This window comes from Budorcas taxicolor, chromosome 3 (genome assembly GCF_023091745.1).
Source record: "Budorcas taxicolor isolate Tak-1 chromosome 3, Takin1.1, whole genome shotgun sequence".
NCBI classification, from domain to species: Eukaryota; Metazoa; Chordata; class Mammalia; order Artiodactyla; family Bovidae; genus Budorcas; species Budorcas taxicolor.
Genome location: NC_068912.1, coordinates 19,439,338 through 19,582,808, shown reverse-complemented (window position 1 = coordinate 19,582,808; position 143,471 = coordinate 19,439,338). Strand labels below are relative to the sequence as shown.

The window sequence follows — 143,471 nt, the reverse complement described above, 5'->3', positions numbered from 1 at the left end:
GATCTTTTTTGTTTTTTTCCAAAAGGTGAGAAATTTCTAGCTCTGTGTGTTCTTATGGGTTGGCAGTGAGACCTACACTTTGAACTCTCAAATGTGTGGGCCTTTTCTCCTGGAATCTCTCTTCCTCTGGAGCCCTCTGGGACATGGGCTTCAGGATAGATGATGGCAGGATAATTAATTTCCTGACCAGGTGTTGGCCTCTAAGTCTTAGACCTCAGGATCTCACAAGCCGAGGGGAAGTCATTTGTCCTCATGACTTTATCTATCAATTCAGTGCTGATTACGCATCTCACCTTTCCTCCCCCTTACTAGTATTCCAGGCCAGACTCGTGCATGTCTGCAGGAGTTGGGGCACCCTTATGTCTGTTTTATATCTATTTCTATGTGTTTGAACTGGCCTGCTATGTAAAATATATAATTATGGAGGAAAATCAGAAAAATACTAATATTTAGGAAAACTATTAGTTTTTATAATTTATGTTATAAAATAATATAATAATATTATCAGTTTTTATAATAATTGTTTGGCTGTGTTGAGTCTTAGTGGTGGCACACATGATCTTTGTTACACTTTCTTTCATTGTGCATGGACTTTCTAGTTGCGTGCTTGGGCGTACTTGCTTCTCAGCATGTGGGATCTTAGTTCTCTGACCAGGAATGAACCTGCATACCCTGCATTGCAAGGTGGATTCTGAACCACTGAACCACCAGGAAAAACTCAGTTTTCCACCTGTATGTCTTCTTTACAACATACACAGACCACTTCACTTGTGGTCACCAAGTATGTGGGGTTTTCTGCCCCCCACAACAGGCAATTCTTAGCAACCACCAGCTGGGTTTAGCTCAATTCTGACACCATCTACCTGGAGATAAAGTGAAGTCGCTCAGTCGTGTCCAACTCTTTGCGACCCCACGGATAGTAGACTACCAGGCTTCTCAGTCCATGGGATTTTCCAGGCAAGAGTACTGGAGTGGGTTGCCATTTCCTTCTCCAGGGGATCTTCCCAACCCAGGGATCGAACCTGGGTCTCCCGCATTGGAGGCAGATGCATTACCCACTGAGCCACCAGGGAAGCTCACCTAGAGATAAGGTTAAGGGCTAAATTGCAAGAGGCTGCTGCTAAGTCACTTCAGTCGTGTCCAACTCTGTGCGACCCCATAGATGGCAGCCCACCAGGCTCCCCTGTCCCTAGGATTCTCCAGGCAAGAGTACTGGAGTGGGTTGTCATTGCCCTCTCCAATGCATGAAAGTGAAAAGTGAAAGTAAAGCCGCTCAGTCGTGTCCGACTCAGCGACCCCATGGACTGCAGCCTACCAGGCTCCTCTGTCCATGGGATTTTCCAGGCAAGAGTATTGGAGTGGGGTGCCATTGCCTTCTCCTAGCCCCTGCCGAAATCAGATGCCAAAGGTAAGTAGCAGGTCCCTAGCTGGATTTTTGCCTGACTTGACTGCGAACCAGAGATTCCCATAACCCTCTCCTTAGGTTCAATTAATTTACTAGAGACTCACAGAACTCAGGGAAACACCTACTTACCTTTACCAGTTTATAAAAAGATATAATAAAGGATGCAGATTAATAGCCAGGTGAAGAGATCCATAGGGTGAAGTCTGGGAGGGTCCCAAATGCAGCTTTCGTTTTTGTGAAGTTGAGGTACATCACCTCCCTAGTGATGTACCCTAGTATAAGGGTACCCTAGTATAAGGATGTGTTCACATACCAGGAAGCTCTCCGAATCCCATAGTGTTGGGATTTTATGGACTTCCTCACGTAGGCATGATTAATCACGAATTCCATTTCTAGCTCCTCTCCCATCTCTGGATAAGTGGGAAATAGAGCTGAGAATTCCAAGTTTCTAATCATGGCTCAGGCTCTCTAGTGACCAGCCCGGCCCCAACCAGCAATCCATCCAAAGTCTCCTCATTAGAGTGGAAGATGATCCCAGTGCTTTTATCACTCAGGAATTTACAGAGGTGTTAGAAACACTGTGCCAGGAACACTGGGTCACAGAGCAATACGTATGTTTTCTATTATTGGACAACTAGTCTATAGAGCTGTCTCCTAGGATATATTGTACTTTTTTTTTTTGACCACTCCATGTGGTGTATGAGATCTTAGTTGCCTGACCAGGGATCGAACCCATGCCCCCACATTGGGAGCATGGCGTCCTAACCACTGGACCATCAGGGAAGTCCCTGGATATACTATAATTTCAGCATCAAGAGAAATGAAACCGACTGCCTTTGAAACAGACTTCCCTTTCCAACTCTCATACTTCCTCTTAGTAGAGAGAATCACTCTCTTCAGTGATTCAAACCAGAAATTTAAAGCCACTTTTGACTCTTATTTCCATTTCTCTATCCCTTATATCTAGTTTGTCAACACGTCCTAATGTTTCCTCTATTGAGAAATATCCCAGACCTTCCCTTTCTCATGTTCGCAGTCTTGTTGCACCCCATCTCTCTCTCTTTTGGTCATGCTGCATGTCATGCAGGATCTTATTGATACAGTATTTCCCTGACCAGGAATCAAACCTGTGTCCCCTGCATTGGAAACTCAGAGCCTTAACCACTGGACTGCCAGGGCAGTCCCTGTAGCCTGTCTCTGTCAGCCTGGATTACCACCGAAACCAGTCCTTACTGGCCCCTCGCCTCTAGCCCAACCTACCCCACATCTACTCTCCTCAGCACTGTCATTTGAATTTTTCCCAGATACTATTTTCATCCTACTAGATGGGTTTATTTAGTCAGGACAAAAGAAGGCTGATGGAGATATGATAGCAGTCTCCGAAGAGATGAAAATCTGTCTCGTAGAAGGAGGTGCGGTTTTACTCCATCTAGCTCCAGAGGGCAGAACTCAGACGTGTGGGTGGTACCTGCAGGCACATGGCTAAGAAACAAAAGGGTGAGTTGACAATTTGCCTGAGTTGACAAGTTAGCACATTGCCCTACATGCACAAGTATTTTCCCAATTAGAAAGCAATCTAAAATAAAAAATATTCAATATGATATACCAAGAAATGAACTTTATTTGAAGTGTCAGTGATTTATGTGAGAAAAATGACCATATTTTGTTGAGAAATATGGGAAACTTAATGAAGAAAAACTTTCCCAGATGGCAAAGTTAAAATTGTAAAGATGTCATTTCTTCCTTAATTTACTTTTAGGCTTTGTGTAATTATAATGAAAATTCCAATAGAGTCCTTTTAGAATTGGATATAATTATTTTAAAATTTCATCTGGAAAAATAAACAAGGGAGATGGCAAAGGAAATTTTGAAGACAGAGTTTAATTAGGGGATTATTAGCCTTGGGGATACTGAAACATTACATGGCTTACACATCAATTTAACACGCTTGCAAAGGCAGAAGTAGACCCAATTTTATAGAAGCATTAAAAAAGGATAAAAGAAGCATTGCAACTCAGTGGGGAAAAGGTATTTGAACAATTGGTTAAGAATCTAGAAAACAAAAAAAGAATTCTAACCTTAAACAGTATACCTGAATAAGTTCTAGGTAAATCAAAGAAATTAAATATTACACCTTAACTGTAGGAAAACTGGAAGAAAATACAACTGAATGTCTACTCTGAGAGATCTATTTAGCATTTTAGTATTAAAGGTCAAGAAAGTATATGTCAATTGCGTCTCAGTTAAAAAAACAGAAATAAAGGCCATGAATGAAAATATTTTAGTTCATAAAAACGTAAGAGTTCTAAATTAAAAAACTAAAATAGGCCAAAATATGAGGAATTATTAGTGGCAAATATGATGAAGAGGTAATGTTTTTGTTGATAAGCTCAAAATGATAAAAGTACCAAGATCCTTAGAGATCAACAGTGAGGATTAGAATGGATAATTCATGCAAGAGTTCATATTCTTTTTTCTGCACATTTTTATGAGGCTCCTACTCCATGCCTTGGGCTGAGGATTGAGGTAGGGTTACGACAGTGAGCCAGACAAGCACCGTCCTGCCCTTGGAGTCCATGCGTTAGGTGGGTTGCAAATCAGAGAAAATGCAGCTCAATTGGGTTAAGCAATAAAGGATCAGTTTGATTGGCTCAGGTGACTAGAAAATCCAGAGACTTTTTAGGCTTAAGTGAGCCTTCACGGAACAGTTTGAGGTCTCACCAAGGACCCATCTCCTTCCATTTCTTCTCTCTGAACAAGAGATTTGTGCTTCTTACATTAATAATAGCATAAAATGGGAAACAATGTGTCCAATATAAAAGAAATGGACAAGTACCTGTGGATGCAGCCACTCTGGAATATTATGCATTTACAAATGGCCTTTATGTCACATCAGGGAACTGTGCTTAGAATGTTAAGTGAAAAAAAGTAGGACACGAAATTTTATGGATACTTATTTCAGCTTTGCAAAAAAAAAATAAAGTTTCTCCAAAAGGCTAGAAATAAACATACCTAACTACTAATCATGTTAGTGTTCAGGCAGGATTTATTCTTCTGTTTGTTTTTTGTTATCTTAATTCTTCATTTTCCAAATTTTCTATAGGGTTCAGCCTTCCCTTTCCAGCAAGGCTGTTTTCCCACACTGCCTTCCACTCATGCCAGGATCATTACTCCCTTGTACATTTGCTGGTGTTATTTCCTTCACCAGAAATGGCTTCCTCTTTTGACCTCTTAATCCATTAAATATTTATGGATAATTGATACAAGGGTATTGTGCAGTTTATGGAGTATAATGTACATGAGAGCACTATGTGAAGTGTTTTACAGATGTTAATTGTTATTGTTAGGAGGAAAAAAAATGAGGAAGAAAAGGAAGAGAAAAAACTATTATTTAGACAATATTGTGCTGGGTGCTAGAGGAGGGCAGGATGGAAAACCATAGAACATTCTGTAGTCCTCCAGAAGCTTAGGATCTTATCAGATGGGAAGAGGGGAAAAAAATACCATGTTGTGGAACAGAAATGGATAGAAATGATATGAATAGAAATAGATAATGGAACATGTGAGGTGTGGATATGAGAGAGGCAGTCTGTGCTATAAGAGAAAAGCCGAGAAGGGTTGGAGGAGGGAGAGCTAGAACTGGACCCTGGCGGTTGGGCACAGGAAGGTTCAAAGAGAAAGGACACAAAGAAAGCTTGAGTTGGAAATAAATGAGGCATGTGGGAGGGTGGTGAGCCTGGCTGAAGATCCCGCTAGAAGGTAGTAGGAGGTTAGGGGGAGGTAAGCCACATCGCTGGAATTTTTATTTTATTTAATTAATTTACTTATTTTGGTTGCACTATGTGGCATGCAGAAAGTTAGTTCCTCTACCTGGGAGAGGACTCATGCCCCTTGCTTTGGGAGTGTGGAGTCTTAACCACTGGACCATCAGGGAAGCCCGGTCCTTTGGAGTTTTAAAAAACTAATATGCACATCCCAGGGTGGGCAGGGTTCTTCCTTGCCTATCTTGTTCAATACTGAATACCTTACTACAGAAAGAGTGGTGCCTAGAACCCAGCAGATGCTCAATAATAAATATTAGTTGAATGGAAGTTGGGATGAATGAATCATAGGAGTGACATCATAAAATACAAAGGTTAATCAAAAAAAGGTAGATGGCACAGACTGAAAAGGTAGAGGCTGGCAGCAAAGAGAGAAGTTAATAGATTATTAGGGTACTTCCAGGCATGAAATAATGAGGGGCTGAACTAGAATTATGGCCACTGGACTTGAAAGTAAAGGACTGGTGTGAGAATCATTTGGAAAGAACCAATAGGCCTTGGTGACTGACCAACCAGATCTACACAGATGGAGAGAAAAGAATCAAAGACAATATCAGGAAACCTTAAGCATGGTTCAAGACTTAGCCTGAGTTCCTCGTCTAGGAAGCCTTCCCAGAATTCTCAAGCCTGTGCTGTGTGTTCTGTTTCTGCAATCAATTAACACAAATAACCTATATCATCTTCTATTAGGATGTAATAATTATAATATTATAATCCAGATTTTGCATATGTTTGTTTCACCAACTAGATTGCAAGCTTTGAAAGGTCAAGGAAATATTTAATCTCTACAGTGCCTGGCCCTGGTACTGCCACAAAGTATATGCTCTGTAAATCCTCACTGATTAGAAGAAATCTGTATTCTCTTCTGTACTGAAGAGGGCACTTACCTCTGTTTTTTGTTTTGAATTGTTTTCATCTTCTCTCTTAATTGGTCCCAGGCAGTGTGGTAAAGGGGGCTTCCCAGGTGGCACTTGTGGTAAAGAACCTGCCAGCCAAGCAGGAGATATAAGAGACATGGGTTTGATCTCTGAGTTGGGAAGATCCCCTGGAGGAAGGCATGACAACCCACTCCAGCATTCTTGCCTGGAAAATCCCATGGACAGAAGAGCCTGGCGGGCTATAGTCCATGGGGTCACAAAGAGTCAGACATGATTGAGCTCACCCCACCAGTTTTAATTTCCTCATCCATAAAATCAAGACAACCATGTCTACCTAGTGAGAACATTTACTGAAAACTTATGTGCTAGGCACTGCTGTTTAATTCTCATTTTACAAACGAGGAAACTGAGACACAGAGAAAGGATGCACACGTAGGAAGCATGGAACCAGAAGTCGGTCATCGACAATCTGGTCCCAGAGTCCCCGTGCTTAATGCTGTGCTTTATAACCTCACAGGTGTGGTGACTGTCAATACAAAACCATGTCTAAATATCCTATGTAATGTTTCTGGCAGTGTCAGTATATACTGAATACGCTTATTATTATTATTGCTATTCTAAATATCTATTTATTTATTTGGTTGTTCCGGGTCTTAGCTGTGGGATGGGGGTGGTCTTCCTAGTGTCATGTGGGATCTAGTTTCCTGACCAGGGATCAAATCTGGGCCCTCTGCATTTGACACAGAGTCTTAGCCACTGGACAACCAGGGATGTCCCAGAATATGCTAATTATTGTTAACAAATATTTTCGAGCATGTAATATGTCTGTGGTTTGGGTTAGGCTTTGGGGATGTGAAGAGGAAAAGATACAGACTCAGCCCTCAAGTTTCTCCCAAGTTTAACAATGCCACCAGATATTCCTATGCCAAGAGGCAAACTATCAATACTAAAGGAAACTTTAGAAAACATCCACCTCCAAGAATAAACAAATGGGACCTAACTGAACTTAAAAGCAATGAAAGAAACTATACGCAAGGTGAAAAGACAGCCCTCAGAATGGGAGAAAATAATAGCAAACAAAACAGCTGACAAAGAATTAATCTCCAAAACATACAAGCAGCTCATGCTGCTCAATACCAGAAAAATGGACAACCCAATCAAAAAGTGGGTAGAAGACCTGAAGAGACATTTCTCCAAAGACATACAGATGGCTAATAAACACATGAAAAGATGCTCAACATCACTCATTATTAGAGAAATGCAAATCAAAATGACAAGGAGAAAAAAAAAAATGACAAGGAGGTATCTTACACCAGTCAGAATGGCCATCATCAAAAGGTCTACAAACAATAAATGCTGGAGAGGGTATGTAGAAAAGGGAACCCTCTTGTACTGTTGGTGGGAATGCAGACTGGTGCAGCCACTATGGAGAACAGTATGGAGATTCCTTAAGACACTAGGAATAAAACCACCGTATGAACCAGCAATCCTACATTACCATATGTAAAATACATAACCAGTGCAAGTTTGATGTATGAAGCAGTGTACCCAAAGCTGGTGCTCTGTGATAACCTGGAGGGATGGGGTGGGGTAGGAGGTGGGAGGAGGCTTCAGGATGGAGGGGACCCATGTATTCATACTGATGTATGGCAAAAAGCATCACAATAGTGTAAGTATCCTCCAATGAAAATAAATAAATAAATTAAAAAAAGAGAAAACATCCAATCCAACTCCCTCATTTTTCAGAGGAGAAAACTGAGGCCCAAAAGTGGGAGTGAGGTATGAGTAATTAAAAAGTGAAGCTTGGACGAAAGTCCTGTTCTCGTGCACTGGAGTGCTGCGTCCTTGGCATAAGGCAGTGTTCAAAAAAGGCCTGTGTGAAATGACAAAGCAGCTTTCCTTGGCAAGCAGAAAATGGGAGGAGTGGTCGCTGACGGATGGAGAGAAGCCCACCAGATCCTCCAGACTCAGCTGACTCACTGCATCTGCCACTCTTTAGCAGCCGCTGTCTTTCTAAATTTCAGCTGGCAACTTCTTTTAGCTTTCTTGTCTTCTAATGAGGGTGAGTGTTCCATTCCAGATGACTTCTCTAACTAGGGTGTGTCCTTAACTAAATGACCAAATCTCTCTTATCCTTGGGCTCCTCCTCTTAAGAAAAAACAACCTCCACCATCAAAAAATAGGGCTGGTCCCAGGCCTCTTCCAGTTCTAAAATTACATGGATCTTTGTAGGGGTGAGGGTGGAAAGGGCCCTACAATGTTCAGCCAGTGAACTTGAAAACTAGAGGAGGTTTTTTTGTTTGCCAAGAGAAGGTGCTACTACACCCCAGGCTGCAACCACAAGAGGGCAGCAGGTCCTTGAGCACCGCCTACCGTGGGCCTCACAGGAAGAAAAGCAACCACTCTCCGCAGACCTTGCCTGGCCCCTGGAGCTTTCCTGTTGTAAATCCCAAACTGACTTATTTAGTGAAGGGCAGCCAGCCAGGTTGTGGTGAGATATGGGAGCAGTTTTGCAAATTAAGTCTAGCACCAGAAAGATGAAAGATGAAAGACTGGGCCTAAGAAGAATTGGGATTCTAGGAAAGTAAATATTTTATGAAAAACTGAAAACCTATCTCTGTCCTTGTTTAAGTTGCCTACAGCTCACATCATCAGAGGCAGTGCTTGGAAAAGAGCTGGGAGTTGGGAGAAAAGAATTGGTGCTTTTGAACTGTGGTGCTGGAGAAGACTCTTGAGAGTCCCTTGGACTGCAAGAAGATCCAACCAGCAATCCTAAAGGAAATCAACCCTGAATATTCATTGGAAGGACTGATGCTGAAGCTGAAGCTCCAATATGTTGTCACCTGATGTGATTCATTGGAAAAAACCCTGATGCTGGGAAAGATTGAGGACAGGAGAAGAGGGCGGCAGAGGATGAGATGGTTAGATGGTTAGATAGCATCACCGAGTCAATGGAGATGAATCTGAGCAAAACTCTGGGAGATAGTGAAGGATAGGGCAGCCTGGCATGTTGCAGTCCATGGGGTCGCAAACAATCAGACACGGCTAAGGGACTGAACAAACTTTTTAGCAGGCAGAAAGATGATTGTTAAAACTCATCTGTAAGGCTTGTGTGTTAGACCATCATTTCTTAGAGTTCCTTGAGAAGTCTCTGTTCATTCTGCTCATGTTTAATAAGCTCTTACTCAAGAAAGAATTGGCTCTGGAAGTTTCCAGAAAGCTCAGCTAAACCAACACTTAATCAATCAATTTTTCTGGAAAGGATGAAAATAACCAAAATTATCATGTGTGTATTGAATGAAGAGCGCCAGCCTGGGCACGTGAGGGGTCTGAAAGGATGGAGAGGGAGTTCAGTGAGGGTGGTAAGGACTGTGGGGCACTGGCCCGTCTTGTTCTCTTCAGGGTTCCATTCAGGAATAATCACATTTCAGATCAACTCAGCAGCCAAAAATTCCACATGGCCTGCTCAAGGGTCTTTTTAAATATATAAAAGAATTTGATTCCTTGAGAAGACAGTTTCTAGTAGAATATAACCTTGCAAAATACCTAGAACACCCACAGAAAAGGATATATACGGATATGAGGTTTCTATAGAAAGATAACACTGCTTATTCACCAGCAATGGAACTAGAGCTTTGTCTCTTGCCTCCCTCCCCCAGGGTCAAGGAGGGGTCATGGTTGGGATTAAACTGCCCACTAGCTTACTCGTCCAGCCTCATTTCTGAGCGTCTGCCACCTTGCCAATTGTTTCCGAAACATACCACGTCCTTCCTCATCTCTCTGCCTTTGCATATGCCTCTGCCTGGAAATCCTTTCCCTGCTTTAGCTTTCCAGCAAACTTGTGAAAGGGAAAGTGAAAGTCGCTCAGTGGGGTCTGACTCCTTGCCATGGACTAACAATGGCACCCCACTCTAGTACTCTTGCCTGGAAAATCCCATGGATGGAGGAGCCTGGTGGGCTGCATTCCATGGGGTCGCTCAGAGTTGGACACGACTGAGTGACTTCACTTTCACTTTTCACTTTCATGCATTGGAGAAGGACATGGCAACCCACTCCAGTGTTCTTGCCTGGAGAATCCCAGGGACGGGGGAGCCTGGTGGGCTGCGGTCTATGGGGTTGCACAGAGTCAGACACGACTGAAGCGACTTAGCAGCAGCAGCAGCATACAGTCCGTAGAATTCTCCAGGCCAGAATACTAGAGTCGGTAGCCTTTCCCTTCTCTAGGGAATCTTCCCAACCCAGGGATCGAATCCAGGTCTCCTGCATTGCAGCTGGATTCGTTACCAGCTGAGCCACAAGGCAGGCCCAAGAATACTGGAGTGGGTAGCCTATCCCTTCTCCAGCGGATCTTCCTGACCCAGGAGTCTACCTGGGGTCTCCTGCATTGCAGGTGGATTCTTTACCAACTGAGCTATCAGGGAAGCTCAGCAAACTTTTACCCATCCTTCAAAACCCCATTCAATGACACTGTTTGGTGAAAACTTCCCTAACTCCCCAGAGAATCCCCAGACAGTTAATCATCCTTTATCAGTGCTCCCAGAGCAGCTGGTTCAAAGCTTATCACCCTGTGCAGTCATTGTTTGTTTTCGCGTCTGCTTTTCCCCCCCGCAGACTTGAGAATTCCTAAAGGGCAGGGGCTAAGAAGTTCTCTCTGTGTCCTCAGTCCTGGCCTACTGCTTACTGTGCAACTTCAGTCAATGCTGGCGGAACAGAAATGGATTCTCTTTCCTGTAACCAGCAGGGTGTTTTGCAAGGTGACCAACCAGGATCACTGAACAAAAGAAAATCATTCCTGGAGGGAGCCCTGGGGCGTTTGCCTAGTACCAGGAGCTAAATGCATATAACTGATTGCTAACATTCAATTGCATTGGAAGGCACACATCACTCAAAATTTGATAGAGGCCATTTGCCCAGAATCCATTTTAATTACAGTAGAAAGTTATATGGAAGGAGACACCTTCTGATAGTGTGATTAAGCTCTGAGATGAATTTAATGGAGTGGTGAATGCTCCATGTTGAAGGTCTTCATAATCTAAATGTTTTGGAAAAGACCATCCAAAATGAGTAAGATAAATATGAATAAATGGCGGGACTTTCCTGGCAGTGCAGTGGTTAGGACTCCGCACTTCCATTGCAGGTAGCAGAGGCTCAGTCCCTGGTGATAAGATCCTGCATGCCGTGGCCAACAAACTAACAAAACAAACAAATACGAATAGATGATCTCTGTTTTCAGGTTTATGTAATAGAACTGCCCAGCTCTGGGCATTGGACACGGGGCAGAAGCTTTAGTAGCTGCACGTGGAATTACCTGGTCCTCCATAAATGGGTGTTGGGGTTGGAAACATAGCTACCACTTCTCTACACAGCTCCTCACAGCTCTGCCTCATCTGCAAACATCTGAGGGATCAGTAAATATTCGTACATATGTGCTGTCAGTAAATAGATTTTGCGAGAGCTGCCAACACCCGCTGGTGCTCTGTGCTTGTGCTTCTCTCTGGCTCCAAGTCTTCCTCTCTGCCTCCTTGTCCCAAAGCCTCTTGGCATGGACATGGGGGGAGCCAGTTATATTGAAGAGGACTAGAAGACGAAGGAAGGGGAAAGTAACCTTCAAAGGGCAAGTAAGTGGGCATCGTGGCTGACTGCATTCTGGGCATGTTTTGGAGATGGAATTTCTTGATCTGTGCCTTGGTCACAATAACTGCTAATGTGAGGTGAGAGGAGAGAATGGCACACAATTTGGACAGAAGTGATAGCTGAGGCTGGGAAATGGTTCCCACCCAGAATTCAAACTAAGCAAAATTTCAACATTAAGGTACCAAGAATTTATATTGTACAGTTTTCAAGCTTAGCGCACTATCTTTGCTCTATCGATGCTTTCGAATTGTGGTGCTGAACACTCTTGAGAGTTACTGAACGGCAAGGAGATCAAACCAGTCAAGTTTAAGGGAAATCAACCCTGAATTTTCACTGGATGGACTGATGCTAAAGCTCCAATACTTTGACCACTTGATGCGAAAAGCCAACTCACTGGAAAAACCTCTGATGCTGGGAAAGATTGAAGGCAAAAGGAGAAGGAGGCAGCAGAGAGTGAGACGGTTAGATAGTATCACTGACTCAGTAGACATGAATTTGAGCGAACTCTGGGAGATAGTGGAGGACTGAGGAGCCTGCAGTGCTGCAGTCCATGGGGTTGCAAAGAGTCGGATACAACCTAGCAACTGAACAACAACATATCTTAAATAGACTCACTGTTTTATAACATTTTTTGGTGATAGAATATACACAACATCGAACTTACCATTTTAACCCTTGTTAAGTACACCTTTCCATGGCATTAAGTATTTTCATGTTGTTATGCAACTGTTATCTGCCTCCAGAATTTTTTCAACCTCCCTTACTGAAACTCTGTATCCATTAAACACTAACTCCCCATTTCCTCCCCCATTCAGTTCAGTTCAGCTCAGTAGTGTTCTACTCTTTGCGATCCCATGAATCGCAGCAGGCCAGGCCTCCCTGTCCATCACCAACTCCCGGAGTTCACTCAGACTCACGTCCATCAAGTCCGTGATGCCATCCAGCCATCTCATCTTCTGTTGTCCCCTTCTCCTCCTGCCCCCAATCCCTCCCAGCATCAGAGTCTTTGCCAATGAGTCAACTCTTTGCATGAGGTGGCCAAAGTACTGGAGTTTCAGCTTTAGCATCAGTCCTTCCAAAGAACACCCAGGACTGATCTCCTTGAGAATGGACTGGTTGGATCTCCTTGCAGTCCAAGGGACTCTCAAGAGTCTTCTCCAACACCACAGTTCAAAAGCATCAATTCTTCGGTGCTCAGCTTTCTTCACAGTCCAACTCTCGTATCCATACATGACTACTGGAAAAAACATAGCCTTGACTAGACGGACCTTTGTTAACAAAGTAATGTCTCTGCTTTTGAATATGCTGTCTAGGTTGGTCATAACTTTCCTTCCAAGGAGTAAGCATCTTTTAATTTCATGGCTGCAATCACCATCTGCAGTGATTTTGGAGCCCAAAAAAATAAAGTCTGACAATGTTTCCCCATCTATTTTCCATGAAGTGATGGGACCAGATGACATGATCTTCATTTTCTGAATGTTGGGTTTTAAGCCAACTTTTTCACTCTGCTCTTTCACTTTCATCAAGAGGCTTTTTAGTTCCTCTTCACTTTCTGCCATAAGGGTGGTGTCATCTGCATATCTGAGGTTATTGATATTTCTCCCGGCAATCTTGATTCCAGTTTGTACTTCATCCAGCCCAGCATTTCTCATGATGTACTCTGCATAGAAGTTAAATAAGCAGGGTGACAATATACAGCCTTGACGTACTCCTTTTCCTATTTGGAACCAGTCTGTTGTTCCATGTCCAGTTCTAACCGTTGCTTCCTGACCTGCATATAGGTTTCTCAAGAGACAGGTCAGGTGGTCTGGTATTCCCATCTCTTTCAGAATTTTCCACAGTTTATAGTGATCCACACAGTCAAAGGCTTTGACATAGTCAATAAAGCAGAAATAGATGTTTTTCTGGAACTCTCTTGCTTTTTCCATGATCCAGTGGATGCTGGCAATTTGATCTCTGGTTCCTCTGCAGTTTCTAAAACCAGCTTGAACATCAGGAAGTTCACGGTTCATGTATTGCTGAAGCCTGGCTTGGAGAATTTTGAGCATGACTTTACTAGCATGTGAGATAAGTGCAACTGTGCGGTAGTTTGAGCATTCTTTGGCATTGCCTTTCTTTGGGACTGGAATGAAAGTTGACCTTTTCCAGGCCTGTGGCCACTGCTGAGTTTTCCAAATGTGCTGGCATATTGAGTGCAGCACTTTGACAGCATCATCTTTCAGGATTTGAAATAGCTCAACTGGAATTCCATCACTTCCACTAGCTTTGTTTGTAGTGATGCTTCCTAAGGCCCATTTGACTTCACATTCCAGGATGTCTGGCTTTAGGTAAGTGATTACACCATCATGATTATCTGGGTCATGAAGATCTTTTAAGCCCCAGGAAACTACCTTTCTTTCTGTCTGCATGAATTCGATAATCCTAGAACCTGTTTTTTAATTAAACTCTTTTCATAAGAGCGTTCTTGTGAAAAATCTTACTTCTAAAAGTATCTCTACATATAGATGAAGTAGATACTATCATGTCTAGTTTATAGTTGGACAAACTAAGTTAAAAGAAGTTCAGTGCATAAGAAACAAGTGGCTACTGATCCAGATCTATTCTGCCCTTCCCTTTCCCCCTTCTTTATTTTGGAAAGTCCCAAATTTTGTCCTGCTATTCACAAGCAAGGTATGTACACAGGGAAGAGGGTACTTTTAGCCGTAGGAGTAAGTCTGGATGCATTTGAGTCATTCACAGTAATTTCAGTCCCTTTGCCAAAGACTGATAGAGGGGATTAGCAAGTGATACACTTCGAGCCTATGAGACATGAGAGAACGCTGATGTAAGGATTCTGAAAAGGATTTCTTTGCTTGGACAAATACACAGTTCCTATTTTCTGCTTCTCAGTATGGTGGCCACGTGTGAAGTGGTGCCTGGAGTTTAGCAGCCATCTTGCCTCCATGAGGAGAGTTAGTCACATCACCCAGATAATACACTGAAGATGGCAGAGGGGAAGATGGAAGGAATCTGGATCCTTTATGATGTGAATGAGCTTCTGAATTAACCAACTTTGGAACGCCCCACCTTTAGTCTTGCTGTTTATGTGAGATCATACATTTCCTTTTTATTTAAACCACTTTTGCATTTTCTGTACTTGCAGCCAAAAGCATACTGAGTAACTTGTTAAGGATTAAAGGTAAATAAGAACCAGTGCAGATGACCCAACTTTCACAAGCTTTTCCACTGGATGATGCTATTGAGGCAGCATTGGTCTTTTTATTATGAGAGAGCCCATCCTACTGTATTATTTCTGAACTGTTGGCTCTGGGAAAAGATTTCTAGGAAAAAGTACTCCTGAAAAATTGAGTTTGATTTTGAAAAAAGAAAGAGGTGGGGAGATATGGGAGAAAATGGAGAGAGACACAAATAACAGAGTGAAATTTGTGTAGGAAGTTGCAACTGGAAGGATGGAGAAAATTTTTATCTGAGAATGGTCCTTTGAAATACGATGGTCAGGTGTGGTGAGAAGGATAAAGAAAAAAAGTCAGTCAGTATAGCTGTAAGAGCCAGGGAGCTTTTCTCTCCAATGAGAAACCCAGGAAATCTCAGAGAGATGGTGTATGACAAAGTGGAAGACAAGGGCGTGATATGAAGATGACTAGGTAAAGGGCTTTGAAATACTGCAACTACAGAAAGCTGACAGGGTCCTAACAGAATTACACACTGAGCTGACATCAGTGCTCACTTACAGTGAACTTGTGGCTGATTGGATTCTTTAGCGTCTACCCAGCAAACTTTCTCTTAGGCATGTGAGCTGGGCATGTGATCCAAGTTTGGATAATCATAGTTCTTCATTCTCCAGGCAACTTCAATCAGTCCAAGTGGTAGGCACATGACTCAAGGAATGGCCAGAGTCCTTCCCTAGAAAATTATATACAGATGCTGAGAAAAACAAGGTCGGTTTTTGGGTTTTTTTTTGCTAATAGATAAAGAAACAGAATTGAGCAGAAACAAAAGGCAGAAGAAAAAGAGGGAAGCGACCTCGAGTTCTCTGTGTCAGACCTTAAGGCCCAGGCTCCTATAGCATTTGTTTTAAATCTGTGAACTACCCCAGAGTGGCAGATCATTTTCTTCAGAAATGGCCACCATGATATATCCCATCCCACGTACTCTAATTACAGTGCAACACTGACACTCCTTCTGTGGAGTGGTGGTGTCTGTATCCCTGCCTTTTGCACCTGGACAGACCTTTGTGACCACTTGATCTGAAAATGTATGGTGGAAGTGGTGCTATGTGACTTCTGACAGTGAATCATAAAAATGCCATATACTATTGCTTTATTTTCTGGAGACTTCTGACTTTGGAACCCAGGTACCATGCTTGAAGAAGCCAGGAGCTACATGAAGAGCCCATAGGGGTCATGCCAACAGCCCTAGATGAGGTCCCAGCAGACAGACAGCCTCAACCAGAAATGAGACATATCCAGATGAACCCAGGCATTGAGTCACCTTGAGCCTCAGTCTTCCCACCTGAGGTTCCAGGCATCAAGGGGCAGGGACATGTCATCTCTATGTATCCTATCTGAATTCCTGACCCATACAGTCCAGAGAATAATAAAATGATGGTGCTATATCACTAAACTTTGGGATGGTTTGTAACACAGCTACATTTAACAGAAATACTCAGTGTCTTTCTTAGCTATGTGAACCAACAAATTCTCTTTTTTGCTTAAGCTAGTTTGAAATGAGTTTCTTTCCTTTGCAACTAAAGGAATCTTGACTCATAAACGCTCTGTGCTCAGTTGCTCAGAAGTGTCTGACTCTTGAGACCCTATGGACTGTAACCCACCAGTCTCCTCTGCCCATGGAATTTTCCAGGCAAGAATACTGGATTTCCTACTGCAGGGGATCTTATTCTTTACCACTAGCTCCACCTGGGAAGCCCCCATAAACCCTCTGTGCTAAGTCACTTCAGTTGTGTCAGACTCTTTTGCAACCCTATGGACTGTAGCCCACCAGGCTCCTCTGTCCGTGGGGTTTCCAGGCAAGAATACTGGAGTGGATTGCCGTTTCCTTCTCCAGGGGATCTTCCCGAGCCAGGGACTGAACCTGGGTCTCTTCTGTCTCCTGAATTGGCAGGCGGGTTCTTTACTACTCGGGCCACCTGGGGAGCCTCTGTGCTGTGCTCAGTCGCTTAGTCCTGTCCGACTCTGCTACCCCGTGGGCTGTAGCCCACCAGGCTCCTCTGTCCCTGGGGATTCTAGAGGCAAGAACACTGGAGCAGGTTGCTATGCCCTCCTCCAAGCGATCTTCCCAACCCAGGGATCGAACCCAGGTCTCCCGCATTGCAGGCGGATTCTTTACCAAGGTAGCTTGGGAAGCGTCCAGTCTCAGAATTATCCGTTCTTGCAAATCAGTTACTGAGTTTACTGAAAAAAAAGGTGTTTTTTCACATGGTCTTCACAGAAAAAAAGTACAGAAAGATAGTGAAAAAGAAAGAAGAGTCAGAATTAGGGCAGAGGCCTAAAAACAGGGTCCTCTTTCTGTTTTCTTCAATCGATGACTTCATGGGCTATGGCATGCCTTATCTCCTCATTCAAATCATGTCATTTTTCTACTTAGGATTGGGTGCTAGCCACTGATTTACTGAGTGACTTTTGACAGTCATTGTTACCTTTCTGGGTCTATTTCCTTTTTCAAAGGGTAATAGTGGAGGCAGCTAGTTCTTTATCAGCGAGATGAGGAAACGGGCCTAGATGTGGTATTTATTAGCATTCTTAATAATAGCCTGTGCTAAGTATTATGTTAGGTGTTTCCCACATATTCCCATTTGCTCCCACCATGTCGCTAGGCAGCAGACATTATTAGCCACTTTATAGTCCTTTCCTTAACTAACACGCTATCCACCCTGTTGAACTTCTTCCCTAGTGCCTCTCACTATGATACACTCTGAGGGCGTGACAAGTCATGTGGGACAAGTTCCTCATTTTTAAGAAGCTTACGTTCAGATTGGAAAGGTAAAGCTAAACTAGGTAATACATTGTTACAATCTAAACTGACCATAGATGCAACATTTATTACCTATCATCATGGAACAGGTTACCACAAATTCAGCAGTTTAAGACCACACACAATCTCACAAGTTTTGTGATCCAGGATTCTGGGTTCAGTTTAGCTCAGTTCTCTTTAGGGTCTCACAAGCCTGCAACAAGGCATTGGAGGGGTTATGTTCCCGAGTGGAAGCCAGGATCCTCCTCCAAGCTCATGAGGTGGTTGTAACAATTTCTTGCAGATATAGGACTGAGGGTCCTATTTTCTTGCTGTCCACAGGGGGCAACTCTCAGATCCTAGAGGCTCCTGCAGTTCCTCCCACGAGCCTTCTCCACAGGCCGTTCACAACATGGCAGAGTCCTTCTTCAGGGCCAGAAAGAGACTCTCACGCCAGTCAGCAAGAAAGGAGTGTTATATAACGTGTCTGTAGCCTTGGGAGTGACACACCATTACCTTCACCGTGTTCTACTGCCTAGAAGCCAGTTACAGGTCCCGCCCACACTCAAGGCAAGGGAATTACACAAGCATGTGACTCACTGAGGGGGTGATGGGGTCACAGAAAGGTGTATTTGCTGCAGGAATTTAAAAAAGAGAGAGGGATCAGAGTAAACTGGAATCCTCGGGGGAGGTTTCGTGGAGGGACTTAGGCTACAGTTTGAAGGATGAGTAGAAGTTAGACCAGCAAAGAGGGGAACAGAAGAGGCAGGCCATCAAGGACCAAAGAACTATATGAGTGATGGTGTGGAGGTGGGGTTCTCCTCACAGTACACAAAAGCTAACGGAAACCTGCTGACTTTGTACATCATAAAGGATAGGAAGAACTTTTTTTTTAAAAACCAAAAAGGAAGCTGGATAATGGAGAGCAGATTCAGTTGTGCTATTAGCTTAGCAGTGTGATTGGGGTCTGCTGGTTATCCAAGTTTAGTTTCTCAAAAACGCTTTTATTTACCTGGTTATTGTGAGGACTAACCACGCGCTTGGCTAGGTGCTCTACAAAGTGTCCTATTTCCAAAGGTAGCTTCATCAACTTTCGAGTCCCTGCTCTCTCTGGGTCCCCCAACTCTCTGACTCCTCTTTCTCAGTCTTTCCCCCTATCTCCTTCCTCTTAAAGTCTCCTAAATTTGACGAGGGAGAGCATTCTCTGGGCTCTGACCTTGGTCCTTCTCTCACTCACTACCCCTCTGCCTTGGGACTCTCAGGAGCCCCACCCAGGACGGATGGCTCCCAAATTTATGCTCCAGCCCAGACCCTTTCCCCCAAGGCCAGACTCATGCATCCAACCAGTAACTGATCAATTCTTCTTGGGTCTCCTACAGGTCACTCAAATCCAACATACCCCAAACTGAATTCATTATCTTTCCGCCCAAACTTTTTCCTCTTCCGTTTCATACCTGCTCTTAAAGAATTCCACTGGTAAGTCATCATTCTTTCCTCCCCCACCCACCTGAGAGCCAAATGATCACCAAGTCCTTTTTCTTTAGCTTTTCTCCCCTCCATCACCACTGCCCTAGCTTGAGTCTCATCAATTCTCACCTGAATCACTGCAGTCGCTTCTGAACTGATCTATCTCATTCTATCTCCACACTACACAGAATAAACCTTCTGAAGCACAGATCTGATGATACTGCTGCTCTGCTCAAAAACATTCAGAGGCCCCCAAGTAATTTGGAATGACATGCAAACTCCTGGGCACCCTCTTCAGTATCTGAAACCCTCCCGGATCTGACTCTTGCCCACTTCCCCTGTCTCCTCTGTGCCCGCTTCCTCCCTGTCACCTCTGCTCTAGCTTGCAGTTCTCACACTGCTCCATGTTCTTACAAATCTCTGTGTGTCCTGCCACATTTAAAATGGATAACTTTCCAGCAGTGACAACCTCATGAGAACATGCCTCTCGCAAAGAGTCTTCTTTATCCCTCTCCAGAAGAGGAGAAGAAGAAACACAAGAAGTGCCTGGTGCAGAGCCCCAATTCCTATTTCATGGATGTAAATGTCTTGGGTGCTATAAAATCACCACTGTCTTTAGCCATGCACAAACAGTAGTAGTTTCGTGTGTTGGCTGCTCTACTGTCCTCTGCCAGCCTGAAGGAGGAAAAGCAAGGCTTACAGAAGGATGCTCCTTCAGACGGAAGCAGCACTAAAAGTACCTTCTATCAAGATGAATGGGAAACCATCCCAATAAGCACCTTTTGGATACATCCTGTCTATTGTCTTATTTTATGGCTAGGAAGCTATTCAAGGGCAACCAGTAGTGTGGACTCTAGAGTTACTCTAGAGTCTGGGGCAAGCAAGTGGCCAAGTACTTAAAAAGTCCATTTGGGATATTGCTATCCCTAGGTTCATGGAGTAAATCTGCAGAGCTTGATTAAAAACTGGAATAGTATGTAAATGGGGCATTTCCTTTCACTTTTATATTTTCTTAGAATTAAGAACTGAGAGTTGATACTTAAAACGCAATCCAACACACCACTTTAATATAAAACAGCTTAGGATCCTTTATCTACAGTTCTCAGAAGCCTTGTTTGGAGGTGTATGAGTGCTGCTAGGCACCTGATCTGGGGCTAGGAATCTCCAGTCCCCTATAGTTAAAGACTTGTCCAAGCAGAGGTTAGTGTCTTATACTCCACAGCCAGTGTTGCAGCTGATTCTGAGCTGGTGGGGGTTGTGGACTCATGAACAGAGGGGGAGAACGTGTGGATGTGTAAGAACCTAGAAGCAAAGGAGGAAAGGAAATAGAAGGATGAATAGAGGTGAATGAGAGTGATACCTGAACTTTTCGAGATACAGATGATGATTCTTTACCTGACTGTGTACCTAGAGTTGGTACGTAAACAACCGAAACTGTCTGTATCTTGTTTAGGAAGGCATTGTATGCTGGAAAAAGAATAAGAGAGATGTCAACAAGGAGATCTATTTTCACTGGAGTAAGGCTTTAAGGGTCAAGTCCGTTCGTAAGTATTGCTATAAAAAAGTAATGCTTCAAAATAAATAACACTACATACTTAACAGGAAATTTTTATTCAGTGATTTTTAGAGGTATTCCAACTTTAGTCTGAAAGATGGGAAATGCATGTGTAGATAATGGTATCTGCTGTGTTGCCTGAATCATCTCTCACTATGCATTTGAGCAAAATTAGCTATAATCTACAGAGAAGGCGATGGCACCCCACTCCAGTACTCTTGCCTGGAAAATCCCATGGACAGAGGAGCCTGGTAGGCTGCGGTCCATGGGGTCTCGAAGAGTCGGACACGACTGAGCGACTTCACTTTCACTCTTCACTTTCATGCATTGGAGAAGGAAATGGCAACCCACTCCAGTGTTCTTGCCTGGAGAATCCCAGGGACGGGGAAGCCTGGTGGGCTGCGGTCTATGGAGTCACACAGAGTCGGATACGACTGAAGTGACTTAGCAGCAGCTATAATCTAAAGTTTAGCAGTGATTTCCACTTCTGAGTGGTAGCTGTTTGCCACATGCAGTTTATTGCTTCTCAGTAAGTTGGGCAGGATCTTTGGTCCACCATGTGACTAAGGGTAGGGAGGCTACGTCAGTTTCAATTGCATGTCCCAGATCAGATGTGATAAATAGCTAGTTTGTGAAATAAAATGAAGGTAGTTTCCAAGTTTAAAGTCCACAGTGCTGAATATAAGGACTCCTTACCTAGAAAGAGGAAAGCTGTTGATGCCCACACCACAGAGTGGTAAGAGGAGACTCTGGTAAGAAACTGCGAACTTCTGGAGAACACCTGAACCGTCACATTGATCTACGCATTGGCAGAATAAAAGAAGATAGTTTTTTGATATATCCAGGACAGATGTTGCATTTGAAAATTGTGTGATCCTGAGATGTCTAGCTGAAACACTCAAAACCTAGCCCTTTGGGAAATTCTTTTAGTTTTTTACCAGAGAAAAAGGGGTGAGCTGTGCTTGGTGCCTCTACCTCTTTTTGGCTTTTTACCACTCTAATGTAACAAACTACAATTCTTGAGCCTTTCTTTTCAGCTTGCAACTGCTAAGTCACTTCAGTTGTGTCTGACTCTGTGTGACCCCATAGATGGCAGCCCACCAGGCTCCCCGACCCTGGGATTCTCCAGGCAAGAACACTGGAGTGGGTTGCCATTTCCTTCTCCAGTGCATGAAAGTGAAAAGTGAAAGTGAAGTCGCTCAGTCGTGCCTGACTCTTAGCGACCCCGTGGACTGCAGCCTACCAGGCTCCTCCGTCCATGGGATTTTCTAGGCAAGAGTACTGGAGTGGGGTGCCATCGCCAGGAATGTTTAAGTGCTCTGCCGCTATAAAATGCCTGTTATCTTTCCTATGTACTTTAACTCCAGGTAACATCTTTCAACTTTTAATCCCTCTAATCTGGAACAATGACCTCTTAAATCCAGGAGCCACTTGTCCTTTTTTATTCAGCTGTCAGTTCTACGGAACATAACTTTGTCCTCAATAAAACTTCAGACTTACGCCTCTGGAAGTGAAAAAATAATAATAAAAAAATAAAATAAAATATAAAATGGATAGCTGTCAAGGGCCGACAATACAGCACATGGAACTCTGCTCAGTGTTGTGTGGTGGCCTGGGTGGGAGGAAAGTTTGGGGAAGAATGGATACATGTGTATACATGGCTGAGTCCCTTTGATGCTCACCTAAAACTGCCACAATATCATTAGTCAGTTACACACCATACAAAATAAAAAGCTGAAAAAAAGTTCTCTCTGCCTTGGCAGAATGTCCTTCCACCACTACCCTTCCCTGCCTTGCTAACTCATCTACGACCAGTCAGCCGTTCCATGCGGAAGCCCTCTCCGACGACAGGCACTCTTAGCAGCTGGTGCCGCCTCCGTCACAGCTCTCATTGCTCCGGAGTGCCAAGGCTTGTACTGTAATCACTTTTTCTTTTGCTGTCGCTCTTGCTAGATTCTTGAGAGTGGTAATGGTGTCTTATTTTCCGATATTGATGCTCTGATCACCTTTTCTTCTGATCTGATCCTTCTAAGTATCTTCTGTATTTATTTTGTGAGCAGGCAACACATTCATCTATCTAAAAGAACTTACAAAATGGCATAGAGTGAAATGTCTCCCACTCCTGTCCTCCCTGCTCCCCACAGTTGTCCAGTCCCCCTTCCCAGAGGCAATCGATGTTATTGGTTTCTTGTGAATGTGTTGCGTATGGGCTCAGTCTTGTCTGACTCTTTGCGACCTCATGGACTGTAGCCTGCCAGGCTCCTCTGTCCATGGAATTTTCCAGGCAAGAATACTGGAGTGGTTTGCTATTTCCTACTCCAGGGGATATTCCCAATCCAGGGATGGAACCTGAGTTTCCTGCGTCTTCTGAATTGGCAGGCGGATTCTTTACTACTGTGAAACCTGGGAAGACCTTCTTGTGAATACTGCTAGAGACATAAACATATCTATGGTTCCCTTTTATGCAGAAGTGGTATCATACTCTACAGACTGCACCTTTTCATTTAATTGTGTATAGTGTCCATGAGGTCATTCCTCTTTAGTAAAGAACTTCCTTATTCTTTACTTACAGTTTTTCAGTTTTCCATTGTGGCTGTATCTTAACCAATGAACATTATTTCCTAGCTTTTGTGAAGACAAACAATACTGCAATGACTAACTTCACAAAAATGTCATTTCACACATGTGCAAGTGTGACAGTAGAATGAACTCCTACAAGCGGAACTGACAGACCAAGGAGTGTGCACATTTGTAGGTTTGATCATGTCATATTGCCTCCATGGAGTTTGTAGATACCATGTTTGGATCCCTAGCCACTATTACAGAGTGTAAAGCAGATAGACAATCAGTCTATCTTTGACAAACACACAAATGAAGAAAAAAAAGAGCCCAGCTCTCTTAGTGGAAGTTCTCTTTTCCTTTCTCTGATGCCTTGCTTTGTTGGATAAATTTCTTCCCATCCAGTGCTCTGTTCAAACCAAATGATTCATGTTCAATCTAAATGCCATTATTATTTTGGAGCAAGATTCTCATTCCAACTTCTATTCATTTCCATATTTATTTAACTAATCAAGATCCCTCTTCGTTAGCTTGGTTATAATATATGGCACATTAATTTTGTTATAATATAATAACTGAGTCCTCATCTGACATTTTAATGTCTTAGTTATTCTACTGGGGTTGTTTTTTTGGCTGCATCTCTTGGCTTGTGGGATCTTAGTTCCCTGACCAGGGGTTGAACCAGCACCCTCAGCAGTGAAAGCAGAGTCAGCAGGAAACTCCCTATTCTACTGCTTTCCCCCTGCCTGTGCCTGTATAGTCCATAAATTATTTGGAGGGGTTGCTTGTTGTTTTTACAAGTCATCAAACCTCTGTAAATTAACTTTTATTCTCTTCTAACTATGTATCCCTGTTGTTTTTCCTAGATTCACAGCTTGTTAGCTGTGTGAGCTCTCTCTGCCTGTTTACTTAATCTATGAAATACAAGACATTAAAGAGTTGTGAGGACTAAATGAGATTATAGATATAAAGTGTTTAGCACTGAGTGCTTAGTGTTTGGCACATAATAATGTTGAGAGAGACAGTCCTTCATGGGTTTTTTATGCTTTTTACCCACCTTCCTGGGGCGTCGCAGGTGGCACATTAGTAAAGAACCTGCTAGAGACATGGGTTTGATCCCTGGGTTGGGAAGATCCCCTGGAGTAGGAAATGGCAACCTGTTCCAGTATTCTTGCCTGAAAATTTCCACGGTCAGAGGAGCCTGGCAGGCTACAGTCCATAAGGTTGCAATAAGTCAGACACAACTGAGCACGCACGTACTCACATCCACCTTCCTGCATACGACAAGAATGCAAGGCCCTGACCAGTTTTTACCAGGCTCATTTCTCAGGGTTATGTTCATAGTGAGCAGATGTGAGGAATGAAATTAGCTCTCCCTCCAGGATAAAGAATACGTTTGCTTACTACTCCCTACAGAATGGTGTAGGTTCCCCAAGCTCAGTGTTCCTCAGCTGTGGAGTTTAAGTCCACCAAGTGCACAGCATTCATCTGAGCCTTCATGTCATCCTCGTGGCACGTGGTGGGGCAAGAGGAATTAATACAAAGGGGCTGAAGTTGTTGCTCCTGTCATGAATAAAATTCCTTTGTCTCTGACCCAGGAATCTTGGATCTTTTTTCAGCATTCATGAAACAGTAACAGACTTATTAGCTTGCCAGACTTGAGCAGTAAGTGCTTAAGCAAGCTATTTTTCATATTTTTGTTCTTGTTCTTCTTACTTGCCTTGCCAGGCATTCTGCACAATATTTGTAAGCTTGCGTTTGTGTAGTTAGCCAAAAAACATCAATTACTGCTATTTGCAAAGAACACTACTGTGCTGTTGGGGGAAACAAAATGAATTTGAAATAAAGGTAACTTCAAAATCATTGCTCAATACTGTGTTATCATTTATATATGAAATCTAAGATATAAAACACAGTAGTGAATATAACAAAAAAGAAACAGATTCTCAAAAGAAACAAACAAACAAACTCTCAGATACAGAAAACAAACTAGTGTTACCAGTGTGGACAGGGAAGGTAGGAGGAGCCTGATAGGGGTTAGGAATTAAGAGGTACAAACTACTGGGTATAAAATGAGTAAGTTACAAAGATATATTGCACAGCACTGGGAATATAGCCAATATTTTATAATAACTATAAATGGAGTATAGTCTTTAAAACTTGTGAATCACTATGTTGTATCCCTGAAACTTACATAATATTGTAAATCACTCTATTTCAGTAAGAAAAAAAATGAACATTTTAAAACTAATAAAAAAAAAACCCCAAAAAACAAAATCACTACTCAATTGAAATTATTACTTGGCCACTCTAATATCCAGGTCTAAATCACTGAGACTATAGTCTCCTCTGCATAAGCTTTTTACGTAGTTGGGGCACTCTGGGTTGAGAAGATCCCCTGGAAAAGGATACGACAACCTGCTGCAGTATTCTTTTTTCCTTTTTTCAAAGCAACATTTATTTAAAGGTTAATCAAAATTCTTAGAATAGCATTTATTATAATGTGATTTTTGATAATTGACTAAATCAGTGGCTCTTAAGAAAAACACCCTTGTCTTGATCCTGCTCAGTATACACCCCAGTGCCTGGTTTCCTTGGATACTGGATGATGCCATTCAGGTCTATGTTTTTATCTGAAAGTGGTGCCCTGAGGATGGAGATGTAGATTTGGGTCTGTCTCATAACTTCATATCCAGTGATTTTTGTTTTCTTCTGTTAGACTTAAACATGTGGACTGTCAAACCCCTGCGAGCTGCTTCCGAGCTCTACAAACGCTCCTAGGGAGGGAGCCCCCCCCCTCCCCGCCCCCTCGGCTCCGTCCGCGCGGGGAGGCTGGGTGGATCGTGGGTAGGGGGGAAGTGGAGACTCTGCTGTAGTATTCTTGCCTGGAAAATTCCAAGGACAGAGGAGTCTGGAGGGCTATAGTCCATGGGGCCCCACAAAGAGTCAGACACAACAGTTCTTATGTAGTTGCAATATAAGAAAAGAACGTTGCACAAAAATAACTGGGCTTTAGTTCCTGTTACTTAATAGCTGGATGACTTTGGTTCAGTTTCCTCATTCATGACCCAGTTGTCTCACAAGATTGTTGGAGTCCTGAAATACAATAATGTATGTAGGGACTTCCCTGGCAGTGCAGCGGTTAAGACTCCTGCACTTCCACTCCCAAGAGGTACGGGTTCCATCCCTGGTGGGGGAACTAAGATTCTGTATGCTGGCAGGCAGGATTTAGGGAAAAAAAGAAAGTAATAATGATGTATGTCGACACAAAATACTGAGCAAACGAGTTATAATTTAAGACTGTGTTGAATAACAAATGTCAAATCTGTCCTAATAGAATTATTTTTAGAAGTTATGAAATTAAAAGAAAATTAAATTTGCCCCTCACCGAAAGATGATTCTGTCACCAACATTCTAGGCCGGATTAGGGACCCCCGGTCCAACAGGATAAAACGAACAAAAAGACGAACTACAACCCCCAGCAGGCTTTGCGCCCTGAATTGCGTCGTAAAACCTCAGCTTCGGCCCGGGCCCAGCCCTCTCCCCGCCCCCACCAACCAGAAACTACATCTCCCAGGAGGCTTCACGGCGTCTAACCGTCCTCTTTTTCCCCCGCCCCCTGTCTCCCCTTAACCCGCGCCGGTAGCTCCGTGGCCGACTAGGGTCCCGCGGTCGGCGGAGCGGGCGCGCGCGCCGGGGGTCGCGCGGCGGCTGAGAAGGGCGAGCACGCGCGGAGGGAGTGGAGGTGTAGGGCGGTGGGAGTACGGCTTGCTAGCTCGCAAGATGGCGGACGAGGACGGGGAAGGGATTCACCCCGCAGCCCCTCACAGGAACGGAGGTGGCGGCGGCGGTGGGGGTTCTGGGCTCCACTGCGCCGGGAACGGCGGCGGGGGAGGCGGCGGCCCGCGGGTCGTGCGCATCGTCAAGTCCGAGTCCGGCTACGGCTTCAACGTGCGGGGCCAAGTGAGCGAGGGCGGGCAACTGCGGAGCATCAACGGAGAGCTGTACGCGCCGCTGCAGCATGTGAGCGCCGTGCTGCCCGGGGGGGCAGCCGACCGGGCCGGGGTGCGCAAGGGGGACCGCATTCTGGAGGTGTGAGTATTGGGGCTGCCCGCTGTCTCACCCCGCCCCCTCCCCTCCGTCTGTCCCTGCATTTCTCCTCTAACCCTGTCACCCTCAGGCCGCACCTCCCGGCAACCCCCGAACCGGCCCTCCGGTCCCCCGCCCCTCCACGGAGGTTGACCCTCTTACCTCCCCACACCCTGGTTTCTGGGACCCCCACCTCCCTCCCTGTAATCTCCCAGCGTCCCTCCTGCTGTTACCCCTGCCCCCATTGCTTTGGCTTCTTTTCTGCCCCGCTTGCCTTCCCCCTCGGCATGCTGCCGCCTTCTCCGCTTTCCTCTAGTTGAACCTCTTTCTGCTTCTGACTGACAGCATTTCTTTTTCTGACCCAGCCACTACTGTGTGCCCACCCCCGCGCCCCCGCCCAAGTTCTCATCTTCAACATCATAGTTTCTTGCTCTCTACCGCTCTTTTCAGCCCCCGTGGACCGTCCCTTCTGTCCTCTCGACCAAAGAGGCAGGACCTTTGGTCTGCTCCTACTTTTCTCCGGAAACATAACCCTCCACGCCTCACTCCCTTTTCTTCCCTTAGTTACCCTCTCCTTATGGTTAAGCACTCGCTGTATTTTTGTATCCTACCGTGTATCCCCTCTTTTTTTTGTATTCATACTCCAAGAATACCTTTTCTCTGACCCTTGCGTTTTTTGTTGGTGGTGGCGGCGGCGGCGTCTTTGACACGATGGTTTGTCTTCACAGTAGTCCCTGCATCACATCAGTTTTGAATCTAGTGTTCCATCACACCTCTCTGAGAGCACCCCTGTTCTGGCCCTCGTCTTCACTCCTGCACGGTACTCATACTTCCTTTGAGTCAGAGCTTTATGGTAGAACTCTCCCTAGCTGGTACTTCCTCTAAACTACACCCTTTTTGGGTCTTTGACCTCCGCACTTTTACAGGGCATGCCGTTTTCATTCTCTGCTGTATTCCCTTGTTATCTCATGCTTTATTTTTTAACTTAGTCTTTCTCTCCTCTGGGTTGCTTTCGCTTTCTTCTCTTTTTAGGCTCCTTCTGCTGTTGCAGCCCCTTCCTCTTTTCTTGCTGCAACCTCTCTCCCTTCATATTCCTTCATCCTTACCTCTTCACTGCATCCCTTAAAACTCTGGCAGGATGCTGCCCTGTTTTGCAGTTTTTTTGCAGACCTCCTCCACTCCTTTAATCCAGCTGTTACGTTTGTGTTTTTATACTTTGTATTAAAATTTGTATAGTGCTTGCTGATTGACTGGTAGATGGTGTATACGCTGTCTCCATTCTCCTCAGCAGTCTTCAATCTTCCTGACTCTTGTCTTCTATATTCCTTTTTTCCCACACTTCTGTTCTTCCTTTCAGAGTTCAGATTTGCCCTCATCAATCTTTCTCTTTTCTTATCTTTTTGACCTTGCCTTGCTCCTTGCAGGATCTCAGTCCCCTTGCCGGGAATCTAACCCCCCCGCCCACGGCAGAGAAAGCTCAGAGCCCTAACCACTGGACCACGAGGGAATGCCCTCTTTCTCATTTTTATAAATGTTATTTTAACTATAATTTCCCTGACCTTCAGCCTTTCCTCTAGTAGAACAGTAGGTTTGATCAAAGTTTCAAGGGAATAATGTTTGAAGGACCTGTAGAGGGTCTCCTTGCTTATTCAGCTCCCGCCTTTATCCTTGACATTCTTACTCTGTGGTATCCCTTCTTTGTTTCCTCTTACCTTACACTTCAAGAAAGAGTAGCTCACCAAAGTAAGTGTTTGAAGCTATTATACCTTTCCTCTGTCCTTTTTGTAAATGAATGAGTTATTTTTCTGTTAATGTCCTACAATTTTTCTGGTTCTCTCTGGCAGTATATTCTTAATCTTTTGAGGTTTTATTCTCAACCTTTTGTTTTATACCTGGGCACCTAATTCTTTTTTTTTTTCCCTAGATAACTCAAAGTCTGTGACTGACATTTCCTTCTGGTAGAAGCTCTTGGAATTGTCATTTTCCTTTCCTTTTCAAAGTTAATTTTGGATCCACCTATTTATTTTTAAATTTAAAACTGAAGTGTATATTTAAAATTATAAATCTATCATAGAGTTCTAAATCATTTATTCTTTACTGGAGGTAAAACAACTAAACTGAAACAATTCTGTAGAAGACAACAGCTAACATGACCATTTTATATATACTAACTAGTGTAGTTGGTGGCTTGCCTTTTCTGTGGTTTTTGCCGCAGAGTTCAGATATAAACTAGGTATTGTAAAGGAGACCTCAGGTGATTCCCCAGGGAAGGACTTGCCTCAGGCACAGGTTCCAGTCTAGGCCCATTTCTCCTTCTAGAGAAAAGACATTACATTTTAGCACATCATTAGTGGTGAGTGGAGAACTTTATTTTTGTGGGCAGGGCAAAAAGAGCTCTCTTTGCTTAGAGAGCCTTTCTTGGAAGGTTGTGATGATCAGATATCTTCCAGACATCGGTTTCTCACCTTCCAACTGTATTTTGATTTCCAAATTCTTTGAGGCACCTCTGCTAATAGTGGAAACAGTGATAGTTGCACCACAGAGCCAAGGTAGTTGGTAAGTTGTTTGGGTCCTCAACTATACAGCTTCTTTCTCTTTCCTTCCTTCTAAAGTCTACATTTTCTCCTTAGTTTTTAAGTAAGAGGAGGAAATCAGAGACATGGTTCTTGAGGGATATCTGTATCTGGAACTTGTTTTGATCTTGGTTAGGTTGATGCTGATTTTCCTAAAGCATTCTTTAGGCAATACTTTTCTCTGTTCTCTCACCCAGGTTCGTTAATTAAGCTCTCTATTGTCCCAGGAAAGTTTTGGATGTTGATGAAATGCCAGGTAGGGTCAGGGTAGGTCTAGGTAGGTCTAGGTAGATTATTATTGTGTAGATGTAGTTTGTATTGAGTCAAAGGTGGATGTTTGGACCTTGATAATTGCCCTTTCAGACTTTTCTGCTTTTTTTCAATACATAAATTATTACAATTTCCATATGTTGCAGTAATTTTGACAACTGACAGAGGTTTGAAATAATAGAATAACTTTGAGATTTAAGAGAATACAGGCTTGGACAAAAAAGAACATTATTTCTGTGCATTTCTTACTATGGCTCCTTACTATGGCCTTGTCCTCATTGAATCCTGGAAAAGTCTTTAAACTGAATTCAGTATGGTTTGGTTTGTCGTCTTCACTTCAAAACTGATTAGATTCTTAACTGTTCTGGGTAAGAGTCATGTTGCAAGGCTAGATACTAGAGCATGAACAAGCCTCTGTGACTTTTATTGCAGATGGAAAGTTTTCTCAAATGACACTGTTAGTCTCCACCTTGTAATTTTTCACACTGTAATATATATTGAATGTCTTCTCTTGTGATGTGTATATACCTGGAGGCTAGTGAGAAAGGATGCTTTCAGCAAGTAGAACCAAAATAAATATGTCTTTGCACTAATTATATAGCGTATGAAATATTTGACTTCAGGTTGATTTTTCTTAAGGTAGTTTCATGGGCTCTTGATTGATTTCTTAAGAGATGCCTTTAGGAGGGTCTAAGTGTGCACTGGATATGGATATAGTCCTGTCTGTTTTTGAGAGATTAGGTTTGTCTGTTGGCTAGTTTGTTTTGTCCCTTTGGTATTTGTGTAATATGGTCTTTAATAAGCATCAACCCTAAGGTTGGCTTGTAAGCATTCAGTATCATGATATGTTTATGCTAGGCAGAGGGTGTATGCCTTACTTCTTGATAGCTGCAAGGTAATGTAACTTTCCGGTGTTAAACCATAAGAAAAATTGAAGATGTTTGTGTGTATATATTTGTAATTTATTTTTAAAACTTATAAATATGTCATAGGCATTCTCTCTCTCTTTTTTTGCTTCATTTTATTTGAAAATTGACTAAAAAGAGGTTAGGGCCACAAGTATTTTTATGAGTTAAAAAGTACCTTCTTAAGATCTGCTTTCTCAGTTGTAGCTGAATTCTATTTAGCTTAGATTTTCAAGGTAGATTTTGAAAATGGTGTTTGAAATCATGGTTATTGATCAAAGGAAGTTTTTATGGCAGTGATTCTCAAGCTTTAGTGAGTATAAGAATCACTGGGTGTGCTTGTCAAAAGTATGGATTCTCGGGCTCACCCTTTAAAGATTATGAGTCAGTAGGTCTTGGATGGTGGCCTGAAGTCTTTATTTTTCACTCCCTTGCTAGGTGTGGTTAATACAGTCTACATACCGAACCTATACCTGGAGTGAATCTATAGGCCTTGAATTCTCAGTTCGTTTTATTGTCATGGTTATGTAGAGAGTCATTAGTCAAGAAACAAACAAAGTGAAATCCCAGCCCTTAGGACAATCAGTTCAGTAGATAATGGACTAACTATTATATCTAGTCATCTGTACTTTATTTATTGAATCTTGCTTGTAGTTCAGTTGCTTAGCCATGTCCAACTCTTTGTGACCCTATGAACTGCAGCACGCCAGGCTTCCCTGTCCTTCACTATCTCTGGGAGTTTGCTTGAACTCATGTCCATTCAGTTGATGATGCCATTGAATCTTGCTGAGCTGTTGTAATAAAGAAGAGGGTTAAGAGGTAGAACAAGTCAATAGTAATAATAATCATGTCACTTTGCAGTTTGTATAGTGGCTTTCCTGGTGGCTCAGATGGTGAAGAATCCACCTGCAGTGCGAGAGACCTGGGTGGGGAAGATCCCCTGGAGGAGGGCATGGCAGCCCACTCCAGTATTCTTGCCTGGAGAATCCTGTGGACAGAGGAGCCTGGACGGCTATGGTCCATAGAGTGGCAAAGAGTCAGACACAGCTGCCCAACTAAGCACACAGCACAGTTTGCACAGTGTTTTTATGTTTGATTTGATCTTCATAATAGCACTGTGAGACAGGGAGGTCAACTATTCTTGACTGAAGTCGCTGAAACTTCTTAAAATTCAGTCACATTCCTTTGCAGCTGGGTAGCAATTGAACATTAGTTCTGTAGTTTTGAAGCGGAACTATTTTATAACTTTTATTTACCCTGAATCTCTTACTGTTGAATTGGGTGGAAGACAGGGACAAAATAGTCATTCTTTGCTGTTATTTTTTGCTATCTTTATCAGTGAAGAGAACATGACGATTGTAACTGTAACCCCGAGAAATACTTTTAATTCCATAGGTGGTAGAGCAGCAAAATGATACAACTAAATTTGAAAATAGTATTGTCTTCCCCTCAGAAATGACTTCCGCAACATTGCTGTGACCAGGAAAAAGATCTTTTGTTGGTAACGTGAAGATTTTTGTCTGGGTCATGTAAGTTGCTGTGGAGGACAGTCCTCTTTGCAGCCACTACTTTATAGTTTGTTTCAGGAGAGAGTTTGTTGCCATGCTCTCAAGGATAATTGTGTTTTTAGATAAGTCCCATTGGGAATAATTCTTATGATCCGTAGATAAGCAAAGAGGCTCAGTTGACAAGCAAACATTTATGATTTATGATCACAGCAGGGTGCTTAGGGAGCATGATCTGTGGTGAGTTCATCTGTTAGATGATGGCACAAAGGATATTGTAGTGGTTTAGGATAGAGCTGGTTAGGGTCATTCTGTTCTTCGACTGTCAGCTGTATAGATAGTTTCTGTGCTTCCCTTGGGTGGTCTAGGAAGAGCCTATATTTGGGTCCACATTTGGGGAAAAAACTATTCCAGGCCTACATTTGGTAAAAACAGTTATCTAGGCAGTTTAAAAATATTAATTGGAACTCATAGTAAGAGATAACATTTTGTATTTCAGTCCAATTAAAAACGACAGCAACAACCCAACAACCCTCCTGAAGCAAGTTTCCCAAAACTGTATTTACTAGTATCTTGTACTCTGGTATTTTTTAGTCTGTTCAGTGTTTTATTTTTTTGTTTGAATGCTGATGGTGACCCACTGCATTAATGTCGTGACTCATTAGGTTGTAATCCACTGTTTGAAAACAATGGCTTAGAGTGTCACTTTTCTGATACTGGCCCACTAACATCACCTCATATTCAGCCTGATACCACAATTAAGCACAAGCTATGTGTAAAATACTGTTAGCCTCATATGAGTCACAGAGTCCCAGCATCCCTGCCCTTGAGAAATCTACACTGCAGGTGGGTTAGATCTAACTGCTTGAAGTTAGATCAAACAGGGTTTTGATGCATGCTAAAAAGTTTGGATTTTATACTGTTTTTGAGGTCAGAATATGGTTGTATGTGTATTAATATCCAGGATTCCCTGTGCATTTAGTTTTTATTTAATTATTGATCTGTAAAGGTTGAATAACATTTACAAGACCAGAGAGGAGAATCACTGTGAGGAGAATTTCAGAGCATCTACTCTCTTGGGCTGTCTTGTACTACTGTATAAAGAAGGGAACGAAAGACAACTAAGTTCTGATTCCCAGAGGCGAGAGTGGCAGATGAGGCGCTCGGCGGCTTTCGTTTGTACATGTAGTTACCTCACAGCCCAGTTCAGCTTCTCAAGTGTCCGTTTCTCTTTCCCTTACGCTTTCCGTGACTGTACTTGCCATTGGGTTTACAGGTGATGCTGTGTACTGCAGGCCCCCTTGTGCTCTGACACACAGATGTTCTCTTTTAGCTGCACTCCTCTGATTTGAAGATGCCTCCTTTAAATCTCTTATTTTGGCATATACAGCATGTTTGGGAGTTGAGGGGGACTGAAGGAACTTCATACATACAGTACTAAGACTTATACCTGCAGTCTACCTTTAGGATGAAAAAATTCTTACAATTCTTCAAATAAGTTTTAAGAATTGTGGAGACTGTACAGTGAATTTCTGCTGTCAGTAATGTGAGGGGTACTTAAGAATTAAATTATGTGATATAACGTTAGTAAATGGTAAGTAGTATGTGTGTAGCTTCTTTTGTTGATTACTCATTTTTCCTGCTAACTAATAAAGCTCTCATATAGTTGAGGAAATACACCTGTCTGCAGGGTAAGGTACTGTATTTGAGTACCCTTGTGTGTACTTCCTTCAGTGAACTTCCATTATTATGAAAACATCTTTTAAAAATGATTTGTTTTTGCTTAAGCTCTCTGAAACTGCAGATTCTTGTCTCAGGCCTTAGAGCAAGACTAGAATGGCAGGTTTATGTATTCTGTGGACTTCAGGCACAAGGAACTAGTTTACTTCTGTTTGGAAAAGTGCAGAGCAGTCTGCAGAGTCAGCTGCTTGTGTGGATTTTCTCTGCGCTCAAGAGCTTGATTACTCTTAGGGAGAGCTACTCAGTGAATTAGCCACGAAGTTTTCTCTCTACTGCTCCACCTCCCCCACAGCACTTTTATATCTGTGTGTCTGTCTAGTTCTGGTTATATTTATTTAGTATGTTCTGAAAGTTGGGAGCTTGATTAGTTTAATGGTTGGAGATCTTGGAAAATTGAGATGACCTCTGTGAAAGTTCTGAAAACATCTTTGACTTCTTTTGCTGATCAGTTTAATCATGATAAAATTTGTAATTTATAAAGTATGTAGTTTTTCTATTGAATGTACCATGACGGTTACTTAATTCTTTTTACCCGTTATGATTATTTTGATTCTGGTGGGGTTAAAAACTTTTTTGGATCTGTTTTCTCAAGGTATGTAGCTTACATCTCTTTTCTTAGAAATGACAATGAATTTTGTTCTGTTTGGTGTTTTGAATCTAAAGAAATGTGATACTGAAGTTTCCCTTTATTAATTGTGTGCTGATAGATTATTTTAGATTTCCCTGGCCTAAAAAATTATCTTTTATGTTAACTAATTTGGAAAAAGTCTTACTGTAACTTTTTTCTCACTCAATATGTTGAAATAGATTATAGCTTACAAAAACTATACTGTAGTCTGTGTTCCTCAGCTTTCAAAAGAAATGGCACAAATTTAATTTGGATTAAAGGATGCATTTAATTGCTAGTGGGTCATATCACTTCAAAAGTATCTCTCTTTTTATTAATTTCTAAGGGCTTCTTTCAAAGATGAAGGTATTTTGAGCTGCTTTTTCAATAGTAGTGATAGATTTACACTTCTACTCATACTCAAACACAGTACCTCTGAATACTAGTTGCATATTTAGGAAATGGGTGTTGGGATTCAGGGTGCCATCTGTCACCCCAGAATGGACTTATCCGATCACATGAGGTATCATGCTTTTAATTGCTTTATGTGGTAATTCAGAAATAGTAATGAAACAGAACTTTAGAATATTAAGATGCCTTCTTTGGTAATTTACCCGAGTTGCAAACTCAAAGGTTGTTGGTAAAGCAAGTATATCTTATTCTTTAACTTTCACCGTATACCAAACTAAAAACATTTGGGAGTTGCATTTAAATTGGCTGTAAAGGCTATGGTTCAAATTATAGCAGATCTCAAGAGCCTGAGTTGGTGTTGAGAAGTGATTTAGGGGTGATTATGTTTGTTTTGCTGGTGAATAACTGAGTGAGGTGTCCTCAGAAATAGGGTACATGGGAAGAGAATGAGTTAAGTTAGGGAAACTATTATGGCTATTAGCAACTTTCTTCCCTGTAGCATTCATTATCCCACACTGCGAAGAAGTAACCCATTTTCACATCCAGCTGGTGGCTTAGACGGTAAAGAATCTGCCTTCTATGTGAGAGATCTGGGTTCCATCCCTGGGTTGGAAAGATCCCCTAAAGAAGGGAATGGCTGTCCACGCCAGTATTCTTGCCTGGAAAACCCCGTGGACAGAGGACCCTCTGAGAGCAGTAGTCCGTGGGGTTGCACAGAGTTGGATACGAGAGAGCAACTGCCAGCTTCACTTTCGTAGAGCTGTGTATGCTGATCAAGTTTTTAAAGATGAAAATTGAAAAGTAAGTAAGCAAAATAATCTTACCCAGACAAAATAAATGTCTATCTTTACAGCTTTAGCATCAGAAATTTTTTTAAGACTTTACTGGTAATATTTAGCCTCTATTATTTGAGGAAACCCATTGTGTTTAATTTTTTCTTTGTGGTGCATTTGCTTTTTATGAGATGAAACAGTATAATTATAATAGATTTTATTCCCAGAATTAACATAAAATAAAGGCTACTTTTTAAATGTCAGCATGTTTGTTTCTTAATCCTTCTTCTTACCTCATTTTGCTATCCTTGGAATTAAGGTTTATTTTTTAAAATTAATAAAAACTTTTATTTTCAGTGTATTTCAATAAAGGAAAACATAGCCTCACTTTGAAATTGCTTACATAATTGAATGTCATATTTTATTCTTAAGCATTATTTTTATTGCTTCCCATAATAGGAAACAAAACTGTCACTAATACTAAAACTTGAAAAATGTAGAGCTTGCATATTTTTAGTACTTCCCTCTAAATAGTGAACAGGATCTTCTGGTGGCTCAGTCGGTAAAGAATCTCCTGCAATGCAGGAGACTCAAGTTAGGTCCCTGGGTTGGGAAGATCTCCCGGAGAAGGGAATGGCAACCCACTCCAGTTTTCTTGCCTGGAGAATTCGATGGACAGAGAAGCCTGGTAGGCAGCAGTCCACGGGGGTCACAAAGAGTCAGACACAAGTGAGTGACTAACACTTTCACACTTTCACTAAACAGTGAAACCAGTATAAAAATTAAAAATAAGGAATGAAATTATGAAAGTGCATGAAGGAAAACTAGTATGAGTTTATATGCTAGCCTTAATAATCACCTTTCATTCATTCAGGGACATTTAAAAAAAATTTTATTTGCTTCTTTATTTTTGGCTGTGCTGAGTCTTTGTTGCAGTGCACAGGCTCCTCATTGAGGTAGCTTCTCTGTTGCGGAGCTGGGGTCTAGAGTGTGTGGGCTCCAGTAGCTGCAGTGCGAGCTCTCAGTAGCTGCGGTTCCCTGACTCTCGAGCACAGAGGGTCAGTAGTTGTGGCACTTGTGCTTAGTTGCTCTGCGACATGTGGGATCTTCCCGGACTAGGGATTGTATCTGTGTCACCTACATTGGCAGGCACATTCTTTGCCACTGAGCCAGCAGGGAAGACCCCCAGGGAAAATTTTCAATGAGTACTTACTACATGACATATACAATATTGGACACTGGGGATAGGAAGCTGAATGACAAGTAGTCTTTGCCCTAAGGAATTCTAGGTTTGATGGGGAATCTGGCAGCCTCAGGTCATTCCTTAAGCCCAGTTGGCCTGAGGTCTCATTCCTCCTTGCTAACCTTTCCCATCCTGCCTCCCCACAATGGAATGAACAAGTTTAGAGCAATTCCTCCAAGTCCCGGTAAGTACTTTTCTACCTTTAGTATCTAAACTAGTAATGTAGGTGTCCAGAGACCATGTGCCTATTCACAGGAGCCTTCCAGGCACAAAATGTACTAAAACTGGGAAGACTATGTAGTGTATGGTACAAACCAAGACACTTGAGGATGAAAGGGACCCATTGGTTAAGCTAGGAAGGAACATGTAAACTAGTTGTGTCCTGGCCGCCTGGAACACAAATCTATAGCCTTGGTGATTTTAAATATAGGAGGCTGTTTTAAAATTCTAAGACTAGAGTTTTGTATTCTATTAGGAGGGAAATGAACCAGTTCATTTTTATTCTTGGTGTCAAGTTGTTCCATTGGCCTTGTAGGTAATTATCAAATAACAAATGAACTTTTCTTCTGAATAGCTTGATTATAATTTTATATTGATTTTAAAAATGTCTGAAAACCTTAATCCCTATTATACTTTTTTTTATTGAATGACAAATAAGATTTATTTATTTAGAAATAAGTCTGTCTGTGCCAATTATGTTTGTATCCTGATTACCTTGGAACTAGAAGGTTTGAGGAATCTATTATTCCTTCCCAAGTAATCAACCCTTGTTAACTGTGGCTGGAGGTATTATGGTTGAAAGTCAGATGAGGTTTATTTGTGCTTTTACTGCCTCAGATCACATTCTTTGTGAACAGAACACCCAGCCAAGGTTAAAAAGTCCCAGTGATGATGAGCAGCTTATTTGACAAGTTATTTATTCTTTTTTCCCTCTTTAGGAAGACCAGATGCACATTGACATACCTCTCAGTTTCTCAGTCCCAACAGGGCATACTCTATTGTTATAATATGGTACTCTGTTTAGCCCAGCATTAAAATTTTGGATGCGCTTTAAAATATTGGTGTAAATAGTGCATTTTGCTTTTGATACTTAAAAAGGCACCAGGGTTTGTGATTTAGGGGTCTCCATAGAATGCATAACCTCCACCATTGTAAACATCCCCCACCAAAGATGGTTAGAATTGATGAGCCTACATTGATACATCATTGTCACTCAGAGTCCATGATTTTATTTTAGGGTTCACTCTTGGTGTTGCGTATTCTATGGGTTTGGACAAATTTGTAATGATGTGTCTGCCATTATTGTATACAGAGTACTTTTACTGCCCTAAAAATCCCCTGTGCTCTGCTTATTCATTCCTTTCTCCCCCTAAGCACTGGCAACTAATCTTTTTACTGTCTCCGTAGTTTTGCCTTTCCCAGCTTATCATATAGTTGGAATCATATACTATGTACCCTTTTCAGACTGTCGTCTTTTACTCAGTAACAAACATTTAAGTGTCCTTCATGTCTTTTCCAGAGAAGGCAGTGGCACCCCACTCCAGTACTCTTGCCTGGAAAATGCTGTGGACGGAGGAGCCTGGTGGGTTGCAGTCCATGGGGTCGCTAAGAGTCGGACACGACTGAGTGACTTCACTTTCACTTTCAAGCATTGGAGAAGGAAATGGCAACCCACTCCAGTGTTCTTGCCTGGAGAATCCCAGGGACGGGGGAGCCTGGTGGGCTGCTGTCTCTGGGGTCGCACAGAGTCGGAAACGACTGAAGCGACTTAGCAGCGGCAGCAGCATGTCTTTTCATGGCTTGATAGCTCATTTCTTTCTAGTGCTGAATAATATTCCTTTGTCTAGTTCTACCACAGTTTGGGCTTCTGAGATAGTATAGTTTCCATATATATATCCCCCACTCCTCCCAAACAGTTTCTCCTTATGAACATCTTACATTAGTATGATTATTTGTTAATTTTCTTAACATTTATTAAAATAAATCAATGTTGATACATTATTACTAACTGAAGCTCATAGTTTACTCTGATTTCCTTAGTTTTTCCCTATTGTCTTTCAGTTTCCGAATCCCATCCAGGACACCACGTTACATTTAGTTGTCATGTCTCCTTAGGCTCATCTTAGCTGTGACAGTTTCTTAGTCTTTCCTTGATTTTGATGACCTTGACATTTTTGAGGCGTACTGCTCACGTATAGTACATCTGACTATTAGAATTTGTCTGCGTTTTTTTCCTGATTAGATTGGAATTTGGGGAAGACAGCCACAGAAGTAAAGTGCCATTTTCATCAGTTCATATCAAGGGTGTATTTTATCTTCATGATTTGTGACTGTTTATATTTACCTTGATCATCTGGCTAAAATAGTATTTGCCAGGTTTCCCTACTATATTCTCCTCTCCCTCCTTTTCATACCGTAGACTTTGGATAGAAGTCACTATATATGCAGCTCATACTTGGGCTCTTCCCTTTTAGTACGAAGTAACTATATAATTTATTTGGGATTCTACACAGGATTAGAATGTCTCTTCTTTGTGTATTTATTCTGTCATTTGTTTGTATCAGTATGGGCTAATGAATTATTTATTTCATACTGTGTGTTATGTAAGGGGCTTCCCTGGTGGCTCAGACAGTAAGAATCTACCTGCAGTCCTGGAGACCTGGGTTTGATTCCTGGGTTGGGTAGGGAATGACTACCCACTTCAGTCTTTTGCCTAAACAAGTCCATGCAGTTGCGAAGAGTTGGACACAACTGAGTGACTAACGTTTTGGCTTTTCAGTTAGGTTATAAAATCTGATACTGCCCGTGTATTTTGTTACTCCAGAATTGGCCACTGGTAGCTTTCTCATTTGGCTTGTGTGCTTTTCTGCCATCCTCTCATCAGTGTGTGTTTTTTTGTTTTGTTTTTGAGCACTTTCTTACTTTCTGGTACTACAGAATGCTCTAGGCTCATCTTGGGTATTTCCTGCTCCAGTCCTAGAATCAGTCATTTCTCCAGGAGGCGCTGGTTCTTTTTACTGAAGCATATTATAAGAAACCAAGGTCTGGGCATTAGGTATGATTCTTGGTACAAGGGTGTACCTTCTTTTAGACCCTCTCAGATGACAAAGCAAAGAAATATATGTGTTTATAAACCCCTGTGTATATTCATGAGTTGAGTTCAGTGGCTTAGTCATGTCCAACTCTTTGCAACCCCATGGACTGAGCACGCCAGGCTTCCCTGTCCATCACCAACTCCCGGAGCTTGCTCAAACTCATGTCCATCAAGTCAGTGATGCCATCCAACCATCTCATCCTCTGTCACCCCCTTCTCTTTCTCCAGCATCAGGATCTTTTCAAATGAGTCAGTTCTTTGCATCAGGTGGCCAGAGTATTGGAGTTTCAGCTTTAGCATCAGTCCTTGCAGTGAGTATTCAGGACTGATTTCCTTTAGGATTGACTGGTTTGATCTCCTTGCAGTCCAAGGGAATCTCAAGAGTTCTCCAACACCACAGTTGAAAAGCATCAAGTCTTTGGTGCTCAGCTTTCTTTGTAGTCCAACTCTCACATCCATGCATGACTTTTGGAAAAGCCATAGCTTTGACTAGATGGACCTTTGTCAGCAAAGTAATGTCTCTTTTTAATATGCTATCTAGGTTTGTTGTAGTTTTCCTTCCAAGGAACAAAGCATCTTTTAATTTCATGGCTGCAGTCACCATCTGCAGTGATTTTGGAGCCCCCCAAAATAGTGTGTCACTGTTTCTGTTGTTTCCCCATCTATTTGCCATGAAGTGATGTGACTGGATGCCATGATCTTAGTTTTTTGAATGTTGAGTTTTAAGCCAACTTTTTCACTCGTTGAGTTGTAAGCCAGCTTTTTCACTCACCTCTACATATCTATAAATATTTCTCTATGTAACCATCTGTATCTATAGAAACTTAAACATGACTTCTTTCTGATGTCTCTGGCTTTTCTTCATTACTATATGGATGTTTCGTCCCCCTCCCCTTGCTGATCTGTTTATTTTCACTCCAACATTGAGGAACTTGACTCCCTGCATACACCCTTTATTTACTTAATTGTTCAGTTCCAGTATACAAATGTAGCAGTACCAGAATTGTTAACCTGTACCCCGTGGGAAACAACTTTATTGACGAATACAGTACTTTCGTGCAGTCCCTTTGGCCTTGAATTCATTTCCAGATACTTAGGTCTGTATCTCCCTGCCCCAACCCTGTTCAGTGAGACTTTTTGAAATAGATTTGAAATATAGTTAGACTCTCTTGTCACAACTGGAATTCTCTGGACTTACTGACTTAAGAAAAAGTTGCAAATCTTAAGGTTTCAGTTCAGTAGCTCAGTCATGTCTGACTCTTTGCGACCCCATGGACTGTAGCATGCTAGGCCTCCCTGTCTATCACCAATTCCTGGAGTTTACTCAGACCCATGTCCATTGAGTTGGTGATGCCATCCAACCATTTCATCCTCTATTGTTCTCATCTCTTCTTGCCTTCAGTCTTTCCCAGCATTAGGGTCTGTTCCAGTGAGTCAGTTCTTTGCATCAGGTGGCCAAAGGATTGGAGTTTCAGCTTTAGCGTCAGTCCTTCCAATGAATATACAGGACTAATTTCCTTTAGGATGGACTGGTTGAATCTCCTTGCTCCCAAGGGACTCTCAAGAGTCTTCTCCAACACTGCAGTTGAAAAGCATCAATTCTTCGGCGCTCAGCTTTCTTTATAGTCCAACTCTCACATCCATACATGACTATTGGAAAAACCATAGCTTTTACTAGATGGACCTTTGTTGACAAAGTAATGTCTCTACTTTTTAATATGCTATCTATGTTGGTCATAGCTTTTCCTCCAAAAAGTAAGCGTCTTTTTATTTTGTGGCTGCAGTCACCATCTGCAGTGATTTTGGAGCCTGACAAAGTAGTCTGTCACTGATTCCACAGTTTCCCCATCTATTTGCCATGAAGTGCTGGGACCAGATGCCATGATCTTCATTTTCTGAATGTTGAGTTTTAAGCCAACTTTTCACTCTCTTCTTTCACTTTCATCAAGAGGCTCTTTAGTTCTTCTTTGCTTTCTGCCATAAGGGTGGTGTCATCTGCATATCTGAGGTTATTGATATTTCTCCTGGCAATCTTGATTTCAGCTTATGCTTCATTTCATGATGCATTCTGCATATAAGTTAAATAAGCAGGGTGACAATATACAACCTTGATGTACTCCTTTCCTGATCTGGAACTAGTGTGTTGTTCCAGTTCTAACTGTTGCTTCTTGACACACATACAGATTTCTCAGGAGGCAGGTCATATGGCCTGGAATTCCCATCTCTTGAAGAATTTTCCACATTTTGTTGTGATCCACACAGTCGAATGCTTTGGCATAGTCAATAAAGCAGAAACAGATGTTTTTTTGGAACTCTGGTTTTTCAGTGATCCAGTGGATGTTGGCAATTTGATCTCTGGTTCCTTTGCCTTTTCTGAATCCAGCTTGAACATCTGGAAGTTCATGGTTCACATACTGTTGAAGCCTGGCTTGGAGAATTTTGAGAATTACTTTGCTAGCATGTGAGATGAGTGCAATTGTGCGGTAGTTTGAGCATTCTTTGGCATTACCTTTCTTTGGGATTGGAATGAAAACTGACCTTTTCCAGTCCTGTGGCCACTGCTGAGTTTTCCAAATTTGCTGACATACTCAGTGCAGCACTTTCACAGCATCATCTTTTAGGATTTGAAATAGCTGAACTGGAATTCCATCACCTCCACTAGCTTTGTTCGTAGTGATTCTTCCTAAGGCCCGCTTGACTTCACATTCCAGGATGTCTGGCTCTAGGTGAGTGATCACACCACTATGATTATCTGGGTCATGAAGATCTTTTTTGTATAGTTCTTCTGTGTATTCTTGCCACCTCTTCTTAGTATCTTCTCCTTTTGTTAGGTTCATACCATTTCTGTCCTTTATTGTGCCCATCTTTGCATGAAAAGTTCCCTTGGTATCTCTGATTTTCTTGAAGAGATCTCTAGTCTTTCCCATTCTATTGTTTTCCTCTATTTCTTTGCACTGATCACTGAGGAAGGCTTTCTTGTCTCTGCTTGGTATTGTTTGGAACTGTTTATTTAAATGGGTGTATCTTTCCTTTTCTCCTTTGGCTTTTCTTCTCTTCTTTTTACAGCTATTTGTAAGGCCTCCTCAGACAACCAATTCACCTTTTTGCATTTCGTTTTCTTGGGGTTGGTCTTGATCCTTGTCTCCTGTACCATGTCATGAACCTCCATCCATAGTTCTTCAGGCACTTTGTCTATCAGATCTAATCCCTTGAATCTTTTTGTCACTTCCACTGTATAATCGTAAGGGATTTGATTTAGATCATACCTGATTAGTTTGGTGTTTTTCCCCACTTTCTTCAATTTAAATCTGAATTTGGCAATAAGGAGTTCATGAACTGAGCCACAGTCAGCTCCCTGTCTTGTTTTTGCTGACTGTATAGAGCTTCTCCATCTTTGGCTGCATAGAATATAGTCAATCTGATTTCAGTATTGACCATTTGGTGATGTCCATGTGTAGAGTCTTCTCTTGTGTTGCTGGAAGAGGGTGTTTGCTATGATCAGTGCATTTTCTTGGCAAAACTCTATTAGCCTTTGCCCTTTTACATTCTGTACTCCAAGGCCAGATTTGCCTGTTACTCCAGGTATTTCTTGACTTCCTAATTTTGCATTCCAGTTCCCTATAATGAAAAGGACATTTTTTTGGGTGTGAGTTTTAGAAGGTCTTGTAGGTCTTCATGCAACTGGTCAGCTTCAGCTTCTTCAGCGTTACTGGTTGGGGCATAGACTTGGATTACTGTGATATTGAATGGTTTGCCTTGGAAACAAACAGAGATTATTCTGTTGCTTTTGAGATTGCATCCAAGTACCGCATTTTGGACTCTTATAGACTATGATGGCTACTCCATCTCTTCTACTACTAGGTTCTTGCCTAGTAGTAGATATAATGTTAGTAGTAGTAGTAGCTATAATGGTCATCTGAGTTAAATTCACCCATTCCAGTCCATTTTAGTTCGCTGATTCCTAAAATGTTGATGTTCACTCTTGCCATCTCCTGTTTGACTACTTCTAATTTACCTTGATTCATGGACCTAACATTCCAGGTTCCTTTGCAGTATTGTTCTTTACAGCATTAGACTACTTCCATCACCGGTCACATCCACAACTGGGTGTTGTTTTTGCTTTGGCTCTTTCTCTTCATTGTTCCTGGAGTTATTTCCCCACTGATCTCCAGTAGCATGTTGGGCACCTGCTGACCTGGGGAGTTCATCTTTCAGTGTCCTATCTTGTTGGCTTTTCATACTGTTTATGGGGTTCTCAAGGCAAGAATACTGAAGTGGTTTGCCATTCCCTTCTCCAGTGGGCCACGTTTTATCAGAATTCTCCATCATGACCTGTCCGTCTTGGGTGGCCTTACATGGGTGGCGTGGCTCATAGTTTCATTGAGTTAGACAAGGTTGTGTTCCATGTGATCAGATTGGTTAGTTTTCTGTGGCTGTGGTTTTCAGTCTGTCTGCCCTCTGATGGAGAAGGATAAAAGGTTTATGGAAGCTTCCTGATGGGAGAGACTGAGGGGGAGACTGGGTCTTGTTCTGATGGGCGGGGCCATGCTCAGTAAATCTTTAATCCAATTTTCTATTGAAGGTTTAAGGTTTACACTTCCGTGTTTTATAAAGTTCTGTAGGTTTTGACATGTGCATCCTGTCATGTATGCAGTGTTACAGTATCATACAGAGCAGTTTCACTGCAGTAAAAATCCCCCCTGCTTCACTTATTCATCCCTCCACCATCCAAAGCCCTGGCAGCCTACTGGTATTTGCCTTTTCTGAAATGTCATGTAATTAATTGGAGTCATACAATACCATTTCAGATTGGCTTCTTTCCCTTGGCAGTATGCATTTAAAATTCCCTCATGTCTTTTTGTGGCTTGAGAGCTTATTTCTCATTATAACTGAATAATATTCCATTGTCTAGATGTACCTTTTTTACTAAACATTCACTTATAAAAGACATCTTGGTTGCTTTCAGGTTTTGGCAATTATGAGTAAAATTGCCGTAAACATTTATGTGCTGGTTTTTTGTGAATATAAGTTGTAAACTCTATTGAGTAAATACCTAGGAGTGTGACTGTTGGATATTATTGGTGAGACTATGGTGAGACTTTTAAAGAAACTGTCAAACTGTCTTCCAAAGTGGCTATACCATTGAATGAGTTGCTGTTGCTTCACATCTTAACCATCATTTGATATTATCATTTAAAAAAAAACCCATTCAAATAGGTTGTTTAATGTTATTTGCAGTTCTTGGAGAAGGAAATGGCAACCCACTCCAGTGTTCTTGCCTGGAGAATTCCAGGGATGGTGGAGCCTGGTGGGCTGCTGTCTGTGGGGTCGCACAGAGTCGGACACGACTGAAGTGACTTAGCAGCAGCAGCAGCAGCATGATGAATGATGTTGAGTAACTTTTATATGCTTATTTGCCATCTGTATATGTTTTTTTCAGAGGTGTCTGTTCAGATCTTTTGCCCGGTTTTAGCTTGTTTTCTTACTGTTGAGCTTTAAGTTTTAAGGTTCTTTTATATTTTGGATACAGGTCTTTTATCAGATGTGTTTTCCAAATATTTTCTCCTAGTCTGTGGCTTGTTTTTCATTCTCTTAATAGTATCTTGAAGAGTAGACATTTTTAATTTTAATAAAATTCATCTTAGCGGTTTTTTTCATGGATCACGTTTTTGTTGTTTAAAATCTCATTGTCATAACCATCACTTAGATTTTCTCCCATGTTATCTTTTAGAAGTTGCATTTTTGTAATCCATTTCTTAGCATTGACTCAAACATATGTCTAGATTATCTTGTTCATATTTAAATTTTTAAATGATTGCTTTATAGTCAAATTGTTTTACCATAATTTTCTTGACCATTCATTTTCCCCTATTGTTGACTTTTTATAAGAACAGAAATTGGGAAACAACCTAAATTATGATGAGCTTACTTGCACTTTGCTTTTTCTGTGTTCAGAATTGTTTCATTTCTTCCCACAAATACTTGAGAATGGTCTACATGCCACTATAAAGTTCTTGTCTTCGTGGAACTCATATTTTGGTGATTTCCTTAGGATAAATCCTCAGGCCACTTGGGGTTGAAAGAACATGAACATTTTTAGGACTTTAGATGTATATTACCAGTGAAATTGCTTTCCAAGAGTATTTTACCTATTTATATGGTCGTCGTCTCGTTTTCCATATGTTAACATTGAAAGTAATCGAGATAATAGTTTTGCACCTTTAAAATCATTAACCAGATTTACTGTTTATTAAAAAAAAATGCAAACATTTTAGAAACCTTTGATCATTTACCTTCTCTAGTTGTATTTCTCCTTTCCTGTCAGTAAATTAGGTGTTCTAAAATGTTATTTCTGCAACAGAATTCCAAAAAGTTCTTGATATTTAGTAATCTGGAATTATACATTGGTGTGAACATGTTCAAGCTTGAGTTCCTTTGGCTATTTTCATTGCTTATGCATGCCTGAGTCCCTTATCTCCACAGAGTGTAAGGGCAGAGTACAGTATCATTCCTGAGACAATTAGTTAATAAAAATATTCTCTGACTTGATTGTTCGCCTAAGTAAGGTAGCAAAGAGGCAGAGGTGGATGAAAAGGAGTCAGCCTAAACCAGCCAGTTTATTTAACTGCAAAATTTAAAAGGACATGTCTTTACATTTCAGTAGAGTGGTTTCTTTTTATAGTCTAGTGTCTAATATAACTACTCAACTGGGCAGTCACAACCAGTGAAAAGTCAAGGGAAATATCTTTCTTTTAAAGTGTCAGGGGACTGTTTTTCTCTAACTTGTAAGGTGTTCACCCAGTTTCTAAGAAGATATATTACAGAGAAGATAGAGTTTGTTTAAAAAGCTTTGTATAATTGAAAAGGTGGAAAAACTTTGTTAAGTCTAAAAAATTACCCATAGTTCCATAATTACCCTAACTCAGTTATTTTCATATTTTACATATCGTGCCTATTTTTGGCACAAAAATATCTTATGTGCTCATAATCACAATGGATATTTTTATATTTTAAATGCAAAAACCTCCAAAATAGATAGTCTTTGCTTTTTACATATTGCATACTGTACAGATTTTTCCATGTTTGCATATAGTCTTCCTGAATATTTTTCAAAAGTTGTAAGTCCATTTCCTTGATGTACTTCAGTGTCATTAAAAGTTTTTCTAATGTTAGCTATTTGGCTGAACAAATTCTTTTTCAAATACTCTGTGAGAAGAAGCTGCTTTATAGTTTTGAATGCTTAAAAATCTAACAAGGGGATTCTAGGACTCCTAAAAAGATCGATTATATTTATAATATAATAGTATTAATCAAGGGTTGAGTGAGTTTGAAGTTTGTTGCTCGCATTATGGTTTTAATAAACTTGAGAGAGATGCTCTTGTTCTCTGGCTTAACTTTATAATCATCCATTGCTGAGGTTCTTAGCTACACTGTGCTCAAAATAACATGCGTGTTCTGTTGTTTATAGGAGGTTAAGACAATGCCAAATCAGTAGTAGGGATAAAACTAGTTCTGGTATAATTTTGCCTTTATTATTTCTGTGAACTAGGCTTGTAAGACATGAAAGTATTGAAGGCTTAGTTAATTTTCCACAAAGATACGGGAGGTGAAGGAAAAAGGATGTGTTTTATCCATTAAACAATTTTGTATTGCAGATATGTGTATGGATTCATCTACTCATAACATTATTCAATAACAGCAAAAAAAAAAAAAAAAAAAATTCGGAGTAACCTAAAAGTAGAATAGGGGCTCTTTCACTCTGATGACTACTATTTCACATTTACAAATGAAGATATTGTATAATTTTAAAATCAGCTTTATTGAGGTTTAACTTACACACTTAGTTTACATGCACACATTTTGACAATTTTAAATTTGAGAAAAAGTATAGATTTACCATACCAGTCAAGATACAGAACACATCTGTGACTTTAGAAAGCTTCCTTGTGTGTGTTGTTCCCTACCATCTGATTATTATCACTTTAGGATAGTTTTGTCTATTTTGGAACTTCAAATAAATGGAATCAAATCAAACAGATTCTGTTCTGTCTTCTTTGCTCAGTGTGTTTTTGGGTTTCATCCATGTTGTGGACATCAGTAGTTTGGTCCTTCTCATTGCTGAATAATACTCCAGTTCATGGATATGCCACAGACTTTCTGTTTACCTCTTTTTTTTTTTTAATTTTTATTTTTACTTTATTTTACTTTACAATACTGTATTGGTTTTGCCATACATTGACGTTAATCCGCCACGGGTGTACATGAGTTCCCAAACATGAACCCCGCTCCCGCCTCCCACTCTGTTTACCTCTTGATAGACATTCGGTTGTTCTCAGTTTTGGACTGTGATGAATAAAGCTTCAGTGAGCATTTGACTCTAACTGTTTGTATGGACATGTTTTCATTTCTTTTGGGTAGATACCTATGAGTGGAATTACTAGGTCATATAGTAAATGTATGTTTAACATGATGAGAAACTGCCAGAGACTTCCCTGGTGGTCTAGTGGCTAAGACTCCAAGCTCCCAGTGCAGGGGGCCTGGGTTCAATCCCTGGTGGGGGAACTAGATTCCACATGGCACAACTAAGTTTGCATGCTGGAAATAAAAATCCAAAGTATTTCACCTAAGACCAGGAGCAGCAAAATAAATAAAAATAAGTATTAAAGAAACTGCCAGATTGTTTTGGCTTTATGCTCCCATCAGCAATGTAGGAGAATTCTGATTCTTCCATATCCTTGGCAAAACTTCTTTTTTAATTTAACTGTTCTGTGAACATGTAGCCATTACGTTTTAACCTGTAGAATTGAAGTGTGCCCTACTGCTTGCAGTTATAGGAGTTTATTGTCTGTTTTTTACAGGCTGCAGACTAACTACACTTTAATTGCTTTCCTGCATGTCACAGGGGGTCAAAGTAATATTGTGCTTGCCACATGGAAGGGCTCCTTCCTGTGCCACATGTAGTGATTGACTGTGTTATATTTCCATCCATACCTACTTTCATGATATATATATAGGTTCCTTCATAAACTGTATATAAATCCTGACTATTTAGAGCACTTTTTTCTTGCTTTTTGGGAGTATTTATATTAGTTTTGTAGGTTCCCCAGCTGGCTAACTTTGAGAAGTGAAAGTATTAGTTGCTCATTCATGTCTGACTCTCTGTGACCCCATGGACTGTAGTCCACCAGGCTCTTCTGTCCATGGAATTCTGCAGGCAAGAATACTGCAGTGGGTTGCCATTCCCTTCTCTGGTGGATCTTGAAGACCCAGGGATTGAACCCAGGTCTCCTGCACTGCAGGCAGATTCTTTACTATCTGAGCCACCAGGGAAGGCTTGAAGTCACTCTTACTAGCTGGTTAAAGGCCTCTTGATGGGGCCAAATTTTGGTCTTATGTAAAAATTTAGGGGCATTTTATTAAAATTATCAAAGTGTATCTTTAAAATGCTGAAGGCACAAATTAATTGGATATCATCTAATTGCCTAAGGGGGAAAAATTGGCCTTAGTTGTGGATTTTTTGGAAGCTTGGAAAGAAGCCTTTTTTCCCTCCACAATGTATTATGAAAAATTTCTAACATACAGAAAACTTGAAGGATTGTACATGAATACCTGTTTAACCTACCATCTGGATTCTTTAATTAACATTTTGCTGTATTTGTTTAATCATGTATCTGTTGAAAAATTTTGATGATGTGTTTAAGCCTTTCTTTGTGGAAGAAGCATTGATGGGTAGAACCTACTGGATGGTTAGTTAGTTTTGTGTGGTGTAGGATTTAATGGTTCTCTGATGTGGTAGTTTGCTTTTGAAGTTGATTATCTTGTGATTCCTATTATCACTGGCTGAGAGTTCAATCATTTATTTTCAAATGAATGGCAACTAGATTATGTTACATAGACAAAAGATAAGCAAGGGAAATTGTTCGTAGAAAGGGTTTGTATCATCAGGACCCTCAAATACTACCAACCTACCTTGCCCAGCTGATATAATTAATATCCCATGAGTAACTACCATTTGTTGAGTGACTGCTATATTCTAGAACTTTATCTCATTTGAGGTCTTACAGCAACTCTGTTAGCTGAGGGTATTATTAGCCCCATTTGGGTTAAGAAATTGAAGTTAAATAAGATTGAGATTGAATTATTTACCTAATGTCTCATCTGTTAAATGGCACAGTTGGTATTTAAACCGAAGTCTCTCTTAACTCCAAAACCCACACTTTGAACCGGAAGTCTGTAGTGCTGTAAGTTCCCTTTATTGCAGAATTTATATTTTACATTCATTTATGTCTTCAGAATTGATCAGACTGGGCCACACCTAATATGAGCCTGGTATAGCAGCATTCCTGTAGAAAGGGGGTATCATAAATATTTTTATGAGTATGAAGGCCTCTGAATTCTTGAGGATGGAGGACTCTTTTTGAAATCCGACATCCTGGGGTTTTTGCTGACACATTTCATTCTCTGAAGAAGTTTCCAGCTTGTATTAACTTGTTGAATGTATAGTATTCCTTCTGTAAAGAACCAGACAAGTATTACCAAGTGTGTTTAGAATATGACACTGGTAATTCTTTCCTGTTTCTGTTTGTTAGTTTTTTTTTTAAGAGGGATTTGGGATGATAGCCAATTTGAAGTGTGGTCTTACTGTTAAAGAAGTGAAACCCAAGCAAATTTCTTTGCTTGATGGCTGCCCTTAGAGTAAGCCTCACCTAAGCTTCTCTGCCGATTTTCAGGGTTTATTTCTGTGAGGGACCCATAGGAGCAGTGTATTCTAACTTGAAAACTGAATGAGTGGAGGTGTGTATTGAAAGCAGTAGTTCTTAACCTTTCTGAGATTACATACTCCTTTTTGAAGCAGATGAAAGCTGTTAGCCCTCTTCCCTGAAAAAAAAAAAAAAAAGCATATATGTAGACAAAATACAATTTCTGTAGCGGTTCACTGATTTTCCTCCGCCGCCGCCACAAGCCTATCAACAGAGTACCCCAGATTAGGAGTCATTTAAAGGGGAAGAATTAGGGAGCTGAAAAATAAGAGTGGGGCATTGCTCCTTAACTTTTTTCACAAGAGCTCATCTCATAAAGCTGATTGTATTCACATAAAAATCACATTTTTAGTATATAAGGTGTTTTCTTCAGTCTCTGAAGTGCTAGTTTTTCACTTTTTTTTTAAACTTAAGGATATTTGTAAGTTAAGCTAATTCCTAGGGATAGATCAAATTTTCTGTGTTGATTTAACTTTTACTTTTTCAATTTTATTTTTTCTACCATCAAAACATTTTCCCAGAACTGCTAATTAGATCAAAGAGTTAGATGAAATCCTTTACCAGTCCCCAACTTTAGTTGTCCATTTCTTCTTTAACCAAAATCTCTTCATAACACATAGCTGCATAGTACTTCTTTCTTTAATACACCTTCTAATGTGAGTGTTCAGGCATTGATCTTAGCAAGTTACATGTTACATTACATGTAATGTTATGTTACATTAATCTTCACAGTGATCTGTTAGGGACTTATTGTCTCCATTTTATAGATGTGGAAAGCAATGGTAAGAAAGATTAAATGGCTTGATTAATATCAATTCTGGCAGGGCCAGGATTTAAGCCCATGTAGATCTTGCTCCAAAGCCCGTTTTCTATTTTATCATCCTGCTTTATGGTCAAAGAACTGACCGCTGCTTCTGGTCACTGGTCTGAACTTCAAAGCAGAAATTTCCATCAGTGGAGGGGGCTGATTTTCTTCTATAGCCGGCCAGTTGTAACATTGCTATATTTATGTGTGTTTGTGTATGTGTGTAAGTTAGGTTTTAGGTTGTGAAATGTCAAGAGTGCTGAATTTACTGGCTAGATTGTTAGACCTGAAATAAGGAAAGAGGCTTGGCTGGATGATCTCCTGCCTGTTCTGTTTCTATAAATGGATAGCATCGTTTTCAAGAAGGAAAAACCCTAATGGTTTGGAAGAGGACTGAAAAAGTTTAAAGGGTAAATAAGCTTTTGTCAAATTGACTAAAGGTCAGGTGTGTATTTCCTCACCCTCTTGGGATAGCCATGGAGGGAACCTCCAGGTCAGCTAGCTGCCTAGTGGTTTTTGCTGAGATAGCAGGCTGGGTCAGCATTCTGGGAAGGTAGCTCAGTTTGCTGAGTGAGTTTTGTGAGACTCAGCATCTTTCTTGACAAAATTATTGTTATTCCAAACCTCGTACTTTTCCTAGTTTTAGCCTTTATATACACAGTGGAACAGGAAGGAGAATGCGTAGGTTGATTTACTATGTAACCTTAACTGTACATTTTTTAGTTTGAACTGATTACACAAGGCTTTAAGTGAGACAGCACAGAACAGGAAAAGTAGATAGACTCCTAAAAGAGACTAATTGAAGTGATTGGGAGAGAACAAAGGATGTTGGGTTAGATAATAAAATTTTAGAGATGTTATCTCCTTACTTTTCTTAAAACTGAGTGATAGAAGAAACTAGTGTGTATGAAGATATGATCATTTAATTCCCAAGGTAATGAAACTTGATATAAGGGAAAATGAAGTTGACTGACTTGAATATATGGGGAGAAATCAGATACCAATGCCAGATAACTATCTTAAGTCAGTCACACTTTTTGAGTCTTTACAAATTAAGGAAGCGTGTTTTGTAAAATTTTTCTTTTAATGAAATTACCAGTTCCAGGAGGTTTAAAAAGGACACAGAACAGTTCAAATGGCAGGATTGTTAAAAGTCACTTTATTGTGTTGTATACATGCTTAGTTAGGATGAGGAAATTAGACTCTTCAGCTTTAAAAGCTTTGTTTCCTCTTCAGCCTCACCTTCCTTCCGGTGTGTTTTCCTAAGGCTGTGGGTGGAGTTCTAGTATAGAGGAAGAGTAGGTCTTCTCACCTGTTACCATTTTTTTCCCCTGCCTTAAGTTCACACACGCTTTTTCACATTATGATTTGTAAAAACATAAACAGCTTTTGTGGAACCAAACTGATCCTTTTTCTTTTCTGGTTCACACTTCGTGACACTGGAGTGGGGGCAGGAGGGTGGAGCTATAAGGTGTTTGGACCCTTCTGGTTTATGGGATTGTCTTTCTCCCTTTTTCCCCTTAGGAACGGCGTGAATGTTGAGGGGGCGACACACAAGCAGGTGGTGGACCTGATCCGAGCAGGCGAGAAGGAATTGATCTTGACAGTGTTATCGGTGCCTCCTCATGAGGCAGATAACCTAGATCCCAGTGACGACTCGTTGGGACAGTCATTTTATGATTACACAGAAAAGCAAGCAGTGCCCATATCGGTCCCCACATACAAACATGTGGAGCAGAATGGTGAGAAATTTGTGGTGAGTGTCAGCCCAACTCGATCCTCAAACACTTAGCTTTTGTTTCTCCCAATCTTATAATTTATGATATATATTAGCGCACTGGGATAAATTACTGCAACCTAGGTCAGTTTGCCTACCAGGAATGTGGGTTTACACATAAGTAAAAGACACTGACCCTGATTTATTGCAGGGGTGAACTGCGGTAATGAAGAGGAGTCCTATTTCTGCTTAAGTATTTCTAGACGGTTTTAAGTTTCCGTTCGGGCCTATTGTGATCATGTGTACGTTTGTTTTGCTTGTTCCCTCATTGGTCGTCATATCTCCTCCTGTCTCACTGTTGACTCTCTAGAGCTATAGAGCAAGATTAATTTTAAAATGTGGTATCTTCTAAAGCATTTGGATAATACACTTTGTCCATGTTAGAACCTACGAGTGCCCTACACCCCTTTCATGTCTTGTTCTTTTTCATTTTCTTTGGAGATATCTGTGTGAATGGTTAATTCAGGTTTTCGCCAAGGTCCTCATTATATTCTGAATGCAATGCACATGGGCTACTTTATACATTTCCAATTTCTGCTGTTGTAGATATGCAGGAAAGCCCATCTTGAATTTGGATGATATGTGCCAGCCCCTTTCTTAAATGCCTTTGTTTGTTCTTCAAAACCTAATTGCAGTGATCGCCCAATCGGCTTAATTTTTCCCTTGGTTGCAGTATTCTTTATTTACCTTTGATTAGTCTGGGAGTAATGGTACAATGAGAAACTCACTAATCTTTGTGAAAAATACAGTGTGTTCTGTTAGGTATTGGCAAACAGACTACATGTATTTAAAGCTATTTAAAGTTGCAGTCTCTGAAACAGATTTGTCCTTTGTATAGGAATGAGCTACTAGAATTTTATGTAGGTTTTATGTCAGTCTGGTGTATGTATTCTCAGAGCCATACACACAAAATTTAGAGTTTTGTTTTATAGAGGTGCTATACCTTTTGTCTTTAACCATTTTTAAAATTGAAGTATAGTTAATTTACAATGTTGTGTTAATTTCAGGTGTGATTCAATGATACATATACATATATATCAGGTTGGCCAAAAGTTCATTCTGGTTTTTCTGTGACATTTTATGGAAAAACTCAAAGGAACTTTTTGACCAACCCTCTATCTATTCTTTGTCAGATTCTTTTCCATTATAGGTTATTAAAAGATAACTGAATCTGGTTCCCTGTGCTATATAGTAGGCCCTTGTTTATTTTATATACGTTAGTGTATATATGTTAATCCCAAACTCCTGGTTTATCTCTATCCCATCCCCACCCCGTGCCATCGCACTATCCCCTTTGGTAACCGTTAAGTTTTCTGTGTCTGTGAGCCTGTTTCTGTTTGTAAATAAATTCATTTGTATCATTTTTTCAAATTTTCACATATAAGTGGTATCATATATTTGTCTTTTTCTGTCTGACTTACTTTGTTTAGTATGATAATCTGTCGGTCCATCCATGCGTGCTGCATGCTAAATTGGTTCAGTCGTGTCTGACTCTTTGTGATTCTATGGACTATAGCCTGCCAGGCTCCTCTGTCCATGGGATTTCCCAGGCAAGGACACTGGAGTGGGTTGCCATGCCCTCCTCCAGGGGATTTTCCTGACCCCGGGATTGAACCTCCTTCTATTCTGTCTCCTGCATTGACAGGCAGGGTTTTTACCACTAGTGCTGCCTGGGAAGCCCTAATAGCATTATTTCACTCTTTTCACGGCTGAATAATATTCCATTCTATAAATGTTCTATGTCTTTTTTATCTATTCGTCAGTGGATATTTAGGTTGCTTCTGTGTCTTGGCCGTTGTGAACAGTGCTGCTGTAAACATTGATATGCATGTATCTTTTCAAATTAGAGTTTTCTCCAGATATATGCCCAGGTGTGAGATTGCTGAGTCCTATAATAACTCTATTTTTCATTTTTTAAGAAACCTCCATACTGTTTTCCATAGTGGCTGCACCAGTTTACATTCCCACCAATGGTGTAGGAAGCTTTCTTTTTCTCTACACCCTCTCCAGCATTTATTATTTCATTGTTAGTGTATAGAAATGCAACAGATTTCTGTGTGTTAATTTTGTATCCAGAAACTTTACCTAATTCATTGATGAGCTCTAGTAATTGTTTGGTAGCATCTTTAGGACTTTCTGTGTATAGCATCATGTCATCTGCAAACTGTGACAGTTCTATTAAGTTGATGAAACAGTAATTGCAGTTATGCATTGTTGAACTGTACTGCTTGAGATTGGAATACATTCTTAAAGAAATGTGGTCATGTTGTCCATCATGTTAATGTGCATTTCTTGCTGTGTGTTTTTTTTCTGATGACTTATTATTAGCTGTGTATTTTATATTTATTTCAGACTATAGAAATGATGTTAGACAAAAAGCAAATTCAAGCGATTTTCTTATTTGAGTTCAAAATGGGTCATAAAGCAGCAGAGACAACTTGTAACATCAACAACACATTTGGCCCAGAAACTGCTAATAAACTTTCAGTGCAGTGTTGCTTCAACAAGTTTTCACAGGGGATGAGAGCCTTGAAGATGAGGAGCGTACTGGCTGGCCACTGGAAGTCGACAGTGACCAACTGAAAGTAACATCAGAGCTGATCCTCTTACAACGACATGAGAAGTTGCTGAAGAACTCAACATTGACCATTCTGTAGTCAGCCAGCATTTGAAGCAAATTGAAAAGGTGAAGAAGTTCAATAAATGGGTACCTCATGGGCTGACTGAAAATCAAAACACTCATTTTGAAGTATCGGCTTCTCTTATTCTACGCAACAACAGTGAACCATTTCTCAGTCGAATTGTGACTTGGGATGAAAAATGGATTTTCTATGACTGTAGGTGACAACCAGCTCTGTAGTTGGATTGCGAAGAGGCTCCAAAGTGCTTCCCAAAGCCAGACTTGCACCAAAAAAGGGTCATGGTCTCTGTTTGGTGGTCTGCTGCCCGTCTGATCCACTACAACTTTCTGAATCCCAGTGAAACCATTACATCTGTAAAGTCTGCTCAACAGATCAATGAGATGCACCGACAACTGCAATGCCAACCGCTGGTGTTGGTCAAAAGAAAGGGCCCAGTTCTTCTCCATGACAATGCCTGACTGCCCATTGCAAAACCAACACTTCAGAAGTTGAACGAATTGGGCTAGGAAGTTTTGCCTCATCCACCATGTTCACCTGACCTCTCAACAACCGACTGCTGTTCCTTCAAGCATCTCGACAACTTTTATGCAGAAAATGCTTCCACAACCAGCAGGAGGCAGAAAATGCTTTTCGAGAGTTTGTTGAACTGGGAGGAATGGATTTTTACATTACAGGAATAAACAAACATTTCTCATTGGCAAAAATGTGTTGATTGTAATGGTTTTTGTTTTGATTAATAAAGATATGTTTGAGCCTAGTTATAATGCTTTAAAATTCACAGTTCGAAACCTCAGTTATGTTTGCACCAACCTAATACTTCCTAATATGCTAGCAAAGTAAGGCTCAAAATTCTCCAAGCCAGGCTTCAACAGTACGTGAACCATGGACTTCCAGGTGTTCAAGCTGGATTTAGAGAATGCAGAGGAACCAGAGATCAAATTGTCAACATCCATTGGATCATCGAAAAAACAACAGAGTTCCAGAAAAACATCTGTTTCTGCTTTATTGACTACACCAAAGCCTTTCACTGTGTGGATCACAACAAACTGTGGAAAATTCTTCAAGAGATGGGGATAGCAGACCTCCTTACCTGCCTCCTGAGAAATCTGTATGCAGGTCAAGAAGCAACAGTTAGAACTGGACATAGAACAATAGACTGGTTCCAAATCGGGAAAGGAGTATATCAAAGCTGTATATTGTCACCCTGCTTATTTAACTTATATGCAGAGTACATCTTGCGAAATGCTGGGCTGGATGAAGCACAAGCTGGAGTCAAGATTGCTGGGAGAAATATCAATAACCTCAGATATGCAGATGACACCACCCTTATGGCAGAAAACAAAAAAGAACTAAAGAGCCTCTTGATAAAAATGAAAGAGGAGAGTGAAAAAGTTGGCTTAAAACTCACCATTCAGAAAACTAAGATCATGGCATCCAGTCCCATCACTTTATGGCTAATAGATGGGGAAACAATGGAAACAGTGACAGACTTTAATTTTGGGGGCTCCAAAATCACTGCAGATGGTGATTGCAGCCGTGAAATTAAAAGATGCTTGCTCCTTGAAAGAAAAGCTATGACCAACCTAGACAGCCTATTAAAAAGCAGAGAGATTACTTTACCAACAAAGGTCTGTCTAGTCAAAGCTGTGGTTTTTCCAGTAGTCATGTATGGATGTGAGAGTTGGACTATAAAGAAAGCTGAGTGCTGAAGAATTGATACTTTTGAACTGTGGTGTTGGAGTAGACTCTTGAGATTCCCTTGGACTGCAAGGAAATCAAACCAGTCAATCATAAAGGAAGTTAGTCCTGTATATTCATTGGAAGGACTGATGCTGAAGCTGAAACTCCAGTCCTTTGGCCACCTGATGTGAAGAACTGATTCATTGGAAAAGACCCTGATGCTGGGAAAGATTGAAGGCAGGAGGAGAAGGGGGCGACAGAGGATGAGATGGTTAGATGGCATCACTGACTCGATGGACATGAGTTTGAAAAAGCTCCAGGATTTGGTGCTGGACAGGGAAGTCTGGCGTGCTGCAGTCTGTGGGGTTGCTAAGAGTCAGAAATGACTGAGTGAGTGAACTGAATACTTCTCCAGTTTGGATTCCTTTTATTTCTTTTTGTCTCTGATTTGCTTTTGGCTAGGGCTTCTAAAACTGTTGAATAAAAGTGACAAGAGTAGGTATCCTTGTCTTATTCCTGATCTTATAGGAAATGCTTTCTTTCAGCCTTTCACTGTTGAGTATGATGTTAGCTGTGGATTTGTGATACATGGCTTTTATTATGTAGAAGTATGTTCTGTCTGTGCCCACTTTCTGAAGAGTTTTTATCATAAACGGGTGTTGAATTTTATCAGAAGCTTTTTCTGTGGTTTTTATTATTCAGTTTGTTAATGTGGTGTATCACATTGATTGATCTGTGAGTACTGAAAAATCCTTGCATCCCTGGAATGAATCCCACTTGGTCATGGCTTATGATCCTTTCCATGTATTGTTGGAGTTGGTTTGCTAGTATTTTGTTGAGGATTTTTATATCTGCCTGTAATTCTGTGTGTGTGTGATATCTTCTTTTGGTTTTGGTATCAGGGTGATGATGGCCTCATAGAGTGAGTTCGGATGTGTTCCTTCCCCTGCAATTTTTTAGAATGGTTTCAGAAGGATAGCTGTTAACTCCTCTCTAAATGTTTGGTAGAATTCACTGTCTAAGCCGTCTGGTCTTGGACTTTTGTTTGTTGGGAGTTTTTAAATTCCTAATTTAATTTCAGTACTAGTAATTGGTCCGTTCATATTTTCTATTTCTTCCCTGTTCAGTTTTGGGAGATTATACTAGTCTAAGAATTTGTCCATTTCTTCTAGGTTGTCCATTTTATGGGCACATAGTTGCTCTTAGTAGTCTCTTGGGATCCTTTGTAGAGGCACTTTCAATTGTAAGACACGTAAGAAGTAGAAATCAAGGTCAGGTTCTAAAAATGAATCACAGTGGATGCTGGCACCTTTGGGGAATTGCCTAAGACCTTGAGAACCTCTGTAGACTTAGAAAAGGAATGAAACTACTAATTGTTCTTTTTAAAAAATAAACTTCATTATGCATAATATATTTGCATTAACATTCATCACTGTTAAATGTCCAGTTTTGTGAGTTTTAATTAATGTACATAGTTTTATAATCACCACAGTCAATATAGAACATTTTCATTGTCCCAGAAAGTTGCCTCACACCCCTTTGCAGTCATCTTCACTCCCTCCCACTGCTTTTATCAACCACTGATCACCTTTCTGTCACTGTATTTTGTCTTTTCTTGAATGTAAACTAAATGAATAAGCAGGGTGACAGTACACAGCCTTGATGTACTCCTTTTCCTATTTGGAACCAGTCTGTTGTTCCATGTCCACTTCTAACTGTTGCTTCCTGACCTGTATACAGGTTTCTCAAGAGGCAGGTCAGGTGGTCTGGTATTCCCATCTCTTTCACAATTTTCCACAGTTTATTGTGATCCACACAGTCAAAGGCTTTGACATAGTCAATAAAGCAGAAATAGATGTTTTTCTGGAACTCTCTCGCTTTTTTGATGATCCAGCGGATGTTGGCAATTTGATCTCTGGTTCCTCTGCCTTTTCTAAAACCAGCTTGAACATCTGGAAGTTCACGGTTCACGTATTGTTGAAGCCTGGCTTGGAGAATTTTGAGCATTGCTTTACTACGCGTGAGATGAGTGCAATTGTGCGGTAGTTTGAGCATTCTTTGGCATTGCCTTTCTTTGGGATTGGAATGAAAACTGACCTTTTCCAGTCCTGTGGCCACTGCTGAGTTTTCCAAATTTGCTGGCTTATTGAGTGCAGCATTTTCACAGCATCATCTTTCAGGATTTGAAATAGCTCAACTAGAATTCCATTGCCTCCACTAGCTTTGTTCTTAGTGATGCTTCCTAAGGCTCACCTGACTTCACATTCCAGGATGTCTGGCTCTAGGTGAGTGTGAGTGATCACACCTTCCAGATTATCTGGGTTGTGAAGATCTCTTTTGTACAGTTCTTCTGTGTATTCTTGCCACCTCTTCTTAATATCTTCTGCTTCTGTTAGGTCCATACCATTTTTGTCCCTTATCGAGCCCATCTTTGCATGAAATGTTCCCTTGGTATCCCTTATTTTCTTGAAGAGATCTCTAGTCTTTCCCATTCTATTGTTTCCTCTATTTCTTTGCATTGATCCCCGAGAAAGGCTTTCTTATCCCTCCTTGCTATTCCTTGGAACTCTGCATTCAGATGCTTATATCTTTCCTTTTCTCCTTTGCTGTTCACTTCTCTTCTTTTCACAGCTATTTGTAAGGCCTCCTCAGACAGCCATTTTGCTTTTTTGCATTTCTTTTTCTTGGGGATGATCGTGCTCCCTGTCTCCTGTACAATGTCATGAACCTCTGTCCATAGTTCATCAGGCTCTTTGTCTATCAGATCTAGTCTGTTAAATCTTTTTCTCACTTCCACTGTATAGTCATAAGGAATTTGATTTAGGTCATACCTGAATGGCCTAGTGGTTTTCCCCACTTTCTTCAATTTAAGTCTGAATTTGGCAATAAGGAATTCATGATCTGAGCCACAGACAGCTCCTGGTCTTGTTTTTGCTGACTGTATAGAGCTTCTCCATCTTTGGCTGCAAAGGGTATAATCAGTCTGATTTCAGTGTTGACCATCTGGTGATGTCCATGTGTAGAGTCTTATCCTGTGTTGCTGGAAGAGGGTGTTGGCTATGATCAGTGCGTTCTCTTGGCAGAACTCTGTTAGCCTTTGCCCTGCTTCATTCTGTACCCCAAGCCAAGATTTGCCTGTTACTCCAGGTATTTCTTGACTTCCTACTTTTGCATTCCAGTTCCCTATAATGAAAAAGACATCTTTTTTGGGTGTTAGTTCTAGCAGGTCTTGTAGGTCTTCATAGAACCATTCAACTTCAGCTTCTTCAGCATTACTGGTCAGGGCATAGACTTGGATTACCGTGATATGCAGAGTACATCATGAGAAACACTGGGCTGGAGGAAGCACAAGCTGGAATCAAGATTGCCGGGAGAAATATCAATAACCTCAGATATGCGGATGACACCACCCTTATGGCAGAAAGTGAAGAACTAAAGAGCCTTTTGATGAAAGTGAAAGAAGAGAGTGAAAGAGTTGCCTTAAAGCTCAGCATTCAGAAAACTGAGATCATGGCATCTGGGTCCATCACTTCATGGCAAATAGATGGGGAAACTGTGGAAATAGTGGCTGACTATATTTTTCTGGGCTCCAAAATCACTGCAGATTGCAGCCATGAAATTAAAAGACGCTTATTCTTTGGAAGGAAAGTTATGACTGACTAGACAGCATATTAAAAAGCAGAGACATTACTTTGCCAACAAAGTTCTGTCTATTCAAGGCTGTGGTTTTTCCAGTAGTCATGTATGGATGTGAGAGTTGGAGTATAAATAAAGCTGAGTGCAGAATTGATGCTTTTGAACTGTGGTGTTGGAGTAGACTCTTGAGAGTCCCTTGGACTGCAAGGAGATCCAACCATCCTAAAGGAGATCAGTCCTGGGTGTTCATTGGAGGGACTAATGTTGAAGCTGAAACTCCAGTACTTTGGCCACCTGATGCAAAGAGCTGACTCAGTTGCAAAAACCTGATGCTGGGAAAGATTGAGGGCAGGAGGAGAAGGGGACAACAGAGGATGAGATGGTTGGATGGCATCACCGACACAATGGATGTAGGTTTGGGTGGACTCTGGGAGTTGGTGAAGGCCAGGAAGGCCTGGCGTCCTGCGGTTCATGGGTCGCAAAGAGTCGGACACGACTGAGCGACTAAACTGAACCGAACTGAAAATAAATGAAACCATACAGTATATAGTCTTTCATGGCTAGGTTTGTTCGCTTAGTGTAGTTCTTCTAAGATAGATGCATGTGGTTGCATAGACCAATAGATTATTGCATTTAATTACTGATAGTATTCCATTGGATGAATTTGTTACAATTTATTTATCCATCCACTTCTTGTTGCCCATTTGTGTTGTTTCCAGTTTGGGCTATTATTACTGAAGCTGCCGTGAAATAACATTAATGTACAGGTTTTATGTAGATTTATGTTTTCATTTCCCTTGAATATATGTATAGCTAGAAATGGAATTGCAGGGTCAAATGCTAAGTGTAAGGAACCTTATAAACTGTTTTTCAAAGAGGCTATACTATTTTTTTTTCTCATCTGTAGTGGAGTGTTCCAGTTGCTCCATAACCTCTTGAACACTTCACATTTTCAGTTTTTAAATTCTGGTCATTCTGAGTATAATGGTAGCTTAGTCTGATTTTAATTTGCATTTGCCTAATGACTCATGGTGAGTGTATTTTCATGTGCTTACTGGCTTTTCTTATATCTTCATTGTTGACGTAGCTATTCTACTCTCGCCCATTTAAAAAACTGGGCTGTTTGTCTTGTTGTTTTGTGTAAGAGTTCTTTATATATTTTGTATATGTCTTCTATCAGATAGAAGCCTTGTAAAATATTTCTCTCAGTCTGTGGCTTGCCTTTTTATTTTATTTTTACCTGCCTTTGAAAAAAAAAAAACCCATAAAGTCTGATGAAGTCTGGTTTGTCAGTTTCTATTACGGATATTCCTTTTTTGTGTTCTAAGAAATCTGCCTGCCCCAAGGATGCAAATCTTTTATGTTTTCTTAAGAAAGTTTTATAGTTTTACCTTTCTGTTTTTGCGATTACTTTATTTTGAGGTTTGAGTCACATATCATAAATTCACCCATTTAAAGTATACAGTTCAGTGGTTCTTGGTATGCTCAGCATTGTGCAACTATCACCACAATTTTAGAACATTTTCATCCTCTCAAAAAGAAACTTTGTACCCTTTAGCTGTCACTCTTCAAACCTCCTATCCCGGTTAGTCCTAGACATCTACTTTCTATCTCTTTAGATTTGCCCATTCTGGATGTTTCATATAAATGAAGCCATGTGTGTTTTCAAGGTTTATCCATGTTGTAGCATGTATCAAGCAAATGGCATTCCATTTTATGAATATACCACATTTAACTTATCTGTTGTTCAGTTGATGGACATTTGGGTTTTTTTCTACTTTTTGCTTCTTATGTATAATGCTGGATTGAGCATGTGTATACAAGTTTTTGTGTGGATACCTGTTTTCATTTCTCTTGGAAAGAAAGACTCAGGAGTACAATTGCTGGATTATATGATAACTTTTATGATGAACTTTTTGAGGAAATGCCAAATTGTTTTCCAAAGTGGGTGGATCCTGGTTTTCTTGTTTGTTGTTTTTTTTCTGTCTGCACCATGCTTGACATGCAGGATCTTAGTTCCCTGACCAGGGATCAAACCCACTTAGAAGTGTGGAGTTTTAACCACTGGACTGCCAGAGAAATCCCAGTTTTATTCTTATGTTTAGGTCTGTGATCCATTTTGAGTTGACTGTTTTATATGTATGATCTAGGGGTCAAGGTTATTTCCCCCTCCATCCCCATGTGGACATCTTGTTTCAACAGTTGTGTTGAAAAGACCATTCTTTCCCCATTGAAACGTCTTGACATTATTGTTGAAAATCAGTTGAACATATATGTGTGTTTTTATTTTTGTATTCATTGAGTATATGTCTGAACATTTTAATATTTATGTCATTTTGAGTTTGTCCTCTGTTTAGTGTTTTTGTTTTCCTTGAGAATGGCTCATAACTTCTGAGTTCTTTGTATAGTGAGTAATTTTGGACTGTGTCCTGGGTATTATGAATGTTACAATTGTGTAGGCTCTGGATTCTGTGATATTCCTCTGAGGAATGTTGATGTCTTTATTTTACCTGGCAGTTAACTGAGTAAGCTGTCAGCTTCTGTGAGTTGTACAAGTCTCATTACAATTCTTTAAGCTTTTGCTGTGCTGCTTTTGAGTCTGTCTTGTGTGTATATCATTTAGGGAGGAATCAGCCTGAGGAGTATGTGATGTTTGTTCACAGAGTTAAGGCATCTCTTTCTCTGATTCTCTCTCCTTTGTAAATCTCCACTCATTTTGGTGGCATCTGTGATTGCCCAGAACCTGTCTCTCTTTCCTCCAGCCAGAAAGAGGTCTATTGGAGTTTTAGTTGCTTAAGTTATGCTACTTTGTGACTGATGTCCACTATGAAAGCAAAACTCCCCAAAGTAGGAAACTCCCCAACTCTTTTTCAGTTGCTTCATGTTTTGACTCCAGTCAACAATTTTAGAGTACTATTCAGAATCATCAAGTAATTGGGTTTTGTATTTTTTTCCAGAGTTTGTGGTTGTTCACTGTGAGGGTTGGTCTATAGTGAGTTTACCTGAAGCATAATCTTCAGTTCTACCCATTTTTAATGTGTAATGAAGCTATTATGTCGTTTTGATAATTGATCCCTTAAACATTCTCTCTTGTAATGTTCTTTGTTCCGAAGTCTTTCTCTAATGTTAACGTATAGCCACTAATAGTCACTTCAGCCTTCTTTTGATTATTGTTTTCATTGGATATCTTTTCCATCCTTTTTAACCTATCTGTATAATTATATTTGAAATGAGTTTATTGGAGATAGCGTATAATTGTGTCTTGCTTTTTTATGCAGTCTGGCAATCTTGGTCTTTTATTTACAGGGCATAGTCTGCTTCCTCAGTGTAATTATTGATATAGTTAAAATTAAATCTGCCATCTTATTTTTTGTTACCTGTATCTCATCTGCTCTTTATTCCTCCTTTTTGGCTCTTTTCAATTAATAGAATATTTTTAATGATACCATGTTATCTCTATATAATTTGTTTAATTTTGTTACTGGCTGTTTTAGGTTTACAGTATGCATCTTTATAAATAGTATCTTTAATGCATTATTGCTTCTCAGTGTAAGAATTTACTAATGGTATATTTCATTTTTACCTTTGTATCCTTTGTATCCTTTGTGCTGTTGTTACACATTTTTCTTCTATATGTATGATAAATTTTATGAGATTTTGTTGTTGTCTTTGCTTTAAGTAATTAAAGAGATTGAAAATGAGAAGAGTTTCTTTATATTTAAGCACATATTTCTATTTCTTGTGTTTTTCATTCCTTTGTGTAATTGTAGTTTCAGTTTCCATCTGGTATCATATTCCTTCTGCCTGAAGAAATTCCATTAATATTCTTGTAGTGTAGATCTGCTGGCAGTGATGTCTCTTAGCTTTTGTTGATCTGAAGAAGTCTTTATTTCACCCTTATGTTTGAAAGGCATAAAATTCAGGGATGAGGATTTTTTTCTTTCAGTACATTAGAAATGTCATGCCAAAGGAACAGCTCTCAGTTTCACCAGTCTTTTCTATTCTCCTGTTGTTATTTAGTCTCTGTTTCATTTATTTCTGCTCTGATCTTTATGGTCTCTTTCCTTCTACTAACTAGGTTTTGTTTGTGTGTTTTTCTAGTAACTTTAGGTGTAGGTTTACTTGTTTATTGGAGATTTTTCTTTTTTGCTAAAGTAGACTTATATTGTTATAAACATCTCTTAGAACTGCTTTTGTTGTTTGCATAGGTTTTGGATCATTGTGTTTTCATTTGTCTCCATGTATTTTAAAATTTCCTCTTTGATTTCTTCACCCATTGTTTGTTGAGTAGCATATTGTTTAGCCTCCATGTGTTTGTGGTTTTTGCAGTTTTTTTCTTGTAATTAATTTCTAGTCTCATAGCATTGTGGTCAGAAAAGATGTTTGATATGATTTCAATCTTAAATTTCATGAGACTTGTTTTGTAGTCTAGTATGTGATCTGTTCTGAAGACTTCTATGTGCACTTGAAAAGAATGAATAATTTGCCTCTTTTGGGTGGGATGTTATACCTGCTAGCAAAGTACTGCTCAGAATCCTTCAAGCTAGGCTTCAACAGTATGTGAACCAAGAACTTCCAGATGTACAAGCTGGATTTGGAAAAGGCAGAGGAACCAGAGATCAAATTGCTGACATCTATTGAATCATAGGAAAAGCTAGAGAATTCCAGAAAAAGCAACTACTTCTGCTGCATTAACTATGCTAAAGCCTTTGACTGTGTAGATCACAACAAACTGGAAAATTCTTAAAGAGATGGGAATACCAGACCACCTGACCTGCCTTCTGAGAAACCTGTATGCAGGTCAAGAGGCAACAGTTAAAACTGGACATGAAACAACGGACTGGTTCAAATTGGGAATGGAATACGATAGGGCTGTATATTATCACACTGCTTATTCAACCTATATGCAGAGTACATCATGTGAAATGCCAGGCTGGATGAAGCACAAGTTGGAATCAAGATTGTGGGAAGAAATACCAGGTATACAGATGACACCACCTTTATGGCTGAAAGCAAAGAACTAAAGAGCCTCTTGATGAGAGTGCAAAGTTGTCTTAAAACTCAACATTCAAAATATGAAGGTCATGGCATCTAGTCCCATCACTCCATGGCAGATAGATGGGGAAACAGTGACAGACTTTATTTTCTTGAGCTCCAGAATCTCTGTGGATGGTGACTGCAGTCATGAAATTAAAGGACACTTGTTCCTTGGAAGAAAGGGAATGATAAACCTAGACAGGATATTAAAAAGCAGACACATTATTTTGCCTACAAAGGTCCATATAGTTAAAGCTATGGTTTTTCCAGTAGTCATGTATGGATGAGAACTGGACAGTAAAATAAGCTGAGTGCTGAAGAACTGGTGCTTTAAAACTGTGGTGCTGGAAAGGACTCTTGAGAGTCCCCTGGACTGCAAGAAGATCAAACTAGTCAATCCTAAAGGAAATCAGTCCTGAATATTCATTGGAAGGATTGATGCTGAAGCTGAAGCTCCAATCCTTTGGCCACCTGATGGGAAAAGCTGACTCATTGGAAAAGACCCTGATGCTAGGAAAGACTGAAGGCAGGAGGAGAAGCGGGTAACAGAGGATGAGATGGTTGGATGGCATCACCAACTTAATGGATATGAGTTTGAGCAAACTCCAGTAGATGGTGAAGGACAGGGAAGGCTGGCGTGCTACAGTCCATGGGGTTGCAAACAGTTGGACATAACTGAGTGACTGAATAGCAACAACAGTAACGAGATATATATATATATATATATAGTTGTCCATCTGGTCTGATGTGTCATTTAAGGCTAGTGTTAATTATTGATTTTCTTCTTTTTTTTTGGCCATAGCACTTGGCATGTGGAGTTTCCCCCCCAGGGATTGAACCCACAACCCCTGCATTGGCAGTGCAGAGTCTTAACCACTGGAATGCTGGGACTATCCCTCATTATTGATTTTCTGTTTGGATTATCTCTCCATTGATGTAGGTGTGGTGTTAAAGTCCTGTACTATCATTGTGTTACTGCCAACTTGTCCCCTTTATATTTATTAATATTTGCTTTATGTATTTAGGTGCTCCTGTGTTGGGTGCATGGGCTTCCCTGGTGGCTCAGATGGTAAAGCATCTGCCTGCAATGCAGGAGACCTGGGTTTGATCCCTGGGTTCGGAAGATCCCCTGGAGAAGGGAATGGCAACCCACTCCAGTATTCTCGCTTGGAGAACTCCATGGACAGAGGAGCCTGGCGGGCTATAGTCCATGAGGTGTCAAAGAGTCGGACATGACTGAGCAACTAACACAGCAGCAACAGCATGTTGGGTACATACATATTTACAGTTGTTATATCTTACTGGATTGATCCATTGATTGTTACGTAATTTTCTTCTTTATCTCTTATTACAGACCTTGTTTTAAAGTGTATTTGGTTTGATATAACTATTGTTACCCTGGCTTTCTTTACATTTCATTCATACGGCATACCTTTTTCCATTCCCTCCTTTTCTGCCTGTGTGTCTTTAGATCTGAAGTGAGTTTCTCTTAGGCAACATATATATGGTTCTTGTTTGTATATCCATTCAGCAGTTCTGTGTTTTTTGATTGGAGTACCTAGTCGATTTATATTTAAAGCAATTGGATAGATTTGTACTTATTGCCATTTTATTAATTGTTTTGGGGTTGTGTTTATGACCCTTTTTTGTTCTTTTCTTTGTGTTTTGCTTTTTACCGTGTCTTTAGCGTTATGTTTGGATTCCTTTGTCTTCTTTGTGTGTATATCTTGTGTAGACATTTGGTTTGTGATTACCATGAAGTTTACATATAGCAGTCTGTCACTCTATATGATCGTTTTAAGTTTCTGACCCCTTAATTTTGAATGCATTTTAACAATCCTGTGTTTTCACTCTTCACCATGTTTATTGTTTTTAACATCATATTTTACATCCTTATTGACGTGTATATCTCTTAACTGCTTATTGTGATATTGATGATTTTGATACTTTTGTCTTTTAACCTCCCTACTAGCTTTATAATTGACTGATCAACTAACTACCTTTATTGTATGTTTGTCTTTAACAATGAGATTTTCCCTTTGCTAATTTCTTATATGTAGTTGTGGCCTTTTTTGCATAGAGAAGTCCCTTTAGCGTTTCTTGTAAAGTTGGTTTCATAGGGCTAAACTCTTTTAGCTTTTGCTTGTCTGTAAACCTTTTTTGATTTTCTCCCTCAAATCTGAAGAATACCCTTTCCAGGTAGAGTGTTCTGTGTTGTGGGTGTTTTCCTTTCATCACTGTAGTATATTGTGTCACTCCCTACTGGTCTGCGGTTTCTGCTGAAAAGTCGACTGATAGCCTGATGGGAGTTAGTTCCCTTGTGCATAACTAGTTGCTTTTCCTTCATTGCTTTTAATATTCTCTCTTTATCTTTAATTTTTGCTGTTTTAATGACAGCGTGTCTTGGTGTGGTCCTCTTTGGGTTGGTCTGTTTGGGACTCACTGTGCTTCCCAGATCTGGATGTCTGGTTTCTTTCCTAAGTTAGGAAAGTTTTTAGTTACTACATCTTCAAATATGCTCTCAGCACCTTTTATTTCTTTTCTCCTTCTGGGACCCCTGTTAAATGAATGTTATATGCTTGATGTTGTCCTAAAGGTCTCATTTTAAAAAAATTATTTTTCCTTTTTTCTGTTCAGTTTGAGTTATTTTCTTTACTCTGTCTTCCAGTTTTCTAATTCATTCCTCTGTATCATCTAATCTCTTATTGAATCCTTCTAGTGTATTTTTTATTTTAGTTACTGTATTTTTCATCTGTTTGGGTCTACTTTATATTTTCTGACTCTCTGTTAGAAAAAGTCTAACTTCTCACTGTGTTCATCTAGTCTTCTCCAAAGTTCTTTGAACATTTTTATGATCATTACCTTGAAATCTTTGTTGTATAAATTGCTTATCTCCATTTCACTTAGTTCTTTTTCTGGGGTTTTGTCTTGTTCCTTTGTTTGGAACATATTCCTCTGTAGCCTAATTTTGCCGAATTCTGTGTTTTTATTCCTATGTATTTGGTAGGTTGGAATGTTTTCTTATCATGGAGAAGTGGCCTTAAGTAGGAAATGCCTATGGGCCAGCAGCATACTTGCTTCTGGTCTCCACACCTTTATGCTTTAGGGGTGCCATCTATATGGGCTGCATGAGCCCTTCTGTTGTGGCAGGCTGACTACTGTGAGGCACATTGGTAAGCATGGCTGGCTTCTGATTGGGTTGGTTGCCAAGCCTTGCCTAATGCAGAAGCTGTTAGCCACTGGTGGGTGGGGCCATGTCCTGGGAGGGTTCTGGGTCAGATATCAGACTGCTGGTAAGTGGGGCCAGTTCCTGACTCAGCTGGCTGAGGGGTCTGGAGTTTTCCACAGTTGATGTTGGCCCACTGGTGGGTGAGCCTTGATCCCTGGGCAGCTGGCCAATAAATACATATGGAGAGACGATGATCAACATCATTAATAATCTTGGAACTGTAAATTAGGACCAGAGCAAGAAATCTTTTCATACGCATTCCATTTGCAAAAATTGAGAGGATCTTTTTATATTATTACTGAAAAGGAGTGTAAGGAGTATAAATTTATGTAACTGCTTTAGCTTATAAGTTGGCATTGTCTCCTTAGGTTAAATATTCACATACCTTATAATTCTGAAGTTCCTCACATAGAGTGTATCCAGGAGGCACAAATGTTCACAGTAGCATTGTTCATAATAGCTAAAACCAAGAAATATTAAAACCCAGAAACAACCTAAATGTATGTCAACAGAACAGACTTTTCTTAAAATGCAAAACAACAAAGTGCTATGTACAGTGGAATAAACCACAAAGATATATAGCATTGTGGATGAGACTATGTGAGAAAATAAGTGCCAGAAGTCTTATTCTGCATGATAGACTTTTTATAAAACTGAAATACCTTTCGAAAATTAAAATGAGGACTTCCCTTGACGGTCCAGTGGTTAAGAATCTGCCTGCCAATGCAGAGGACACAGGTTCGATCCCTAGTCTGGGAAGATTCCATGTACCCTGAGGCAGCTAAACCCATGCACCACAACTGCTGAGCCCACATGTCACAACTGCTGAAACCCGTGTGCTCTAGAGCCTGTGCTGTGCAACAAGAGAAGCTGCTGCAGTGAGAAACCCATGTACCACAACTAGAGAAAGGCTGCACACAACAACAAAGACCCAGGGCAGCCAAAAAAATTAACATAAAAAATAAAAATGTAAAGATTACATGTAAACGTAGTTTGTGCTTTTGTGAGAATTTATCAGTTACCACCTTCTGGCATTCATTCCACAGAATTAAGTCATGAGGATAAAGTAAAATGGTATGGCATGGATTGTCAACATTTACATATAGAGAAATTTAGAAATTATTTCAAAGCTGAATTTTGAAACTTTTATTTGCAGAATCCAGAGAGACAAAATCAGATCACTGATCAGATAAGTTTTACACTTTCCCCACTCATAATTCATTCCTTTTCCCTCATTGGGGTCGAACTCAGCAAAGAGTATCTCAAGAGGGCAATAACTTGGTACCCTTGGAAGCTGGCTTTGCAATCTGAACATTCCAACTTTTGAAGTTTTGTAGGATATGGTCAGTTGGAGAAGACAGTGATCAGTGATAGTTAAATTCAACATGTTCTCGCAAGCTAGACAAACTGTCTAATTCCATATGTGAGCCAGCCAGTCTGGGGTTTACGTTAAGATGGAAAGATCCTAGAAGTACTACCTGCCTGCCTATATCTTTAGTCCCTATTTTATGATAATCTCCTTCATGTCTGGCAAATATATCTTTTGACGGACCATTCTCATTTGTAATGAGACCGTGGTCATTTCTCATGGACCATGGACCTTCACAAGTTGATTCACCGGGGAATCCGTCATTTTCTTTGCAAATGAGTGTGTCCAAATCAGCGAAATGAATACTAATGGATCATAGGTTAATTTTAAGGACAAATGAAAAACAAAGCATCACTGTTGTAATATCTTTTTATATGTTTTTCATTTGCTAAGCACCGCTAATTTAAAAATGGTTTAGCTCTTGTGGAAGCCATTCCTACCTGCATGAATGTATTACTGAACTGTCGGGCATCCTATTTATAGTTCTGTTCCCTTTGACTTTACGTTTAAGTGGGAAGAGGTGGGTGGTGAGAGGCTATTTGATGTTACTGTTCTCACCTTATGAGAAACTGAAATTTTAGGGTTGAAATTGTCACAAAGGCCTCTTAAGTTTTAGGGTTCTTTCTACCCTGAGATATGTTTTGTTAGACTTGAGATCACTCAAGTGATCATCACTGGGGAAATGTAGTCATAGTCTTTAGAAGGCAGTGATGGAAATACTTGGTATTACATGTGATTCATTACAATCAGTGACACATTTGCATGATAATTATAAGAAGAAAACTCATTGATCAGGATCGTATTCATTCCCTGGACACTGATAGTAGTTAGAGGCTTTGCTTAGGGGAGGATCATAGGAGGAGAGCTGTGAGAGAGGAGTTTTGAATGACTAATTATTGTTACATTTAATTTATACTTCTTAAATCATAGAAGCATGGAAAAGATTCTTCTTGAGACTGAAGGAAATGCTTTGGTGTATACATTCTCAGTGACAAAGTCTTTGTTTATTTATTAAATTGAAGTATAGTTGATTTAGAGTAATTGTGTTAACTGTATCTGTACAACAAAGTGATTCAGTTATATATATATATTCTTTTAAAAGAATGTATATACTTTTTTGTATACATTCATACATATATATACACACTTTCTTTTTTATATTCTTTTCCATTATGGTTTATCATAGGATATTGAATATAGTTCTCTATGCTGTACAGTAGGACCTTGGTGTTCATCCATTCTGTATATAAAAGTCTGGTAACCCCAGCCTGCTACTCCCATCCCTCCCCCAACCCCTTCTCTCTTGGCAACCACCAGTCTGTTCTGTGTTCAGTGACTAAGTCCTGATTACCTGAGTAGATGACCTGTTTTGTGCACATTTAAATTTGTGAGTGATTTTTGCTAATCCAGTAAGTGTGATTTGGGGCTAATTTTCCCATCTCTGTGTAATTTGATATGTTCTGAGACTACCAAGTTACTTACTTGATGTTTTTGGATCATATATCCCACCACTTTCCTTTATGAGGACACATATCTAAGAATTGCATATATATACATTCGTTTCTCTATCAAATATTTACTGAGTGCCTACCGTGTGCCAGGCCCTAATCTGTCTACTTTTTTATGAGGATTATTAACTGTTTATTATTATGAGGAGGTCCTTAGAGTACTTTATTCTTCAGCTTTTTGTTAACTCTGTTTTAATGTTGGAAAGGAGAAGACCAAAACTAGGGAAATCTGATTTTAAAAAGGAGCTTTGGCAAAAACAATCTTTTTGGTAGCAAAAATACCAGTATTCCTTACATCATTTTTTAGACCTTTTCTTTGGAAATGTGGTTCACACACAAATGTCAGTCACTTTGCCTTATGATCAATTCTAACTTTTTACATCTCTCTCCAAATTTGCTTGCTTGTTCATTCACATTGGCTTTGAATGATTTTTAATTTTCTGAAAATAAAAACTGATAATTGGCTCCAAAGATATCTAAAACAGTGTGCTGGAGTTTAATTGTAATAGCAAAAATAAGATCATGGGCCCCTTGAAGGCAGCATCTGTCTTTTTTACATACAATTTCTGGCACGTTTATTAAAAGTAAATTTTGTTTTATGGTGACCTTGAACATAAATTCTCTGTTAAGTGTATAGAGAAATATACCTGCTGCTGCTGCTAAGTCACATCAGTCATGTCCGACTCTGCAACCCCATAGACGGCAGCCCACCAGGCTCCCCTGTCCCTGGGATTCTCCAGGCAAGAACACTGGAGTGGGTTGCCATTGCCTTCTCCAATGCATGAAAGTGAAAAGTGAAAGTGAAGTCACTCAGTTGTGTCTGACTCTTCGTGACCCCATGGACTGCAGTCTACCAGGCTCCTTCGTCCATGGGATTTTCCAGGCGAGAGTACTGGAGTGGGGTGGCATTGCCTTCTCTGACCTAACCAGTGTCAATCTGAGCCTGACTCTAGGTGATTCTGTGATTTAATATGTAGTAAGTAGGCTTTTTTTTGTTTGTTTGTTCTTCCCCCTCACCAGGTCTACAATGTTTACATGGCAGGGAGGCAGCTGTGTTCTAAGCGGTACCGGGAGTTTGCCATCTTACACCAGAACCTGAAGAGAGAGTTTGCCAACTTTACATTTCCCCGACTTCCAGGGAAGTGGCCATTCTCTTTATCAGAACAGCAATTAGATGCCCGACGTCGGGGGCTGGAAGAATATCTAGAAAAAGGTAAGCCAGCCTATTAAACTCTATTATCTTGAGTAAACATCGGGTCGAGATAGTATGCTGTGGCTCCTAAGCTGCATAGCTAAGTTTCTAGAAACTCAATAGTGAAAGTCACATTTCTGACTATAGATGTTGATTGATCTGAGTGTTAAAGCCCAACACTGAACTGTTCAGTACAGCAGTTAATAGCCTATGTTATTGACTCACTGAACACTTAACAACAATAGAAAAATGCATAATTATTTTGTTATGCATTAAGGACCTTTATTTATAGGGTTATATTATTTGCCAGCAAACACATACACACTCAACATGCTAAATTTATTTGGAAGCTAGGTATTTAAGACATTTTAATGAAAGTGATTCTTAGTTTACTGACATAGCCTACTTGAAAATTCCTTATTCCTTTTGGACAGGTTTGCTGAGTTGTAACTGAGCTAAAGTCCCCTTGTTCTTAGCAGGTTATAGGTAGAAATATTAAAACTAACTTGTTATTAGTATCTCAGAACTTGCAAACAAGACATTAGGAATCTTTGGATGTGGAAGCTGAGACATTCATTTGTCTAGAAGGGCAGGGAGAAATGACAAAGATCTCCTAAATATGATGGTTCAGTTTGTGGCTCAGAGAAGAGACCTTGCTTTGATATAGAGTTATATAATTTGCTAGGCATGCAAATTTTTTCTTTAAAATACTCATTTAATAGAATAATGGTCTTATGTGGTATTTAGTAATTCTGTGTCCTTGTAGAAGAACTAATTGACCTAGTTGAATTTTTAAAAACTTTGGTGGAGAGCTTTCCCTGAAGAAAAACCATTTCCTCCATAGAAGGTAGTTAAACTTTATCTATTTTTAACTTCTCTAACGTGGAATGGCCTCTAAACACAGCCCTTGGGAAATGAAAAAGAGTACAGGTTTTCTTTTTAATAAAATGAAGTAAAATCAGCAGTGTAATTTATTTTCCCCATGAGAATGTTAGGAAATTGACTCTCTTAGATGATTACCTACCTACCTGCCTGTTTTCCTTTCCTTCCTTTTCCCTTTTTCTCTCTCTCTTTTTTTCAGTTGTAGTTGTTTTGAAGTTAAACTTAGTGAGATGAGAAGAGGTACTCAGCTTAATACTTGATTACCCCTTTTTTCCCAAAGTGGCTTTAAATGTTAATGATTCTCTTACTGACCTTCTCCTATGCCAAATAGATATTTTCTTTGTATTTTAATTGTGCGTTTGATACATTCCTAATTGTCTGTACTTTTGCTCTATTCTCTGGCTTATTAACATAAGCCAGCAAAGTTGGATTTACTGAACTTTTATTTCTCTTTTATGAGTGACTTCCTTTGTGTATGTTTAATGTTTTTAGCAAGCTGTATCTTTGTACACCCTATTATTCCTCAGTTCTACTTCATATATAAATGTTTGTTGTGCCTTAAAATACTGTGTGTCATGGATGGCATACTACTTCAGCATTGCCTGCTACTGATGATTTATATTTAAATCTTGATATGTTCTTGACTATATATTCTTAATTTTAGGGCCTCATGCCAGATTCTATCTTTGTTTTCTATAGTGTGCTCAATACGAGTCATTGGCGAAAGTGACATCATGCAGGAATTTCTGTCAGAATCAGATGAGGTAGGTGAATACCCACTACAGTGACTATTTCCCTCTTGGCTTCTTGTGGGGAAAATTGAAGTTATTGATTCTGGGTTGAATTGCCGTAAATTCTCCAAATGACTAATTTTTCAACTTCCTTTTTTTATGTGTTCTGCTTATCCTTCAGGTCCTAGTGCTAGTTCTGCCTTCTCTTTGACCCCTTCCCTGATGCTCAAGTCATTAATTTTCTATTCCACCAAGAACTTCTGCAGTCAGTACCGCTTAATTATCACTTTGTTGCTATCTCATTCTCTAATTTTTTATACATATAGTCAGGTTATCACTTTATAATTTTACTTTACTAGAGTATGAGCTACATGTAGGTAAGAGCTAAATCTTAATTATTTTCTTTTCAACTTTTTAACATATAATTGTCAGATAGGAATTGTATATATTTAGGTGTGTGATTTGATGTTTTGATATCTGTATAAATTGTGAAATGATCACCATAGTCAAGTTAACATATTTATCACCTCATTACTATTTCCTCCCTTCTTTCTTGTTGTTTTCTTCCTTCCATCTTCCCTTCCTTCCTTTCTTCACTTCTGATCTGCCCCTTAGCAAATTTCAGTATTGCCCCTTAACAAAATAGTATTGTTAACTATAATCACCATGCTGTACATTCGGTCTTCAGAACAAGAGCTAAATCTTGATCATCTCTATATTCCCAGTGCCTTAGCACAATGTTAAACATATTGTAGGTGCTTAATAAATACTAATTGAATAGACAAATGACTGTGTAATGCTATTGTACTAGTATGTTATTCACTGATTATTTTATATGTATATATTTTATTTTCCCAACTGGATTAAAAGTTCTTGCAGACAAGGGCTTATAACAAAGTAATGCTTAGGATGATTTTAGGCAATTTTACTCTTTTAAAAGTGGATTTGTTCCTAAATAGTTGTTTCTCTGTAGTAAAAATTACAAGGTCACCGTTTGTTAGAGGAATGTGTAAATTTATCAAAAGCAGTAAGAGAAAAGGACTTCTTTTGAATTAAGGAGGATAAGAATTGTTTACTCTTTGTTTGAAGAAAATTGTACATGTACCAGACTAATGCAGATTCCTGAGTTTCATCAGTTTTTCCTTTCAGAGGTGTGGTGATTATTTCAGTCTGGAAAGGAACTTAGAATTCCACTTGAGCCAGTCTGATATTGTTGTTCAGTTGCTAAGTTGTGTCCAACTCTTTGTGACCCCATGGACTGTAGCCCCCCAGGCTCCACTATCCATGGGATTTCCCAAGCAAGAATACTGGAGTGGGTTGCCATTTCCTCCTCCAGGGAATCTTCCCAACCCAGGATCAAACCTGTGTCTCCTGCATTGGCAGGTGGATTCTTCACCACTGAGCAGCTACCAGGGAAGCCCATGCCGGACCATTTAAAACCAGAGAATAGTTGAAACTTCTGCTTTCAGTTGTTTTCTTTTCTCATTTGTGAGTTCTGAATGTTTGAAAGTAAGCCAAAATCTCATCTGTGTTTGACCTAGAGTGCTTCACACAAGTTTTCTGTTTTGGATGTGAACACACTGAGTTTATTGTATTTCTTTCCTTCCTGTTCCTCTTAAAGGTTAACTTTTGCTACAGCCGAAAGTCAGCTTTATGACTGACTTATAAAATGTAAATGTATTGATTTATAAGATGTCTTTTTTCCCCTTTTCACTGAAACTCATTTTCTTTCTGTCACAAGTTTAGGTTGTTGTTTAGCATGTTGCAAGGAGAATGAAGATATACTGGGTCATAATTTTTTTTTTTTAATTCTTCAAATAATTTTATTTATTTATTTACTTTATTTTTCTGTACAATACTGTATTGGTTTTGCCATACATCAACATGAATCCTCCACGGGTGTACACGTGTTCCCAATCCTGAACCCCCCTCCCACCTCCCTCCCCATACCATCTCTCTGGGTCATCCCAGTGCACCAGCCCCAAGCATCCTGTATGCTGCATTGAACCTAGACTGGCAATTCGTTTCTTATATGATATTGTACATGTTAATTTTTTTTAAAACTAATTCTTTTTCTGTCTTTTCCTCAGAATTACAATGGTGTGTCCGATGTAGAGCTGAGAGTAGCATTACCAGATGGAACAACAGTTACAGTCAGGGTTAAAAAGAACAGTACTACAGACCAAGTATATCAGGTAAATTCAACTTGAACAAGTAGACTTACATTGGTTGGTTTAAAACAGAGAGATAGATTAAATGAGTTAACACATATGAAGTGCTTGGAGTATCTGGCATGTAATAAATGTATTAAATATTAGCTGCTACTGTTGATGTTAATTATTATTAACTTGAAAGTACTTTGTCTTTCTTAAAAGAAAGGCAATAACTATCTTAGGTTGTATTGGTTGTGATTAGTACCCCCTCTTTTTAATTGTAAAAACTTTATAATGTACATTAAAATAGAATAGTACCATGAAGTTCCATGTTCTCATCACTCATATTTAATAATCCTCAAGATTTTGCCACATTTGTGTTATAGATACAGTTTTCCTTTTCCTTTGTTTAAATATTTTAAGACAAATTCCATGTTATTGGACCTGTATGCATTTCTGTATGCATCTGTGAAAAATACAGACATTTTTTTATATAATCACAAAACTATTATCAAACCTAAAAAATTAACTACTTGCTTGGTATTAACTAATAACAAATCCATAGTCAAGTTTTCCCAGTTGTCTAAAAATGATTCTTTACAGTTGGTTGTTAAAATCTGGATCTAAACAAGGTCCTCATGTGATATTTGGTTTTTATGTTTGTTTTAATATAGGGCTGGCTCCCTTTCCTTCCCTTCCCCAACTTTTTTCCCCAGATTATTTGCTTTATTGCAGAAATTGGGTCTGTGTCCTGTGGAATGTTCCACATTCTGAATTTACCCATTTGTTTCTTTTGCCTATTTATGTCATTTAATATGTCTTTCTGTTTCCTTATATTTTCTATAAATGGAATTTTGCTCTAGAGGCTCGATTAGGTTCTGCTTTTCTGTTGAGAATACTTCATAATCTATGTTATATACTTCATATTACTTCTCAACAGGAGGAACACAATATCTGGTTATCCACTTTTAGTGATTAATTAGTAGCTTTAGGTGGTAATAACTTGATATCTCCATTGTTTACTCCACTGATTTTTTTTATTCATTGAGTTTTTCACTGATAATTACTGTTGTAACCAGTGATTTTATTAAGGGTTGCAAAAATGGTGATTTTCCAATTCTCTCATGTCTTCACATTTATTAACTAGAATTCTTCTATAAGAATGTTCGCTTATCAACTAAGGCTATTTGGTATCCTGAAATACAGTTTGTAGGGAAGGGGGGATAAATATGTAATTCTTCCCTTTTATTGCCAATTCGTGGCATAAAGAAATGGTGCCCTTATTGATTCCAGTGATATCCAATGAGATTTTTTTTTTTTAGTATTATGTGGGTTTTTAGATACTCAGTATGATTTAATCAAAAGCAGTATTCTTTTTGGTGTTCACATTGTTCTGTCTTTGGTCATTGGAAGCTCCTTCATGTCTGTTCCTGTGGGGTTTTTTGGTGCAACTCATTTGTTTATGATAGCATCCTTGCTTTTTGGTACAACAAGATGCTTGGGACTCATCTTTGTATATTTCCTATACTAGATCTAGAATCAGCCATTTTCCCAAGGAGTCCTGTTTCCTTTCAGTGAGGAATGGTATTTAAAGATCGTGATCTGGGTGCTGGGTATAATTGTTTCTTTTAGGCCTTTTCTTTGGTTGTTAATCTTGATTTGATAAAGAGAGACTAGCAGATGCCTGGATATTAGTGCTTATTTCTACTTTGTAGCAAATAAATTATCCCCCAAACATTTACTGTATACCATGGCAAAGGGTATGTACAGATCTGAGGTATTTCAGAAATTATAAAATGGTAGATTGATTACAAGGAAAACATTAATTTTATATAGCTTACTGATGTTTTGTTTTCAGTATTTCTCTACAAAGGTGTAATTTTTTTTTCAGTTCTCTGCTTACCCGATTACTGAGACTTCTAGCTATAAGCCATTTTCCAGACCCTGAGAAGATACCAGTTTCTGTCTGGTGCAGTATAGGATTGTAACTCAGAACTCTTACAGTCTCCAGTCTCTGCCTCACTTCAGGGATGACCCTAGGTCTGCTTCGTGAGCAGATCTGGGAAGAAGGAAGGATATACTTATGTTTGGCTTACCAAGACACTAATACTCAACAGTTTCTTCTTGTTTAATTAACACCTCATTTATACATTTTGGGATTGACCTTGGAAAGGAATTTTGATACTACTAGTTTGTGTTTTTTGCTTTGTGTTTTGTTGTTGTTTGCATGTAATTTTGGTTTTCTTTTATCTGTATATGGATCTTTCAGTTTCTTTTTATTTGTCACGTTAGGACCTTGGTTTCTAGAGAGAAGGACTGATACTTGTTCAAAGTGTCTTTGTTGTTCCAACAATTTGCTTTTTTCATGTGGATAAGAATGACAGTAATTCTTAGGAAATGGAAGTACTGAACATGAGACATGGATTATCTGAAAAGTAAACAAGAATAATTTGTGAAGTATGAAAAAAATTGGTAACCATTGTTTTAAGCTCAAGAACCAAAGATGTAGATCTTGTATGGTAACGGCCTGTATTAAAATGTAGGCTGAATGTGTAAGACTAGATATTTATAAGAATTTATTTTCCTCTTAAAATCTGTCCTTGTGAAGCACATGTCTTGCTGCTGCTGCTGCTGCTGCTAAGTTGCTTCAGTTAAGTGCTGTGAAAAAAGACCCTTATGAGATGAAGTTATATTTCAGAGAGCAAAGCTGGTATTTAAGGAGAGACTATTAATCAGCTTTAAAATTTGTACTGAGAGGTCATAGCTATTTGGATCAAATACTATAGGTACTTTTACTCTTTTATTTATTTGATGCATGTATATGCATGTGTGTATACATACATACAAAGAAGAGCAGCTGTAGACCATGCATTTCGTTTATATGAAGCCAAGATAGTCAGGCCCTTTCCTTCTCCCTGCTTCTCATGCACACACCTATCTTTTCCCAGCCTCGTGAAACTGTGCTTAGTTTCCCTAAAACTAATCTATTTCGTTTACACTTTAGGCAATTGCAGCAAAGGTTGGCATGGACAGTACGACAGTGAATTACTTTGCCTTATTTGAAGTGATCAATCATTCCTTTGGTAAGTGCCAGTGACTAATATTAAGTTTGGGAATATTTTATTCTAATACTAATGTACCGAATTTCCCAGAAACTGTCAGATGGAAACTGTTGGCCTAGAGAAGAAGTTATTGAAGACACGGGGCAGTCCCACTAATTGGACCTGTTTCTAACAAGCAGAAAGGACAAATCCCATTAAGCCCAAGTCTAGGTATCTGATAGCCTTTTTCCTCTTCTGTCAGTGTTGATTACTTGCACCCAGCACTGAAGCAGATATTTTCATGAGATTTTTAAAAATCAGAGATTCAAAATTAATATATTCTAATGAAACCACCTTAAAAAGAGGAGGTTTTATTTAACTACAACTTGTTTTAGTGTTCTTTATGCTTTTTGTAGATTTTTAAGAATAGCTTTCTCTTTTCAGGAGTTAAAAAGAGATACACTAATTAAAAGGCTTTGTTTTAATGCATGTATTTAAGTTTCTGTGTAAACAAGTATCCTTTTTCTAGGAAGTTTTATTGCATGGTGACAGAGATTTTCTCTTACATATTATTTTATAAAAGCTAGGGACAGTTTCATTGAGACCACAAAGGCAGGGAAGTCAGAAGGCTTCCTCTGACTTCCAGTGGTTTTGGAAGATTGACAGATTTCCAGTGGTTTATGGGTTTTTCCCCATCATACATATATAGGGGTAAGGGCAGAAACAACAGATCTATAGATCAGAATTTCCCCATTCTGGAAAGGGAGAGAGTTTGGGAGATTTGAATCGCCCTGTCATCCCAGGTCAAGGTAAAACAACTTTGATTCCCCCTAAAGCAGCTATTTCTCAATTATTTATTGTCTTCCCAACTCTCTGTAGTCTAATAGGCAGACATAAATGTTGCAAAGGATTGTTAAGGAACCAGGACACTTGGATTCAAATCTTATCCTTCTTTTCTAAGCTTTTCAATTCAGTTCAGTTGCTTAGTCGTGTCCGACTCTTTGCAACCCCATGAACTTTAGCACGCCAGGTCTCCCTGTCCATCACCAACTCCCGGAGTTTACTCAAACTCAAGCCCATTGAGTCGGTGATACCTTCCAACCATCTCATCCTCTGTCGTCTCCTTCACCTGCTGCCTTTAATCTTTTCCAGCATCAGGGTCTTTTCCAAGGAGTCAGTTCCTTACATTAGGTGGCCAAAGTATTGGAGTTTCAGAATCAGTCCTTCCAATGAATATTCAGGATTGATTTCCTTTAGGATGGACTGGTTGGATCTCCTTGCAGTCCAAGGGACTCTCGAGAGTCTTCACTACCACCACAGTTGAAAAGCATCAATTCTTTGGTGCTCAGCTTTCTTTATAGTCCAACTCTCAGATCCATCCATGACTACTGGAAAAACCATAGCTTTGACTAGATGGACCTTTGTTGGCAAAGTAATGTCTCTGCTTTTTAATATGCTGTCTAGGTTGGTCATAGCTTTTCTTCCAGGGAGTAAGTGTTTTTTAATTTCATGGCTGCAATCACCATCTGCAGTGATTTTGGAGCCCAACAAAATAAAGTCTGTCACTGTTTCCATTGTTTCCCCATCTATTTACCATGAAGTGATGGGACCAGATGCCATGATCTTGGTTTTCTGAATGTTGAGTTTTAAGCCAACTTTTTCACTCTCCTCTTTCACTTTCATCAAGAGGCTCTTTAGATCTTCTTTGCTTTCTGCCATAAGGGTGGTGGTATCTGCATATCTGAGGTTATTGATATTTATCCTGGCAAAATCTTGATTCCAGCTTGTGTTTCATCCAGTCCAGCATTTCTCATGATATATTCTGCATATAAGTTAAATAAGCAGGGTGACAATAGAGAGCCTTGATGTACTTCTTTCCCGATTTGGAACCAGTCTGTTGTTGTTCCATGTCCAGTTCTAACTGTTGCTTCTTGACCTGCATGCAGATTTCTCAGGAGGTAGGTCAGGTGGTCTGAAATTCCCATCTCTTTCAGAATTTTCCACATTTTGTTGTGATCCACATAGTCAAAGGCTTTGACATAGTCAGTAAAGCAAAAGTAGATGTTTTCCTGGAACTCTCTCACTTTTTTGATGATCCATTGGCTGCTGGCAATTTGATCTCTGGTTCGTCTGCCTTTTCTAAATCCAGTTTGAATATCTGGAAGTTCACGGTTCACATACTGTTGAAGCCTGGCTTGGAGAATTTTGAGCATTACTTTGCTAGCATGTGAGATGAGTGCAATTGTGTGGTAGTTTGAGCATTCTTTGGCATTGCCTTTTGCCGGGGTCCAGCCCCGGTGGATCCAGGGTGGTTCGAAGGTGGGGGGACGGCGTCGGTGTCTTTGGAAAAATACATATTTAATTACAGATATAGAGAGAGATAGTGTAGAAAAAGAGGCTGAATAACTTGGTCTACGTGGAATAGCATCCATGCTCCAGATGGGAATTCAGCCAGAAAAACGGGAGCAAGAAAGAAGCGACATGGGGGAATCAGTCTTTCCGGAAACTGATCCGATTTCTTCATTTTTGGGTTTGCTTATATACCTTTTGTTACATATAGGGATGAATACAGAGTCACGCGGGGGTTAGCAGTCCTGACCTTTATCAAAATCAGGTGCTTCACATAAATGTATAAAAAAAGGTCTTAGGGATATTACATCATCTTCTGGCTCTGAGTGAGACCTGCTGACATTTTATGATCCTTTCTTTCTGATAACCAAAAAACTTATTTCTTCCAAGGGTGTTTTTTCTTAAACCAGGCACCACCCTCCAAATAAAGTTACATTCCTATAGGATGAGGGTGTAGTGAGTTACAATCAAGAAAGGGATTTATTTAACCCAAGGTTAACATGATTAATCTTAAAGGTTAATACTTATTTCTCCTATATGCTTAAAGGTTAATGCTTATTTCTCCTATATGCTAGTTATATTCATTATAAGGGCAGGGAGCATGGAGATTTAGCAGCAAACATCAGCTCAACAAATGAAAATCCTTTCACCAATGTTCCCCTTAAGATCTGTTTAGTCTTAAGATAGTGATAAAGTTACATTTTTACATAGCAAGGACACAGTAATTTATAACAAAGTACAGTGATCTATTACAAAAGAGAAAATTCATTAACTCAAAAAGCCTAGTATTGCTAACATCAAAAACTACTATATTTCCTTATCTATATTCCAAATACATTGATTAATATATTCCCAGGTGCCTAAGGATATGGAGGCCTGGCGGCAATCATTAACTCAACAAGAAGAAAAAGCCCTATGCTAATTAAGACTCTCAAAATACTCCAAAGCTCTCTGTGCTGTTTATGGTTAAGAGGTAGTAAACAATCATGTGGCAGGAGTATGGATAATTCTGTCACACAAGCTAGTCTGTCAGCAGAGAGGTTTGACCTGAGACATCCTTGTCCCACCCAGAGCAGGGAATTAGCAGCAATTATTGACACAACAAATGAAAAAACCCTTCACCAATATAATTCCTAACCAACCCACTATACTAATAATTTCTAACTCCCCAAAAGAATTTGCCTTTAGTAAGTCTAAAACATCTCATGCCTCTCAGATTGGGAGGCTGTAAACAATCACATGTGGCCAGACGAACCTATACAGGTGAGCTAGATAACCTTCAGAGGAGTCCGTAATCTGAAACACTCTTGTCATGCCCAAGGAATTTTTATTGCCTTGGAGCTGCACGTTTACTCCTTCTCCGAGAGAAATGGTGATTGGGGAGAGCCCCCCGTAAAGTCAGGGGTGTAGGTGAGAGCATAAAACAGACTCTGGTTTTGGGGTAGATGCTCGGGAACAGGGGGTTTCCTGAGGCTTGATCACGCCTTTGTGTATGCCAAACCTCCTTCCTCATGACCTTTGCCGTGGGCGGCGTTCCTCACGCTGGCCCCCGGCAGCCTTTCTTTGGGATTGGAATGAAAATGGACCTTTTCCAGTCCTGTGGCCACTGCTGAGTTTCCAAATGTGCTGGCATATTGCGTGCAGCACTTTCACAGCATCATCTTTTAGGATTTGAAATAGCTCAACTGGAATTCCATCACCTCCACTAGCTTTGTTCATAGTGATACTTCCTAAGCTCCACTTGACTTCACATTCCAGGATGTCTGGCTCTAGGTGAGTGATCACACCATCGTGATTATCTGGGTCATGAAGATCTTTTCTGTATAGTTCTGTGTATTGTTGCCACCTCTTCTTAATATCTTCTGCTTCTGTTAGGTCCTTACCATTTCTGTCCTTTATTGTGCCCATCTTTGGATGAAATGTTCCCTTGGTAGCTCTAATTTCTCTAGTGTTTCCCATTCTATTGTTTTCCTCTATTTCTTTGCATTGATCGCTGGGGAAGGCTTTCTTATCTCTCCTTGCTATTCTTTGGAACTCTGCATTCAAATGGGCATATTTTTCCTGTTCTCCTTTTCCTTTCCCTTCTCTTCTTTTCATAGCTGTTTGTAAGTCCTCCTCAGACAACCATTTTGCCTTTTTGCATTTATATTTTTGGGGGATTGTCTTGATCCCTGTCTCCTATACAATGTCATGAGCCTCCATCCATAGTTCTTCAAACATTCTATCAGATCTAATCCCTTGAATCTATTTGTCACTTCCGCTGTATAAGCTTTAGTTAGCAAATAAAATGAAAAATACAAAATCTTTCTTTTGCAGTGTTATAAAGACAGTAACACTGGCTTCCCTGGTGGCTCAGAGGTTAAAGCATCTGCCTGCAATGTAGGAGACCTGGGTTTGATCCCTGGGTCAGGAAATTCCCCTGGCGAAGGAAATGGCAACCCAGTCCAGTATTCTTGCCTGGAGAATCCCATGGACGGAGGAGCCTGGTGGGCTACAGTACACAGGGTTGCAAAGAGTCGGACATGACCGAGCAACTTCACTTCCTTCAAAAACAGTAAACATCAAGAGAAAGAACTCAGCCTTTTTCAAGAGAAACAGTATAGAAATTAAAAGTGGTGGTGTTTTATCTTGCTTGAGCATTGTTGCTGCTGCTGCTAAGTCACTTCAGTTATGTCCGGCTCTGTGTGACCCCATAGACGGCAGCCCACCAGGCTCCCCTGTCCCTGGGATTCTCCAGGCAAGAACACTGGAGTGGGTTGCCATTTCCTTCTCCAATGCATGTGAAAAGTGAAAGGGAGGTCGCTCAGTCATGTCCGACTCTTCGCGACCCCATGGACCGCAGCCTACCAGGCTCCTCTGTCCATGGAATTTTCCAGGCAAGAGTACAGGAGTGGGGTGCCATCGCCTTCTCCGTGAGCATTGTTAGGAAGAGGAAATAATGCTACCCAGAAGACACTTTTCACCTTGATGAATGTCTTATATTTGTGGAGGGATAGGGAGAGCCTTTCAGTTCTTACGAATAAAAGCACCATAAGTAAATAAAATGCACTGTAGCTGGATAAAAGGGGAGACTTGCTTTAAAGAGGTTCAGTGGTCATTGGCATAGTGAGTGAAGTCACGCAGTCGTGTCCAACTCTTTGCGACCCCATGGACTGTAGCCTACCAGGCTTCTCCGTCCATGGGATTCTTCAGGCAAGAATACTGGAGTGCGTTACCATTTCCTTCTCCAGGGGATCTTCCCGACCCAGGGATCGAACCCAGGTCTCCCGCATTGGAGGCAGACACTTTAACCTCTGAGCCACCAGGGAAGCATAACTTGCCTAATAATGGATCAGATATTTTAACTGACTTTGGAGTAGGTGCTGTCCACAGAGTCAGCATGTTAATTGAAGGGCGTGTCATTCAGGTGATAGATTTCAGTTAGCTTGAGGCTCAACTGGCCAGTCATATTAGAAGGCATAGATTTGGCTAGACAAATTGGATATTTTGTGGTCCCAAGACAGAGCTCCTTGATGGTCTAAGCTGATGTCCTGGTTAATGATCAGCTCCATTCTTGTCTGCTTTACACAGTTCATACTAAGGAAATGCCTTAGGTGTCTTCTCACTCTGGCTTGCTTTGTTTTGTCTTCTCTCTAGTGCGTAAGCTGGCACCTAATGAATTTCCCCATAAACTCTACGTCCAGAATTACACATCAGCTGTGCCAGGTACCTGCTTGACCATTCGAAAGTGGCTTTTTACGACAGAAGAGGAAATCCTCTTAAATGACAATGACCTTGCTGTTACGTACTTCTTTCATCAGGTAGGTAAACTGATCTCCCTGGAGAGTCCTAATTTCTTTTTCTGTTTGTATATAGTAGTCATTTGCCAATCCTGTGTGAATCCTTGAGTAAGCTGTTTTGCCTCCTAGATTTTAATTAACTTTGTAAAATGTTCTTTTTTGTGAAATTCATAAAATTTCACAAAAGATAAGTTTAAGAAAGGGGTATCCTGGAATTCAAAATGTATTTATTATTATTTTTTAAAGCAATAGCAAATGAAGATAATGGGGCTGTGTACTTTTTGAAAAAGATCTTCATCAGACAGTATGGAGATTCCTTTAAAAACTAGGAATAAAACTACCATATGACCAAACAGTCCCACTACCCTGAGAAAAACCATAATTGAAAAAGGCATGTGTCCCCCAGTGTTCATTGCAGCACGATTTGCAATAGCTAGGACATGGAAGCAGCCTAGATGTCCATCAACAGATGGATGGATAAAGAAGCTGTGCTACATATATACACCGGAATATTACTCAGCCATGGAAAGGAACTTATTTGAGTCAGTGCTAATGAGGCAGATGAATTTAGAGCCTATTATACAGAGTGAAGTAAGTCAGAAAGAAAAACAAGTATCGTATATTAATGTATATATATGGAATCTAGAAAGATGGTACTGATGAACCTAACTGCAGGGCAGCAGTGGAGATGCAGACATAGCGAACAGACTTATGGGCATGGGAGGCAGAAGGAGGAGAAAAGGGTGGGATGACTGAAGAGAGTGGCATGGAGACATATACACTACCATAAGTAAAATAGATAGCCAGTGGGAATTTGCTGTATGACTCAGGAACTCAAACTGGGGCTCTGTGACAACCTAGAGGACTGGAATGGGGTGGGAGATGGGAGGGAGGTTCAAGAGGGAGGAGACATAGGTATTACCTATGGTTGATTCACGCTGATGTATGGCAGAGACTAACACAATAAAGCAATTATCCTTCAATTAAAAATAATAAGTTTAAAAAGTTTTTCATCAAAACTGTATATCCATAGAGCTTAAAGCATCAAATAGTTCTACACAGGTTATTATGAAAAATATTAGTTATTCCCACTTCTTTCCTCTCATAGGCAACCACTTTTACCTCTTTTTAGCTTTGTTTTTCTGTTATTTATTCCATCTTTTTAAAAAAAATTTATTGAAATATAGTTGATTTACAATGTTGTATTAGTTTCTGGTGTACAGCAGAGTGATTCAGCTATACATATATAAATTCTTTTTCATAGTCTTTTCTATTATTGCATCTTGCAATAAACCATAATAGAAAAGACTATGAAACATTGTTGTAAATAGTACTACAGTGAACATTGGGGTTCTTGTATCTTTTTGAATTAGTTTTCTCCATATATATGCCCAGGAGTGGAATTTTTTGATTGTATGGTAACTCTGCTCTATTTTCAGTTTTATGAGGAACCTCCATACTGGTTTCCACAGTTCAGTTCAGTTCAGTTCATTTGCTTAGTCACGTCCGACTCTTTGCGACCTCATGAACTGCAGCACACCAGGCCTCCCTGTCCATCACCAACTCCCCGAGTTTACTCAAACTCATGCCCATTGAGTTGGTAATGTCATCCAACCGTTTCATCCTCTGTCGTCCGCTTTTCCTCCTGCCTTCAATCTCTTCCAGCATCAGGGTCTTTTCCAGTGAGTCGGTTCTTTGCATCAGGTAGCCAAAGTATTGGAGTTTTCAGCTTCAGCATCAGTCCTTCGCATGAATATTCAGGACTGATTTCCTTTAGGTTGGACTGGTTGGATCTCCTTGCAGTCCAAGGGACTCTCAAGAGTCTTCACCACCACCACAGTTGAAAAGCATCAATTCTTTGGTGCTCAGCTTTCTTTATAGTCCAACTCTCAGATCCATCCATGACTACTGGAAAAACCATAGCTTTGACTAGATGGACCTTAGTTGGCAAAGTAATGTCTCTGCTTTTTAATAAGCTGTCTAGGTTGGTCACAGCTTTTCTTCCAAGGAGTAAGCATCTTTTAATTTCATGGCTGCAATCACCATCTGCAGTGATTTTGGAGCCCCCTGCCAAAATTGGTATAGCTGCTTTCCTCAGTAGCTGCACCAATTTACATTCCTACCAACAGTGTAGGAGGGTTTGTTTTTCTCCACACCCTCTCCAGCATTTATTTGTAGACTTTTTAATGATGGTTATTCAGACCATTGTGAAGTGATACCTCATTGCAGTTTTAATTTGCATTTCTCTAATAATGAGTGATATTGAGCATATTTTTAAAAAATTCATTTTATTGAAGTGTTGACTTATAATTGTGTTAATTTCTACTGTACAACAAAGTGATTCAGTTACACATATGTATACACATGTTCTTTTCCATATTCTTTTCCATTATGGTTTATCACAGGATATTAAATATAGATCCCATTGCTATATAATATGACTTTATCTATTCATCCTATATATGATAGTTTGCATCCGCTAATCCCAAACTCACAATCCTTCCTCCCCTGTGGTGACTGCAGATCTGTTCTCTGTCTGTGAGTGTGTTTTTTGTTTCACAGATATGTTTATTTGTGTCATATTTTAGATTCTGCATACAAGTGATGTCATATGGCATTTGTCTTTTTCTGACTGACTTTTCTTAGTATCATAATCTCTAGGTCCGCCTATGTTGCTGAAAGTGTCACCATTTCAGTCTTTTTTATGGCTCAGTAATATTTCACTGTGTGTGTAAGTTATTTTCTAGAAGTCAGACTATCTGGTTTAAGTACAAGCTCTCCATTGGGTAAATACTTAACATAGCTTCGTTAAGATCTGTTTTCTGGAAAACAAGAGGCGGAGGATTGTGATAGTGACGAACCAGTTCACGCCAGAGCCAGGGCAGCCCCGTAGCGGTCAGACGCAGCCGCTGCGCGGGACTCTGAGGAAAATCCTTGGCCAGGCGGACACGCCGCCACCGCCGCCGCAGCAGCATGGGGAAGGGCGACCCCAACAAGCCACGGGGCAAGATGTCTTCGTATGCCTTCTTCGTGCAGACGTGCCGCGAGGAGCACAAGAAGAAGCACCCCGACTCCTCAGTCAATTTCGCAGAGTTTTCCAAGAAATGTTCCGAGAGATGGAAGACCATGTCGGCCAAGGAAAAGTCCGAGTTCGAAGACATGGCAAAAAGTGACAAAGCTCGCTACAACAGGGAGATGAAAAATTATGTCCCTTATGTGACAAGAAGGGAAAGAAAAAAGATCCCAACGCTCCGAAAAGGCCTCCATCTGCCTTCTTCCTCTTTTGCTCTGAACATTGCCCAAAGATCAAAAGTGAACACCCTGGCTTATCCATTGGGGATACTGCAAAAAAATTGGGTGAAATGTGGTCTTAGCAGTCAGCCAAAGATAAACAGCCTTATGAACAGAAAGCGGCTAAGCTAAAGGAGAAGGACCAAAAGGATATTGCTGCGTACCGTGCCAAGGGCAAGAGTGAAGCGCGGGAGAAAAGGGCCCTGGCAGGCCGACAGGCTCCAAGAAGAAGAATGAACCAGAGGATGAGGAGGAAGAAGATGAAGATGAGGAGCAGGAGGAAGATGAGGAGGAGGAAGATGAGGAATAAATGGCTATCTTGTAATGATGTGTGTGGAGCGTGCATGTGTGCTCAGGCAGTTGTTTTGCTAAGAATATGAATTCAAGTGCAGCTCAATATTAGCTTCAGTATAAAAACTGTACAGATTTTTGTGTAGCTGGTAAGATTCTTTGTAGAGAAAATACCTTTTTAAAAATGCAAGTTGTGGCTTTTTGAGGGGCTACTACATACAGTTAGAGTTTCAAGCTTCTAATGTTAAATGTTTCTAAATATTTAATGGTTTCTTTAATTTCTTGGCTTGTGTATGGTAGCACAGCAAACTCACAGAAATTAGCCTCAATAACACCTTTTGGGTTTTCTAGAACGAGAATGTTGTGTTTTGTTTTTTAATTTTGTAATAAAATTATATATATTATTCCTATTGTTCTTGTCTTATAAGCTAAATTAGCTTTTACTTTCATGGTCTGGAGCCATATCACTTTTTTTGTCTTTCTGCCTAATAGTTCTTAGACATGGTTGATTTAGTAAAATGTTTTGTTAAAGTCAAACATGCCAGTATTCATATTTACACAGAGAATTCTTTAAAAATCAATTCTGGAATTTAATGAACTTTAAAAATTAAAAAAAAAATCTGTTTTCTGATCTGTTAAAGGGTAATAGTAGTACTTCACTTTTTTTTAAAATCAGTATCAAACTTTAAACAAAGCAGAGCTTGTGAAATTACTTTTTGAATTATAGAACTGTAAAACAAAAGTAGGGCTGGCTTCCCTGGTGGCTCAGTGGTAAAAAATCCACCTGCCAATATAGACAGAGGTTTGATCCCTGGGTCGGGAAAATTCCGTGGAAAAGGAAATGGTAACCCCTACTTCCAGTATTCTTGGCTGGGAAATCCCATGGACAGAGAAGCCTGGTGGGCTGTATACATGGGGTTGCAAAGAATTGGACACAACTTAGCAACTAAACAACAACAGACCGAAACATTTAGGTGGAAGAGTTTTAGATAGAAAAGCTTTTATTTTTGTATCAGTGTCTCATACCCCAGAACTTTTTGAACTCTCCTGTTTCTTCAGTTTTCTAAACAGCTTTAATGAGGTGTAGTTGACACAATAGACTGTATATATTTATAATTTGGTAAGGTTTTGTTTTTGTTTTTTTTACTCTCAACCGTTTAAAAATGTGCAGTTCAGTAGTGTTAAATTCACTTCATTATGCAATAGATCTCCAGAACTTTTTCCTCTGCAAAACTAAAATTCTACCCATTAAACAACTCATTTTCCTCTCCCCTACTTATGGCAACTCCCATTCTACTTTCTGTGAACTTGACTACTTTAGTTATCTCATGTAAGTGGAATAATACATTATTTGTCTTTTGTGACTTGCTTATTTTATTTAGCATAATGTCTTTAAGGCTTATTCATGTTATTAATGACTGAAGCGACTTAGCAACAGCAGCAGCAGCATGTTATTAAGGCTGAATAATAATATGCCATTATATGTGTATATCACATTTTGTTTATTCATCTGTGGATGGGCATTTGGGTTGCTTTTACCTCTTGGCTATTATGAATAATGCTGTTATGAACAGGGTTATGTAAATGTCTCTTCAAAATTCTGCTTTTAATATCCCCAGAACCATGGTCAATGGCTGGATCATAGGGAAATTCTATTTTTAATTTTTTGAGGAACCGCCTCACTGTTTTCCATAGCAGCTGTACCATTTTACATTCCCAGCAGTATACAGCAGCTCAAATGATTTTATGATTGACTAGGTAAACAATTGTGCCTTTTGGAAAATAATACTGAAAATTTTCCCTCACTTAATTTTAGTTGATTTTTTGTATCATATTTTGATGGTGGGACTGTCTCTTGCATCTCATCAATTCTAAGATACCATCAGTTGTAAGATGCACTAGTATGTTATGTACTGCTAAGAGAAAAAAGCTACCAATTAAACAACATATATCATTGATTATAAGATGTGTCCCAATTATAGGAATGATAAAATGTGAGAAAACTATGCACCTTAGAATTGATGAAATACTAGATAATAATGATAGTAATGTGCCTTTTCCTTAAAAAATAGATAAAGTCAAAATCCATAGTAGGATATATTTAATTTCTGGCTAAACCTAGCAGATTAAACACACATTTAAACTACTTTTTGAAAGCTTACTAGAATAATCATAGTGGATTTTAAGAGGTGTAAACCTTGTGAAGAGAATAGGCGGAGACGTAATAGGTGAGAATGGTCAACAGTTTTTAGAAAATGAATGTTTGAATGAGTCAATAGGCGTTTGGTGTTTGGTTATTGTGGAAGAATTGGTAAGAGGCATGTGGAAAGTTACAAACATAAGGCGGTTAACCTAAAAGGAGAACAAAATGTATAAGAAAGGAAGCCCTGGTAACAGCACGTGTTAGTTGTGAACAATGTTTACATGCTTATAATAATGTATTGAGTACAGTATTCAATACTGATTACTGATTTAATTTTTATTGAGATGTTAGAGGAAGAAGAGAGAGTGCAGGAGTGGTATATGAAAGCTAAAACGTTACTGTTTTTGGCTGCACGTTATGGTATGCAGGATCCTAGTTCCCCAACCAGGGATTGAACCCATGCCCTCTGCAGTGGAAGCATGGATGCTCAACCACTGGACCACCAGGGTAGTCCCTAAAACTTCTTTTTTTTAACTCTTTATATTTATTTAAAAAAATAATTTGTTTATTTATGGCTATGCTGGGTCTTCGTTGCTGTGCGAGGAGTCTCTCTAGTTAGGTGAGCAGGAGGCTACTCTCTAGTTGTATTGCGGTGACTTCTTTTTTTGTGGAGCATGGCCTCTAGGGCACGCAGGCTTCAGTAGCTGTGGCATGTGGATTCAGTAGTTGCAGCTCCTGGGCTCTAGAGCACAGGCTCAGTAGTTGTGGCACATGGGCTTAGTTGCTCCGAGGCATGTGAGCTCTTCTGGGGTCAAGGGTTAAACCCATGTCTTCTACATTGGCAAGAAGATTCTTCACCACTGGGCCACTAGGGAAGCCCAAAACTTATTATTTTTAACACGCAAGTCAACATTGTCTAAAATTGACAAGTTAAGGAATTAGCATAAGCGTGACATTTAGAATTATGAAAGGAATATCACAAAAAACTGCTTACAGTGCTTAACAATATCTGGAATGAGGCTGTGCGATCAAACTTGTTTTGGCTAGGCGCCTCTTAGTAATACATATTTTTAAAAACTATGTTATCTCTTTTATTTCATAATTTTTTTTCAATGAAGAGAAAAAGGAATCTAGTGTCCTGATACTTATGTTTTCCACTCAGCTAGTCAAGCAATATAATCTTGGTTAGAAATGAGTGAGGAGAGAACATTTTTACTGCCCCACATGAAAATAGTTCACTTAGAGTTGCTGGAGTAGATGTTCACTCTGGCCCACCTCTGCCCAGGGGAAATGGTCATCAGTAAGTACTTAAGTGCTGTTACCAGTCGGACAGTTCTAGGTATTAGAGATACTGAATTGATAAACCAGTATTTGTTTGTTTTCCCTCTTTACTTCTCTCACAACTTTTTCAGTCTAACTGATTTAAATTTGATCTAGCTGGAGCACCAGGTCTTTTGGTGAGAGTGTTCAGGTTCTGCAGGACGTTGGTGGCAGTTCTCGTTGAGCATCCCCTCTGTGAATATAATCTCTCTGCCTAAGTGAATCCTCGCTTGTGTGGCTAGGACCGGGGAGACACTGGGATACTCTTTCCAGTGGCAGTCCCAGGGAGGATATATCCTTGTGTGGTTCTTAGAACAGGCAAATGATGCCAGTGTCAATGATAGTAATAATAACTATTTATATATATTTCACAAAGCTATTAACATCTTTTATCTTGTTGTCTACCTTCAAGATGGATTTTATTCTTGTTTTGCAGACTGAGAGGGTTTAAGTGACTTACTCAAATGTATATGGGTAGGTGACAGCTAGAATTTGAACTCGTCTCTTGACTTCAATCCTGAATTCATTCTAATTGGCAAATGTTTTCCTATAAAAGACTGTGGGGAATGATTTCTACCTGAAGGAAATCTGCAGTTTTCTGATGAAGATTCAGGTGGTTCCCTGCCTGGTGTCTACGTAGGGTTGTCTTTGGAGTAACTCACTGAGGGTAGATCCTGAATGCTCTGGACAAATGATTCTGTTTGTTCTTTTTCTTTTTTTTTCCTCCCAAAGATCAGTTTTCCCTTACATTGGATTTTTAAAGTTTTTCTTAGAGTGGAGGAGAGGTGGAGTAAGGTTGGGAAGGGGCTGTATGTTTCATACAGCTGAACCAGGAATAGTTTAGTATATTATATCTGGATACTTTCATTTCTATATCAGATCCTTGCTGGAAGCTTTTCTGTTTATGGTCTCAGATTTATCACTTCTCTCTTCCAGTTGCTACCCCGCTGGACTAAGGTCTTGTTTCACTTCATGCTTAAAGTACCACAGTATCATTGCTCTTCCTTGTTTCATTCTCTTCTTAGCTTAAGTCATTTGGCAATCGTGTAGAGATCAATCTTTCTGAAACAACAACTTTTTACTATTTATTTTAGCTCTCTACTGTCCTTAAGTCTAAATTCCTATGCCTGCTCTTTGGGATCCTTCATGTTCTGTTAACCTGTGCATCCAGAGTTATTTTTCATTGTCCACTAACATGTATCCTTTATTCTGACCAGGCAGGTCTGTCTCCTGAATATATTTAAATTCAAACCCGTTTCTGTTTCCTGACTTTAGCCTGAAGTTTCTCCTATTCAGCCTGTCCTGTGGGGTCCAGCCAAGACTTCCTTGATGACTACAGTCAGCAATAAGCTTTCCTGTTCTAGCTGCATGCATCACTTACTGTTTATGTCACACATTTTTGCTATTCCATCGTTATCTTTAACACAGTATTGTGAACTAGCTTTCAGTGTTCTGTAATTATTTCACATGTATAAATTAACCGGAATTTAAATCTCTTAACAGGACAGACCTAGAATAAGAGTTGCAGAGTTCACAGGCAGTGATGATGATGGTCCAGATGGATAGGAATTATTGTGAAAATGAATCCGTATCCCTTTATTTTTATCAAGAATGTACTCGATGATAACTTTTACATTTCTTTCTTCCTTGCCTTTGTTTTGGTGACAGGCTGTTGATGATGTGAAAAAAGGTTACATCAAAGCAGAGGAAAAATCCTACCAATTACAGAAGCTGTATGAACAAAGGAAAATGGTCATGGTAGGTTTATGTTCCATAATCTCTTTATAAAATACCCCTTATCCCTTTTTGAATTTAGTTTAATTTTATGTTGGTGAATAGGTGATTCACAGTGTTGTGTTAGTTTCAGGTGTACAGCAAAGTGATTCAGTTGTACATATACCCATTCTTTTTCAGATTGTTTTCCCATATAGGTTTATCACAGAATATTGAGTACAGTTCTCTGTGCTATACAGTAGGTCTTTGTTGATTATGTTTTAGATATAGTAGTTTCTATATATTAATCCCAAACTCCTAATTTTTCCTCCCCGCCCCCACCTTTCCCCTTTGAAAATTATAAGTTTGTTTATTGAAGTCTGTGAGTCTGTTTTCTGTATGTATTCATTTGTATCATTTTTTATTTTCCACATATAAGTAGTTGTGATAAGTCCATTTGTAGCCTTTTTTTAGATTCCACATGTAAATGAAATCATATGGTATTTGTCTTTCTCCTTCTGACTTACTTCACTTAGTATGATGATCTCTTTTTGAATCATAGTTTTGTCTGGATATATGCCCAGGAATGGGATTGCTGGGTCATATGGGAATTCTATTTTTAGTGTTATGAGGCATCTGCATACTATCTTCCATAGTGGCTGCATCGGCTTACATTCCCACCAACAGTGTTGGAGGGTTACCTTTTCCCCACACCCTCTCCAGCATTGTTATTTGTAGACTTTTTGATAGCCATTCTGACTGGTATGAGGTGATGCCTCATTATAGTTTTGATTTGCATATCTAATAATTAATGTTGAGCATCTTTTCATGTGTCTTTTGAAAATTTCTCTTCTTATCTTTTAAATGTTGTTCTAGTCATTTTTGAAAGATGTTGCAACCTGGTCAGTGACTTAACTGATTTCAAAAGGAGTGGGGTACTTACCCAGTAGTCCAGTAGTTAAGACTCTGCACTCCCAAGGCAGCGGCATGGATTCAGTCCCAGGTCGGGGAACTAAGATTCTGAGTGCCACATGGTGCAGCCAGAGAAACAAAAAAGGAGGGGGATATAGAGCTTGATATAAAGTCTGTTGTGTTCCTCTATTTAGCACACAAAGAGCTTATTGTTTTATATATGGGTATATAACATTATTAGTGATTACTAAACAATATTCTTTTTTATAATAAAAAGGCCTAGAAGATGTGCAGACACTTAATATGATAAAAAATAAAATTCTGTGAGAATTAATATTTAGGTGTTTAATATTAGAAATTATTTTGGTTGTGGTTTAGCAGTGGCAAAGTCATTTGTTTTCACAACTCCCATCTCTGCAGTTGCTCATTGATGCTCAGTAGTGCTCTTGGTTAGTGTGATATCCTAGAGCTGTGCGATTTGATTCCATAGCTACTAGCCTCGTGTGGCTACTTGAATTTAATTTTAAATTTATTTAAGTTAAATTTAAAATTCAATTCCTCAGATGCATTAGCACATTTCAGGTATTGAGTGAGTTGCTAGTAGCTACTGTATTGGACAACTCAGATATGGAACATTTTCATCACCACAGAAAGTTCTGTGTGAATATCTGTGGAGGGCTACTACGATATTCTTAGAATATTTCAAAAATAGTTTTGAATTTATATCTATCATAAATGGAGAGATGAAACTTCTCAAAAATAAAATGTATAAAGAACATTTATAAAGACTACTCATATCATTTTAAAACTTCTTTCCTCGCCAGTTCATATAGTTGAAAATTTTCCAATTATAGTTTTTCCTAATAGTTTTTACACAATGGAGTAGGAAATCACAGTTCACTCCAGTATTCTTGCCTGGAAAATTCCATGGTTAGAGGAGCCTGGTGGGCTACAGTGCATGGAGTTGCAAAGAATCAGATACAGCTGAGCAGTTGAGCACAGTTTTTACAGAACGCAGTAATTGCATTGGTAATAATTCTAATAGGCCACTTGAGTTTCTTTTGTACTTTCTGAGAAGTTTTTAGGAGGGAATGTTTGAAATAAGAATACAAACAAGTTAGCCACTGAACTTATTTAGCTCCTAGTCTTATATCTAGATGGGATATTTATTTTATCACTCATATGACAAAGAGGGAACCATCTACCAGTGTTCTGCATACCAACAGGCTGAAATAGACATTCCCCAAATCTTTTAAATGGAATTAAGTCTTGGCAGAATTTTGGTTAAGGAGATTTCGCTATGTGGGAGACAAGATTTTAAAACTCAGCTCCCACCTCTTATTTAATGGTATTGTCTTCTATATATTAATGTATAATTCTGACCAAAACGTCTGCATCTTTTGGTGAAAAGGGCTGTTAACCCCTGCAGTAGTTGTTTGCCTTTGTCAAAACCAATAGAATCAAAGTAATTTTATAAAAGCTTCTGAACGTGGAATACATACTGTTTCTTTGTACATATAGCACTCTAAATGCACTATCTTCCATTTATACATTTACAAAAAATGTTTGTTGAGCACCAAGTGTGTGCCAGGCACAATGCAAGGTGCTAGAGAAATAAATAAGTTTGAGTTGTTCTGTGGCAAAATATAGCAAGTCTGAGTTTAATAAACATAGTAATCTGTTATGAAGTTATTTCTTAGACTCAAGTTTGTATCTTGTCATACAAGGTGAAGAACTCAAGTGCAGTCCGTGCGTCGCTCTTCCCCTGGGTCGTCTTAACTGAGTATCCATATAAGCATGCATAAGCATTTATGGGATGTGTTCTCCTGAAAGCCTGGTGCCTGTGTACAGTTTGTACTGGCCACGTAATATTGCAACCTGAGACTTTAAAGACCTCCTGCTGCTGCTGCTAAGTCGCTTCAGTTGTGTCCGACTCTGTGCGACCCCATAGACGGCAGCCCACCAGGCTCTCCCGTCCCTGGGATTCTCCAGGCAGGAACACTGGAGTGGGTTGCCATCTCCTTCTCCAGTGCATGAAAGTGAAAAGGGAAAGTGAGGTCGCTCAGTCGTGTCCAACTCTTCGCGACCCCATGGACTGCAGCCTACCAGGCTCCTCCATCCATGAGATTTTCCAGGCAAGAGTACAGGAGTGGGGTGCCATTGCCTTCTCCTACGCCCCCCAAAAAGTTTGGATTTTACTCAGGTGTTAGTGTTCAGAGACGTTAGCCTAGACGGTGGTCGTGGTCAGCACACTGACACTTGCGCCTCAGATGGACCCCTCAGAGCCCGCGGGGCTTGACACCATTATGTGTAATAGCTTAGCATGTTGAGAGGCCTAAGATTGGGCCCGATCACTACCATGTTTTGCCAGATAACTGTGAGACTTTCAGCCATTCACAAACTTCTCACTTTCAGTTTCTTTTTTGTAAATTGAGGATGTTAGGATTGCTTGCTATCAAGTAGAGTCTTGACGAAACATCACAAAGTTCTTAACAGATAAATAAGCTTTGTGGAAGTTCCTTTGCTCCCCACATACAGAGGATAGCTCATACCTTTGCCATAGTTTGTAATACCCAGGATGATCAAAATGGTTTTGTTTCTTACTTATTTACAAAGTTAGATTGAATCTCAAATTTGGATGGTTGAGAATAGAATGTATGCAAGACTTGTTTTTTCTTTTTTCTCTCTGTGTCTTTTTTTTACTCTCTTTCAAACAGTGAATGTGTGTAACTTATGTCTTGCCATTATTGAACTGACAAATAGAAGTTTCTGAGTTTGTGTTTGTCAATGTAATTTTTAATAATTTCACACAAGGTGGTATATGTGGAGGTCACTGTTTCTCAAAGTGTAGTCCCCAGCTCAGTTACACAGGAATCACTTGTGAAGCCTGCTTCAAGTGCATAGTTCTGGACTCTACCTCGCATATACTAAGCTGGAATCTCTAGGGGCAAGATCTAGAAATCTTTGTGAAGATTTTTACAGAAGCACCCTAATGAATCTGAAACTTCAGGTGCTTGAGAATTGCTGCCCTTGAAATTTGGGAGAGTTGGTTCTCATGGTTCCTCTCAGGCCTTGATTTCAATGTTAGATCTGGTTTGACCCTCCGCAGGAAGTTTGGGAGAACAGAGAGTTCTCCAGAATGGATCTCCATCCCTGCACCGAAAGTGTTTGCTCTGTTAAGTACTTTGTCTCTGCCTTAATAACTGCCCTGTTTTGGTATTTACCTATCTTGCTGTACAGTGAATGTTTATAAAATGTCCCAGGCCATACCTGTCCTCTTCTCTTGCCTAATGTGGGGCCATCATCTAAGTGGTATGCAAATCAGAGAAGCTAATTGAGGATACATATTTATTAAACATTTAATATGAAAGGAAAATGGACAGGGTAATTTTTGTTTGAAATTCAAACAGATACATAGTTATACCTTTAAGTAAATATGTTTGAAAACAAAGGTTAACTTCCCTTTTGGAAATTTTGATACATGTAAAATTTTAAATATTTCTTCTCTGTACTTTCTGCAAATCCTGGAATATAGAGATTGCCCTCTTAAAGCTGAGAAATATTACCTGACCTGATAATTTGGGGAAAATCTTAAGTTTCCCAGTGATACTTTACCTTAATGGAGCCTTTAAAATTATTTTTTATAGCTGTCATATATTGGATACCTAATTATGTACTAAGTACTATGCTTATGTACTAAGTACTTTCAAAGATTACAAATAGCTGTATGATATAGATGCTATTTAATATTATTATTTCTGTTTCTCTGGAGGAGGAAACTAAGGCTCCTAGGTTTAGTAATTTGCTTGAGTTCAAATAACTTGCCCAAGATTGCGCATTTAGGAAGTGATGGGGCCAGGATTCAAGTCCAGGGCCTCTGGGCCCAGGAGCTGGCTCACTCTTCGGTGCACTGTCTCCTGTCTTGTCATAACCCCAGAAGAGTTCTTTCCTGTATCATCCACTGCCTGTCATATTTGCCAGAATGAAGTAGCCAGAGATTTCTTTTGATCATAGTGCCAGTAGAAGGGCTAGGCAGTTTATCGCTGCCTCAGGGAGGCTGATGATAAAGGGTGATCAGTGGGGTAATGGAAGGAAGGAGACAGAGGGAGAATGACGCAAACGAGGATTTTGGCACTTCTGAACGGACACTGACCCCGTGTTCCTGCGCCCCTTTTGTAAGTTTCCACCTTTAAGTGGTGGTGATTTTACCTGAGCAGACGTAACTGCAGAGTAGGGAAGGGAGCCTGTGGTGTGACTCCTTCCTGCCCCGGCCCTCAGGCCTCCCCAGACAGTCCCTGGCGGCAGCAGAGAAAGTGCTGGGCGCCGCCCCGCGGCAGTTGCGTAGTCTTTTTTAGTGCCTGTGTCTCTTCTCTTGGTGAGGCAGAAGGCAGCTCTCCAGCGTGTTCTAACTTCCTTACCCATCTAGTTGAAATCAGCTAGGGGGCTCCACCTTTGTCTTCTCGCTAACTCTCTCTGCACACATTCCCACTATGCCTGTTCTTCCTGTGTGACATGCGGATGGTGGTGTCACACAGATGCAAGACTGTTTGCTTGTGTCCTGGCAGTCTGTGAGGAAACCAGGTCAGAGTCCATGCGTCGTCTTTTGTTCTTACCATCTTCCCTCTGTTTCTCTCCCTCTTTCCTTGCCGCTCCTTCTCTTTTACGCTGTCCCCGCTCAATTCCAAGTGGTGTTAAGGAAGAGAGAGGCTAGCCTCAACTGTGGAGGAAAAGAGTCAAAAGAGTTCAGAGACCTCTCTGGGGAGCATTGCACCTGTGAGGGTCACATAGGTCACTTGATTCGGATCCAGATGCTTTTCAAGGAGACATACATGCTGGAGACCCAGGGGACAGTGGGGCTGAAGGGGACTAGTTGGTAATAGAGAAAAAGGATCAGAGGCCTACAAATTAAACCTGATTTGTAACCCTGGTTGTACCACTTATTATTGCGTGTAATATTAAGCAAGTCTCATTATTCTGGGTTTCTATAAAGTGACTAACTTTTAAGTTTCCCTCAGCTTAAACCTTTTATGAATATGAGATTTGGGTGGTTTAATCCTCATCACTGAGATCACTCTTAACTTTTGATTGGAGAGGGCACGAGAAACATTAGTTCTCAGATTTTATTTTGTCGCTTAGGTACAGTGAAAATAGAGGGCTGGACTGAGTGGCATTATGAGTTCCCTCCTCAGAGTCTTGGTTGCAGTCTCTCTTCTGGCTTCATTTATTTATCTTCTTTAAGTAGAGAAAGAGACAAGGGTTGAAGTATGGAGGTGAAAGTTAGAAGGAGGCTGAAAGATCATCCAGGAGTTCTGTCCTAGCTTAACAATGAATGTGAGCCCAGAGGCACGGTCTATAGGTTGTGAGGGTTTTCTTGGTTCTTATGTACCTTCTCAGCAGCTCTTGAGGATGGTATAGTTCCAGAGTAGCACTGTTTCTCTTTCCCTTTTTTTTCCCCCTAGTACCTCAACATGCTAAGGACTTGTGAGGGCTACAATGAAATTATCTTCCCCCACTGTGCCTGCGACTCCAGGAGGAAGGGGCATGTTATCACAGCCATCAGCATCACGCACTTTAAATTGCATGCCTGCACTGAAGAAGGACAGCTGGAGGTGAGAGCCCACTGAGCATGCACCAGGAGGCCAGGGGGCAGGACCAGGAACACCGGGAATGCTTGGATGCTCACTTGCTATGTTTTAGTTCCTACTTGGGGTGGAGGAGAGTGAAATCAAAACTGTTTTGACTGGGATACCTGGGCTCTGGGTGCACACTGCTCCTCACCTTCACTGGCTGTTTACGTTGACTTTTATTCTTCTGTCTGTCTTTTCCATGAAATGCTATAGACATCTCTACATTTCTTTTCTGCTGCCTGGTTCAGAACCATCTTACCTAAGCTCCCCAGCATTCTCAAACTTATGCTCTCGATTGTTCAGAACCAGGTAATAGCATTTGAATGGGATGAGATGCAGCGATGGGATACAGATGAAGAAGGAATGGCCTTCTGTTTTGAATATGCACGAGGAGAGAAGAAGCCTCGATGGGTTAAAATCTTCACACCATATGTGAGTGATGGTTGGGGAAACATGCTTGGGGAAAGTAGATTGGGTTTAAAGTTCTCTGAAAGCTAAATGCATAAATGGAGCTGTAGGGATAACAGTAGAGATCTGAACCTGTTTAAATCGTAGATCCCCAGGTTCTTCTGTCTTTCCTTTAAGCCCTAGTAGGATTAGCAGTTTCACTTTCCTCTTGACTCACAGTTACCACTAGAAGGAGCCAGAGAATAGCAGATGAGCCAGGCCTGGGTTTTATGGAGTCTCTTAAAGTTTTTCTCAGGCTGAGCAAGTTTGAAAGGTGACTCTGGGTAGGAGTTCAAAGGGTGGTTTTGTGATGCCTGGTCTGGAGAAGGCAGTGAATGTTGCTTTGTCTTTTTTCAGTTTAATTACATGCATGAATGCTTCGAGAGGGTGTTCTGCGAGCTCAAGTGGAGAAAAGAGGTAATTCTAAACAATCTTGAATTGACCTTTTCATCTTTGTTTGTTTGTTTAAAATGTACACTCCTTTATCCAAATACCTGGGGCCCTGATTTCCATCTTTCTAGGAATATTGGTTAGAGACTGGTCATCCCACGTGAGCCAGGGCACTCTTCTAGGAGTATTAGTTAGAGATCAGTCATCCCACATGAGCCAGGACACTCCTCCAGGAGGATTAGTTAGAGACCGATCATCCCACATGAGCCAGGACACTTTCTAGGAATATTAGTTACAGACTGGTCATCCCACTTGAGCCAGGACACTCTTCTAGGAGTATTAGTTAGAGACCAGTTATTCCACATGAGCCAGGATGCTCTTCTGGGAGTGTTAGTTAGAGACCAGTCATCCCACATGAGCCAGGATACTTTTCCAGTGAGGTCATTAGCCTTGGATGCTAAACCAGACTGTGTAAAAAAGCCCTGTTTCCCTTGTCAAGAGGGTGGCTGTTGGCCACAGGCTGTTCATCTCCTGTGACTTCATGGACCCTCCTCTGCCTGCCTTTTTATCAGTCGCCCTCCATGTTGTTCTGATGCAGAAGGGCAGTTGTACTTACCTTTAGTCCTGACTCGATGAGATGTTAAAGCGCGTGTAGGGTAACCGAGAGTGTGTGTGTGTGTGTGTGTGTGTGTGTGTGTGTGTGTGGTGCTGCTGCTTTCCTGCTGTCTGTACCTGCTAGTGATGGAACAGAATTTAAAAGATTCTGAATAATTAGCTGCTTACTCTCCAAGAAGATGTTTTTGAGGTTCAGAAAGTAAAGTAAGGAATATGAACATTTATATTCTTGGTTTTGTAGGAGGCACACAGGGCTCTGGGGATCAGATCTGGATTCTCTCCTAGCCATTTTTCTCTCTGTGATTCTGTTCAAATTGGCCTCCCTGGATGTCAGTTTTCTCATCTTTTCTTATCTGTGAGACTGAAAGACTGAGCCAGATAAGTAACATCCTGGGTCCCTTCCAGCTCTAAAAGGCTGTGACTCTTGGTGGAAAGTTGTGTCCAGTGAAGAGGCCCATCGTGTCGAGTCGAGTCATCCAGTCGTACATTTTCTGTGTGAGGGGTTGTCTCTGGATGGGAGGAGGTGAAGACACCTGAGGCTTCCCAGTAACTCTTGTCTTTTTTTCCTTTCAGAACATTTTCCAGATGGCGAGGTCACAGCAGAGGGATGTGGCCACCTAGCCTCTCATTACCCTGTTCCTTCTCTTCACCCTCATCCTCTTATCCCTTTCATCTCCCATGTCAGACAGAGTAACCATTAACACAAAAGAAGAGAAAAAGGAAAAAAGTCATCATATTCAAAAGCCCTAAACTAAGTGTCATTAATAATCCCTCTGAGTTTCATATCTCTGTAATTGAGCTGGTAGAGAACAATAGATGGGTCAGCACCAGGAGTCAGCTGAGTTAAGACAGGAAAAGAAACAAGCCCAACCAATTCGCCAAAGGGATCTTTGTCCTTTCCTCTGGGCCTCATACCAACAGACTCTCCTTGTACCATATTTTTAGAACTGGAACTATGAACTCCATCCATTTGCACTGTTCAGACATATATATGTATGTATGTAAAAATTATATATACGCAAATTAGCTGCACGTATATACATATATATATTTCTTTTTAAATTTCATATTGATGGCAGTACCTTTTTTAGCTTGTGTTTTTACACACCTTTCACTAGAACTCATGATTTCTCTCTTGCTCTCTTTATTTTGAAACAAACTTTAAAAAGGAAAAAAAAAAAAAATTTACAGGGAAAAATACCTCTCCTCATGAAGGACTCGAAAAGTTTACAACCTGCTTGGGTTTTCCCCCTTTTTTGTATTGAATGAAGATTTTGGACCATGGGTTGCCATAGAGTCTGAGGAGCAAGGAGCATAGTTTCTTTTATCTTCAAGAGGCTGCTGGGGAGGAGAAAGAAGTGTGTTTTTCAAGGGCAGTGGGGCTGCAGACCTGCAGGGAGCGTCTGAAGACTTGGTGTGGTCTCTCTTGATTCCAAGACAACGTTCCTGGTCCGTTTCTTTCTCTTCCACTCATGGCTCTTAGCCACATTCCACATCTTCCTGCTTCCCATGGGCCCCCTGTGTGCTTCTCCTCAGCAGGCCAAGAATGAAGGGGAAGGGGGGCTCAGGAGGTTGATGCCCAGACCCCTGAAACACCTCATGGTCATGATTGCCCATTTCTCTGCTGTTTGTAAAGCAGGGATTGTGCTCGGGACCAGAGTCAAAGCTGATACCTTTAGGCACAAAGATTGGACTTAGATAGGGGAGGAAAGAAGAAAGGCGCTGTGTACGTAAGCTTCTTCCTACTCCGTTCCTGACCGGTAACACCGTAACTTAGGTTCTCTGTGACTTCCTTAAACAACCATGTTGGGGAAGGATCTGACCATATCCCCAAAGCCTTGGGAAAACTTGGAATGGGTCAGTGATCTGAGCCAAGCAAAACCATAACCCGTCTAAGCCAGCTGAGGACCCAGGAAGGAACAGTAGGAATATGGTTAATTTGGGTTGGATCTCAACTTTTAATTAAAAGGAGATTGAAGGAAAATATTTTTGCCCCTTAAAAGATCTCCTCATCTGACCTTGCAGTTAGACCTTTTGAGACCTAAGAACTGCATTCCTGGGTCTGGGGCCAGGGCTGACTGGGGGTTGAGAATGGCGCTCTCGCAAAGACTGCTCTCCTGACGTGAGAGCAGCAGGAGCAACATTCGCAACCCCCAGGCTCCAAAGAGATGGTGTTGAGAGCTCTTAGTCAGGCTCTGCTGCGTCTGAAACACATCTTTGAGCCTCTTTTACTTTTTTCTGTCTCTGCCTTCTGCACAAAAGCCTTCACAGAGTGGCATCTTTTGCTTTGTCTAACTGGGAGGCAACCATAGTTGGCTGTAGTCACTGAGCGGTGTTGGGGTGGTTTGAAGTTTCTTTTTCTGTAACTTGTTTCTGCAGGTGGTTGTGAGGTGCTTTACTTTCTCTCTCACTCTGTTACCCTGGCAGGCACTTGCCCCGGGGGGTGTGGTATCATGTAGGACATCCTGTCTTTCCTCACATTCTCCAAACCAGGCGGGAACGCAGAGTGCAAACTGTAAGGAAGCTGTGTTTAAAGTCGCAGAGAGTGAGCCCTGCTTTGGAGGCTTTGGCACAGAATTTACTTCTTCTGGCATAAATGAATTTAATAATGAGCCAGAGGACCATGGGAAGAAGATATGTTGATTGCCCACTCCAAGGAGCTGAAGAGGTTTTTGGCCCCAGCTCTGTTCACACTTTAAAAATAGCAGTTTGCTCCTATTCTGTCAGAGTGGGAAAGGAATGAACAAATCCTGGAGTCCATGGGAAGCCCAAAGGCTGCCCTCCAGATGTGAGAGCAGCGGGGGTGCTCGTAGTGTGTGTTGTTCCCTCCCTCCTGCCCTGACCTGGCACTCATTTGGCACTTGGAGATTGGGTGGGGCCCATTGGATGGTTAGCCTGTCGGGAGAATATGTTAAGGGCCAGCCCCTACTTGAGGCTTCCCCAGCTTGGGGAGAAAGGGAAGGAGGGAAGGCCCAGAGGAAGGCTTTCTCGGCTCTCCCACTCACAGCAGGTGTCCTGCGATGGAGGCAGAGGTCTCGGGGGCTGTGCAGCTCCTAGGGTCAAGCTCTTCTTTGCATGAAGTAGTGTTCGTGTGATACCCTTTCCCTCTTAACTCTGCATTTCCTTTCTCGAATCCCTACTATCTTTCTCAGTCCTGGGTTCTGCTCAGGGAGGCTTCTCCACAGTCTTTTTTTTGCAAATTGTCTCCAGGAAATGGAGAGGTCCCCCTGCACCCTGCTTTGCCTGCAGCAAAGCCAGCAGGTTCGCCCTGGTCTTCTCCCCTTTCACCCCCACAGAGAGTTCCCATCCTCTTTGATAAAAGCTCAGAGTTGTCATGGGTCAGGAGAAAATGCAGGCCCTGAGAAGCCTATCTCTGTAGGAAGTTTACCTTGGCCTGTGCTTCGGGTTTTCTGCTCTTCATAGTTTAATTTTATTCCCCATTTTTCTCCCCTCCCCTTGCTCTAGGTCTAAGCTCAGCACAGGTGCGTGCTCAGGGCAGCTTCTAGGCCTGGACAGCTCTCAGGGAGGAATTAGGTAAATGTTCCGCATCCCCATACCTGGCCCATCTGGTTTCATCCTTTGCCCAGGCCAGTAGCTTTGGGTCACTCCCTCTTGTACCTCCAAATCCAGTGCTTGGAGCAGCAGGCCAGGGCTCTGATGGGAGGTGACACCTCTGTCTCTCATTTCAGAATTTGCCAACTCGGGGACCTGGCTCTGGAAGGCAGTTTTCTTAAAGGGGATGGCATCCTGGGTGACCCGAAGTCTCCAAACCTAGAGGGACAGCGGTGCCCTCCCTTCTGTTCTTGGTGTTCTCTGGATTGATTCAGCAGTAGAAACCACTTGGTCTGTTGGGCCCCAGCATACCCGCTATGTTCCTTCCAGATTCACGGTGTCACATTAGCTTCCCTTTGGAAGGGTGATGTGGTTGAATACTCAGAGAGAAGAGGTGGTGGGTGTGCGTCGTTAGTCCCCCACCTTCCGGTTTCACCTCCTGCCTTCTTCTTCCTCTAAACCTGAGCACGTCATGCCAAGGCTCACTCATATACACAGTGGCGTCAGCTCACTCCTCAGGAGTCATCTAGGATGTGTGGGAAGCTTAGGGTTGTGGGGAGGAACAGAATCGAAGAGGGGAGTGATGTGGGTGGAGGCACTGGCCAACTGCTAAACTTGGACACCAGTTTTATATCACGCCCCGTTTGTAAGCCAGTGAGCTGGGCTTCAGTTTTCCCCAAACCATGCACACTTTTAATTTATTTGAGAGAAACTCTAATTGTATTTTCACTGCAGTATCTTGTATTTTTGATTTGTGATTTAGGAAATGTGAAGAGAAAATACACAGACACGTAATGGCTAACAGTGTTTCTTTCATTCCTTGTTATAGAGCTAACCACTCTAAAATTGTTTGGTAATGTCACTTAGTGTAATTAATTGTAACATATTCTTTTAAATAAATTGATTTATTGATGAAACTATTCTCTGGTGTTCTTGACTACAGTCCTTTGGGTTGTGTGGGAAGAGGTGAGGAAGAATGTTTGAGGTTTGAGTTTGGGTGATGCATCTGAAGATGGGGAGGAACGTGTAACTGGCTCTCCTGCGCAACTAGTGAGGCGGATGTTTGAGAGCAGGAGTTGGGGAGAGGCGAAAGAAGGAGAAGGAGAAAGGAGAAGCTGGGAGGCCCCTGGTCCACAGTTCAGTTTCCAGAAAGCTCCTCCAGCTCTCAGGATTGGTTGTGCCAGTCCACTCGAGCTCCACGCTGACTCACAGGACGTCTCTCCCTCAGCCTGATGTAGAGTCTGGCAGAGCCCTTGGGACAGGTTTTAGCACTGTCCCCCTGGCCCAGCAACATGTATTTTCTTTTTCGCTTTTCAAGTAACAGGAAACTTCCCTCTGGAATCTGAACTGAAAGGTACATATCACCTCTCCTGAGTGCCAGCTCAGTCCTGTGTACTCCGGGTGATTGGAGTCCCTCACACATGTGGTCTTGCTTGTTTTTTGCTCTTGCAGAAGAATCTCAGGTGCTATGGACTGAGTTACCTATACTTTAGAATCCCTGTTCTACTCTGTGTTAGTTTCTGGGCTGAATCTGTTCTGAAAATTTCAGTGTTTTTGTTTGGTTGGATGTTTTAAATTATTTTTATAATCCCGAGCCACATGCTTTTGCTCCTTGATTAGAGTGCATGAGAGCAAGAAGTAGTTTGACATTTTGTTTGGCAGTTCGGGCAGAGACATTGCGTGGGTCTCTCACTCAGCCGCCAGTACTAAATGAAATTTGGTACATATTAAAGTCCTTGATGCTGGGAAAGATTGAGGGCAGAAGGAGAAGAGGGCGTCAGAGGATAAGATGGCTGGCTGGCATCACCAATGCAGTGGACATGAACTTAGGCAAACTTCGGAAAATGGTGAGGGACAGGGAGGCCTGGCGTGCTGCAGTCCATGGGGTCGCAGAGAGTCGGACACAACTGGGCAACTGAACAACAACAAATACTACTGTGTTAATTGGGAAAAGCAGTTTTTTTATTTAATGGGGAACAGAGAGGTAGAAGGTGGAACTCCAGAGTTAGAATAACAGAAGGTAAAGTCAAACATTTACTGATTATCTGCTTTGTGCAGAGTGTTGTGTTAGATGCTGCGATAGATACAAAAGCAAAGTGAGGAACTCTACCAACTTTGAGGCTCCTGGAGGAATGGCCGTGATCCCCAGCTGCGGAAGGGTTCAGTGGCAAAAGGACTAGAAAAGATGGGAGAAAGAGCTTTGGATGAAAGCAGTTAAATCTTGATGAAGAAAATGGTATTTTAAGTGAACTGTTTAGAAGGAGCAGGATTTCAACAAGAAGGCATTCAGCGAACCTCGTTGAGCTGTTATGTGCCAACACTAGTAATTGGGAATGAAAATACATGGGTTGGAGGCATTAAATACTTGTCTAGACAACAACAAACAGTTCTATTTGATTAGAATTTAAGGTGTGTATAGGACTAAAATGGAAGATAAGCCTCTGAAAAGCCTTGAATGCCAGGTAAAATCTCTACATTTTTTTTAAAAAAGAGAATTTCCCCAGTGATCCCCCGGTTAGGACTCCGTGCTCTCATTGCTGAGGACCCAGGTTCAGACCCTGATTGGAGAACTAACAAACACCCCAGAAACCACACAGCATGGCCAAAAAATAAAAAAGAGAAGTTTCATCTTTCATCAGCTGCAGTTGAGAAACTTTGATGTTGCAGAATACATACAGAGGGATCAGTTAGTAGGAGACTCTCTTGATTAGTAAGTGGATGCAGTAATAACTTGAAATGAGGGAAATGAATATGAAAAAACTATGGAAAATCATTTATGATTTAGCATTAAACATTGAGTATACTTGAGAGTAGTAAAAGATTCTCAAGGTTTCATGGCTCAGTGGCAAATGGATATATTTAAGATGTGAAACTTTGGGAAAGAAAATATTTTAGCTTTGGACCTGTTACAATTTAGGTGTGTGTGAGAAATCTAGATACAGGTGTCTGGCAGCTATTTCCTGTTTACCAAGCACCTCCTAATGTTCTGGGCACTGATTAGGATGGTGGGGACATGGCAGATGAACAAGGCAGAGTAGATATCTGTGAATGAATTTGTAGAAGATGGATGACTTCTCTGGAGAACAGGAGGGGAGATGTGGAGATGGGTGGGGAGGAAACTAGATCTCCGGTGGGTGAGGAGAACCTGGACAGTGCTGATGGCGGTGAGATGGAGAAAGACGTAAGTGAGAGCGAGCTGGTAGGGCTTTGCAGTTGGGTTGGATCTGAGACATGAGAGCAACGGTGTGATTGCAGTTTGGGCCGGGCCAGTTCACAGTGAGGCTCTACTGGTAAGGAGGACGGAGGGAGGAAAGGCACCACCGAAACAGAGTTCAGGAGAAACAGCAGGTTAGAAACATGTATCCGGCCGTCATCATCTTTGAGTAAAGAGAAGATGCAACCGCATTTATGAGGAGCAAGAGGAAGCCGACTACTCAGGAAGATAGACTGAAAGAGGAGCCAGAGAGGGGAGAATCTAACAGCTGGGAGCTTGAGCCAGGGCTGCTCAAGTTCTCAAATTTGGAAAAGGGAATGAAGTTTGCTTGGCCAAGAGTGAGAATTGCTTCAGTCACAAACTCAAGCGGCCAAGGCTGTGAAAGCCTTGGAAATTTTAGCAGGAGAATGAAAAGACATTGGAGAGCCTGAAAATCATAGAGGGACTCAAGCTACTGAAGAGTCCAACCCTAAAGAAGCGAGACACCTTGTATTACATTCATATATTTTAAAGATCTGAAAATATAGACGGGATGGGAATGCACTGAAGGAATGGTGGGACTTTTCCCTTACCACATACCACAGGCCCCTCCCAACTGAGGATATTTTCCTAAATGTCTTTTTATCTCTAAAACTAGAAGGCTTCCCCAGTCCCTGCTATTAACCTGTCCACTCCACTCTTCTGCCTTGTTATTTTCCTTCTCTCTTCTCTTCATGCTGCCATAAACATTTGAACAGTAACTTGATTATTTTAGAAGAAACTAATGCTGTTTCCTCTTGTTTGGCTTGAAGGTAAGTGATCCTGTTGTCATCATTTCCTGTTTCTTATGCATTTTATTACTGAGGCCTCTTCTGCTCAGAAGAGAGGTTAGTGAACTTCATTAGCTAACAGAACTACCTCTTCTTTAGACCTTTCCTGCTATGTTTGAAGCAGTATGATGTCTGAAAAATCTGTGTTCATACAAGTTAGGAGCCCCCTTTTCAGTTTCAGGTGGCCTCCTTTGTTTTGCCATCAAAGGGCCTGGAGAATCTTGGTCCAGATGTTCTGATTCCTCAGAAGAACCCTGTGTCTTCTTCATCCCCATCATTCAACCTGACTTGCCTAATGCTTCTCTGGAGAAAAACTGGCTGCAGCCTTGAGGGAGGCAGGACAGCACCAAGCAGTGACAAGCAATGAATGCTGCCTTCCCTGTTTGTGTGAAGGGAAAGATGCCAGGAAGGGGACCTTCCTAGTCCCCCCAGTCCCCAAATCTCAGGAGATCCCAGCTGTCAGTAAATCACTCTGGAGGTGCCTTTTGGTTTAAACCCAACCTTCCATCTTTCTGTCCTGACCCAGAAACTGTTGCAAAGCCACAGTGAGCAGCTCAGGGGAAAATTCACAATGTTAATTCCAACTCTGGTGATCCTCCTTGTGCACACCTCATCCCATCTCTGACCACACACACACACCCATGTCTCTGTTTGAGATTTCATATGCTGAGGACTTGGCTCAGAATCCTGAGTAAGTCCCATCCCTGCTGTCTTACCAAGCCAAGAGACGTGTTTTTTTCTTGAAACAGTGTCCACAGATAGTCCCTCCAGTGCCACACGTTACTTCTTTTTCTGCCTCTTCTTAGTTTGGGGCAGTTTAAGAAAAGGCAGAAGTATGGGGCATCGATGGGGGGTGAGTTGTGGGGAATAACACATCCTTGTCCTCTCACGGAATAGCTCTGGCCTGAGGCCAGATCTAGGCTGGAAAGTGAGCGAGTTTATAAGTAGAATGCCGTGAGGGTGAGGTTGCAGGTAGCCGCCTAGAACGAAATGGCCCATATGTTGTGAAGTTAAAGACAACACCTGTGTGAACCCCAGCAGGAAAGCAGTTTACAGAGTGGAATCTAGAAAAGCGAGAGACCTAGGGCTAATGCATCCATTTCCTGCTTGATAGGAGTCACTGCTCTGGCCTGCTAGATACTTCTTGGGATCTTTGCCTCAGGTCACAGACAGGTAGTTGAAGGTGTGAAACAAGTGCGTCTTGGGCTTTGGGGCCTGGGTTCCATTGCTGCACCATCCCTTCATCACTCTGTGACGCTGGGTAAGTGAGCTCACCTCCACATCCTCCATTTCCCTGTCTAAAATTATATCCTGCCTCATGTCATCAACTCAATGGACATGAGTTTGAGCTGAGCAAACCCCAGGAGCTAGTGAAGGACAGGAAAGCCTGGCATGCTGCAGTCCATGGGGTAGCAAAGAGTGGGACACGACTGAGCAACTGAACAACAAGAACATAGGGTTGTTGAAATGAGGAAATGCACATTAAGGGCCTAGAAGAGAATCAGGTAGGTACAGAGCAATTGCATTATAAACGGAGGTGGCACACTCCGCTCCCAGCATCCCACAGCTCCCCCATGTGAATGAGGGACAAGTGGAGGTCTGAAGTGTGAGGCCGCATGTCCTCAGCCTTCAGATGGACAGGTCCGGCTATGGGAAAGAGGCCTGCTGACCTGCTTTCTCCCTTCTGTGCCTGCTCTGTAGAGCATTCCAGAACTAAGCCCAAGAGAAGGGCAGAGGAACAAGATCATGAAGGCATGATCAAGGCCTAGACTGTGCTCGAAGGACTTCCTATGAGGAAGTCTGGGCCTTGCTCATGGAGTTTTCTCTCCCCAACCTCACCCTCTGTACCTCCTTCTCCCCCCACCCCCTGTGGGCACCAGATACCCTACCTCCATCCTTCCAAGACACTTATTGGAAGCTTTTAAACTTTTTTCTTTATTTAGACAGAAAAGACCAACTCTTTAAAAGTAAAATGCAATAAATAAATAAGTTAAGCATAGAGAAGTGTCTGAAACTGACTCCCCACTCTTCCCTTACCACTCCCCCCCCCCCACCCCATTTCTGTTCCCTAAAACTTCTTTCTAAAGAAAATGATCAGGTAATAAACCCTTTGAGCCCGCCCCACACCCCTCCTCCCAAATACCCAGTTACCCCCCAAAGCAAAGGGAGAAATCAAGAGAGAGAAAAAATCCAAGGGAAATATTGTCTAAACTCCCAGAAAGAGAGATGGCAGCGTCCGGGCTGGGCCGGGCTGGATAACGCACGGGTGGTAGTGGTATTTACACGGAGGGGACCAGCAGAGACTGTAAACATTTTTAGGGGTTTGGGGGAGGTCTTTTCCTCATGAAAGGAGGAGGGTCTCTGTGGCTGACTGGCAGAGAGGCAGCCCTCAGGGCTCCCCAACACCCTCCTTAGGGGGGCCCTCAGGGGAGGCAGTGTTTTAGGGCTGGGAGCCCAGGGTTAAGGGTTATCCTACCTCAAGCTGAGGGTGGCAGGGAGTGTGAGAACCAGCTTCTGAGAAACCCCTAATGTGGGGAAGAGGCTGGGGTGAGGTGGGTGGGGAGCGTGTCGGAGGCCCCCGCTGCCCTCCCGGGCCACACAGGTAGACGAGGCCCACTGGTCGGGGAGGCAGGTGCGAAAGCTGGGCACAGGAGGCCTCTCACAGGAGCCTCAGCAGAAGGCAGATAGCCCCGAGCCTTCGAGCCTGGTCCACGCTCCCTCACAAAAGGCCAAAAGGGCACCTGGCAGGAAAAGGCCCTTTGGGGGAAGCGGGGTGATGGGAGTGGGCCGGTGTCCTGTGCCCCCGGGGCCACGAAGCAGCGTTTGCCCCAGAGCCCAGACAAGGCCCAGGGCGGATGTGCAGAGAGGGCCGGGGCCAGCCGTGGGGAGAGGGGTGAGGCGCCCCTTCCTCTGGTGTCTCCAGACCTGTGAAGGAAGGAAACACAGGTGAGGCTGGGGGGAAGATGGCAGCGGATGCAGGTCACAGGCCCTGGGGTCAGAGGGAGCCGGGGACGCTGAGGAAGGCAGGTCATCAGGAAGGCCTCGGTCCAAACTGAACCGTCTGGCCCCCCAGCCATTCGACAAGGGGCCAGGGTGGAGGAGAGGAGATGGAGGGGTGGGGCAGATGATACAGGAAACGGAAGGATGTTAGGAAGGAAATACTCAAACAGCCCGTGAGAAGAAAGGCTGGAGGGTGTGGAGACAGGGGCCAGAGGAGGAGAGGCAAAGACACAAGATGACACACAGGCAGGCAGAGGGGACTCAGAGGAAGGAGGGCGAGGTATAGGGACAGACACCTGGAAAAGAGCAAGGGGGCGTCCGCAAAAGGGCGGCAGAGCAGGCCGGGGCGGAGCCGGGGCTGCGGTCTCATGGGGTGAGACCCGCCCCAGCCCCTAGGGGGTGCTCTCATTCCTTTTAGAAAAGGAACAAAGAAAGCCAGAGAGAAATGCACGGAACACAGACCACAGTCACCAACCACTGTTGACCAAGCACGTCCCGCGAGCTGCCCCCGGCCCTGACCCTGGGCTGGGGGGCGCTTCCCTCCGCGGCCCCCTCCCCAAATAACAAACAATCGGCTCCAAAGACAACACGCTCGTTCCATGCAACTTACAGGGGCCCGGAGCAGGGGTCCGGGGATGGGGGCTTCGGCCGACAATGGACACGGGCCCTGGGCTGGGGGGCCCCCAGGGTGGGGGGGAGTTAAGCAGCCAGGATTGGGGGGAAAGGGGGAAAAACAGAAAATGTGGGTATTGTTCTTGGGTTGTGTTTTTTTCAGGGGTTTGGTCCAAAAGAGATTAAACAACACAAAAGTAATCAAAGCTCACAGCTCTGTGGCCATGAGGTTGGGGTGGTGGCGGGCAATGGGGAGGAGGGGGCCTGTTACGTAAAATTCACAGGCAGTCCAGCATTCCAGCCACCTCACCTGAACCAAAGGTACTTCCCAGAGGCCTGACACTCAGACTCCCCCCAATCTGTTCTGTCACTCTCCCCTGTCCCATGGGTCTACTGCTACCACTTGGGGTCCAGGGCACCAGGACCTGATGTCCCCACTTCTCAGGACAACAGATATTCTAGGAGCCAGTGATTTTAGGACCCTCCAGTATCCTAAACCAGTCCCCCTAGTCCCCAAACCCTACTCCCCTAATTCTACTCCATCCCAAAGGAAAACCAGAAAGAGAAACACATAGACACATGGACACTGACCAGACAAACGAGACCAGATACTGGGGAAGTTCTAGGGAGTGGACACAGATAGATACAGACTTGGCTCTCTCTGGGGTCACAGTGCGCGCGCGCGCGCGTGTGTGTGTGTGTGTGTGTGTGTGTGTGTGTGTGAAAGAGAAAGTGAAAGAGAGAGACCTGGGTGATTGAAAGCAGCTGAGGAAGCTGCTCCAGGTCCCCGAAGTGCCCAGAGCCAGGGGTGGGCATCCCTGAGGGGGCTGGGAAAAGGGGTGGGGGCCCTGGCTGCAGTGTGAGGGGCTAGAGAGCTGACAGGACGGGAGCGGGACCCACCTGGGTGCCCTCAGTAGGGCCGATTGGCATCCTTAGGCCGCTTTAACTGGACTTTGAGGCGCTTCATGCCAATCTGGAAACCGTTCATGGCCTGGATGGCAGCCTGGGCGCTGGCTGGATTGTCGAAACTCACAAAGCCTAAGGTGAGAGGGTCATAAGGCCTGGCCTAGCCCCCCTCATTCCCCTGAGCTTAGGCCAAGGCCTACCCTTTGCTTTCCTGAAATCACCCTACTTTTTCCATGTCTCCCAAATGCCCAGAAACTGCCCAGCACACCGGAGGCTTTCAGTAAGTAGTAGCTGAGTGGATGAGTCCAGTCCACCCTCTTGCATACCCCAGGACCTTCGTTTCCGCATTCTTTGAGGGGAAGCTCCCTCCTTGGCCTGGATAGCTCAGAACCTGCCTTTTGAAACTTCCACTCCAGACCCTAAATGACATCTGAAGCCCAGAGGACAAGTACACCCCCTTTGTACCCTGAAGCAGCCTTTCAAAGAATAAAGACAACTAAACCCTGCTCCCTAAGCCTTCCTTTTGAAAACTGAACTACCCCAGCTTCTGAGCCTCTTCCAGTCCTCTTGGAGCATGGATTTGACCAGCTCTTAAAGGAGGAAAGATGTGGTTTCTGGAGGAGGGGATGGGCTTGGGCAGCAGCTGGTATGGGATATCAGGAGTGGAAAAAATGATTCTTTCAGACTCCTAGATGATCTGGATTTCAAATACTGGGCCCATTGCAACCACATGTGCATGTGTGCACGCTAAGTCACTCAGTCATGTCCGACTCTGTGCAACCCTAAGGACAGTAGCCTGGCAGGCTCCTCTGTTCACAGGATTTGTCAGTCAAGAATACTGGAGTGGGTTGCCATGCCTTCCTCCAAGGGATCTTCCCATCCAGGGATCGAACCCATGTCTCTCACAGTCTCCTGCATTGGCAGGCACATTCTTTACCACTAGCGCCATCTGGGAAGACCCACTGCAACCCAAAGTGCCTTCAAACGCATCAGACCTTGTCCTCATCTGGCCAAAAAGCGCTCTATTTTCTCTTTTGGATCGTCGTATACTTACCAAAGCACTTGCTCTGATTGGTGGCTCTGTCAACAAAGACTTTGGCTGAGATGACGTGGCCAAAGGGGACAAACATCTGGAGGATCTCCGAGTCCGTGAACTCCTGGGGCAGGTGGTAGATGAAGATGTTGCAGCCGTCAGGGCCTGGGTGGCAGTAGAGACGGAAGGAGGCGCTCAGTGATGGGGAGACAGACTGCGAGGGGCTGGGGAAGGCAGCCCCCAACGTGTAGGCCAGGGTGCCAGCCACCGCATCTGTCCCCTACCCACTCATCCCCACGCACAGGGCCAGAGGTGGCCTTGGAGCCCACGACAAGGGCACCCCCCTGAAAGCTCTTAGCGGGGATCCCCCCACCCCAGGCCATACCACACCTTCCCGTTGCTGCTGTTGCTGTTGCTGCTGCTGCTGCTGCTGTGGGGGTGGCGGGGGCTGCTGGGCCACCAGAGCAGGAGGCTGTGGGAACGCAGGTGCCACCAGGCTGTAGGCTGCTGGGTAAGCTGCTGGGGGCGGGGGGAGTTGTGGAGAACAGACAGAGTTGATGGGGTTCCTGAGATGCCCCTGCCCCTGGCCCTCCTAACCAACACTGCCCCTCTGCCCATAGGCTGGCGGATGGAGCTGACAGGGATGAGAGGTATCAGGGGAGGGCTGCCTCAGACCATGCCCATGAAGGTGTGTCCTTGCAGGTATGGCCTGAGGTAAGTCTGAGGGGGCGACTGGCAGAAAGCAGGAAGCCCAGGCCTCTTTCCCTCTCGTCAACCCTTCCACCCTGGCTGAGGCCGGGGCTCCTCACCTGTATAGTGCTGCATCCCCGCGTAGGCCTGCTGCAGGGGGTCCACGGGGGCCGCGGGGCTCTGGGCTGGGGAGAGCAGTGCTGACCATGAGGGGGGCTCAGGCAGCGGGGGGCCCCACCTGTGCTTCTGGGAGCCAAGGCCAGGCAGGCATGGGGGGAGAACCTCATGGGAGGGCATGGGGGTGAACTGAGAGGGTGGACATGCACTGAGTCATGGGCAGAAGGGAGAGCCTGGCATCAGCGAGACTTGAGTCGTGGCTGGCCATGCTACCCTGGACAAGTTGCCTCGCCTCTGTATGCCTCAGCTTCCCTGGCCAAGACAGGGAAGGAACATCCCTGCCCTGGGTGACAAAGCAGGAGAAAGCGCCTTGTCACCTCGGAGGCTGGAGAGGAAAGAGGGGTCCTGACTGCCCACAGTGAGAGTGGTAGGGGGGATGGTTGCTGAGGAGAGCAGTGGGCAGGCGGGCAGAGAACCCCACCTGGGTAGGGGTGAACCCCGTTGGGATATAGAGCGTCAGGGGCAGGCTGCCCAGTGGGCTGGGTGGGCACTGGGCTGTAGCCGTTGACGCCCAGGGCAGCAGGGATGGCAGAGACGGGTGTGGCAGCGATGGCAGGAGGCGTGCTGGTTCCTGGGGAGGAGAAAGCAGCACAGACAGGGCAGAAAAGCAGATACAGAGAGATGAAGAGAGATGGTCAGCAAGTCTGGAGGCGGAGGGGAGGAGCAGGCTACTGTCTGACCCCTGACCCCTCCCAGACCCCACGCTTCCCTGAGCGATGCCCGATGCTCTGAGCCCCCCTCCCCACCTGCACCATGTGGAAGCTCCCATGAGCTGCCTCCAGCACCCCAGCCCAGCCCAGCCCAGCCCAGCCCTGCCTGGACCTTACCTGAGGAGGGGGTGATGGGGGTCCCTGTGTCCCCCTCCCCACCTGCACCATGTGGAGGCTCCCCCAGCCTGTCCCCTTCCCCATGCCCTGCCTGGGCCTTACCTGATGAGGGGGTGATGTGGGTCCCTGAGCCCCCCTCTCCACCTGCACCATGTGGAAGCTCCCATGAGCTGCCTCCGGCACCCCAGCCCAGCCCAGCCCAGCCCAGCCCAGCCTTGCCTGGACCTTACCTGAGGAGGGGGTGATGGGGGTCTCTGTGTCCCCCTCCCCACCTGCACCCTGTCCCCTCCCTGTGCGCTGCCTGCGCCTTACCTGGAAGGGGGTGATGGGGGTCCCTGTGTCCCCCTCCCCACCTGCACCCTGTCCCCTCCCTGTGCGCTGCCTGCGCCTTACCTGGGAGGGGGTGATGGGGGTCCCTGTGTCCCCCTCCCCACCTGCACCCTGTCCCCCTCCCTGTGCCCTGGCCTGGGCTTTACCTGGGAGGGGGTGATGGGGGTCCCTGTGTCCCTTCCCACCTACACCCTGTCCCCCTCCCCGTGCGCTGCCTGCGCCTTGCCTGGGAGGGGGTGATGGGGGTCCCTGTGTCCCCCTCCCCACCTGCACCCTGTCCCCTCCCCGTGCGCTGCCTGCGCCTTACCTGAGGAGGGGGTGATGGGGATCCCTGTGTCCCCCTCCCCACCTGCACCCTGTCCCCTCCCCGTGCCCTGCCTGGGCTTTACCTGGGAGGGGGTGATGGGGGTCCCTGTGTCCCCCTCCCCACCTGCACCCTGTCCCCCTCCCTGTGCCCTGCCTGGGCTTTACCTGGGAGGGGGTGATGGGGGTCCCTGTGTCCCCCTCCCCACCTGCACCCTGTCCCCTCCCCGTGCGCTGCCTGCGCCTTACCTGGGAGGGGGTGATGGGGGTCCCTGTGTCCCCCTCCCCACCTGCACCCTGTCCCCTCCCCGTGCGCTGCCTGCGCCTTACCTGGGAGGGGGTGATGGGGGTCCCTGTGTCCCCCTCCCCACCTGCACCCTGTCCCCCTCCCCGTGCGCTGCCTGCGCCTTACCTGGGAGGGGGTGATGGGGGTCCCTGTGTCCCCCTCCCCACCTGCACCCTGTCCCCCTCCCTGTGCCCTGCCTGGGCTTTACCTGGGAGGGGGTGATGGGGGTCCCTGTGTCCCTCCCCACCTGCACCCTGTCTCCCTCCCCGTGCGCTGCCTGCGCCTCACCTGAGGAGGGGGTGATGGGGGTGGCGATGAGGCCGTTGGCATTGACGGCGGCCATGTGCTGCATCTGCACGGCGGCCATGGTGGCCACGGGGCTGAGGTAGGCACTGTGAGCCGCCACCAGGGCCGCCTGCTGCTGCATTAGCTGGGAACAGAGGAAGGGAGGAGACTGGGGCCCTGCACCCTGATCCGGCTCCCCTCTCCACCCTGGGCCTTGCCCGGGAGGTGGGGGCAGGACCCTGGAGGGAGATGCTCACGGCCTGGGTGTAGGCGCTGTAGGCGCCGAACTGGAGAGCGATGGGGCTGAACATGCCCAGCTGGGTGGCCACCTGCTGCATTCGGCGGAGACCGCGCTCCTTCTCCGTGTCGGCAAACTTCACCACCAGGCTGGATGAGGCACCCTGAGCACCGGCCCACAGGTGGTCAGAGGGATGGAGTCAGCGTCTCTCCTCCCCAGAGCCTTGAGGACCTGGCCTCAGTTCCACCACCCTGGCTTGGCCTCGTTCAGAGGGCAGCCATCATAGCGCCAATGTCAAATGGGGAGGCTTTCATCCTGCCCTCCCCCCATGACAGGTCGTGCAAGAGACCAGGGAAAGTCGAGGAATATGAAGCCATGTTCTGGAAAGGGGAAGATGCTCCCAGAATGCAAAGGGAACTCCTGGCCTCTCCATGCAGATCCTGAGCCGGAAATCATCCCCAGGGTGGATCAGCTATAGCAAATGTTTAACCTCAAGCTCGTCTTGCCTTGTAGCTGCTCCCCGGGGTCCCAGTCCTCACGGTGTGCTCAGTGGACACAGCTCGACATTGAATACCAGCCTACGCTATTAGTAAATAAAAACTAGCCTGGAACATTTGCAAGGATCTTTGTAGAATCCTGGGCTCTGGAACACATTTCTCTATCTGATGCTGTATCCTCTCGCCCAGGTCCCTGCTAAGTGCCTGCTTGTCCAGCCTCTGTTAGAGAACCTGATGGAGTTTGAGGAAACCAAACTCCAAACTTCCCTGGGAGCTAGCTAGTTCCTTTTGAGGGGTTTGCTCTGCTGGGGAGCCCTCTGTGAGAGCAGTCAGCTAGCTGCTGCTGCTGCTGCTGCTGCTGCTGCTGCTATGTCACTTCAGTCGTGTCCGACTCTGTGCGACCTCATATACGGCAGCCCACCAGGCTCCCCCATCCCTGAGATTCTCCAGGCAAGAATACTGGAGTGGGTTGCCATTTCCTTCTCCAATGCATGAAAGTGAAAAGTGAAAGTGAAGTTGCTCAGTTGTGTCCGACTCTTAGCGACCCCATGGACTGCAGTGCATCAGGCTCCTCCGTCCATGGGATTTTCCAGGCAAGAGTACTGGAGTGAGGAGTCAGCTAGCTAATCCACTGCCAATGTGAGGGGAGGGGGTGGGGCAGCAGGGTGAAGGTGTAGAGGGCACCTGGGGCTGCTAAGCAAGCATCCCGATGCCTAGCCAGTGGGGGCGGGGGCTGTGGGGGGGAGGAGGGAGAAGAGGTGAAAAGTGAAGAGGGCTGACGGCTGGAGAAGGCTGGAGAAGAGGGCAAGAACTTTTGGACTGAAGATGGGGGATGGGCATGGGGACAAGGGGAAGAGCGATGGTCTTTCCAAGGGGAAGCGGTCCCTAAGAGGTTTGATTCTTCTGCTAGAAAATTCTTTTTTAATAAATCCAAAGATCCTATCCAGAACAGACTGCCCCCTTTGAGCCAGGGTCTGGTTTGGGCCCAGGGAGGCTGGAAGAGGCCTGAGGGCTAGGGCAGCGGTGAGACTTACCGGCAGGGTCCGGCTGCTGTGAAGGGTGTTGATGGCCGCCTGGGCCTCCGCGTGGGTCTGGAACTTCACGAAGGCGCAGCCTGAAGAGTTCAAGAGGGAGGAGGAAGGGGTGAGTGCCCACCCTGGAGGGTGCCCCCGGGGTCCCCATTGCCCATGGAAGCAGGGAGCGAGGGTCCGGTGGGGGGCGTGCCAGCGGGCTACCTTTGCTGGTGCCGTCTGGGCCCCGGAGCACAGTGCACTCGTCTATGGTGCCGAAGGGCTCGAACATCTTCCGGACGTCCTCATCTGTCTGCTGCTTCCCTAGCATCCCCACAAAGAGCTTCCGGTCTTCTGGCGGGGAGCGCATAGGAGGAGGGGCAGATGCAGGGCCTTGGGGGCACCTCCCTGCCCTGCTCCAGCCTGGGACAGGCAGAGACCCCTCCCCTTCTCCCCTTCACCTCCGCTCTTCCGTGGGACTCCCCTTACCCTGGGGACCAATGGCTCTAGAGAGTGAAACGGGGATGGTTGGGGGATAGGCTACAGTTAGAGAGAGAGGACACCCCGGTTCTGAAGGGCTGACTTACACTCCCCTGTGGGCCTCAGTTTTGCCATCTCAGCAGTGGGCTGGATCACATCCCCTCTGGCCACCCTGACTCATGCCCACCTTTCCAAAGGTACAGAACCTACCTCCTCGGCTCTCGCTGTCGGCTGGCTTGACCTGGATTGGCCTGTTCATCTAAAGGAAAGAAGAGAAAGAACTGCTGGGGACCACTGCTGACTGCCCCAGGTGCCCTCCCCAGGCCAGGACCTGCAGAGAGGCTAGAGGGAGTAAGCCCCAGGCCCAGCCCTCTAAACTCTTGGTGGGAAGGAAGGGATGGGGTTCAGTCTTGTTTGGGATTAGAGGGAGAGGAAGGAGAGGAAGGAGAGGAGGGTGCTCGTGGGGCAGGACTCCAAGCTCAGGTAGGGCCCCAGATGATTCGGCCAAGGAGAGGTGCTGCTCTCCTTAGGGGGAGAGTCGGGCTGCCCACAGGACCCAGGTCCTGGGATAGAGCCCAACCAAGGGCTATTCAGCAAGGCTGCCTCAGTTCTACAAAGTAGGAGCAGCAGAGGCCACCCCATCAAGCAAGCCCCAGGGAAGACTCTAGACTGAAGGAGACCCCACAGATGCTCCGACTTCCGTCTGACCCCTGGAGGTGTGGCTGTCTCTTTTTCTGCCCCCCTACACCCCTTGACCCCAGGGGGAAGGCACTCGGGCAGCACAAAGGGAGCAGATGCCCAGTCTCCGTGGCAACGGGAGAATGCGCGCCATGGCAACCGCCCACTCAGCCTGATTTATCCGTCCCCGTCGCCCTGGCGACCGTGGTGACGTCATCACTTCTGCTGCTCCACACACCCGGAGAAGGAGTGGGGAGGGGGGTGGGAACAGAGTATGTTGGGGGTGGAGGATTTAGTGGGGGCTGAAAGGTGGGGGAGGGGCCCAGGAGAGCTTCCTAATTCTGGAGGGAGGCGCTGAGTAGGCTCTACAGAAGCCATACTGTCCAAGCTCCTGTCTTCCTCTTCCAGATCAAATCCTTGGTGTCTCACTGTCAAGACAGCTCTAGGGGGGGAACGGCTGTCCCGTGCTCCTTTGAGATTCTCTGGGTACCCAGAAGTCCTCCTGAGCTCTCCCTACCCCTGCAGCATCTCCCTTTGTTGAGCTTCCGGTGGAAATGCAGACAGTTCCCTTCTCTGTGTTCCTGTCTGGTGAGAGGATTTGGGAATGACTCCTGCAGGTTGATTTCCTTCACCAGGGTGGGGAGCATCTTAGGAACTGGAGAGGCAGGAGAGGACTCAGTATTTCAGGCCTGAATATATTTTGCTGTTGAAGACTTTGACTGTTGGGGCCACACCTGGTCACCCACTCACCTGCTGGTGGAGCTGCCCTTGTTCTAGTGGCCAAAAAATAAACAGAAGTAACCATTCATCCACGTTCCAAGGGTGGGACCAAAGTTACCCTCAGGAAAAGCACTAGATAGACTTTGAGGGCTGGCCCTGCCACTCACTAGCTGGGTGACCTTGGACATTTCTCTCCTCTAAGCCTCAGCTTCCTCATCTGTGAAATGGGCTGGATCTGGCAGTCTAGAGTCAGGTTCCCCTTAGCCCTAGTGTTCTAACCTTGAGACTTCATGTGTCAGCACATCACCCAGAGACGTGCAGGAATGATAGTTGTCCCTGCCCACTTCTCACATGCACCTTGTTCCCAGGTGGCAGATCATGCCAGTCTGTCCAGCTGGACTCTGCAGGTGAGGTATCTCAGCTCCAGATCCAATCTAGGCCCCACCTCAACCAATGCCTTCTCCCTGTCCACCCCTCCCCCTAGTCTCTGGATCTGAGAGCAGCTGGCAGGGGTGGGTGGTAACAGACACAAAAATCCTCTGGCCAATCTGCCCCAGCTTTATCCTTCAGCAATCTGGGATTATCCCATCGGAGGCTCAATCTCCTCAAGGGCGTGTGTGTGTGTGTGTGTGTGTGCGTGCGTGCGTGCATGCAGCAAGGGGTAGTGGTCAGCCACTCAGGCCTCTCGCTCTTTCACTCTCCTTTTCTGTTCTCTGGTCTAAGTGACCAGGAAGTCCCCTCATGGGCATCTCAGCAGCCAACCTCTCAACCCCACTACAGGAGCAGTAGGACCTGAGCCACAGTGCTGGAGTCACAGGTTTGGGGAATTCTTAGGCTTGGCACTAACCCTTCCCAACAGGACCCTGGGGATTTGCTGTTCTGGTTGAGGATGGGGAACCTGGGATCCAGAGAGAGAGAATGGTGTTCCTGCCCTGCAAGGCTCCCAGGCACAAAAATAGCATATCAATAAATATCCACAGCTGATACAGATTCGCACAAAAACACCCAAGTGCACAGACCACAGCACAGACCACATTGACGGAAGGCTCTCCCCACTCCCCTGCAGACAGCCTTCTCCCTTGATGGCCCCCAGTGCCCCATTCCCAGCCTCTCCTTCTTGGCCTGGCACTTCCTGTGGGAAGCTCAGCCTTTGTTAGCTCAGCTCGGGCACACCTGCCCCCTCCCCTGAGTCCAGCTGGGCCCTGTTTACCTGGCAACCAGGTGCCGGGTGCCTCTCTTCCCTAGCTACTACCCGCCAGGTGATAAGTCCTCCCCAGGGCCTCCCAAAGAAGAAGGGGCTATTTATACTCCAACCAAGTATCTATAAGACCCCCACCAACATGGTCACTTGTAAGTAAGTCCTTCTAACCAATAGCAAAGACCCCACTTCCATGCCCACAGATCTACTTTTTCTGAAGGCAGAGGCCTGGTGCCCTGCCACTCCCAGCTTCAGACTCAAGCCCGGTGTCCCAGGTCACACACAGGCCCTCTCCGTGGAGTCATAATCCTCCTGCCCAACGGCAAGGTGAAGCGGGGACTCATGTCCCCGCCGTGGGATTTTGGCCCAAGTAGAGCAGGAAAGGCAGGCCAGATAAAAGGAGTCCTTCATGCTACCACCTCGAGGAGGCCACAGGGAGAATGCTCACGGAGAGAATTCAGGGTCCTGTGACAGAGCCTCTCCTGGGAACTCTTAGGGAGGAGAGAAGGAAATGGGGTTCCGTGGCCATAGGTCCAGCTCCCATTCTTTAACTCTGTAGCATTGAGCATCACCCAAATATGGCAGTGCCTTCCAGATTCTGGGGTGACAAAGATGGGGGAAAGGAGAGAGAGTCAACGCCCCCATTAAAGAAAGAACCTGCAGAAGGAAGCATGGAGATTAGACAGTAGGGGGAACTTCCCAACACAATTGTGCCAGAGCTGGAGACTGGACACACACATACATTCACACACACACACACACACTTGCACACTCATCTGAAGGAAAACACTGCTGCCAGAAAGGCAGGTGGCTGAGAAAAGACCTGGGGCACACAGAATCAGGCCGAGCTTGGCTCTCCTAGGCTGCCCTGGTCTGCCCCCCATTAGAGGACAGAATCCCTCATTCCCTACTGAAAGCTCTGTGAGGTGCGTCTGGATCCTGTCATCTGGGGCAGGGGCCAGAGTGAGAACTCAGCATCACCTGGGCGCTTGGGGCAGGGCTGGACAATTATTCACTGGGGTGCCCTCCTCACTCACCTCTGAGCCCAGGCCTTACTTCCTCAGGAAGAGGAGGCAGCACCTTTCCATACCCAGGATGGAGCCATGCCCGAGCCACACAGGCGGCTGGAGGGGGACAGGGCCAGGGAGGAAGCCCCCTGCTGGCATAGATGGCCCAGGGGCTCCTGCCCATCCCTGCCGTCTCTCTCACCCATGACCCCCCAACCCTGCTTTCTACCACCTCCCTTGGCCCTCCCCACTCCTCTTTTCACAGGAATTCTGAGATGGGAGACAACAGAAAAAGAGAAAGAGCAATGGAAATGAAAACTGTTGCTCTGTGCGGGGCTTCCACAGAAGAAAGAGAAAAAGGAGGATCGTGAGGTCATGCAATGGAAACCAGGCTTCCTGGAGATGCTTGTGCCCAAACACAAACACACACAGACACACACGAGCACACACACACACACACATGAGCGCACACACACACAGACACACAGATACACACAAATGAGCACACACACACACACGTGCTTCTTAGAAGCCGAGCCTGCTCACACATGCCCAGACCCTTCAAGTCATGGGCCGTGGCCGGGAAGAGAGTGGGTGCAGGCGGGGCCTGGTGGTGGATCTGCTTCCCTAGGGACACTGAGGGTCGAGGGCCACAGAGGGTCACTGAGCCACGGAGGGTGTGAAGTTGGGAGTGATGGAGACAGTTCTGTTTTCCTGGATTCCCCCCAACCCTCTTCCCATCTGTTTTGTCTATTTCCCTCCCTGGCAGAGCTGGAAAAACAGGCTGCATCTCCATTTCCCACACAAGGGAAGGAGAAGGGGATGTGACAGGTGTGTCTCCAGCACTCAGACTGTTCAGCAAATATCGGCTGGAGGGAAGGATGGAGTTAGCTCTCAAGAGGTACTTTCCAGGGGAGGCTGCAGAAGCAGAGAGATACGGAAAAGAAATGGCACATCCTTTCCCCCCAGGATGAATAACTGGGGGCGCAGTCTGAGAGTCGTTATTCTTGTCTTCACCCTCCCCCTACCCAGGCCTGGGACGAGCTGCAAGGATGGCTGAGAGGAAGACAAAGAGCTCTGACCTTGCAGGAGGGAGGCCACATTAGAGGCCACCCTGCCTCCCTAGGCACGCTCGGTGGGGTCAGGCCGGATCCTCCATGCTGATGGCTGCCTGCTCTTGCCTGTTGCCCCTCGCCCCACTCCTCAGGGCTTACTCCCAGCCCAGGCCCACCAGGCCCTGATCCACCCTGATGCCCTGTGACGCTGTTCCTGTGGTTTTTCCTAGGAGATACGAGGTGAGCTTGTTCGACCTCAGAAGTAGCTCAGAGATGCCCATCCAGCGGGCACCAGCTGCTCATCTCAGGGTGCAAGCACCCTTCCCCCATTTCACAGTCAGATTTCCTCCCCAGAGACAGAAAGAGTGCCTGAGCGCCTCCTGCCCCACTCTGCCCTGCACTTGGTGCCCACAGTCTTCTCCCCACACCACCCAGCCAGCCGAGTCCTCCCTCTACATGTGGCCCCAGGGGCGGGTGGGTGGGTGGGGAAGGGGCTGCCTCTGCTGCTGGCAAAGGTTGTGTTTACTCCACTCACTGCTGTTTTCCTTCCATATCGGTGGGAAGAAATGCATGCATCTTCAGCAAGGAGGAGGGGAGCTACCAGGAGGAAGTGACCTCCTAGTGACCAGAGGAGGCGGAAGATATGTTCAGTGTCTTGGGAAGGTGGTGCCCCTTCTACGGCCCTTCTCAGCCCTCTGGCCCTGGAGTGGGACTCACCCCTGGAAGCGTCTTCTGTTCGTGCAGGGCGCTCTGGGCCTTCAGGGCTGAATCGCGGGCACAGTATGTCAGGAAGGCACATCCTGAGGAGGGGCAGGGGCAGAGAGGCCGGGTGGGGGTGAGTTCCCATCTCCCCTCCCTAAAAGGCTCTCCTTCCCCATGAGCCTGAGGACTGGGGAGCTGCTCCCTTCTTGCCCTTCTGCCTGCTGGGGCGGGGAGGTGTCTGAGAGGGGGTGCATGTTCTCCCCAGGAGTCTCTGGGCTGAGGAGGACGGGGCAGAGACCCCGAGACCGGGAGTCTTCCATGGTGAGGTGATGGAAGAGAGAGAAGCCTGGGCTGTCGGAAGCTGGGGCTTTGTGTGGGGGGAGGAGAAGGGGCATGTGATCTCCAGACAAGTACGTGTCTGTGGTTTCCTCTCTTCCTTAGCTGGTCTTCTTTCCCCTTCCTCCTTCGCCTCCACCTCCCTCCATCTTGGTCATCACCCCTCCCCTCTCCCATTTTCCCTATTTCTTCCTTTCTTTCCAACTCCGAGGGTGGAGAGCAGGCTAGAGAAGGAAGGGAAGAGTGGGGCACAGGAGTCCCTGGGCTGGTGGACGGGGAGGCAGTGTGGCCCCTTTGAGCTCCACCACCAGGGGCTCTCCAAAGCCTGACCCCGGACCAGACTGACCCTGGGCCTGACCCTGCTTAGCGGCACAGCCCTGAGGCCTCTCTTCTCCCCCAGCTCCCTTAACTTCCCAGTCCCTACACTTCCCGCATCTTCACCAGCCCATGTCATTCTACAGTCACTCCAGGCCCCTCTCTAGTTCTGGAGCTGCCCTGCCCAGTCCATGAACATCCGTCCACTCTCTCCAGGTTGAGCACATGACCCCAGGTCCATACTTCTGTCCCATTAGTATCTGAGGCTACTAAGACTCTCCTCTTGTGCGTGACACCTCCCTCACACACACACCCCTGCCCACCTTCTGTCCCTCAAACCAGCTCTCTCGTTCCTCCACCCTTCCTTGTGTACACATCCACATCGTCCGCCTCACCTCGGGGAGCCACACCTCTGCAGCCCCTTGACAACTCTTCCCCCAAAGAGGCTCTTCTGAGTCCTCCACCTGGAGTCCCCTGATCACCCTAGCTGAGTTCTCTTCTAGCTCTTCCATCCACACTCCCCATCCCAGGAACTCTTTTTCCTTCCAGATCAGCCTTTTCCAGCCACTCCATCCCTCCAGCCTGGCCTGTCCCCTCCACCCAGCCTCCCAGCCCCCTCCCTGAAGCCTCTCCAGCCTGGCCTGACCCCTCACCCTTGTGCAGCCCGGTGTACTTGTCCTTGATGACAGTCAGCTCGAAGATCCGACCGAACTGTTCAAAGATGGGTTTCAGGTCCTTTTCCTCCAGGTGCCTCGGGATCTGCCCCACAAACAGCTTGATGGCATCCGGTTCCTTCATCAGGGCGGCCCAGGAGAAGGGGCCGAGGGGAGCAGGGAGAGGCCCGAAGGCCAGGGGGAGCTGCCCAGCAAGGAGGCAAGTGGCCGGGGCTGGGGCCCAGCCGAGGCTGGCTTTCCCTGTGGCCCCAACCACAGTGCTAGCAGAGGGGCAGCTCTTCACACAAAGGAGGCCCAGGGAGTTGAAGGCTAGGGGTCAGGGGTCTAGGCAGACACTGTCATGCCACCAGGGGGCATAGCCCAAACAAATGATCTCCCTCCCAGAGAGCTGGCAGAGATCCCAGGATGGGGGGCCGTGTGGCCAAGACCTGGAGGGTCAAGGTGGTAGCAGAGGCACTGGGAACTGGGGGTTGAGATGAGAGCTGGAGGTGGAGGGCAGGGGGGGCCTGAGGAGGGTGACAGGGATGGGAGCTGAGGGCTGAGGATCCTGGTATGGTGGCCAGCAGCGCTGGGAGGGGGGCACTCCTGATGTGGGGCAGGTGGAGTTCTCCTTGGCTTTCCTGGAGGACACCTCCCCTGTGGCTGGTCCTTCTGCTGGGTCCGAAGATCCCTGATGCCAGATGCTTGGTCTCTGATGGCAGCAGGGCTCCGGGGGTCCCTTTGGCCCTGTCGCCCCCCTTCAGGTCCTCCCCTCAGCCCCCCTCCCACCCCCACCCCGGTCCCCGGGCCTGGGCTGCTGCTGGCTGCTCCCGCCGCTGGGGCTGCCTGCTTTCCCGGTCACCTGGGTCCCGGAGCTCTGCTCTCCGGCCGCGCTCTCCTCAACAAAAACCTCCCCCCTCCACACCCCCTCCCCACTCCCACCTCCTTTCCCCTGACATCAGTGATGTCAGTCTCAGGGGTGGAATACAAATTCTCTACCCTGGAGAGGGACGCACAATCCAGACAAGAGCCACGCCCTCTTTCTATCTCCTTCCTCCCTGACTCCCTTCCCACCCCCAGAAGAGCAGCTGGTCCTGTTGATAATAACCCTTCCCCCATCTTACTCCCCAATCACGAGTTGGGCAAGGCACTAAGATGGAGAATTTACAGAGGAGCCCTTAGGTGGGGTCCATTGTTCCGGGGGCTGGAGCTGTCCCCGGTGCTGGAAGAGAAGACCCAGGAGAGGGGAGCAAGGGGGAGGAAGAGAGGGGAACCGGCGTCTGGGGAGACTGAGAGTGAGGAGCCAAGGAAAAAAATCAGGGGAAAGAAGAGGGCATAGAGACAGCTGGGCAGGTTAGGGGCGGGTGAGGAGAAGGGTGTAGCTGTGGAGGGAAGCAGGTCACAGAGCCTGGGGGAAAGGGCAGAAGGGACCCAGAGAGAAATATAGAAACGGGGTTGTGGAAGAGAGAGCAGGGTGAGAAGAGTACAGAGAGGGAATTGTATGTTTTCCAGAAAAGAAAGCAAGGAAAACTCGATCTTGCTGGCATTTGCTGACGCCCCCTTCTTGCCCTCTGGGGGGTTTGTGTGTAATGCGTGCGTGGGCAGCGAGGCAGCGGCGGTGGTGACAGCCGGTGGTGACAATGTCACGGGTGGTGACAGCTTTCTAGCTGGGAAGCTCCTTGAAGACCAGAACCCCGTTTAATTCAGCATTTTACCGTCCACAGTGTCTAGCACGATGTCTTGTTCACACATAGTAGGAGCTTAACAAATATTTCTTGAAGAAATAGTCAATGCAAAGAACCTCTGATGAGAGTAGATTCCTGATTGCTTCAGTGGGCAGAATCACAATGGTCAAGCTCCCCTTTAGTGCAGAGGAGACCCAAACACTCCTTCCTTCTCTGCCCCCTGCCCCAGTTAGGTTCCTTGAGTGGGACTCTGAGACCAAGTCAGGTCGTACAGAAGCACACTTGGGGGCCAGTGCTCCCCTAGGCAGCCCTACTGTAGATCAGTCTGCCGGATGATGTCGAAGGAGCTTGACCCCTCCATGCACTGGGCTTGCTCACCGCTCCCCCTCAATGCAGAGAGTATCTGCTGACCTCAAACCTCCTGGACGGGGGCAGCCCTTGCCCGCCATCTGGTGCTCACCTACCAGGGCTCACAGCTTTTGTGGGACACCCTGCCTCCTTCACCCTTTCGTCACCCCAGAATGAGGCTGATGTCTCCACACCTGAAATCTGTCCCGCCTGAATCCCAGCACCCGCTTTCCTAGGCTCTCTGGGCAGGCCAGCTTCTATTCTGGAAAGGGAAGTGATAGTAACACCGCTTAGAGGGCTCTTGTGTTGGCTCACGTTCTAGGCATTGTTCAGGTGCTTTATACTGACTACCTTGTTTAACCCTCGGCACCACCCTATGATGTAGGCTGTATCATTATCTTCCAGTAAAGATGAGGAAATCAAGGCACAGAGAGATTAAATGAATTGCCTAAGGTCGTGCATTAGAAAGAGATAGAGCTAGCTGAGAGTGGAGGCTAGACAGTCTGGTTCCAAATCCACGGGTTTAACTCCCCTATCACATCTCCTAGTGGGAATGCAGGGAGTGGTTGAGCCTGGCTTTTCTTCCTCTGGTGTCTTCATCTGAGCCCTGGGTGAGATATATCCTTCCTTCTACTGCTCAATCCTTCATTAACCCCCTTCCACCCTTCCCTCCTGTGGCCTGAAGTCACATTCTGCCAGGTGTGTATGTTTGAGAGAGAGAGAGAGAAAGTGTGTGTGTGTGTGTGTGTGTGTACAGACATGATTATACTTCACTGTATGAATGTCCAGGTCCTCCCTGTAGGGTCCTCTAAAATGGGTGGGTGGTGGGAGATGGTAGAGGACCACCTGACCACCATTCTGACCAGAGTGGTCAGAATACGAGGCGGCAGTGCCAGTGAGTCAAGAGTGCAAACACATCTGAAAAGTAACTTTCCACTCACTTCCCCACCCCCACTGCTCCTTCCCTTGCCTCCTAATCTGATCTTGGTATTTATGGAGATGCTAAACAGATCTCGCCCTCTGAGGACAGAGCCTAGGAAGACCCCACGGCCCTGTTGATCTCATTACTCTGTGTCTTGTCAGCAGAACTGCCGCCCTGCTGCTCATTCAGGCTTGGGGCTAATCATATTAATTGAAATATTAAACATTCACAAAAGCGAATTATAATGAACTCCCCTCACTCCTCCTCCCAGTCAGCAATTGAGGAGACAGCTGCAGGCAGCAAAATGTCTTCAATCCTTCGTGTAGTTTGTGCTCCTCACATGGAAGGTTTCCGTCTGAGAGGAGGCAGGGTTTAGGGGAAAAGAGGTGGGAGCTCTCTCTAGGCCCTCATTGCTAGGTCACTTTGGGCACACCTCTGTGTTCTTTCCAGCCATGGGGAAGGGTATCCCTATGAGGTAAATGCTGGGGTGGGGGGTGTGTGTGGGGAAATGACCCAGAAGCCTATACTGGGGAATTGCTCTCCTGGAGGAAACGAGGCTTCCAGCTCCTAGTTCCTCCAAGGTACTTTCTCTTCCCACCATCTCAAGCTCATCCTCTTTCTTGTGCTTTTGCGCTCAACATTAAGATGTCCTACATTAAAAGATTATTGACTTTATAAAGGGAAAGCACACTCCTGGTTATAGAGTCTTAGGAACTAAGAAGTGCTAAATAACTGGGATGCTTTTCAGAAAGGACAAAATGTAGTGATGGCATGTGTGGGCAGAGTGACTGGTCACCAAACACTTGCTAGCCTCACTAATTGAAAACAAGAGTGAAGACTTCTGCAGCAGACTCTATAAGAATGTGCAGAGAGAATTGATGCTATAACCTTCCTTCCCGCAAGTGGGGAGGTAACGCAACTTACAATAGTGAGAACTGGCCCTTCACTCGCGTGCACGCTCAGTCATATCTGACTCCTTGGGACACCACGGCTTTTCTGTCCATGGAATTCTCCAGGCAAGAATACTGGAGTGGGCTGCCATTTCCTACTCCAGGAAATCCTCCTGACCCAGGGATCGAACCCAAGTCTTAGGCATCTGCATTGTCAGGCGGATTCTATACCATTGTGCCACCTGGGAAGCTGTTTGAAAAAATGAAAGTAGCTTCTCTCATTTCCACATATGTGTATTTGGGGTTTAGGTCATGGGATGTGGTCAGTCAAGAAAGGCTTGATTGATTCTCAAAGCACAAGAAGATCATAGCCTAGAAGGAGGACATTAATCATTTTATGCACGAGGGTGGGGGGCGTGGAGGGAATTCTGCATGTATATGCCTATTATGTGTGTGTGTGTGTAGATTTTCCAGTCCAGACCAGCACTGTTTATTATAATGCAAGCTATATATATATATATATAAATAATTTAAAAATTTCTAGTAGCCACATTAAAGAAAGTAAAAATGAAAAGTCTTTTCATAATATATTTTATTTAACTGATATATTCAAAACATTATTCAATGAGATTATACGATATATCCAAAATATTCAACATGTAATCAACATAAGGATTAATAATGAGATATTTTACATTTTAAAAATACAAAGTCGGACTTCCCTGGTGGTCCAGTGGTTGAGAGTCTGCCTGCCAGTGCAGGGGACGTGGGTTCAGTTCCTGGTCCAGGAAGATTCCACATGCTGCAGGGCAACTGAGTCCTCAAGCCACAGCTATGGAGGCCCTTGCACTCTAGAGCCCATGCTTTGCAACAAGAGAAACCACTGCAATGAGAAGCCTGAACACTGCAAACAGAGAGTAGCCCCCACCCTCAGCAACTAGAGAAAGCCCACGCACAGCAACAAAAACGTGGTGCAGCCCAAAATAAATAAACAAAAGATTAAAAGAAATAAAGTCTTCAAAATCCAGTAGGCACTTCGCACTTACAGCTCATCTGACGCAGCGGATTTCAGCCACAGGTGTCTGGCGATGACCACAGCGGACGGAACCAATCTAGAGGCTTTACTACTAACTCCTCTGGGGAGTGGAGGGTGGGCAGAGGCAGGCCTTGGCCGGGAGAAGTATCCCCTCTGATGAACCTCTGCTTCGGCCTTAAAGAATCACTTCCGACAGATGGCAGCTTATCTACCTCTCACTATAATTCACGCTCCTAAAAAACAACCCAAATGATCACTAACCCAGATGGGGTTTCTGGGAAGAAGCTTTTAGGCCACTATTTAATCTACCTCTGGAGGTTTTCTCCTGGCTTGAGAACTGCCAACATTTTCACTTCTTTTCCTCAGTCTTTTTTTTTTTTTTTGTCCACACTGCAGATTGCGATATCTTACTTCCCTGACGGGGATTGAACCTGGCCCCAGCAGTAAAAGCACCAAGTCCTGACCACTGGTCCACCAGGGAATTCCCTCCTCAGTCTTTTCTGAGAAGCAGATGGCAGAGAGACCCCTCCCAGGCCATGGACTGATATTGGGTTTGTTAAGCTCTTTCCTTGCTCCTTGGGTGTATGTGCCACGTGATGCAGTTGTTCATAAATCTGAAAAGACTGCTTCCTTTTGCGCTCTCTTCCCTGCCTCTCAGGCAGTCTGCTGGGCATGATCTCTGCGGGTGTAGAAACTCAGCACTTGTGCGTACTGTCAGACAGCCTCCTGCCCTTTCTAGGTGCTACTTTCAGCTCTCTGCTTTTTGTTTCACTTTCTCTTCTTAATTATCTAGTATAAGAACACATCTTGAAGACCAACTGCCTTTCCCCTCCTGTGTATCACTGGGAGTGGGAGACATGGTTTAGAATTTATAAGGAGCAGTTAATCTACACAAGAAAGTCAGTCCAAGATGAGAAACTTTTGGCAAGATGTCCTCAGGTCCCATCCAGCATTTTTAGTCTGAGAATGTTCCTTCCTTTGTAGAACTTGGTTCATTCCTTGCTACAGGGTGCTTTCATGTTTTGTTAAGAACCCAAGACTTCAGTGTCAAGTGTCTACAGGACAGATGGAGGGGTTTGATTTCTGGGCCAGTGGAAAGGGAAGAAGCCTAGATTCTCCTATACTACTACTAAGGCTTTAAGTGAGAGGGTCAGGAACCAAATTCTGGGAGATTCTGCCTTGAGGAATCCCTTTTCCAGTTTCGCTCTTTTTTTGTTCAGTCACTCACTCTTGCCCAACTCTTTGTGACCCCATAGACAGCAGAACGCCAGGTTTCCCTGTCCTTCACCATTTCCAAGAGCTTGCTCAAACTCATGTCCATTGAGTTGGTGATGCCATCCAACCATCTCATCCTCTGTCATGCCCTTCTCTTCCTGCCTTCAATCTTTCCCAGCATCAGGGTCTTTCCCAATGAGTTAGTTCTTCCAATCAGGTGGCCAGAGTATCAGAGCTTCAGCTTCAGCATCAGTCCTCCCAGTGAATATTCAGGACCGATTTCTTTTATGATTGACTGGTTTGATCTCCTTGCAGTTCAAGGGACTCTGAAGAGTCTTCTCCAACACTACAGTTCAAAAGCATCAATTCTTTGGTGCTCAGCCTTCTTTATGGTCCAGCTCTCACATCCATACATGACTACTGAAAAACCATAGCTTTGACTAGATGGACCTTTGTCAGCAAAGTAACGTCTCTGCTTTTTAAGGTTTGTTATAGCTTTTCTTCCAAGGAGCAAGCATCTTTTAATTTCATGGCTGCAGTCACCATCTGCAGTGATTTTGGAACTCAAGGAAATAAAGCCTGTCACTGTTTCCATTGTTTCCCCATCTATTTGCCATGAAGTGTTGGGACCAGATGCCATGATCTTAGTTTTTTGAATGTTGAGTTTTAAGCCAGCTTTTTCACTCTTCTCTTTTACCTTCATCAAGAGTCTTTAGTTCTTTTTTGCTGTCTGCCATAAGGGTGGTGTCATCTGCATATCTGAGGTTATTGATATTTCTCCCAGCAATCCTGATTCCAGCTTGTGCTTCATCTAGTCCAGCATTTCTCATGATGTACTCTGCATATAAGCAGGGTGACAATATATAGCCTTGAGGTACTCCTTTCCCAGTTTGGAACCCATCCGTTGTTCCATGTCCGGTTCTAACTGTTGCTTCTTGACCTGCATACAAGTTTCACAGGAGGCAGGTAAGGTGGTCTGGTATTCCCATCCCTTTAAGAATTTTCCACAGTTGTCTTTCCAGCTTTGCTCTCAAGCTAAAGAAAAAACTATTTGAGGTTGGGTGGGGTCAAGAAGAAGGGCTCATTTTCACACAGAGTCAAGCTGGAAATCCAGTCTCCAAATCTGGGGAAGGGGTTCCTTTAGAGTCCCTCCAGAGCTTCCTCCGTGACTTCAGAACGGCCTCCTCATTGCTTCTCTCAGCCCCGCCCCCTGCTGGAGAGGGCCGGGCTTGAGGGCGGGGCCAGGCTGTGGGCGGGTCCTCACCGGCTGTGCCGCCCGTCTCCTTGACGACCGCGACAAGATGGCGAACCTGACGGGTGCGATTAAGGGGCTGTACCCCGAAACACTGAGCCCAGAGCAGCTGGAGAAGCTGCGCGGCTTCAAGGTGGGTGCGGTCCCAACTCCCGCCTCCATCGGAGTGCAGCTCCTCCTCGGGTGAGGGCCGGGCCCCAGAGAGAAGGGACTCGGGAGCCTGTGCCCAGATAAAGGGGCGGAAGGCTGGGAGATGGGGACACCTCTGGCGGACCCCTGGCTTCTAGGTCCTTGAACAGATCCTGGCAGGCGCTTGAAAGTGCAAAAAGAACTAAAATAGGAATGAACCAGAAAAATGGACCGAATTGACTGCCGGATACTTTAACTTAGATACAAACAAGAACTTCCCAACGGTAGAGACCCGACTTTAGTTAAGGTGCCTAAGCCTGAGCCTGAGACAGCACTGGAGATGTTATAATCTGTAAGAAGAGAGAAGGCTTAACTGTTCAAAATATCTTGGGAAGAAACCCGGGTTAAGGGAGCCCCTTGTTTTCCCCAGCCCTCTGCACCTCCACCTGGAACCCTGAAATCTTTCTCTTCATGGAGGGTGAAATTTTGCTCTTGTCCCCCAGATTCAAACTCGGATTACTAATGAAAAGTACCTTAGGACCCACAAAGAAGTGGAATTGCTCATAAGTGGTTTCTTCAGGTAGGTGGTTTTCCAAACTGGCCTTGAGTAAATAGGGTAAATTTTTACCAAATCTCATTGGGGATACATGAGTGTGAGTCACCTCCTCTTTGTTTAAACACTGCTTGTTGCTTCCTTTAGGGTCTGAAGATTAGAAAATATCCTAAGATGGAATGTTTTCTAATGCTGGGGCCTGTGACACCCAGGATTTTCTTGTTATTTCTAGAGGCTTCCTTCAGTTATCTCAAAAATATTAATATGCATTCATTTTAGCTGTGAGGATAAATATATACCTTCTGACACTTGGAAGAAGGAATTTGGCATTGAGAAACTCAGCAGACAGCTACTGGGTGTAGAACACTATTCTCCACAGTGGTATTAAACAAGATCATTAGAACTTAAAAAAAAAAAATTACAGATGTCTGGCCTTTCAGATGTACCAGAGAACATTGTTGTAGAAAGACTCCAAGGGTTGGAAGCCACTCCCCTGTAAGTCCTAGGGAAAAGAAAACCATTTTCCACCATATCTTGGAGACCTTTTCCCTTCCCTCACACTGCTTTTCAGCGTGGCATTTGCTTGAATGGAAAATTTTCCTAATGGGATGAAAAGCAAGGAACTGAGGGGGGGTGGAAATCATGGTGCATCAATGGATGGAAACAATAGAGCTATCTTAGAAATACTGTTTGGCTACAGACAGATAGACAAGATTTAAATAATAATGGCTTCCATATCCAGGCACTGCGTTGGTTTCCTCCATTAGCAGTTATCACACTGTAGTGTAATTGCATTGTCCATCTTTTGTCTCTCTCCCTGGACCAAAGCTCGAAGCTGGTGGAGCCATGGTTTTGTCCCCAGGGCCCACACAGTGTATGGCAAATTGGTACATTTGTGCTGATTCTCCCAGCAGGTCTACAAAGATAGTTTATTATCAGTTCCATTTTACACATGAAGTACTTTCCCCAGGTGCAGAACCAGAATCCAAACCCCTGGTTTTTGCACTGTGTTTCACTGTAAGCACACAGGAGCTGGGAGCCAGAAGTTGTGCTCTCCTTTGTCTTTTTAAAGATTTTTTTTTTTGCTCATACTGGAGTACATGCAGGATCTTAAGTTCCCTGACTAGGAATCGAACTCAAACTTGAGCTCCCTTTTGCAGAAGTGTGGTAACCATTGGACTACCAGGAAAGTCCCTGTCTTTAAAAGTAGGCCTAGATGGGTGTCTGGAGAAGGCAGTGGCACCCCACTCCACTACTCTTGCCTGGAAAATCCCATGGACAGAGGAGCCTGGTGGGCTGCAGTCCATGGGGTCGCTAAGTCGGGCAGGACTTCACTTTCACTTTTCACTTTCATGCATTGGAGAAGGAAATGGCAACCCACTCCAGTATTCTTGCCTGGAGAATCTCAGGGACAGAAGAGCCTGGTGGGCTGCCGTCTATGGGGTCACACAGAGTCGGACATGACTGAAGCGACTTAGCAGCAGCAGCAGCAGCAGCAGCAGCACCAGAGGGGTGTCTTTCTTCATGCTTCATTGTTCTTCATATTTTAGCCATTTCTCCAAATGGCAGTGGAGTCTCAGAGGGCAGATAGGGGAAGGGGAACGGGCAAATGGAAACCTATCTGTAAAGTTTGGTTTTATTTGGGCTAGGGGCAAGGCTTGGCCAAAAGATCGATTAGGGGTCCTCTGGCAGTGTGAGCCCTGGGGATCAGGCCATCACTTTCTGTACCTTTTCTTCTAAAGGGAGATAAAGGAAGACATCTATCCTGTCCTGGGGAGCTCACAATCCAAGTTAGAAATGATTCCAGCATGGAGATTGGGAATAGATGGTAAAACCTGAAATATCTCACTATTTGCAATGTTCACAGACAAAAGGATTAAAAGCAGCGGGGGTGGTGAATGAAGAGGGCATTGTTTTAATCACATGGCAGGAATGGCCCTGCTTCTCTGCCCAGGAACAGTTTCCAGGAGTAGCCTGGCGTCTGCAAGGACAGCCCCAGGCAATTTTCCCTCTCCTTCCTTATCATCCCCCTCTTGGGCCAGGTAGGCCACAAGGCCTCTCCGTTTGCTGTCCCTCAAGCTCCTCTCATGAAATCCTCCTGGCCCCTTTTAGGCCTTTCTCTTTCTGGGATGGAGGTGGGAGGAAAGGAGAAGTGTTTGAAGTTTGAGGGTTTGTTTTCAGGGCTTACGTGTGTGTGTGTGTGTGTGTGTGTGTGTGTGTGTGTGTGTGATTGTTATTTCCTTTGGATGGTACCAGAATGAATGAGAATATGTGTGTGTGTGTGTGTGTGTGTGTGTGTGTGTGAGATTGTTATTTCCTTTGGATGGTACCAGAATGAATGAGAATACGTGTGTGTGTGTGTGTGTGTGTGATTGTGTGATTGTTATTTCCTTTGGATGGTACCAGAATGAATGAGAATTAGCCTGTCATCGGCCCTGGATGCTTCTGATGGTCCTTCCTATAAGAAAAGAGGAAGGGAGAAGAGGGGACAGAGTCCCGGGCGGTGTGCCTGTCCTCACCTGTCTGCAGGTCTCTGCTGTAGGCTCACTGCAAGCCGTGAGAAGCCCTACAGTGTTTTTGCTGGGAAACTGGCTCCCCAGATCCTAACAATTTATGGCCATTCAGCCACAGCTTTCTGGTCTGTACTTATATATACAGTGTACGGAACTCTTCCTACCTTGAATTTGGGAACTGAAAAATGGAAGGAGTAGGGATCTAACCTATTTTTAGGCACCCAGAGATCTCAGGTTTTAGGCTGGAGATAGGAAACAAAGTGTGACATTGTAGGAAGGCTTTACTAGGTGTTTCTGTAAACAGCCAGGCAGATGAATCTTCCAAAACCATGGCACCAATCATATCATTCCTTGGCTGGAAAAATCTGCAGTGGATCCACAATATCGCCTTAAAAAATTCTATTGAAATATAAAATACAAAAAAGTGGCATGAACTTTCACAAGCTGAGAATACACATGGTGCTAGTGTCCAGATTAAGAACTAGAATCTGACCAGCACCTCAGACCCTTTGTGGCCCCTTCCAGTCACTTCCTCCAAAAAATTAGTCAGTATCCTGACTTCTGGAGAAGGCAATGGCACCCCACTCCAGTACTCCTGCCTGGAAAATCCCATGGACAGAGGAGCCTGGTAGGCTGCAGTCCATGGGGTCGCTAGGAGTCAGACACGACTGAAGTGACTTAGCAGCAGCATACTGACTTCTAATTGCTCAGATTCATATTGCCTTTCTAGGAGAAGGTAATGGCACCCCACTCCAGTACTCCTGCTTGGAAAATCCCATGGACGGAGGAGCCTGGTAGGCTGTAGTCCATGGGGTCGCTGAGGGTCGGACACGACTTAGCGACTTCACTTTGATTTTTCACTTTCATGCATTGGAGAAGGAAATGGCAACCCACTCCAATGTTCTTGCCTGGAGAATCCCAGGGACAGGGGAGCCTGGTGGGCTGCCGTCTATGGGGTCGCACAGTTGGATACGACTGAAGTGACTTAGCAGTGACTTAGCATATTGCCTTTCTGTGTCCTTTGAAAGTGAAATGAAAGTCACTCAGTCGTGTCTGACTCTGTGCGACCCCATGGACTATATAGGGATTCTCCAGGCCAGAATACTGAAGTGGGTAGCCTTTCCCTTCTCCAGGGAGTCTTTCCAACCCAGGGATTGAACCCAAGTCTCCCACATTGCAGGTGGATTCTTTACCAGCTGAGCCACAAGGGAAGCAAAAGAATGCTGGAGTGGATAGCCTATCCCTTCTCCAGGGGATCTTCCTGACCCAGGAATCAAACCAAGTTCTCCTGCATTGCAGGTGGATTCTTTACCACCTGAGATATGAGGGAAGTCCTCTGTGTCCTTTATATAAATGGAATTCCACAGTATGTGCTCCTTTGTGCCTGGTTCTTTTGCTCAGCAATATCTTATAGCCCCTCCATTCTCCTTGCTATATAGTGTTCCACGGTGGCACTTTACCACACTTTGTTTATCCATTCCCATCATCTCTTTTGGGCTTCCCTGGTGGCTCAGACGGTAAAGAATCTGCCTGCAATATAGGAGACCCAGGTTCAATCCCTGGATCAGGAAGATCCCCTGGAGAAGGAAATGGCAACCCACTCCAGTGTTCTTGCCTGGAGAATCCCGAGGAGCAGAGGAGTCTGGCAGGCTGTGGTCCACGGGGTCATAAGGAGTTGGACACGATGAGTGACTAACAACATCATCTCTTGAACTGAGTAGAAATGTCTCTCCCTGGCCTTTAAGGCCCTCCATACCAGGCCCTCCTTCACTTTCCTCTATTTCCTGCACATGCCCCCACTCTAGCCAGACTGGACCCCTCTGGTTGCTTCACTGAGTGCTCTTCTAGACACTGGGGAAACAAAAGTGGAGATGGCCCGGCTCCTACCCTAGAGGAGCTCACTGTCCATAGAATGTGAGCTGCTCCCTTGACTTTCCAGACCTTTGCTCCTGCTGCTTCCTTGTTCTGGAAGGCTCTTGTCCCTCAGCCTTTGTCCCATGTGTACCTCAAGGGTTCTCAAATGCCAGATGCTGTGTGATGACTTGGGGGGTCTTGTTTGAGGAGGCTGCCCTCTCTCCTCTGATCGTTCAGCACACTATTCCGAACCCTCCTGTAGCACTACCTGGAGGTTACTTGGCATTTTGGGAACTTACCCATTTCCTTGTGCTTAACTGTCCTTTTTTTGAGATGGGGCTGTATTTATCTTTTTAAAATCAATCCCTCATATCTTACATAGTGACTTACACCTAATTTGTGCTCAGCAGTTCTCAAGTTGAATTGAAGGAAAAGAAGGGAAGCAAAATTGTTGAAACTTGGAAGGCAGGGGCCTCCTGGGCAGGCAGGGCAGCTGTGGCCACGAGGCTATGTTGCAGAACCCTGGCCTTGGAGCCACACGACCCGGGGCTCCTCTCCTTTATTTACTCGCTTTATGAACTTGGGCAGTGGTCAACCTTTTGAAAGCTAGGCTCCTTCCTGTGTAAAACGGGGCACAGTCATTGCTGTTTCACGGGGTTGGAGAGTGAGGTAATATTTGTGGACCTGCTTTATGAGCCATGAAACTCCGTGGGATGTGAGGCAGTTTCAGCTTCCCAGTGGACCGGCGCCGCGGGTGTCGTCACAGCGTCCACGGGCCCGCCGGACCAGCAGCTGCCTCACGTCTGTCTGCTCAGCTTTGTTTCCCGTGCTCTCTCGCCCCACCCGTGGCAATTTCTGGTTGCTCTTCCTCAGAAGGTTGTGGGTGGCACACCTGTCCCCCCACACGTGAGAACCTCAGGGACGAGGCAGCGAGCTCTTCGGCCCTGGCCTGGCCTGGGTTTTGTGAAATGATTGTCGAGTGAATGGCAAGCTTCACTTGGCTACAGCACTCGCTGTCTCGTGAGCTGAGCATTCCCTAGGCTCCGTGCTTCTGACCCCGGATCCTGACTTGAAGGAGAATCACACTGGAAAGGGTCCTTGGCAGGAGGCCTCTGGCTCTCTGCCCGCGACGACAGGTGTGTCTCAGGCCAGCAGCCGACAGACAGGTCAGGACCTGGTTTACCTCCACCCCATACCCCTTGTTGTTTTCCAGAGAAATATTTTTGAAAAGACCAGACAACATTCCCGAATTTGCCGCAGGTGAGTAAGGCAGCATCCATTTTGGGTGAGTGATCAACGCGCACCAGGAGTGTTCCTGTGAACTGCGACTTGGACAAGGCAGAGCCTGGGCTACCACATCACCTGATGTCTCCCAAGGGAGCTTTCTTCAAAACGCTCTTTCCTCCATCATTTCCTCAGAATGAGGACAGATAAGAAATGAGGCAGAACTTCCTCGTGGTAAAGATGGTTAAGAATGTTGCGATTCCCAAAGGGACAGACAGGCAGCTCTTTTCCCGGGAATCTTAAAGCAGGGTTCTCAGCCCAGTCTGTGCATTAAAGTCACCTGGGGAGCTTTTAAGAAATACCGATGCCCGGGCACCCCTCCCCCGGGGTTTTATTTAATTAGTCTGGGGCGGGGCCTGGCATTCACTGTTTTAAAGGCTCCCCAGGTGATTCTGATGGGCTCCACTGCCCTGAGAGGGCTTGAGGTCAATGGTATTTAAAGGGAAGGGGCTAGGCCGACTGATTTCTCAGGTCCTTTTAGCCCTGGCAGTCCGTTACAGCCTCACAAGGTTTCTGATTGAGCCTAAGTACGTCTTTGCTGCCACAGCAGATGCTGCCTCTGATTCACATTATGCCGGGTGTATAAAAATCCTCCTTTGTCGTCATCCTGCGAGAGCCTAGCCCTCCTTGGAGAGGATATTCTCAGAGAGGGCGTGATGTCTCAGACAGGAGCCGGCAGGCCGAGTGGAGACAAGAATAACACTTGGTATTTATTTGGGCCCCAATATGGGCCTGGAGCAGAAAGCCAGAGACTCATCAACCCTCTGACGGCTTCCTGTGCGTCAGCAAGCTGATAAGCCAGTGGCAGGGTGGTGTGGTGGGGACCGGGGCCACCCCATGTCCCCCTTCCCGGGAACGCTGGAGCTGGAGGCTCAGAAGTGCTGGGGGTCAGGGCAGTGCTGATGGTGACCCTGGAATTTGCTGAGACATCTCATATCACATCGTAAAGCTGGACCACAGGAACAGTCCTGCCAAGACAGAGACGTCCTAACTTTTTAGCAGAGTGAGCTGTCTCTCTCCTCATCTGCTTCCCCTTGGGTTTAGATGATTTCTTCTTTT

The 143,471-nt window shown here is 43.5% G+C and overlaps 3 protein-coding genes and 1 pseudogene across 4 annotated transcripts in view; 3 read left to right on the top strand and 1 right to left on the bottom strand.

The window, feature by feature from the left end:
* The first annotated feature begins 26,952 nt into the window (after window positions 1-26,952).
* On the top strand, window positions 26,953-108,284 carry SNX27 (sorting nexin 27). Of its 2 annotated transcripts, none has more exons than XM_052636941.1 (12): window positions 26,953-27,383; window positions 53,589-53,820; window positions 73,963-74,155; window positions 75,716-75,780; window positions 77,838-77,942; window positions 80,905-80,983; window positions 86,927-87,090; window positions 95,783-95,872; window positions 102,199-102,348; window positions 102,670-102,798; window positions 103,171-103,230; window positions 107,508-108,284. In XM_052636941.1, exons 1-12 carry the CDS (start codon window positions 27,073-27,075, stop codon window positions 107,550-107,552), a joined length of 1,623 nt encoding a protein of 540 aa, XP_052492901.1. In that variant the 5' UTR covers window positions 26,953-27,072; the 3' UTR covers window positions 107,553-108,284. The 2 variants fall into 2 exon arrangements, with proteins under 2 accessions (XP_052492901.1, XP_052492900.1); XM_052636940.1 differs by having other exon boundaries at window positions 104,392-108,284.
* Window positions 90,043-90,670, top strand: LOC128044615 (high mobility group protein B2-like; annotated as a pseudogene).
* A 7,631-nt stretch (window positions 108,285-115,915) lies between the features above and the next one.
* CELF3 (CUGBP Elav-like family member 3) lies at window positions 115,916-128,876 on the bottom strand. Its single transcript, XM_052636906.1, has 12 exons — window positions 128,732-128,876; window positions 127,443-127,525; window positions 122,278-122,326; window positions 121,813-121,941; window positions 121,612-121,691; window positions 120,100-120,243; window positions 119,846-119,987; window positions 118,233-118,382; window positions 117,754-117,819; window positions 117,335-117,463; window positions 116,966-117,109; window positions 115,916-116,043 (listed from the first exon to the last, which is right to left on the bottom strand). The coding sequence occupies exons 1-12, from the start codon at window positions 128,874-128,876 to the stop codon at window positions 115,916-115,918; spliced, it is 1,389 nt and encodes a 462-aa protein (XP_052492866.1).
* A 7,252-nt stretch (window positions 128,877-136,128) lies between these two features.
* RIIAD1 (regulatory subunit of type II PKA R-subunit domain containing 1) overlaps window positions 136,129-143,471 on the top strand; it is an 8,095-nt gene continuing 752 nt past the window's right edge. Inside the window, exons 1-3 of the mRNA XM_052638163.1 lie at window positions 136,129-136,212; window positions 136,712-136,788; window positions 142,342-142,388. Of these exons, the coding sequence (XP_052494123.1) occupies window positions 136,129-136,212; window positions 136,712-136,788; window positions 142,342-142,388 (208 nt within the window). The remainder of the gene's footprint in view (window positions 136,213-136,711; window positions 136,789-142,341; window positions 142,389-143,471) is intronic.

Excerpts from the sequence above, each read along its gene's own strand:
- CELF3 (XM_052636906.1), bottom strand. The coding sequence starts at position 128,876 with ATGAAGGAACCGGATGCCATCAAGCTGTTTGTGGGGCAGATCCCGAGG. Across the intron at positions 121,942-122,277 it reads CGACAGCGAGAGCCGAGGAG|AAGACCGGAAGCTCTTTGTG; the intron begins GTAGGTTCTGTA and ends GCTCCCCGCCAG. Across the intron at positions 119,988-120,099 it reads ACAGCGCCTACACCCAGGCC|CTAATGCAGCAGCAGGCGGC; the intron begins GTGAGCATCTCC and ends CTCTGTTCCCAG.
- SNX27 (XM_052636940.1), top strand. The coding sequence starts at position 27,073 with ATGGCGGACGAGGACGGGGAAGGGATTCACCCCGCAGCCCCTCACAGG. Across the intron at positions 75,781-77,837 it reads TTCTGTCAGAATCAGATGAG|AATTACAATGGTGTGTCCGA; the intron begins GTAGGTGAATAC and ends TCTTTTCCTCAG. Across the intron at positions 95,873-102,198 it reads AACAAAGGAAAATGGTCATG|TACCTCAACATGCTAAGGAC; the intron begins GTAGGTTTATGT and ends TTTTCCCCCTAG.